The 139454-nt window shown below is 51.7% G+C and overlaps 3 protein-coding genes and 1 long non-coding RNA gene across 10 annotated transcripts; 3 read left to right on the top strand and 1 right to left on the bottom strand.

Moving 5' to 3' along the window:
- Window positions 1–34033: 34033 nt before the first annotated feature.
- RRBP1 (ribosome binding protein 1) lies at window positions 34034–59886 on the top strand. Of its 3 annotated transcripts, none has more exons than XM_055816357.1 (24): window positions 34034–34185; window positions 40218–40919; window positions 44635–44783; window positions 45008–45130; window positions 46145–46297; window positions 46622–46740; window positions 47529–47682; window positions 49293–49431; window positions 49775–49962; window positions 50138–50175; window positions 51359–51449; window positions 52135–52227; window positions 52592–52684; window positions 52789–52869; window positions 52971–53060; window positions 53492–53584; window positions 55054–55125; window positions 55313–55408; window positions 55855–55938; window positions 57227–57325; window positions 58165–58248; window positions 58727–58825; window positions 59337–59480; window positions 59766–59886. In XM_055816357.1, the coding sequence occupies exons 2-24, from the start codon at window positions 40238–40240 to the stop codon at window positions 59802–59804; spliced, it is 3003 nt and encodes a 1000-aa protein (XP_055672332.1). In that variant the 5' UTR covers window positions 34034–34185; window positions 40218–40237; the 3' UTR covers window positions 59805–59886. The 3 variants fall into 3 exon arrangements, with proteins under 3 accessions (XP_055672332.1, XP_055672330.1, XP_055672331.1); XM_055816356.1 differs by lacking the exon at window positions 57227–57325 and adding an exon at window positions 35351–36281 and having other exon boundaries at window positions 34091–34185; XM_055816355.1 differs by lacking the exon at window positions 57227–57325.
- A 7811-nt stretch (window positions 59887–67697) lies between these two features.
- On the bottom strand, window positions 67698–78626 carry DSTN (destrin, actin depolymerizing factor). Its single transcript, XM_055815961.1, has 4 exons — window positions 78410–78626; window positions 69351–69658; window positions 69035–69111; window positions 67698–67988 (listed from the first exon to the last, which is right to left on the bottom strand). Exons 1-4 carry the CDS (start codon window positions 78410–78412, stop codon window positions 67879–67881), a joined length of 498 nt encoding a protein of 165 aa, XP_055671936.1. The 5' UTR covers window positions 78413–78626; the 3' UTR covers window positions 67698–67878.
- On the top strand, window positions 78561–112497 carry LOC114010784 (uncharacterized). Of its 5 annotated transcripts, XR_008749126.1 has the most exons (5): window positions 78561–78698; window positions 87233–87326; window positions 93445–93632; window positions 96619–96727; window positions 97765–106225. It is a non-coding gene; the product is annotated as an uncharacterized LOC114010784 (long non-coding RNA). The 5 variants fall into 5 exon arrangements; XR_008749127.1 differs by lacking the exons at window positions 96619–96727; window positions 97765–106225 and adding an exon at window positions 109039–112497; XR_008749124.1 differs by lacking the exons at window positions 96619–96727; window positions 97765–106225 and adding an exon at window positions 112067–112497.
- Window positions 112498–112904: 407 nt separating this feature from the next.
- Window positions 112905–115222, top strand: CST3 (cystatin C). The gene is made up of 3 exons (XM_055815962.1): window positions 112905–113192; window positions 113699–113812; window positions 114894–115222. Exons 1-3 carry the CDS (start codon window positions 112920–112922, stop codon window positions 114969–114971), a joined length of 465 nt encoding a protein of 154 aa, XP_055671937.1. The 5' UTR covers window positions 112905–112919; the 3' UTR covers window positions 114972–115222.
- Window positions 115223–139454: the final 24232 nt, after the last annotated feature.

The raw sequence follows: 139454 nt of genomic DNA on the forward strand, positions 1-139454 counted from the left end.
CGAGGGCCAAGCCTGGGCAGCTCATTTTCCCTTGCAGTGCCCGGACAGAAACGCTGGAGTTTCTCAGCATTGAACCCATGTCCACTGGTGGCTTTTACCCTGCAAAACCAGTCACTCGTGCAGGAATCCAAGCTCAGGGCTGCCGAGCCATGGGTCCTTCCCCACCTGCTGGCAACTTGCAGCTCCTCGGGGGGTGATGGAGCAGGCTCTCCTCACTGACGGTCCTGCTAGAGCATCTCACAGCGGTGGCAGTCCCTCGGTCGCTTTGTGTAGGGCTTGCAGACACCTTGAAGCAGACAGCATCTACCCAGCATGGGGAGTGCTCTCTGTCCTGGCTCCTGCTTGCTCACTAATTGGTCCTGATGTCTTGACGAGGACTTTGTATGAGCCTGTCAGGAGTGGTTACTGATGCTTGGCAGCTCCTCTGTGCCGGTGCTGCTTGAAGGCTGCAGGTCAGGTCCTGGCAGGGGGGCTCAGCCGGGTAAGGGCTTCCCAGGGCATCAGTGCCTGGCGGTTCGCTGAGCAGTTTCCCATCCGGCTTCTGTGTTTATTGTGCACCTGGAATTTAATATATGTGCAAGCCCATTTCTGAGGAGAGGTGTTAAAAGTTACTCCCATGAGCAAGCAGGGTTGGCTTGACTTTTTATTACTGGGGAAAGGAAAGAATTGCCACCAAAATCGAGTATTTTTTAATGTAAACTTGATTCCCAAGTGCTCACCTGGAGCAAGCTTAAAACAAGCGGGAAGCCACCCTCCCTCACTCCCCTGGCAAGTGCTTGGCTCTGAGGGGCACAGACCACCCTACAAAACCTCTGGGTCATTGCTGTGAGGTGCAGCACTGCCCGTGGGTGGGAATGCCCTCACGGCATTGCTGTGGAGCCCAGCCAGCCCCGACAGGGGTATGAGGTTAAACAGGAGTGCGTTTAAAGGGAGGGAAAGGATACAGTCGCCTGGGCTTTTCCTTGCAAGGAAATGCTGTTTGAGGAGCCTTGGGAGAGATGGATGCCAGGAGTTGGGGAGCAGTGATTTCTGGAAGCTGCAGAGGGGGAAGGATTGTGGTGAGGTTAAATTGGTCCTCGGGCAAATACCAGGCTGGGGGCTGATGGGAGGGCATCAAGGGGGATTCAGCTGGCTGGCCTGCTCTCAAATGCCTGCAACACGTTGCAGTGCTGTTGAGGGAGCTTATTCAATAGCAAACCCTGGTTTGGTCTGCCTGAAACTCTCCAGCTTGGATTTGCCAGCTGTTCCCAGCTGGCTGAGATGGAGGGGCTAAGGGATGCTGGCATGCCTGCAGCAGGAGATGCCCAGCCGGGGCCAGCGTCCCCAGGGCTCCGAGCAAACGGCGGAGCTGGGGCCTGGGGAGGGGTGGCTGAGCCAAGAGCCATGCCAGGAGTCCCGGCGGGCCGGTGGCTTCACAGTGCTTCCTCCCCATTGTGTCTCCGTGCTCAAGCGCATTGTGGTCTGCGTGGGCAGAGCATCCTACTGGGAGGAGGGAATTGCTGGCCCTTGAAAAGCAAAGGGAAGCCTAGTTTAAAATAGCTTTGTTGGTGAGACCCATTCCAGCCCACATCCCTGCAAAATCAACTAATTCAGTGAAGAAAAAAAAAAAAAAAAAAAGATGTGTGTGTTTGCGAAGGCTTGGTTCCCCAGACCAGGGGTGGGTCGGGGCACAGAGCTGCCCCGTGGTCGCTGGTCGGGCAGTGGAGAGGCAGTGCCTGGTGTGAGGCTGGCTGTGGGCTGAGCCTGAGCAGCGAGCATCTCTGCGATGTGGCCAAGGAATGCAGCACCTTTGCAGAAGGAACCAGCCAGACCAGGCAGGAGAGGGGACCCTCTTCGTTCTGGAGGGCTTTGCTTTTGTTTCTTTTCCCTTTAATTTTTTTTTTCTACCCACCCCCCCCCCCCCCCCCCCCTTTTTTTTTTTAAGGAATCTGACCCCTTCCCTTTACAGCTTTGGAGCTATTGGGTCAACATGGCTGAAATGTGCTGCGCTGGCCTGTGCTGGTACAAAAGTCCGAGCCATTTCCAGTGCTGATTAAGCCAGCTCATCCCTTCAGAGCCTTCTGCTTGCCGGTCAAGATCCTAGGCTTTCCTTGGAGAGCAAATACATGTTGTTCAGCTCAGTACACGTGTAAAAGCTGGAGCTGATCTGCCTGTTGTGACCAGGGAAGTCAATACTAAAATCTGTGATGCTTGTAAGAAGAACAGGACCCGTGAGCAAGTCCAGGAGGGATCATGGCATGATTAGCCAGTGTGTCAGATGAAAAACCATTTCTTTGTTGGAGAATGCCCACAATATCTATGGGGACAGAAACGGAGTGAATTTGGCTTCAGCACAGCGTGGAGGTGTGGGAAGCCTTTGCCAGCCTGCCCAGTGCTGATGCCAATTTGCAAATCTGTCCTTGGCACTTGCCTTGGTTTTAGACTTTCAGAAGGACATCGGGGTGACACTGGCTGCGGCTCTGCCTCAAATAACCTGGAGGAGAAAGGGAGAGGAAAGGCAGAGTCGGGAAGACTCAAAATAGACAGAGAGGATGAATCTTCTGCCTGCAGAGTCTTGTTTTCCTGTGTTGAAGTTATTTTTCTCTCAACTTGCAGACTTCTAAGCTGTTTGGCTTGTCTTCCTCTTCACCCCCCGTTTTTTCTGCTTCGCTCTAAAAAGGCAATTACTAAGCGAAACCAGCATGTTGGGATGTCTTTAGCAGCGTGACTCAGCCTTCGCAGCAGCGGGTGCCCAGGGCTCCCAGCTGTTGAACTCGCACAGCTGGGCACAGGTGAGGCGCTCAAGGGCTTTATTTTTTTGGCTCCAAGTCTCTTACTTCCCTCAATTTAAATTGGCTGCTGCTCTTTCCTGCTGGTGCTAACTGGCCTGTAAGGGGTTGTGTACCTGGATCACAGGCATGGGCAGGGTAAAGGAGTCGCGACTATGTTTCTCCAACCCACCTCATATGCCTGGCTCTGAGCGAGACCCCCCTCCCAGCTTTATCCTGCCTTTTATCCGATTTTTATATTGCTGTGCCTTCAGAGACAGTAGGCTGAAGTCCCAACGTGTACCTCTAGCTCTCCTCCCTGCCTGCTAATGATATGCATCAGGTCTCTGCGGGAGGCTTGCAGCTCCATTTGCCCGTAGGGGATTGGGCTGAACTTTCCAAGGGAGCTGAAGACAACCAACACCTTGATTCCTGGGGCACCAGTAAAGCCCCTGACCTGTGAGCGTGGCTTTGCTGCCAGCTCAGCGTCGAGGAAACCAGAGGGGCTCAGAATCATACAAGTGCTTTAAAAACCTGCAGAAGTGCCAAGACCCACTTCTTACAACTTTTTCTTCTCTGTGGGGAGAAGACTGTGTGTCTCTGGTATTTGTGCTGCTTTAGACAACAGTGGAGATTTCTTTGCAGTCCCGCCTCTGGAGAAGCCCCTGCCGCAGGAGTCGTGAGCGTCGCAAGCTGGAAAATATCTCCCATCCTTCCCCCTCCCTTGTCTCTTAGAAGGCAGCAGGTAGAAACCCTTCCTTCTTTGTGTCAAAAAGGGTTTTGAGAGGGGGTTGCGCTGGAAAATACAAACGCAAAGAAGATTTTGCATGACCCCTTCCGCACGGCTGCCCATTTCCGAGGCAGACCTGGGATATTTCCGATTTGGGCCTTTGGGAACAAGCGATACCTTGAGGCACGCGTCGGCTGCTGCGACAGCCGGGCAGGTCCCCCTCCGCCGGCCAGCCCTGGCCGCCTCGCCATCGCCGGGCGGGCAGCCCCGCGCACGCCGGGGGTGACTCAGTGCCTGGCAGAGGCAGGGAGGGCGGGCGGCAGCCCCCAACCTGCGGCCGAACAGGCTGGGCTTTGTGCTGGCCAGCTTGAAAGGAGCTTTATGACTCCTCTCGGCACGGCATGAGCCCCGGCTCCTGGACAGGCCCCTCTTTGTGGGGGGGTGACGTGGTGCGAGGTGCAGGCGAAGCCGGCGGGAGGTGGGCAGCAGCCCTGCTGGTGGGGTCCCTTGAAGGGGCTGAAACGGGGAGAGGGCGTGAGCCAGGGTGGGGAAGCAGGACCCCGGGATGCTTAATTCTCATCGCGTCCGACCGGGGTAGGTGCCCGAAGGGTGCACCGAGGGTCTGACTCAGCCCCAAGCTGACGGTGGTCGTAATGGCACTTCAGGGTCATCAGGCGCATCACTGGGTGCCAAGGCTGCAACCCTTGCAAGCTGGCATCAGGGGTCCCAGAAATGAGGGGGGAACACCTGGGAAAGCACACCTTGCCAAAAGTCTCCTAATTACGTGTAAATATGTGAAATCTTGGCTCTGCAAGGTTTTTGTTCACACTTCCACCGCTCAGTTTCACGTCAAAAAAAGCACCAAACCCTCTGCAGCTGCTTGCCCTCTTGGTTGCAGGGACAACTATGAACGATTGCTTTTACAGCTTGGCTCTCAAACCAAAATATCGATTTTTGGTTTGCCTGAACTAAACGGTTTCTGGATTACTGTTTGTGGAGGTGGTTTCTCACTCTTTTCTCATCCATTTACTTCTGTGGGTAACGAGAATGGGAGATGATCTCATGTCCCTCCTCCCGGTGCCTCTGCACAGGTGGCACGGCTCACGTGTTCGTGCAAGGCGCCTTGCTGGGGAACCTGGGGGCCAGAGTCCCCCCTCGCCACCCACCCTGTTGGCCATGAGCACATTAATTTCTCTCCCTCAGCCTCACCAGGCGAACACCTGCTGCTGTTTTTCCAGCCGATGTCATGCCAGGGTGATAAAGCACAGAGACTGCCTCTACAGCTCACTGCCTCTTAAGACCACCGAAGACCTAAGCCCACCACCCCAGCAGTGCTACAGGGGCAGCAAATGCTGGGACCCACCGTGCAAGCCAGAGGGTCTCCAGGAGGGGAGCTACTCCACATCGCTGCTGATCAACTCCTCTCCTGGGAGGAGATCCCAGAATTTGATCCCTCTTCCCTCAAGGGCTGGACTGCATCATGCTGGGGTGATACCCGCCTGTTGATGGGCCTTATTGCAACGTAGGTGCTGGAAATGTCCCGTTCCACAGCTTTTGCCCAATTCTGCTTGAATTCCGCTAAGCTCCACAACAACTCCCAGGCAAGGAGCTAAAAGACAAGAATTTTAAAACACTGTTTACAGCCAGCCTGCTCCCCTCGATGCATTAGTCCCGTTTTAGTGCTCCATCATTTCTGTGCTGTCACCTCAGTAACTGCATGGCAGGAAGCCTGGAGTGATGCAAGATGAACCCAGCCTTAAACATGTGTAGAAACAGGTGAGATTGGCTAATTTGTCTTCTAGGTACGCTTAGAAGCCCAAAGGCAGGGATGCCAGATGCTATGGCAATACTCGTGGGGTAATAGCAATGCTTACAGCAGTCATGCTGAGGTCTGCCGGTGCCGGGCTGGTGCCCAGGTGAGAGTGAGAGGTGTCGGTGATCGGCAGGTTGAAATACCCCTGCTGACAGATCCCAAGCTTGATCCAGGTTTCACGTCCTCCACAAGGCCTCCTTGTGCCCTGCAGCTGGGTGCAACGGTGATGGTCGCATGGACCCAGGGCTGGGTCTGCAGCACCGCTCGAAGCCAGGGGCTGCGCGGCATCCCGCACCCCCAGCTTCCAGTGTGAGCTGCTCTGCCAGCCTCGGCGGCACGCTTGGGTCGGAGCTCACAGCTGTGCACGTCGGCTGGTTTGGCTGTTCACCTACGCCTCCAGCTCCCAGCCACGCAGGTGGGGGTGTCCCAGCTGGTGAACTTCCCTAGAGCCAAGCATTTTGCTTAGAGGAAGTATGAATAATAGAGATAATCCTGATAGGACTTCAGAAAACTGTATGCAGGGCTCCTGGAGAAGGTGACGAACTGCTGTGTGGACAGTCGTGCGTCCCTGTCCTTCAGTTGCCACCGCATCCTGGCTCAGAGCAATGTGTGAGTGCATCAGGATGGTTGTGGGGGCATCAGGACAGGCAGGTGGTGCCGGCAGAGGTACCTGCTTCGGTCTCAGTGCAGCAGCTTTGTTACCCCGATGGTGGCTCTGTAGGTGTACCTGCAGCTTCAGGGACATTTCTAGGCCCCAGATCACAACATCAGACTTTGAGGGCCAGCTCTTGCACCAGAAGAAGTGGGCACAGACCTCATCGTGCTGCTGGACTGGCCGCAGCGTGGGAGCTGGTGCCCATCTAGGAGGAGATGGGCAATTGTGCTTGTGGTTGCATGGCTGGACATGGCACTCATGGGATTCCCAGGCTGCTATGTTTCCAAGTTTACACGTCCTCAGCCTTTTCAGGAGCAAGCCTGGCTGGGCAGAGTGCTGCTCAGGCGTGCAGGAACAAACCCATACATGGCTCTCCCCTTCTTTAAGGGTAACATCCCCTGGAGCTGCACCGAGAACATCAACCTTGTCAAGCTTTGGTTGAACCTCCCAGCATATACAAACCATCACTATATACAAGTATATAGGAAAGTATATACAAATACACATTATATACAAGTATATACAAGCTATAACGTACAGTAAAAATCCTGGGACTTCTTTCTGTCTCAGGTTAGTTAGTCCTGACGTTTCTGGACTGGACAAGGTCCATAACCAAAAGGTTTGTCCCAAGCCCAGGTGGGAGGCACCAGCCCTGAAGCAACCTGAGGCTGGTGGGATGGGACCACATCCACTCACAGGCCTGGAAATCCTGGTGCTGAACCACCCCTTGGCATTTTTGAGAGGCTTTTTAGAGAAATGGCCATTATATGTGGGCCTCTGCCCAGAAACTCACGCAGCTGTACGGCTGGGAGGAACTGGAGCACCTGAAACTGCTGCAGAAGAGCATGATGCTGTTTCTTAAATGGCCCCTTCACTGCAGATCGTAAGTTTAAGTCTGAAGTGAAAGAAGACACGAGATAACATGCCTCTTTAAAGTGGTAAATAGCTCACTAGCAGACATATGGGCATGCTAAAGCCTGGCCGACAAGTAAATTGATATGACTACTAGCCACTTTTTTAGTTCTTGAAAGTGGCAGGGTGTATTTTTAGCACCAGGATTTTAAGTGTTTTAGGTCCGAAACCACCTCGAAGGCTGAAAGTCAAGCCTGCTTCGCTGAGCCCTGTGGCTGTGCTTGGGCAGCCAGGCATTGAAAAAGGAAAAGCCACGTGGCTGGAGAATTCAAACAAAACCTGTTGCAAACCTGGTTTGCTGGAAAGATGAGGCAGCGCCAGCAAAAAAATCATTAATGGAGCATTTTGCTGCTCTTGCACATCCATGTTGAGGAGCGTTTGGGGGGATTTAGTGAGGATAAATGCCCAGCTCCTGCATCAAGGGGGGTTCACAGCTCACCGGGGCAAGTAGCAACTTGTGGCTCTCAATTTAGGTGGTACACGGAGCCTGAGTGAATGAAAGCTGGGCTCTTCAGAAAGGAGTGGAGTTTTAATCTGGCATTGTGAAATGGCTCGCCTTTGCCAAGCTATCTGGGGGAAATAACTAACTGACTTTTGTGGGAGAGATTTGTGAGCGGATCTGTCTTATAGGTTCCTCTTTCGGAGGAGTGGCGCCGGGGCTCGTGGCTGTTTGTGGCACAGCTCTCAGTTAAACTAATCCTGTAAAAATGCTGCAATATCCTCTTAATTCCTTTTAAACCAAACTTTCCTCGGGATAGCCACAGCAGAGCCCTGAGCCTGCATGGGGTGAATGAGCTGTGCTGAGATGCAGGGAGGAGCTGGAAGGGCTGGTGGGTCTCACAGTCTCCTACCAGGCTGTGACGGGGCAGTAAATTCGGCCAGAGGGCCTGTGGGATGGCCAAGCTTATTTTTCTACATGAAAACGTACAGTGCAGGGGGAAAAAAGCAACCCTAATGATTCTGTCCTCCCAGCTTTCCACAAAACTCCCAGCAGAGCAAGCAGTCGCTTGGGGCATATACAGGTGGTCCACCCAGGTTTGCTGAGACAAGGAGACTCTCTCCACAAAGAAGCCAAGACATAAACTCCATCCCACCAAGTCTCAGGTTTCAGTAAAACGCTTTCTTCTTCCTGTCATGGAAGACCTTTCCCTCCACTGTGCCATGCAGTTTGCAGGCCTTCTGCAACAAAATGTAGAGGGGAGGAAAATTCCCCCCATTTCACAGGTCCTAAAGGAGCAAAAGGTGTTGGCCCAAAGTGATGATCTTCCTGCATCAGGATCCAAGGCTGCTGGTTTTTCCTTGGGGCTGGGCTGGAAGAAATCCCACAGGACTTGGAAGGAGGCAGGGAAGGAGGATGCAAATAGGAGATGGAGAGAGACAGAGCTGGGTACCAGGAGAGGCTGTTTGAGACACTGAACAGCCTATTGAGCATGTCAAAATCAAGTTTCCTGGCATCGTGTACAAACCTCCCATGATTTTACGGGGACAATATCCACAGTTTATCAGCAACAGCGGTTTAAGCACAACGCTGAGACTGCCCTGGTCCCTCATCCTCCCGTGAGCACAGTCTCATGCATCCTGAGGGCAAAGCCACATGTGCATCAGCACAGCAGGTCCATCGACGTCGGGCTGTCGCCCTGTGGCACACCCATGTCCTGCTGCCATATGGACCAGGGCTTTCACCCAGAGGCTTGGTCCTGAGCCTCTCTCAGCTGGTGCCCCTAGTCAGACGATGTGTTTGCCCCTCAGCACCCTTCAGATGCTTCAAGGAGCTGGGCTGAGACCGGTCGGGCTTGGAAGGGTTGGAAGGAGCATGGGCAGGGGGTTCCTGGTGGCCATCCCCAGGGCAGGTGAGATGTCGGTCAGACAAGCCCGGGAGACAGTGGGCGGTGGAGGAACAGTCACCTAGGGAAGCTCAGGAGAAACACGGCTCCTCCACATGTAGAAAAAAGACATGACAGCAGCATTTGAGGTTAAAGACTTTGTCTCCAACTAATTTATGTCGCCGATTCCTGCTCACTGAGCCTAGACAGGCCTTTCAGGGAAAATCTAAACATTAACAAAGCAAGCGATGTGCACACGGCGGGGCAGCTCAAACACAGCGTGGGTGGCATGCTGGAGGGCATTCACACACAGGCGCGGCGGAGGGGGTCCTCCCTGGTGCTGGGGGTGCACTGGTCAAGGCTGCCTTGTATCGATTCATCAAATATTTGTTTGCATCTGTGACCTTCAGACTTTCCCATCACGGGGGTGATTTCAGCTGCAGGTCGCTGGCAGCCACTTGGAATTTCAGCACGAGCCGAGCGCAGGGTGGGATGGAAGAGCTCCTTACAGGCAACACGCCTCTTGCAAGGTTTAATTCCAGCTGTACCCAGCACCAGACCCTGGTAAAACCTACCCCTGCCCTGGGGGCAAGGCTGTCAGCAGCACTCTTTTTTTCAGAAAGCTTTTCCTGAGCAAAGGTGGTGCCGGGGGCATCTCTGTGCCTGTGCGATGCAGGCTTGGCCATCCCTCTGCAGCCATGTCAGCTGGAGCAATGGCTGTGGCTGCGCACACCGGTGGGGAGCAGTGATTTATCCCTGCTGGGGACCCTGTCCTTCCCCAAGCAGCCGGAGGGCAGGCTCTCCTTACTGATGCAACGTGGTGGCCCAAGCCCTCTTTGTCGGTTCAGTGCAACCAAAGCACAAACCCTCTTGTTTCGCTTTGTGGGCAGGTGAACACCCCCATTCCCTGCAGATATCTTGCTTGTGTCTGAGGGAGAACTCGAGGCGAGCGGGGTGGAGCTGTTACAGCACAGGTCCTCTCTTGGACACCCAGGAAAAAGGCATCCTTTCTCCTGAAAGGCGGCTTCCCCTCACACAGGCTTTTGTGCTTTTAGAAACTGAGCTTCAGCCTTTCACACCTTGGGGATACGGCCCCGCTCAGGCAGTGCTGAGGTGCAGGACACGCTGTTCTCGGCAGCAGCTCCTCTTAGGGACTGACATTCCCAGCGTGAGCCCGCCTGCCTCCTTTCGTGTTTACCGAGTGTAACCTGCAATTCTTATTAATTATGGCGATATCCCCTGCTGCTTATAGTTATCTGGGCAGAACCGTTTCTGTGCTTTTCACTAGCTAAACACTGCATTGCTAACTAGATTATTTCCTGTTCGTATTTTTTTCTGTGTTTCTGAGGAACCTTCCCCTTACCCTAGACCTCGGTTCTTCCTAGCCCAGGGCTCCCTTCCCCAGCCTGGCTTGCCCTCGCCCCGGGCAGGGTGCCCCAGTTCTCTTGCAGGATGGCCTTGCTGATTTGGTAACCTGCTTGCTTGCAGGCTTGTTTGAGCTCGGTCCCGTCTGTCTTGGCCACTCTGGCTTTGCCTGGCCCTTTGCAGCATAGAAAGCGGACGAGCTCAGCAGCCGGTGATGGCTGCGGCTGCCGGCAGCAATGAGCTTCTGGTTTCAGCTCCCATTTCCCCTTTCCAGAAGGGCAAATTGCTGTAACTGGGGTGTCAGTGACTGTGGGCAGAGGCCAGGATTTGGGCTGGCAGTGTGATTGTACGAAGGCTCTTGCACTATGTGCCAGTTCCTCCTGGGAATACCAGCAACAGTGCTGTGATTCTCTGGTAGCCAAGACTTTTGGCAGCATTGACCAGAGCTCAGTTGGCTTTGTGCTCTGCTGTTGAGGTGCTGCTTTCGTATAAATACCCTGCCCAGCCCTAGAGGGTGCATCTTTTCCCCAGGACTTATGTTTAATATAGGAACTGGTCAGAGAAATGGGCAGTGCTGCGCTGCAGTGTTTTCTGGTACACCCACATGAACCAGCATCTGTGCTGGGCACAGGCTGGGCGTGAATCTGGCCAACCTGCGACTGGACCTGTGGATGTGATTTGTTTTGGACAATGGCTTAAATGACGTCATTTGACACAGGAATGTACAGCCCACCGACGAGTATTGTTCTGTATTTGAAACTGCAGCTCTTCTCCCTCTCCTACTCCCCTTCTTAAGCCACGAACTGCAGCTGGTCAGTCGGTCCCTCCTGGGCAGGGAGGAGGAAAGCGGCTCTTGCCCTAAGGGAAGCTGCTGCCTGGCTAGTGCAAGCGTCTTATAAAAAAAAAAAAAACACTTTAAAAAAGTATTTTTGATTCAAACTTTTCTTGCCTTTCAAGAGTTGCATGGTAGGTGTTGCCTTCTCCCCATCTTTCCAGGGGGCTGAATTCCTCTGGACGACCGTATCTTCCATGAGGTGCTTTGCTTTTATCACTGAAGAAGGTGCAACACTACCATGAAGTTGCTTATACGGAGCAACTGGGAGAGGATATCTTCTCTGGAGGATAGGGATAAGTGAGCATCAGACTACATACCTGTACATCACTGTTGCAGTATGTTTTGAATCCACCTGCTTTGGAGCATTAGCCAAAATAAGTTTGGGGAATGTCCTTTTCCCATCAAAACACATTTGAAATTCTCTATGAAGTGAGAATGAAAACACATGCAAAAAGTGAGTTGGATATAATAATCACTTTTTCTAGTCCTGCTAGCAGAGTTGGATGGTTCCTGTGGGTTACAGGCTGCAACCTGTTAGAAGTCACTAATGACAATTTTAATCTGATAATGTGAACTTAACGCTTTCCAGACAGCATTGGGCTAAGCAGGATCAGCTGTCCTTTCTCTGTCCCCCTGCGCCCCTCCACGTTTTGCAGAGGAGTGCTTCTGAAAGGCAGGAGGGGGAAGGCAGCAGGGAAACAGCTGTCTCCAAAAGTGACTCCAGAAATCCTGGCTCTGCCAGTGACCACCGTGAAAGACCAGGCAGTTGGCAGACCCCTGGCATGGTCACCACGAGGAGGTCGAATGGCACCAGCCCCTGGACACACACCATCAGCTACTAAACTGACATCAATTCTGCATCTTCTTGCTTCTGGGTCATGGTGTGGTGGCATGAATCACGAAAGTCAAATAGAAATCTTCCCTAGTTCTCGGTCACTCACCCTTGGGAAGTCCAGGGCTGGTTCCAAGGCCAGGAGAAAGGAGCCCGAGGGTGACTTCACACTCAAAAGCCCACAGAGCCCTGAGCCCGAGCATGAGGTTGGAGTGAGGATGCCCATCAGGGCGGCTGCCTGGGTGGGGAAAGCTGAGTCCCATTACCCTGTGGGATGTGGAGCGTGGTGAAGCAACATAGTCTCCCTCTTCTGCTTCTCCTCCTTCAGCAGCCTGCTCGCCTGGAAACCTCTGCGCTCCCAAGGAGGCAGCCCTGGGGCCATGGTTCCCCAAAGCTGCTGGCGGGGCCATGGACCTGAGCCCACAGCCACCAAGCTTGTCTGAATTTCTTCCAGACATGGCTGTGCTGCCAAAGGAACATCATGTGTCCCACGGGGAGATTTTGCCCTGTCAGCATTTCACATCTCATTCTTTGGCAGTCCCCAGCGCGCTTTGGCGTGACCTGGCCGCAGCCTGACTCTGGTGAGCTCTGCCTTTGAGGGTGTGATGCACTGGGACGGCAGAAATGCCTGCTCCTGGGGTGCTCCACAGCCCGGCAGTGGGGTTAGCATCTTGGTTTTCATGCAGCTGGCACAGACAGCGGGTCTGTCCTTCTGCAGCCTCAGGTGGGCAGGATGTGCCCTCCCAGGAAACCTGGACGTGCAGGGCTGGGCTCAGGAAACCTCCCCGTGCTGCTGGGTTTGCTTAGAGGCACTTCACCTCCCTTTCCCTGCCTATGCTTTCATTCCCTGGGCCTGTTTCATGTTCAGCTTGCTCCCTGTCTCTGCTACGTGTGCTCATAGTGTCTGACAGGACAGGTTATTGGTGCTGATTCTGGTTGCAACACGATAGTTTAAGCACTAATATTCACACTCTTTTATTCAGACGGGTAAAAATCCCTACAAAGCTCTAGTGTCTTCTAACGTGTATGTGTATTGCATCCCTTCGGAGACAGAGCTGTGCAGAAACATCGCTGGTGGGGGCTGCACTCACTTTGGTACCCTTGTCATGTTTTAACCCCAGCTGGCAACTAAGCCCCACACAGCCGCTCACCCAGTCCCCCTGCCCGGGTGGGGTGGAGGGAGGGAGAATCAGAAAAAAGGTAAAGCTCTTGGGTTGAGGTAAGGACAATTTAATAACAGAAATAAAATTAAATATAATAATAATAATAACAACAACAATTGCATTAAAAAGGAGAGAGAGGGAGAGAGGAATAAAACCCAAAAGGAAAAAAAACCCCAAAGCCAAGTGATGCGCAGTGCAGTTGCTCACCCCCCGCTGACCAATGCCCAGCCAGTCCCCAGCAGCCATCAGCAGCCCCTGGCCAACCCCCGCCCCCCCCCCTTCATGTACTCAGCGTGACGTCCCGTAGGATGGAATATCCCTTCGGCTAGTCTGGGGGACCTGTCCTGGCTGTTTCCCCTCCCAATTTCTTGTGCCCCCACAGTGTCCTCATTGCTAGCACCTGAGAAACTGAAAAGTCCTTGGCTTAGTATAAATATTACTTAGCAGCAACCAAAACCATCAGCGTGTTATCGGCTTCATTCTCACACCAACCCCAAAACACAGCGCTGTACCAGCTATGGAACAGAAAACTAACTCTATCCCAGCTGAAACCAGGGCAACACTCTGTGTGGCCCTTGACCTTTTGTTGTTTTAAACTCTGGACAGTGTCTGCCTGATGGACGTTTAACCTGTGTTTTTAAAGACATCCGTGTTAACATGCCGGTCGCTCAGAGCTGCTAGAAGGTGGCATTTAGAATCGCAGAATCTTTTAGGTGGGAAAAGACCTTTAAGACCATTGAGTCCAACCGAATGGATGTGAGGAGCAGGGCCACTCACTATCTCAGTGATGCACCATCAGCTCTTGCTCCATCAGCCCATTCTGCAGCAGGTGGGGTGTTGCTTTCTGCCTCCTGCCCCCCAAACCGGCAGTGCTGTGGGTGTCATGCAGATCGGCCACAGAGGTAGCAGTGGGCTGGATTTGTCCCCTCACTATGACATCCTGAGGTCTTGCACCTTCATGGCCATGCCCAAAATAAGTTTTTACAAAAGCCATGTTGTTCTGTTTCAGATTTGTCTTCAGCTGCAATGCAGTTGCCCTCCTCAGCTGCAGATACAGAATAAAACACCAGCAGGGAAGAAAAAGACATGTCTCGTCACTTTTATAAATGTGCCATCCTCCTCAGGCCTCCGGCTGGATGTTTGTGGTAGGTGCTGAGCGACGTGGCCAAGCTGCAGCAGGAAGGTGGTGGAGCCCGCGCTGAGCCTGAGCCTTGCGCTGCTGTCTCGCTGCTGTCTCCCGCCACCGCTGTCCTCGCTCAGCTCTGCAGCCGTTTTCATTCAGGACGTACCACGTGGGGCTTCACTTGTGGGGCTAGTATCGCAGTTTCTGGTGTTGTGTCAGCTTGTGAGCTGAAGTCCAAGACAAAAATGAGCTTGGTGGAGTTTAGGGAGATGTTTGGGCAGGTGCTTCTAGCTGCGAAGAAGGGTGACAGGCAAGCCTGACCCCACACAGATCGGGGGGTCCCCGCTGGTGCCAGGGGTGGGTCGTGTGCTTCCCCTGCTGTGGAAAGCTAGGTAAGGCTGGAAGTTCAGCCTTTCAAAATGCTTCCATGCCAGCCAAAAGTCTCTTTCCATGTGTTGTAAAGACAAATAAAACCGAGCACCAAGCAGAACTGGCCTTTTATTGCCAGCTCTTCTTGGCCAGTTGGCAAGGAGGAAAGGATGTTTCCCTCAGACCTACTTTACTTCCCTCTCTCTTTATTTTTTTCCAATAGGAAATTGTGAGCACAGGAGTTAAGCACAGCCTTGGGGAACGGGAATCTTTGGAGCGGCAGCCGGCCTGGGACACGCACGTACTCACCAGGCGCTTGGCATCTCTCGTCTGCCTCACCAAACTCCTTCCCTCAGCCCAGACGGCCTCTCCCCAGCTCCCATCGCTGCAGGAGGCGTGGGGAGGTCCTGCCTCTGAAAGGAATCCCTGCTCCTTCTCTTTCCTTGGTATTTTTTGGGGAAAAGCTGGATTGGATCCATTCCCTGATCAGGCTGTCCCTCCAGCCAGGGACAGGGTGAGCCGGCGGGTGGTCCGGAGCGGGGCAGGGGGTGCTGCCCATGGCTATGGGGAGGCACAGGAGGTAGGCTGGCTACCAAAAGCACTGCCAGACCCAGACAGGGACAGGCAACAACTCTCCTCCACTTGGCCCCATGAGTCATTGCACTTTTTCCTGCATCCCGAGGCCATCGCGACTGCAGCTGCCCTGCTCTGTCCATCACAGCTACGGCAGCAGGAGCTGGTTCAAGTGGTCTGGGAGGGAGGTGGTGTCTTCCACTCCTTGCATCACCCCCTAAAATCTCTCAGGAAAATCGGCACCAAAAATACTGACTGGTGCTCCTCAAGCAGCAGAGGCTCCTGGAGCTGGCAGGGCTGCTGTCGTGTCCCCTGGATGCCCACGGGAGCCAGGAGAGCCTGCAGCATCAGAGGGACAGGCCCTTGCTAATACGCCCCAATGACACGCTGCCCTGTGCTGAACCCGAGAGCGTGTGCTGGCTAACGCATGTCAGCACAGAGACTTTCCAGGCTGGCTGGGAAAGCCCCAGGAGATGGAGAGATCGCGAGATCTGTGCTGGAAAAATACATGAGTGTACCTTCCTGTGACGATTCAGTCTCCAGCGCACTCCTACACAGCACTTCTCCCCTGCAGCTTCTGCCCAGGATGTTATTTATTGTGTTATTTACTCAGCGTTCTCCCGATGTCGCTGGAAGGAGCAGGGGTGCGAAGGAAGCCTGTGCTGTCTCTGCAAGATCGGCAGCATCAGCTGAGATAATTCAGCTGCTGGAAAAAACAAACATCCCTGGCTGGGGCTGGAGGGGGCACAGCCTCTGCTGCTGTGGGGGGGCATTAACAGCAGTTTCCAGCTGCTGCCGGCCAGGGCCTTGGTTCGGAACAGCTTCCCAAGGAGCGAAACGTGAAGGGTCCCGTGTCTGCCCACGCATCTGGACAGCAGCGGGTACGGGGGGACCTTGTCCTCATTACAGGACTGGCTGCAGAGCAGCTAATCCAATATTATTAATGACAATCAGAACAGACGTGACGTAATTCAAACCACTAGGCTTCTGTAAAAGGATTACTCTTAGGTGTTGAGCTGCCCGAGGATGGGAGGTAAGCATTGTTTTGTATAGAGAGGAAACCTCCTGACTCTTCAAAATGCTATGGGGAAGAGGAAATAACTATAGGAAAGTCGAGCAAAGCAGGTCTTCCCCGGGTGATCTGGCAGGCGAGCAGGAGCACATCAGCTTACAGAGGTGCAGAGATGCAGCTGCAGGCGGTCTGGCCCGGGGGCGTCCAACAGCTGCTGCTGTGGCTCCCTGAAATGCCGCAAGGAGCTGGAAACCTCTGTCTTCAAGCAGGAATGTGCTCAAAAAGCAAGCCTCGGGAAGTGTGCCGTGTTGTTCCCTCCCTTTCCCATTAGACCTGCCACCGCCACCGAGCCCTCGCTGGAAGGGGAGGTGCACCGAGGCTTCACGGGAGAACCTCAGGCTGTGTGTGGACGCTTCAGCTGGAGCCCAGCTTTTCCAGGGAATGCAGGGTCCAGTTTGATGAAGGGGGGGATGAGGATGGTGAGTGCATGCCCACTGCAGAGCTGAGAGCGTGGTGATTACAGCTCTTGCTTACAAGTGCAAGAGCTCCAAAGCCAGGCTGAAGACTTGAATCCTTGCCACCCACTTCCCAAGGTATGGGTCACTTTAACCCTCTGCTTTGGGGTAGGGGTGGTTTCTTTTCCTTTGAAACACTTTTGAGACAGTGGGTGACCACACTCCCCTCCTGTCTCTGCAGGACGTTTGCGCTCACAGGGATCATGTGCTGCAGAGCGCTGAAGCTTTCACTTGAAGTGCTCTGTCCAGTCCTCATCTCCATCCAGAGGGATCCCAGGACTCTTCTGTGCAGGCACAGGGAGACTCAAAGCTGAAAACCAGTAAATCCAAGCTGCACCTAGAGGCAGTTACAACAACAGATACTAGGAGCCTGGGAAACTGGAGGAGATGCCATGCCCAGAGTCTCCTTCAGGGGAAAAAGGACAGAGCCCTTTGGTCTTGGCCTCCAGAGGAGTTAAGTTCTGGCATGCACTTGATCTGACCTGCTGCTGAGATGGGAGACTATCCGCAGCCTTACTGACACCCGCCTGTGTCGATGGAGAGCTGTCTTGCCTAGGGAATACTGCACCAGGCCTGGGAACTAGCTGCTCTGACTAGGTGTTAATCTGTCCTCTAATGGAGAGATGGCTCTCTGTCTCCTCCAGGCCATCTTCTTTAGTTCTAGGTGGTCGTCTTGTATTTCTCTGCCTGGTTCTGCCTGCATCAGTGTAGTTGGGACTTAACTTGCGTCTGTCAAACATCAAAAGACGTTGCTTTGCTTTGGACAGAATATTAGGCTAGCTCTGTGCCTTGGCCAGCACATCTCTAGTCCTTGGACAAAACCCCCGAGGGGCAGCTTGGGAAATGGATCCTTCAAACCCTTCCTCTAGCAAAATTCGGGCATCTCCAGCCCTGGGAGTGGGCAGGATAGGAGACACCCCTGTAACGCTGATGGCCCTCAGGCGTGCATGTCCCAGCCCTTGCTGGCAGAATCAGAAACTCCACTTGTGAATGGAGAAGTCAATAGGAAGATCAGCTGTAACATTGATGAATGCCAGAAGATCCTACTGTGCCTCAGTAAAGGAAGCAGAAAGAAACCACCCCAGAGTCACTCGGCTTGGAGAAGAGTCCGAGCATTGTGCCCTTCAGCTGACCCTTGGAGGGTTTGGTGCTGGGGTGAAGATGGCACAAGGAAGAGGAGTGTCACTTTATGCACATCGCCACCACCTTCTGCAAAGCAGACCCAGCCAGACCAAGGAAGATCTGATGCCTCTGATTTGATAAGAAAATCAAATTTGGTGTAGTGGGGGAAAAAAACCTGTGGAAAGAGGCATGTGAGTTTGCAGCAGGGGATGTCCCCATAAAACAGCTGTAACCCACATCCTCCCTGCAGCAGCAGTTGGGAGTGGCTGTCCCCGGCTTTCCCCATTGCCAGACAAGCGGTAGTTTCCGTGGGGGGAAGTGCAGGCAGGTATGGGCTCTGCCGTGAGGTGGAAGCGTGTGCATCTGACCTGCCGCCTGGTTTTCCTGCGTGGCACCCAGTGAGGACCGTACGGAGGGATGCTGCTCTGGAGCACCATTAGCACAGCCCAGCCTAGACCTTCAACCGTCACACTAAGAGCTGGCCTAAGACTGAACCCTTCCAGGAGGGAGAGAACAGGGCATGGTCCATCCCTTGTCAGATGTCTGCAGAGGTCACGCCACAGCGGCGGGGTGCGTTACGCTCCCGGCAGTAATCCTGAACAGGGCTGGTTTTTGGTGTCAGCTCTGGACCATTGCTGTTGCCAGCATGACGGGTAGGCAGCACGGGGGTCGCACCCCACTCCCTGCTTCCTTCAGTGGGGACGTGACCTCTGGGGAGCTGACACTTGGCACGGAAACCATGAAACATCTCTACCTCGAAGCAGGCTGGATCATCCAGCCTTAACCTTTTTCCTTGCCCACATGCTGTCCATGGGTCTTGTGGGTGGTGAAGCTGTGCTGCCCTACAGCACTGGATGCCCTCGTAGCCGAGCTGCCACCCAGTTGCTTCCAAAGGATAAACCACCAACCCCTTCCAGGCCTCTTGCAACAGAGACCCATCCCAAATGGTTGTGCCAGTCCTATGTGGCAGGTCTCGATGGATCTGCACCTTGTGAGGGCTTCTCTGATGGCTAATCATGGTTCAGCTCACACTCCAGCCTCTCCAGTGGGGAGGGAAGGCTTTGTGGGAGCGCTCTTCCAGAGTGCTTTCCCCAGGAAACTCACTGGAACTTACTGTCTTTGGAAGCTCCTACCCCTATCAAATCCATTTGAAAGGGCTCAGAGGGCTAGAATGTTAGAGGAGGGGGAATGATGAGCAGATGCAGCTCTTGCTTAAGTTTTAATGGCCTTAAGAAACCATACTAAAACGGTGTTAAAAATAAAGGAGTTGTTTCCAGGAAAAGTTTTCCAGAGTCTCAGCTTGATTTCCTTTCCAGCGTCATGAAAGACGCTCTTTGATAAATACTGTAATTAAAAACCCCAACAGCCTTATTTTTTCTCCACTTCATTTTAATGTTATAAATTCAGTGGGGGAAGGGAGAGCTTAGAGATAAAATGTCTGTATTTTCTCATATAAACATTTCGTTCTTAGGAAGACACTTTCTCCTTTGACAAGGGACTTTCTGTTGGAAAACGGCTGCTCAGCTTTGCCCTGACGGCCCAGGGACAGTAAAACTTGTCAGCGCGGAGCAACTGAGTGGCCCAGCTGGAGTGGGATAACGTTGGTGTTAACAGGGCAATTGTCCCCCTCTCTCCGCGGCGGCAGTGCCACACGATCCCCTCCGCCAGCCCCCCTCAAGCTCTAACACAGCTGATGCCTTGCGGCACATTTCTTTTCCTAGATGTCACCTTGGGTTTTTCCTCCCCACCCCCTCTGGATTTCTAGGATGCTTGAACTCATTTCTGACTGTGGTCTTGCAGATGTGGATGGGCTGGGCTGCATTTTTAGGATCTGATTCAAAGCCCACTGAAGGCAGGAGCAATTTGCTGTTGATGTCAGTGGTCTCTGGAGCAGGGACTGTGTAACTGCTATTTTTTAACCCAGACAGTTGCAGTTGAAGGGAGTGAAGAAAACAAGCCCACATTTTATTTTAGAAGGAAAGTGCTCGGGCCAGGTCCACCGGCTGCTGAGCAGCTGAAACAAGGATCCTGCTTAAAGCAGGGTATTGCGCCAGACCCCCCAAAGCAGAGAGGTACCGCACTGCTCACCGCCTGGGAAAACTGTGCTGTCCTCTTTTAAAGAGAGATTTATAATTTCTCTCTTTGGATTTTGTGTTCTAAATGAATGAAGGGCTTTGTGAAAAGGAGGGAGGAAAAAGAAAAACCCGATGACCTTACGGTGAGCATGTCAGGAATCTGCAATACATGCAGCAAATCACAAATCTCTGTGAGGTCTGGTTATTCCTACTGTTTTGAGTAATTTCAGTATTCATAGAGGCAGCTGCTCCAGCGGAGGCTTTTCTGCACCATGCGCAGTGCGTGGAGGCTGGTGGATGCCACCAGAGACCAGGTTCAGCGAAGAAAATCGTGGGCAATGTAGGCTGGATCAGTGAAACTCTCCAAAAGGATCTTTCTATTGACAGACCCAAATTCCTGCTTTGCACCCCTAGACAGCACGGGTGTGTTAAAGGGGTGGCGACACCACCAGTGGAACCCTGCTTGCCAGGCGGCGGTGGGAAGTCTGATGGCGAGGTCTCCCCTGAAGATGCACGGCTGTTATTTGGAGGAGCAGGTGCCTGCCTGCCGGCAACAGGAGCCGAACGGCGAGGTTAGGTGAGAGATGCAGCATTTTGGGGTGGCTGAAGCTGGGGGAACTCCCCAGGCAGGCCCAGTGTGGGCAGATGTGGCTGGATGGGCACCGGGCTCCCGCCCCAGGTCAGGATCCAACTCACAGCCATGGGGTTATCTTGCAGGGTGTCTGACATGAAATGATTCACCGTCATCCACCACTAGCCTTCAACATGACTGAGTCAGGGTTGGTGGGCTTAAAAACTGATGGGATGGTTGAATGTTTCTGGGAGAGGGGAGATGTTGGGTCGTCTTTCCCTGCTGGATCGTGGACCTCTGGAGGGTGGCCAGCTTGCCTGCGATGCTTTTCCCAGCAAGCACAAGGCAAAGCCGCTCGGTGTTGGTAGAGCACGTAACCAGAGCTTGGTTGGGTCTACGAAGAGCTGACTTTTGCTGTCTCTCATGGATGCCTCTGGGCCCATCTTCCCTTGGGAAATGGGTGCCTGCAGGAGGCTGGGGGCTTCCACCCTCTGATGGACGCAGGGTGACGGGAGCAGGTCTTCTTCAGGCTGGCAAGTGTCAGGCTGGTCCTGTCATGTGCCCTCTCCATGGGGTGGGATGGCGGTCCCCACTGGGTGACCCTTGGATCCCACACCTGGGGTTTCCTGGGAATTCACCACTTTTGGGGCTGCTCAGTGTCTGCTTGCTGCCTTTTGAAATCTTCGACTGTCCTTGTAACTGCAGGAGGCTGAAGGGGAAACACAGAACGCTCAAGTCGTGTGATAAAGCCACAGGCACCAGGGGGCTGCCAGGAGAGCAGGACCCCGTAGCAGTCAGTGAGCAGAGAGGCGTACAGACGGGCAACACTCAGTGCAATCGCCCAGCGTGGGCACCGAGCTGTAAGCCGGGAGCTGCCAGAGAAGGTGTGTGAGATCTGTGTGGCTGTTTAATTGGGAAGAATTAGTCATTGGGACTGGATCGCTTATTTGACTTTCCTTGGGCTTCATGCCTGCTAAAAGCTAACACGATTTTCTTTTCCACTGACTTCCGTGGGCTTTGGATCAGGATCTTTGTGCCTACAGGGTTATCTCAGTTTCCTGGAACTTGTTCACTGTTTGAATTTGCTAAGTATATTTACTGCCGGGCTGCTTTTCTCTTTAACTCCTGCGTTTGATTACAAAAAGTTCCCGGCAGCTGCTGATCACAGAAGCGGAGCTGCTCCCACAAAATCTGCTGTGCACGTCCCCAGGCACCCCCTTTGCCAGCTGGCCCCGTGTAACTTCAAACAGCACCAGACCCACCACCAGCGTGCCTCTTGCAAACCATTTGGTGTGGCTGGAGAAGGTTCAGGAGTGGCAGGCAGCACTGTTAATGTTTTTCTTTTCTTTTTGAGCCTCAGACTCTCTGTCACAAAGGCATGAGCTGCCCAGAAGATGCATTTGCTCTGTGTTTATTATTGGCTCGGTGGCAGGCGGCTCACAGCAGGCAGAGCCCCCCCCCCCAGCTGCCTGTGCCCATCCCTGCCCACCCTGGTGATTACCCCTGGGTCTCCATGTGAGCCTTGCCTCTCCCCACAAAACAGGAACATGTCAGCACACAGCTCCTTGCTCCTGAGCAGTGGCATGGATAGGGCAGAATATTTAATTAGCTGGATTAATGAATGTGGCTTCATCAATCCACTTAATAAACGAGCATGGATAAATCAAACATTCTATTGGCTTGGCTGGGATTTATTTGAATTGCTGCAGGGTGATGCAGATAAATTTGGGGGGGATGGTGTATTTTTTGGAGGTGACTGGGGAGGAAGCATAGCCTTGTGGTCCCAAACCTGCCCTTTGGGCTGGGAGATGGGGGGATTCGTGCTGGGCCCTCCCGTGACCTTGAGAACAGCTTGGTGCTGTGGTCTTCAGCAGCAGTGCAGGCACAGAGACCTGGCTGCTAGGAGTGATATCTTTTGGATCAGGTAAGGGTGAAAACCCGTTTTATGAGCAAAAAGGGTCTGAGTTTGCACAGTCCATACTCCAGGCTCTTCCCCCTACTTTTCTAGTACTAACGTATTACTAGTAAATGAGGAAAATTTTTGGGTAAAAGCCCTGGCTGTAAGTGTTTAGCACCTTCTGAAGGGTAACGTGGCCTGACACTTAAAAATAGAGGAACCCAAAGTGAGGGTGTGTTTTGGAGAGCAGAGGCTGGGGAGGAGCAGGGCTGAGCCATGGTGATGCTCATGGGTCCTCCTCCCTGGAGCCCCAGCAGATGGTGGAGAGCAGCCCACTGCACTGCATCTCCTAGATGGGTGGTGGTGTCACCTCCAGCCTCTCACTCAGGAGCTCAGGTGCTGATGGTTGAGCAAGGCTTTGATGATCCTGCCTGAATTGCTACCAAAGTGCATTTAGTCCCAAAGTGCTGGCTGGGGCACAGCGCATGTGGCAGGATCTACAGACTTGCAAACAAGCGTGTAACTTGCTTTATCCATTGAACTAGGGCAGGTTGACAAGGACCTATTCTCTCTTCTTTAGGTACTAATGGAAATTTGACTCTTTTAGGAATATCCATGGCATCCAGGAGTCAAGATAATCCTTTAATTTTGGGAACCAGCTGGAAAAATAACCCAGCTTTTAAACCAGGTCCCTCTCTCTCCAGCATTTCTGAGCTACACACACACACACACACACACACAGAGGTAGACCTGCACTCCCACGTGAAGGATAGCCTTTTTGCATACAACATTTATTCCCTGGAGGTGTTTTTTGTGTGTGAGTGGGGTGATTCAAAGGTTCAAAGGCATTTCAAAGGTTCATGAGATAGTATGCAATTAGGAGCAGGAGTAGGTATGCAAAGCTTTACATTGCTGCTCTCAAGGTATTTATTTCCCTTGGGTATATAGGGTCAAAATACAGCTTGGAAAAAACCCCTGTATGTATATGTGTATATGCACACAAAGCCTGGACAAACTGCAGCTTTCCAGCAGCAAGTATGGCAGCTTTATTCTGGGTCAGTGCTTGCCCTGTCCTCTTCTGCCGTGCTGCAGGGACCTCTCGCAGTTCTAGCACGGGCGGCTGCTGCTGGGAAGCTCCGCTGGAAGCCTGCTCCTCCAACAGCACACGGACACGTGGCATGACAGCGTGTATGATCATTTCTAAACAGGACAGCTGGGAAAAAGTCCGGAGAGCCTGACCCCCTGCCCTCTGTTAAGTTTTAAGCACGTACTGCTGAGTCAGAAAGACCCCAAAATGTATTATTTGAAGGGATTCAGCATGGCATTTTAAAGATAATATATAATATATATTTTTAAGATAATCTTGGCATTTATGTCACATCTTAACACTTGGCTTTTATGACATTTTCTTTATAAGCAATTCCCGCAGGTTAATTATGCTGTATGAAGAGATTAATTACCTTTCTGAGAGTCACGGCTCTCGGCAGTGGAAAAAGGAACCGCTTCTGCTGGCTGGGACGGATCCGCTCGGCATCTGCGGGCGCTCGGCCCCCCGGAGCTATGGGCATGGCAGAGACCATTGCCCACGGGACAACTCGGCTGTGTCAGAGCGCTCACACTGACCCGTGTCGGCATGACCTTATTCCCCAGCTTTCTCCTGTTCAATAGCCTTTCGCTCTGGTTTTATTTTTAAGGCCCTTGTCAAACACCAACTAATGCTGCCCCTTGCCAAGGTGATGCTGGCTAGAAGTCCTCTTCCAGTACAGCCGCAGGCAATGGTTTTCGAGCGCTCGTGGCTGTGCTGGGAGAGCAAACCCGAAGCGCGGGTGGTGGGGGACATGCCTCCCCCATCCAGAGCGGCTTTTGTTTCAGCACACCTGGAGGACCAGGTAATAGCACCGAGGTTTTGGGCCAGGCTGAAGGTGCTGGTCTCTTAGGTGGTACGTGAGTATCTGGGGAACTTCTTAAAATGCTCCCGGGTGAGCCAGGCAAACGGCAGGGGCTGAGCGATGGAGTGTCCAAGGGAAGAGGTGTTTTGCAAGCATCCCTTAGAGCTCCCCTTGGAGACACAGGGCAGGGAATTCTTGGATTTTAGGGTGCCTTTCCCCTGCCAGAGTTCAGCGCTGCTACCACAGGGCTGGCACAACCAGCCACCCCTATGTGTTAATTCAATACCAGTCTGTTGCCTTGGGGAGGGGGGGACGGGGGACAGGGGATGAGACATGACAAATGAGGTACCTCTGGCAAGCCCGAAACTGGACTTTGAATTTCTCCCACAATGCCCAGATCCCCCCTGTACACCCAAAAACTTCCCCCCAAACCCTGGCATTTTGACACCCCAACATCAAGCACCGCACTGTGCTGCTGCAGCGAGCTCTGGGGCTCACGTGGTCCGATGCTGCTGAGCCATGCGCTGCGTCAAACCCCTCACCTGGCTGAAATGTCAACCTGGCACCTTGGTGTAATTATGGATGTACTTGGAGCAGCCTTCTTCTTTTTATTTGCTATAAAATCCCTGCTCTTTTAGGAGTCAGGATCCTGAGCATGAAGTGTTGTGTGCAGGCAGCGAGCACAGCATGTTCCTGGGCAGCGGTGTGCAGGTACAGGGCTCTGCCCTCAGAAGAGTAATTCAGAGTTAGGATTTACCTTGGCATTATTCAGTGCCACCTCACACACAGATTTAACCTCTCCTCAAGCCTGAGGTTGCCTGCTATATTTTTTGCAAGGAAAGCAGCTTAAAAAAATATTTCTTTTCATTTATTTGTTTATTTTTCTCTTTTTTTTTCTTTTTTCTTTTTTTTTCCCCCTCCTTCTTCTTCTGCTCAGAATTGCGGTTCACTGGTCCTGTTACAGAGTCGGCACATTCAGAGTGCTCTGGTTTGGCTTGTCTGGGTAAATAACCATCCCTGGGTGACTCTGGTCGAGAGACCTGGTACATTTCAGTGCTGATGTGGCAGAACCCAGGGCATCTAAATCAAAGTTTTTCCAGCAGAGACGGAGAGGGGCTGCTGGCCCTTTGCAAAGCCCCCTTTGGAACAGCAGGTACATGTTGGGTGCCAGTGCCTGGCAAGAGAAATTCATCCTGAGGTGTGTGTGGAGGGGAGGAGGCTTGAAGTGACATGGAAATAAAGAGATTTAACAAAATGCAGGTGGAGGAATTGTATGCTTTTTGCTAGTGCTTGGGCGCAGAGGAATAAGCAGCGGTGTGGATGCTGTGTAAGCTCAGGTGGTGCTGAGCTCCAGGGCTGAAGGTTTCTGCCCCCCCGAGCAGACCAGAGGGATGGCAGGGCCCCCGCTCCCTCCTGCACTGTGGGAGCCGGGGGAGCACTCCTGTCCTGCGCTGGAGGAGAGGGTCCCAGGACATCTGCCTGCCCTGGTCCTTCCCCCAGCCAAGGAATCCACTGACATCCCACCTGCCGACTCACAGACCTGTCCCTTTAGTGTCTGTGGGCTGGAGAAACGTTCAAATGGGAGAAAATCAAAGGCGGGAAAAAAAATTGCAGTATTTTTTTTCCCCATAGAAAGACCCTTAAGAATTTGGGGTAGTGGAATGAGAAGGGAATTTCATATTCAAACATTTTGAATAGTCCATATTCAAAACAGTAAAATATTCTCCTCCAGAAAAATATGCCACTTAGAGGGCGTATTTTTTTTTATATGTGTGGAACGTGATTTTTGGGAAAAGCTACTGTGCATGGAAAGACATGAATGGTGGGACGATGCCGACCAGGGGGTCAGCACACTTAGCTGGGGCCTGGGAGGTGCCTCCACGCAGGAGAGAGCTATGAGGAGCTGCACCCTCCCGCTACCAGCATCTCTCACGTAAAGTGTGTTGCAGGGGCTTGGACTGACATACTGGAAACTGCCATTAGCAGTGTGTCCATAAAGACGTGACACAAAGCCACAGAGAGACTTTTTCCCTTGGAAGTCCCACTGAGCAGCCCGGGAGGACGGCTTTAGAAAGGTGCTCTTTGTTTTTCCTGCTTCTCATTGCCAGGCAGAACCCGAGGTGAGAGAGGCTCATGCTGTGTGCCAGAGTGATGTGGCTGTTATAAATAAATGCATAAAAACAAATTACCTGCCTGGCGGTGAGGGTCTGGGCAGAAGGCATTATCTCTGTCTGCAGCAGTGGAACAGAAGAAACCCCTTCAGGTCTTTCCTTTCCTTTCCTGGATCTTGGGTGAAGATTCTGCCGTCCCTCCGGGTGCTTCCAAACTTCTTGACACGGTTCACACTTTTCCCGACAAACCAGCCCAAAGAGCAGAGGAGCCGGTGTGGCAGGGGGATGGCTGCCACACTTCGAGCTCCCTCTTCCCTTTGCCCTGCAGGGGTACGCGTGTCCACCCCTACAGAGCAACCATGCCTGCAATTTCTTGGTGTCACCAGCCACTCAGTCACCCTTCTGACTGTCCCCCACCGATGCTGCCATCTGCACGCGGTATCAGCACGGAGGGGTTCGTGCTGACGCACAGCTGAAGGGATGCACCCTCTCTCCCTGCCCCGGTGCTTTATGAAGGTTGCACCAGGCAAAATGTACACGCAGAAGCAAACGCCTCTGCTCTCCCCAAGGGGTCCTTCAGCCAGGGAAGGAGCGGTGTCAAATGAGTTTCATGTTTGAGGTGTGGTGGCAATAGGCAGAGGAGGCTTGTGAACATGGGAGAGCTTCGGCCAGGGAAACCTGCTCCCAGAAGCAGTGTTTCTCTTAAGCTAGAGGTACTTTGTGGCTTTTTATTTAATCCTGCAAGTGCATTCGTGTCCTCTTGTGCTCTGTGGTGCTAGCATCCCCAAAATACCTTAAATTCTCCATCTCGGACCATGCCCTGAGATTTGTCAATGCTGGGAGCTGTGTTTGTTCCTGGCATGCAAGGAGGTCCTTCCTAGGCTGTTTTCAGTTGGCTTAGAATTTCCAGATGCTGAGTCAGGCAACGAGCATGAACCGAGTTAAGATTATACTTGGGAAGTGAGAAGAGTTCCCTTGATATAACCAGCGATTGCCCCATCGCTATCTGTTGACGGTGGAGCAAGACAAGTTGCAGGTCCCTGAGTCACTGCAACCCTTCTCGCCAGGTTCTCCAACTCCTGAAGAAGTTTCTTGTTAAGCCCCAGCTCCTGCAGCCACCTGAGTTTGCGTCCAGCCAAACTTTCGAGAGAGGTGTGAAGTCACCTGGACCTTAAAGCCAGTTTGGGGATGGGAAGAGCGGGGCTCTCCTGCATCCAGCGTGGATGAAGAGGGTCTGGAGGAAAGAGGTCCCTATGCTTTTCCCCTTGCTGAGATGGGAATGCCCTTTCTTCCAAGCTGTATATAGCCCTGGTCCTGCAGAGTGGGCACCGGGACACCACCTTGCATGGTGAAGGATTAGGTAATTTCCTTCCTGTCTCCTCTGGAAGGTGTTCTGATTAGCATAGCCATTGTGTTCCCAAATTAGCCCGTGCTCCTGGCTTTGCCCTTAGGCTGGCTTTTCCTGTTACAAGCCTGCTCTGGCAGGGTGATGCAGCTTTCTGCAGGCAGTGCCGCAGCATCGCAGTGCGCAGCCTGTGTCAGGATGGATCCAGCTAACGCTCAGTGCACCAGCTGCCCTTCTGAGTGAGCTCGGGCTGATGCTGAGGCTACAGAGAGCTGGTCCCACTGCGCTGCAGCTCGCCCGTGCCTGGCGTAGCTGGGCGGAAACTTTCAAACAGCCCAAGCTTTGATGCGAGGCTTGGGGGACCACGGCATGTGCTGGATTGAGACTAGGAGCAGCTGGGACAAGGATGCACCTCCTTTGCTGCCATGGTGGCAGAGGGAGCATTAATTTCTGGCAGTGGTTAAGATGCACAGCTCTGGTATGTTAAGCCATCCTGGCTAGGTAGGTCCAAGCCTACCTGGCACATCCCTCTGCCAGTGGCTCACCCGTTTCTACTTTCCTCCTGCCAAGAATCGTTCTGAACTGAAACAATGCGAAGTTCTGGGAAAAAATTAAGAGTAGAATGTGAAATAAGTTCCAACAAGATAGACAGACAGACAGACAGACACACACACACACAGAGTGATTAATCAGGGGCTCCTGAGTGCCCTGGAGCTGCCTGCAGAGCTGGGCTGGTCGGGCGTGCAACTGAGAAGCTGAAGTTAGTGGTTGGCACGTCTCTTTGGTGTCAAGCCTTATCCCCAGAAGATGTGTCTGGGGGTCCGAAACCAGCTGGTTAACACTGCCAGCTGAGCCATGGAATGTGGTGTAGCTTCACAACCCTCCCTCAGAGGAGATAAGCCTTTTTAAGTAAACTCTCTGATGGAACACATTTAAGTTCTGCCTAAAACATCTCCAAAGGCGGATGGAGGAATTGATGAACCACAAGGGTATTTGACCTTGCCCCATTGCAAAGCACATGTCATTATGCCTTGAAACAGCCTGGAGCAATCTCCCACCAGCTTTCAGATGGACTTACGCAGTGGGAGCCTTGTTATGGCTGGGAGGGGAGAGGAAAGGATGCCACAAAACCATAAAGTTCTTGAGGAGGCCAGTGGACAAGGCGGGAAGTTGCTGGGGAGAAAAGAAAGAAGTTACCTTCTCAAAGCCTTCATCAGCTAATCTAACTCCAAGCTCCTCATTAACACCAACTGCTTCTGTAATAGTTTGATCGTCAGTGGGCCCAAAGACAAAGCCGCTGAACTTTTGGCTTCTGGTTGCCATTTCTGCAGGCTTGGAGTGGCTGGAAAGGGGAGGAATAAGCTCCTCATGGCAAAGTGGGGGTGTTAGTGTGAGAGCAGGGGCTGGCCAGCAGCCTCTGGCTCGCGCGGCAGAGGAAGGGTGGCATTCTGGCATCCTTTTCCTAAAGATGCTTGCTCCGTCATGTCACGGCTGGGTTTAGGGGCTTTGTGCCCACCCCGCCATGTGCACCACCAGGTGCCTTGCTTTGCAGGTTTGGTACCCACTTGCTTCTGTGCCAGCACAGACTCAGCCCTTCGCTCCTCCCTAGCATGCTTCCCACCCCGCTCCCTGCGTGGGCTGACTAGCTGAACTCTTGGTTTTCTTCGTAATTCCGTGTCTCCATTCCCCGATGGCCCCCGGGCCTCACCCAGCAGCTGCTCCTGGAGGGATTTGCTTCCTCCTTTGAACAGGAGCAGCTGGAGCTGCAGCCGCCATCCTGGAGGGCTCCAAGGGCAATGCCACCGGTGTCCAGAGGGGTTTCTGTGTTTGCAGGTTTTGCCCCTGTGCCTTGAACACCCCCACCCGAGCACACTCAGGTCCTTCTCTCCCCCATCCCCTTCCACTGCAGGGGTTCCCCTGGGCTTTGCTGTGTCTCCAGGTGCACAATCTCACCCTCGGGACTACTCAATTTCATCTTGTCCCCAGGGTCTGCCTGCTGCGCTCACAAGGTGTCCCCCCTTCTCCAGCTGAGGAGAAAGGCAGCCATCCCCAGGTTCCACATGGCACCCCAGGAGACCAAGGGCAATTCTCTTTCTATACAGCTGTCACTCCTGTCTCGGAGGGAAAGGGCTTGGGATTATACATGTCTAGTTGCAAAGCTGATTTGCAGGTTGCAGGATGTTACTGCCCGCTACCCTGGCCTCACCTCCCAAGTTCACCTGTGCTGTATCAGAGCTTTCCTCTGGCTCATAAGAGATCCCCAAAGCGGGAGCCACCTGAGGAACGTGGCTTCCACCAAACCCCTTCCTTGACCCTGGGGTAGCTCTGTCCTGCAGGAACATGATGCCCATCTGCAGCAGCAGTGCAACTGCATTTTTTTCACCGAAAAGGCAAGTTGGGTGGGTGCACCTCCTTGGCTAAGTGGCTACCAGCTGCTTGGAGGCTGGTAGCCCACTGGGGAATGCCTCGCTAGGGAATGGCAGAGGCTGTGCGGACCTCCCAAGGGATGTTCCCATCTCCCACCCCATGACTCCCCGGCTAGCGCTCCTCCTGCCAGCATGTGGGGCATCTCACAGAGCAGGGCTGTGGGGATGGGGGAACAGTGCAATAGGGATCTAAGGGGTGAACACCGTGAGTGCTCCTGGAAAAGTGTTGTTTTACAAACAGCCAGGGCAAAGCCCAGCTGCTGAGACACAGGGTGTTAGTGCCCTCTGGGACCTGGGCAGCTCTCTGCCTGCCAGCCCACCAAAGTGGGGGTATCTGGGAGGTCCTGGTTCTATTTCATTTTCAGGCGGTATTTTCCAATCCCACAGGAGCATACCCTGCTCCAGAATGAGGTACAGATGTGGCATGGAGCAGTTTCTAACCCAAACCTCAGCCATGCCACCGCAGAAACATGGGCAAGGAGGGACAATCCCACAGCTCTTGCCACCACCTCCCTGCGGCCGCACCACTGCCCCACGCCGTGCTGTGAGGCAGCAGCCACCTCCAGTTTCCATCGCTGGAGCAGAGCCACCGCTTATTAAACCCAGACTGGCGAGCGCTTGGCAAGGCGTGCAGGCAGGGAGGGACCTCCAGGGAGCCGAGGGGAGGCCAGGCGTACCAATTCCTGCTTTATAAAGAACGGGGAGCTGCTTCCAGAGCCTCTGAAGGGATCGAGTGTGGATGTGGGGCTGCCTGGAGGATCAGCCCAGCTGGTAGGCAACACAGCATTGGGCCCGTAGCACAGGCAGCAGCCAAACCTGGAGCAAAGGACTCCTCTGCTCTTATTCCTACTATTTTTGGGGCATATTTTTGTAGCAGTAAGTATTCCGTGGTGGGAGTGAGGGTGGCAGGCACCTCCCCAAAGGCTCAGGCGCAAAACGCACCACTGAGCCCAGGCAGAGCTGACCGCTTTCCTGTAAAACACAAGCTGAGCCTGTCTGCGTGCTCAGCCGCAGCCTGGATGTGGATCGCATGGGGATGGGACGAGGCACACGGGATGGTCACTGTCCCAGCTGGCCCCCCAGGTAGGATTTCATGGTCATCTCTGCATGACTGAGCCTGGAACTTCAGAAGGAGCAGGGCTGCGAGGGACCCCGGGAAGTCCTGCAGACCTTGCGGCAGGGTTTGTTTGACGACTGCTGCGCAGAGCTAAAAATACCCCAGCGAGGGTTGTGAATTTAGGATAACTAATACATCCAGTGGAAAGATCTGGAGTTGTTCCAGGGCTAAACAACAGTTTCTTCACCAACAGCCAAAGATTTGTGGATGCAAAAATAACTAGGAACCAAAAAACTTGAGCTGAAGCAAGGGATTTTCAAATTGAACCCAAGAAAAACTTTCTAGCGGTGAGGACAACTGTGGATGATCGCCAGCACTTTGGTTGTTTTAACAACAGGATACACAGACCTCTGGATTCGGGCTGGATGCTGCCTCTGGGCAGGAGTTTGGAGAACTAGTAGTTAGAGAGAACTCCTGCAATACAGGGTGAAAGCAAATTATACTGAAAATATAGGACCCAGTGGCCTGGATCAGCAGCTCAGTCCAAGAATCAGAGGGAAACACCACGGTGGGAGGTAGACGCCTGATGTCTTAAAAACTGGGGAGAAAGACCCAAGAATAGACCAACTGGTGATTGTGGATGCCAGGGGGAGTGGTGTGGGGTAAACCAGTTTGAGCCACGTAGGTATCGGAGAGCAGAGGGCAAGCAAAGGTTTCAGACATCTGTCTACAGCCCTGCAACACAGCTGGAGGTGGAGCAGAGGGAGCCATCCTCTGAGCACACCTGCACCAGGGTAGCAGAGGATGCCCAGGCTCACATCTCAGCTCCGCCTGCCTGGGGTTTCACCCCACGCCGTGCATTCCCCCACATGTGTGCCTTACTCTGCCCTCGTTGTTCCACACTGCAGCAGACACTCAATTATTTATTTGGCTGGAGATGGCAAGAGTGAGCCCATTTCTCCATGCCCCGGGTGCTCAGCTTGGGCAGTGCATACCAGTCCCTGCCCTAGTGAGTAATGAAGTACTCAGAGCTTTGCTAAGAGAGCTCTAGAGAGCCTGGCGCTGTGTCTCCCATGTGCAGCAGGCATGAGATACCCTGTGATGCTCAGGCAAGGTGGCTGGGCAGGTGCCGGCTCACCGTGGCTGCAGCTGGGGAAACGAGGACCCACAGAGGGGGGGGAGCTTGGGACGTCGTTGCTGTTCAGACCTTGCTTTGGAGCGTTTTGGTTTGGAGAAGTTCCTTGGTGGGTTTAACGAGCTGGTGATGCCGGGGGGACAGGGGCAGGGCTGGATCCTGCACCTTTGCGCCTTTGCCTGGAGGGCTGAATCTTGGACCACTCTCTGCCTATGGGCCATCCTTTGTGTTCATGGGCCTTCCCAGCACAGGTCCTGCCCAAGGTGGGGAGCCCTGCCCTGCCCAGCTTGCCTGCAGCCTGTAGAAAACTCAAAAAAGTCTCTGAGCTCTCCTGAATGCTGAGAAGCGTTAGTGCCTATTTCAGCTCCCTGTGCAGAAGCTGTATTATCATAATTAGCCAAAATGTTTATCCATTAGCATACTTTTTTTCTCTTCTTCCGTCACATCAGCCTGCATGAAACAGTCATTTATTCTTCTTGGCCATTGTGTCGAGATGTACCAGGCTGCAGGCAGGCCCTGCTGCCCGTCTCCAGCCCAGCCTCAATAGCACAGCTTGTTCTCCGCGCAAGGGGCGACGATGGGGCGGCAGCTGGTGCAAACCCCAGGGACGCCACTGAGAGCAGCCCCCACTGCCACCGCCCCAGGAGGTCTGGCCACTGAGATACGGTAACGTTGGTGCCCCAGGCAGCTACACCAGGCTGCAAGGAGAGAGAGGGCAGGAGGCTGGAAGGTCCCAACAGCCTGCATTATGACGTTGGATTATCGCTCCCTCCCGGCTACTTTTATAATAAATTAATTTCTTACCCCACAGTCGGTGCCTAGCGACTGCAGAAGCTAGGGTGTGCGGCACAACGTGGGGACGGGGAGAGATGGCTTTGAGCTTGGCTGAAGGTGCGGAGGCAGGGGAGACGTGCTCCCAGGCCAGACCTGTGCGATTTTGGGTGAGAACTGTGGCCAGCACCATGTGTGTGTTACAGGGGATGCGGGAAACCTCTGAGCTGCCAGCCCGTGGCTCCCACCGGGCTGGGTGCCTGGGTGGCTGCCTGGGTTTGGAGGCACATTCCTGCAGAGACAGGCCTTTGGTCCCACACGGTTCTCGTGTTCCCAGGGCACAGAGCAGCAGGTACAGCATCTCCTGAAGGGTGCCCTGGCTCTTCTCCAGCACCTCAGCCTAATAGCTGGTGCCTTCCAACCCTTTTTCATTTCCAGGGTACTGGGGCATCCAGATCGCTTCCAGAGCACCGGTTCCCTCCAGTGCAAACAGGCACCTGAGTGCTACCCCTCCAATTTCTTCTGTCCCACCACAGAAGGTCGGGGCCAGGCCAGGAGGCAGACGGAGGGTGCATGCCCAGAGGACAGCTGTCACGCTGGTGGCACTGGCCACCGTTTGCAGCTCTGGGCATGGTTTTGTCCCTGTCCTGGGACCCGCAAGCTGGTGGGTGGTAGAGCAGCCCCAGTGCTGTCGAACCGCACAGCATCTGTGAACCCTGAGAAAAGGCTCCCGCTGGGGTCGGGCATCCGTGAGGTTCTGCTCCATAGTGCCCGTTGTGAGAGGGTCCAGAGCCCGAGCCAGCACCCCCACCCCCTGCAGGGAGCTCCCCAGCTTTCCCACCCATCCTCTCTCAGCTGTGTGTCCGGGCTCTGCACTCCCATATCCCTGGCAATCCCGTCCTGGGGGTCCCTATCCCCGGTAATCCCCCTCTGGGGCTCCCTACCCCCAGCAATCCCACCCTGGGGTCCGCACCCCCATACCCCCGCCCCGGCCCCCGCGGGGGCAGAGCCCTGTGATGTCCCATCCGTCCCCCGGCCCGCGCACTGGGGACGCACAGCGGGACCCCCCAGCCCGCCCGGGGTGCACCAGCCCCCCGGCCTCGCAGCGGCCCCGCCCCGTGCCCGCCCCCCGCCCCGCAGAGGCCCCGCCCCCCGCCCCGGCCCGCCCCGGCGCGCTGAGTGGGCCCCGCGGCGCGGCGCGAGGGGGGGGGCGGGGCGGGGCGGGCCGGGCCGGGCCGGCCGAGCCCGGCGAGACCGCGGCGGAAAGTGCCACGACTCCACACGGCCGCGGCGCTGAGGAGGGACCGCGACCCGCACGGGTGGGTAGGCGCCGGTGCCGACCCCTCCCTATCCCCATCCCCTTCTGCGCGGGTCTTGAGTGGGGAGGGGGGCGACACCCCCGTCCGCGACTGTCAGCAGCCGCGGAGCGGAGACCCCCTCCGCGGCCCCGCCGCTCCCACGCGTGGGACGCTGTCCCGCCTGGCGGGGCGGGGGGGCGCGTGCCTGCGACCCCGGGTTTGGGGTCTGGCCACGTTTGCGGGGGGGGCGAGAGGGTCGACTGGATGAATGGCCCCGCGGTGAGGGCGGTGCGGAATGGCGGCGTGCGCGGCCGCCGCCGAGGGCCCCCCGCGCCCCCCCGGCCGCCCCGCCGCCCCGCAGCGCTCAGACTGTTCCCCAGCCCGGCCTGATGAAATTCATTAATCTGATTAAGCGCGGTTACAGAAGGTCACAGCTCTCCGGCGTTGTTCCCCATTTATTTATTTATATTTACTCCTTAATAATTCCCCCCCCCCCCGCCTTAAAAATCCCCCCCAGCGCTGGGAGACCCCCAGCAGCACAGTGTGGCGATGCCTGAAGCTTTTGGAGAGAGGCGGGGACCCCATAAGCGAAGCCCCCCCCCCCCCCCCCCCAAGGTCCCTGCCGTGGGGATGCCACCAGCTTCCCGGTGGGTTTCCCGGCGGCCCCCCCAGCTCCTCCCGCCGCGGGCCGGCGGGGCCGGCGTGCACACGTGGCCGGCGGCACGGCGGGGCCCCCCGGCAGTGTCAGTGTCACAGCGGCGCTGCCAGGAGCCGCGTGGCCGGGTGCCGCTGGGGGTGCGCACCCCGAACCGGCGGGGGGACACGCCGCTCCTGGGGAGGGAAACTCCTGCTCGCCGCCGCAGGGTTACCCCAGCTGCAGCTGCCTTACGGCGCGGCTGCGCTCTCCCGTGCACGGACGGGGGGGTTCTCGGGGTTTCCTCCCTTTTTCCTGTTTTGCCCCCCGCTCTCCGGCGGGGCACGGAGCCGGCAGCGCCGCCGGGGGACCCCCGCCCGCCGGGGCACGGGGCGCCCGCGGGGCCGCGGCTGTTGCTCGGCGCGGGGTGACGGGCCGCGCACCCGGACACCCTACCGTGGGGCCGGCTGCTGGGGGCCGGGCGGGGTCCCCTCGCCGCCCCTCGGCTCTGCGCCTCGGATTGTAATTCTTGTCTCTTCTCTGTCGCGACAGGGCGGAGAGCGGAGCTCCGGGAGCGGGAGTGTCGGGGGTTGTCCCTGCCGGCAGCGCTCCTGGGGCCGGGCTGCCCGGCTGCCGGCAGGATCAGGCCTCCCGGTTCCCTGGCCCCGTCCTGCTGGAAGAACGCTGCCCCGGCCGTGCCTCTGCCCGCTGGGGAGGAAAGCTCGCACCGGGGGGCAGGGAAGGAGACAAGACCTTATTGCTTTGAGGGGGGGCCGGGCAGTGTCTCCCCCACACAGCGGCCGGTCCCTTAGGCGCTGCCTGCTGCTTGCCCTGATGGCCCGGGAGATAATGGTGCCTTTTGGAAAAAGCCAAAATCTCAGCCGTGAAACTTGTGTGTTGGGTCAGCCAGCTTTGCCTGACCTGTCTCTGTGCGTTTAGGAAGGGAAGAGCTTTTTATTTGTGTGTTTTCTTCCCCTGCTGCGAGGGGCTGTGGAGGGAACCGTGGGCGCCTCGCAGGCAGGTGTTGCTGTGGGCTGTGCAGCGCCCAGCTGTGCGACCCCAGTTCTCACTTTCTCTGCCCTCTGACCACCCCATCACCTCCTCCTCTGCGTGGCTCTAACCTGAGATGCCACTTCAACAGCAAAGTGCAAGCCTTGGATTGCAGGAGGAGTGGTGTCCTGCTTCCAAAGAGCATCTTTTCCCATCTGCAGCACCTATCCAGACCAGGAGAAGATAACAAATATTTTCCTTTTGGCTGCCTAAAGAAGGAAGTTTTCTGTAGTTACTGCACAACCTTGTCTCCTCCTTTGCCTCTGCCCACCTGGCGCTTGACCCAGCCGATTTAAACCAGGGTTGGTGGAGGGCTGAGTCTCAACGATACTGAATTCCCGTGGATTTCATGGAAGTGGTCGCAGAAGGGAGGAAAGGCTGAAGAGGTGGGAAAGCTGTAGCCTGGTTTCGGACACTTAGCTGTCTCTGGCAAGTAAGTCGCTGAGCGTGGCACTGGTGCCATTGCACTGCGTGTCTGGGGGTTGGTTCAGCTTGGAAATTGGTGCTGAAAAAACAGCAAGGCTGAGTGCTTTACTGGTTTTGCTTCCTTAGAGCAAGTTGGACTTTTGCTCAGGGCAAGCAGAGGTGACTGCAGGGTGGCAAGGGAGGCCTGGACACCTGGGCTGTTATCTGGGATGTTGGAAAATTTGATGGATAATGAAGAAAAGCCATAGGAATGGGAGAGTCGGAGCACAGCATTTCAGGCCAAGTGCAATACCAGTTGTCCGTCTTATTCCTGTTCTGGTGGTGGTGAAAAGCTTTAATGGAACAAGCTATTTTGGGGAAGGAGTTTGCATGTGGAGATATTTGATGATTTCCACTGTTTTGGCTGGGTGAGGATTAGGGGATGATCCCGCTCAAGAAACTTCATGCAGGTAAACGTGTTCAGTGTTGGACGTGAACATGAGTTTTTGAATGTGGACTCTGATACCTGGTGGTGGCCCTGCTGCCCTTGGGCACCCAGCCCTCGCCCAAAACAGCCTGGGCATCAGATTGAAAAATGCCGTGGGACAAAGTCCCATGGACAACCAGAAGATACAGAGAAGAGGATGCTGAAGTCTTCAAGCCTCCTCAAAGCCTGGCTGTCTAGCCAAACCTGTACCTGCAAAACTACCCTTTAGGCATCCGTGAACAGACAAGGAACAGTGCCTTCAGTGCTCTGCTTTTCCATGTCCTGGCTGAGACTGTGTGCAGGTAGGAAGTGCAGAGGGCTTTTCTGCTGAAGGGCAAGGCAAGTGCGCTCCTGCCACCGTGCTCGCAAGGGGTGCCGTGCCGTGCCTTGCTGGGCAAATCTGGGAGCAAAACTTTCAGCCCTTGGAAGGGCAAAGGCAGCGAGGCCAGGAAATGCCAGTGCAGGGCTGCGCTTCTGATGCTAACACTGCGGCACTTTGCTTCTTGCATTTATGCATCAGGAAGCTCCCAGAGGAAGATTTTTCCTTATCCCCCGAATGCCAAAGCCAGCCTGGTTTGATTGAAGCGCGTGTGGCAGTACACAGCCTGCTGCCAGCTCTGCGCCGCTCCAGTGATAGGCTCTTCCCTGGACGAGTTGTTGGGCTGGTCCGTGCCAAGTCTCGGCCACAGGAGGAACTCTACTGGTAGAACTTGCTCCTCGGAGTCAGCACCGGGGCTGCGGGGCACGTGTGTTGAGACAGGACCAAAGTTTCTCTTTGCCGTGATAGCACTGCTGGGAGTAATTGCTGCCCCGTCAGTATCTTTCACTCTGTTTTGCATTTTCTCTCGGAACGTTTGTCCTTGGGAGCAGCGCAGGGTTTCTCTGGTCCAGCAGTGGGACATTGCAAATGGCCCATGCAAGCATCTCCACTGCTTTCACAAGCTCCAGCTGCTGCGGCAGCTTGTCTTGCAGCTCCTCTAGGTTAGTGCTCTGGGCTGCTTGCTTCTTCTGTGGGCTTTGTTTTGGAGGGGGTTGTTTTGCTTTTTAAATTTTCGGTGGGTTTTTTTTGTTTAGCTAGGGAGGACTTTAAGGCTAATCTGCGTTGTTATCTCACCCTGGCTGTAAAGCCTGAGAGGAGGCAAAGGTACAGGCAGCTTTTACTGCAGTGGTGCTGGGTGAGGCTGCCTGCAGGGGAGGGGGAGCATGGGGCTCAATCACCCTGCCTGTAAGGGCTTGGCGGGGGGGGGGGGGGGGGGGGGGATGACAGCAGCGAGGCCAGCACTGCCATCTCACCTAGTTCACTGCCTCAGCCTCTGCCTAATAATGCTGTCCTCTTTCATCTGTCCTCTGCATGGTAGATGCCTCTGTAGCAGTAGTTTTGGGCTTTTTCCTCTGTTCCCATCCTCCGTGGGCTCCATCCAGCTGCTTTGGGAGGCGGCGGGAGCAGCTGACGGGGCTGGAGGGCGTTTGCCAGCAGTCAGTGATGCCCTTGCCCTAAGCTGGAGTGGTGAATTTTGACCTAAGTCTGACGTGGTGGCAGCGCGAGGTCAGCAGCTCTGTTGGTACCAGCACATTGTTGGGGTTGCCAGGTGAGGAATGCAGGGCGCTCAGTTCTGCCCTGGTCAGCTCCAGGGCGCACTGGTCTGGCCCTAAAGCCAGCAGAAGGACGTGGGTACATGTTCTCTGGACCCTCGTTTCTATTTCCTGCCAGGAAGAGGAAATCCAGCCCTTTTCACCCTGCAGGTTAGGAATAATCCCTCTGTCCCGATGGGGACCATCCCAAAGTGATGCTCCGTTGTCAGGAGGGAGGGGGCTGGCACCAGCTGTGCTGGGATGGAGCCGGCTGAGGCCGCTGAAATCCCAGACGGCCAGGACGGGCCGGGATAGCGATGCCGGTAGTATCAGCTGGGATCTCGCGCGGTGCCCTGGGGTAGGACCGTGGCCCTGCCGGGGGAGGCTGGTTCCAGCTGGCGTTGGCAGCCTGCCCGCCTGCCGGCTCTGCTGCTTCTGCTTGGCGAGACGGGCAGGGAGAGCTGGGCTGCTGGTTGAAACAGCTCTCAACAACCCCCCTGGGGTTGGAGGTGACATTTTCATTGCACTGTCACCTCCTGGCTGCACCGGTGCGGATTCGGCAGCTGTCAGCTGTGAGAAAGGGAGAAGCTCCGAGGTCTCTCCCTGCGAGCACTGAGGTTTTGAAAAGATGCTGATCTCCTTAGTTTTATTCTTATTTTTGCCTCCTCCCTTTCCAGCCGCTCCCTCCGTCCCCAACCCGCAACCTCTTAAAGAGGAAATTCAATAATGTTTACAGTTAAGCGCGGGGATGGGAACTTCTGATAGCCAAGGGCTTGATGCGTTGATCACGAGAAAGCGCAGCCTGGCACCTCCTGGGGAGTGCCCCTGCGCAGATGAACTGCCTGACTGCAGCATCGGGGGGGTTGTGAGCCACGTGGAGGTGATGCCCCCACGGGGGAAACGCGCGAGTGGGACAGCGGGGAAGAGCCTGGCTTCCAGACTTGGGACGGGGTTTGGTTAGCGGTTAAGAAGAGTGGAGGCAGCAGCATCTTCCTCCACGTGGGGCTGCACCCTGCCTGCCAGGTCTCAGACCAGGCAGTACAGTCTCCGTTGCTGCTCCATGTGTTATGGATGGAGAACCTGAGCTTGGAGAGGAGGGTGGGAAAGGACCATGTGCCCAGTTTGCCCGCCAGTTAATAGCAGAGTTGGAAAGAGAAGCGCCATATCCAGTGCTCCCTTTGCAAGTCTCGTTTCTTCCTGCGGGCATCTACTGGGGAGATGAGATGGTTAATGACCGTGCTTTGCATTTTTTTGGCTTGAACTGAGGCCTTTTCCTGGTGTTTGCATCTCAAGGAGATGGTAGCGTCTTGGTTCTCTGTGTGACATGACATCTGTAGCATCATTGCTGGGGTGGTTCTTGTCACTGGAGGCTGGGAGCAGCGACCCAGTGGGATGCGGTCACCGCGCGTCCTCCCTGCCAGGCTGGGCAGAGGCCAGCAGTGCCGCAGGGTGCGGGTGGCAAAGGGAGGCGGCCAGGGCTGTTGCAAAGCTGGGGAAAGCTCTCCTGTGTATGCTTTCCCCTTCCAGGGGGATGTTTTATTCCAAAGCTGAGACCCTGGATGCACTTCCACCTGCGCCTGGGTGCAGTGATAAGGCCAGGTGGCCCAGGGAGACCCCAGGTCTTGGCCAGACTGCACCAGGCCATCTGGAAACGGGCTCTCTTACTGCCGCAGGGCTGCAGGGATTGCCCAGGGTCGTGCACAGGCAGCGCAGCGGGGGATTGCAAACCTGGGAGGTGGGGGGCGTGTCGGCAGGTTGCCCTCACCAGAGGTGTGTGAATCCTGAGCACTTTGTGGAGCGTGGTGCCGTTTGGAAACACAGATGGACATAGGAAACTTGCTGCTCACAGAAAGGCCATTGTACCTCTTTGTTTTCCCCACTAACTGTTGTTCTGGTGTCTTGCAGGCACAGAAGAATAAGGCAGGATGGATGTCTACGACCCTCAGACGCTGGGTGTTATGGTCTTTGGAGGTTTTATGGTGGTATCAGCCATCGGGATCTTCCTGGTGTCCACCTTCTCCATGAAGGAGACTTCTTATGAGGAAGCCTTGGCCAAGCAACGCAAAGAGCTTAAGACGACCCAGCAGCAGAAAAAAGAGACAAAGAAGAAAGAGAAACCTGTTGAGAAAAAAGGAAAAGGAAAGAAAAAGGAAGAGAAGCCTAATGGAAAGATCCCAGAGCAGCCCCTGACTCGGGAAGCAAGGGACTCTCCCAAGCAGGTGGTTGTTAAGCCTGCTGTGGTGCCTGAGCCTGTAACCGTTGCATCTCCGGTTGCAACGGTGTCCGTAGCCCCCCAGGAAAAGGAGAAACCTGCTCCGTCACCTAAGGAGAAGAGGAAGAAGGAGAAGAAGGTGGCAAAGGTAGAGCCTGCTCCCAGCCCGGTGTTGGCTTCGCCTCCTGTCAGCGTCTCCAAAAGTTCTCCTGTCCTGGAGGTGACCCCTAAGGAGGTGCCTGTTGTGGCCGTGCCACCGGTTGGCACACAGCAAAGTGCTCCGGTGGTCAGCTCCGTAACCATCAAGAAAAGCAATGCTCTTCCAACCCATGAGGAGCAGAAGCATAATGGACCTGTCAAGAAGAAAGCTGCATCCAAGAAGAAGAGCGAGCCAGGTAAGGCCAAGTTCCTCTGCATATATCCCTGTTGGGTAAGCTGGCAGGGCATCTCGGTGCTGTCAAAGCAGAGCTCTCCCAGTCCGAGATCTCTTTGTTTTTCTTCAGTGTTGGAAACAGGGCAGCTGCAGAAAGGCTGTCTCTGGTGGGATGGACCATGTGCACCAAGGGGAAGGTGGGCTCAAAAAGGCTCGTACTGGACTGTAGTTCTCTTGGGGCGGGGGGAGTAGAGTTAAGGTCAAGAGTTTATTGACTCGTTTGCTCTCTGTAATGTGTTGCCTCCTGCGTCGGGTACCCCTGGTTGGTGCTTAGCTCCTCAGTCCAGCGCACAGATGTTGGGGAGTTGCCGGTTCCTCTCAGATGTGCTGTTGGCGGGTCTCTGAGCAGGTCTGTGCATCGAGAGTGAGAAGGAGGGGCACGGACCTGTCCTGGAGGAGGGGGAAGCAGCTGCCAGGGTGCTGGACATCTGGACAGGAAGCCAAGGCATGGTGTTTTCTCCTTCCACCCCTGATTATTAGGAGTACACAGGAGCTCTACTACTCTTCTTCTACGGGGAGATGGGTCACTGCTAGTTTCCTCCTTCTTCAATGCTGGTGAAAACCAGCCTGTTGGAAGAGAGAGGACCGAAGGGATTTTGTACTGCGGGAGGCTGATGATAGGATAGTTAGGGGGAAGTAACTTTGGATACATCACAGGGAAGGGAAAACTTGCCTGTTGCCTTTCATGCCTCACTTGGTTGACTCGGAGGTGGGAGAGATTAAAGAAGGTGGTCCTGCACTCTGCAGGGTGTAAATGCGCGTAGGGAGGGGAGAAGCGGCTCTGTAGCTGGATTCTTGCTTCTCATTGCACCAGCATGAACAGTTTGGGTTTTATTTTTGGTTAAGTGATAATTACAGGCAGTAAAACATGAGAGCTTTCAGACCTGTAGAAGTGTTCCCATAGGGACATGCGGGAGAATATCTGTCAGGTGTTCTCAAAGCTGTGATGCGTAGGTTTCATTTCTTTCTTTCTTTACAAGAAAACCAAACAAAAAGACACCCCTACTTGCCAGCCTTCTCCAGATGTTCAAACCTAGGCTGCCATGGAACCTGGCAGTTCCCGCACCCGTGTTCTGGGAGAGGGCCCTGCTACTCAGCAGGACATTTTGTGGCTGCTGGTCTCTGAGGTCAGGTTAAAACCCTCGTATCTGCTCCTCTGAGGAAAGGATTTCCCTAAAGGCCATCTCCACATAGTGACCAGGTTTGAAACAGTGTGAGCGGCCGCTGCTGGAGGGTATCACAGAGATAGTGTTGGGGAGACTGTAGGTGGCTGGTTTTGGCACATGCACGCAGGGATGCACTTCTCTTAATGCTGAAAAACACTGAATCCAAGCTGTAACAGCCAAGGGAGTCTGGATGGGAGATGGGCTTTTAGCACGTGTTAAGTTGGGAGTGGTTTTGCCTGCTCTGAGCATCTACTGCTTTGGGTATGAAGTCCCGATCCTGCATGTTTTAAAAGCCAAGAGTGATGTCTTAGCTGCTCCTGTGGGATTTTTCAGAGGAAAGCTCTTTTGCACCACAAAGCTGGCTGCAGTTTGCCCAAGGTATAGCGGGCAGCCTTTTGACGGCTGTGGTCGGTCTCTCCTCAAAGGCAGAAGCAACAAATTATCCCGTGGCAGATAAAAGTGGGTGTTCAGAGTGTTCAAAGACACGTGCTCGGCACTGAAACAGATGGCAAACCTGACAAGAGCGGCTTGGGGTATTTTCCTCTTGTGTGGTTTGTTTTTAGCCTCCTGCATCACACAAAAAACTTGCTCGCAAATGGTTCATGTGTACTCGCACCCCATTATCTGTGGTAGCAGGAGCCATGCTCTGCGATGAAACACGCGTGGGTACCCAATCCGGGCTGCAGCCCCCAGGTGGGGGGCTCCATGCAAGGATTGTCTGTGTCTCCCTGGGTTTGGGAAGCAACTTTTCAGACCCCTCATCCCATGCAGCTTTGCCTGCATGGCTGCTGCTTGTTTCGCCGCTTCCTTCGGTGAGGCGGGAGGGTTCTGACTCTGCGAGCAGGCTCGGCAGCAGCACTGGCTGCCTTTCACCGCGGGCTGGCACGCTTCCCCAGCTCCCCTTGCCAGCTGCAAGGTGGGGTTTGTGTCGTGTCTGCCTTGTGCAAGGCTTGCTCGCGTGGCGCTGGCAGGAGGTGGGCAAAATTTTATTTGGTGGGGCCCTCCACCTGGTGGGACTGGGCCAGGGGATGTGACGTGCTGTCCTGCGCCTGTGCCATGGCCAGAAGGAGTAAACTCTGAGCCAAGCTCTTGGGCCCCGGTTGCACAAGTCGGTGGAGCTGCCCTGACTCTGTTGCTGGGAAGTGGCTGCTGCTGGGGACGCAGACTCTGCTGCTGCCAGGGCTTAGCGCAGCCATCCCAAATGGATCTAGCAGAAGCCAGGAGCAAAGAGTGTGTGCTGGAGCTGCTAGGCATTCCCAGACTTTGCTACTCTGTTGCTGTGGTGGGTTGTCTGTGGCTGGCTGCCAGCCACCCACCCAGCCACTCTCTTACTCCCCCTCCCTCAACAACATGGAGGAGAAAATATGATGGTGAAGCTTGTGGGTCAGGAGAGAGACAGGGTGATTACTTAGCAACTACTATCACAGGCAACCCAGGCGTGACTTGGGGAGAGCTAGTTTAAATTTTTCCCCATTAAAGTAGATGAGAAACAGAGACAAAAGGAGGATGAGACCTTCCTCTCCTACCCCTCTTCCCAGGCTCAACTTCACCCCTTCCCGCTTGACTTCTCTACCTCCCCTCCCTGAGTGGTGCAGGGAGCTGGGGGCTGCAGTCAGTCCATAACAGCTCCTCTCTGCCACTCCTTCCTCCTCACACCTTTCCCCTGCTCCAGCCTGGGGACTTCCATGGGCTGCAGTCCATCAGGGTGAACCTGCTCCAGCGTGGGCTCCTCCCCAGGCGCTGCAGGGGAAGCTCTGCTTCGATGCCTGCAGCACCTCCTCCTCCTTTTTGTCCTTGCTGCTTGTGGCGTCTGAGCTCTGCATTCAAGAGACTGGAATCCAAACTGCTCTTTCTTATGGGATTTTTAAGGAAAATAAGCTACTAGGCCATACCTACTGTGCAGGAACTCCCGGACCACTGCCTGCCACCCTCTTAACTGTCATGACCACTTGCACTGTAGTTCTACGACAGCATCACGGCCCCTGATGCTCCTTGGCTTTCCCGGATTAGCAGAGGGATAGGAGAAGGGCTGGAGTCATCTCGTTCCCTTAGCGAAGGGCTGGAACGAACCAGCCTGGTGAAAGGCAGGAGATGACCTTGCTGCTCTGCCATCACCAGCACCACTGCGCGGAGCAAAATCCCCCAGCGAGGCTGTGTCATGATGGAGTCCAGCTTCTGATGCCCACCATGTCTCTGCTCCCTGGCATGAGCAAAGCGTGCCCAGCTCCGGCTGCAATCGCTCAGTGTGATGGAGGGCGGTGGCAGGGAGGCGGGAGCAGTAGCAGAGCCAGGCAGAGGTGGCAGCTGGCTCAGGGAACACTTGTCTGTGGTGGGCGCCGTCCCCAGCGCTCGTCACGTTGCTTTCAATTAGAGAGGTATTAAACTTGGCTGTGGAAATCTGGGAGGTTGCTGGTGTGAAATGGCAGTTATGGGGTTGAAGTCAACTGAGGTGATGCTACTCAGCCCTGCCGTTGGCTCGAGCGCTCCCAACCCCTCCTCTCTCCTCCCCAGCACCTGCGGACTCGGATGGGCCCCTCCACCTGCCCTACAAGACGCTTGTGTCCACGGTCAGCAGCACGGTGTTCAGCGAGGGGGAGGCCCAGCGGCTCATCGAGATCCTGACGGAGAAAGCGGGCATCGTCCAGGACACCTGGCACATGGTAGGGCTGCCAGCACCGCCGTGGCCACCAGGGCTGGGCCGAGCCTCCGGGGGTGCGGAGGGGTGAAGGCAGCCCGTTTTCGGGCAGGCTGTCCCCCGAGGGGCAGCCTTAGAGGCAGGAGCTGAATTTTCCCTGGAGCAGAGGGCAGGACCCTGTGCGTGTGGGGTGGAGGGGTTGGATCCCGGAGTGGTGGTCCCCGCTGATGTGCCACCCTGCGCCGGCAGGCCACGCAGAAGGGTGACCCTGTCACTGTCCTGAAACGCCAGCTGGAGGAGAAGGAGAAGCAGCTCGCCACAGAGCAGGAGGCTGCAGCCGCTGCCAGAAACAAGATGCGGGAGCTGAGCAAGGTAAGTGCCGCGCAGCCCTCCCGGCACCCCTGGCACGGGCTCTGCGCCTCACGGCTCGCCGTGTGCCTCCCTCTCCCCGCATCTCACCCGCCCTTGGAGGTGAAGCCCAGGGGTTCTCTGGGCCCTTCATCCATTTGCTGTTTTCTCCCCCAAAAGGGGAGGAGATGCCCACCTGAGCTCCTCTCCTGGGCCTGATCCAGCCCGGGGAGGCACGTGTCCTGTTGGCAGCCTCAGCAGGAGCGGGCTGAAGCCGTGCCCGCAAGAGACTGCAGCTTTCTGCTGCTTTACGGAGGACAATAAAGCCCTTCTCATCTCTTGGCAGAGCCCCTGAGCTGAGAAGGTGTTGATCAGTCCCTTTTTAAGGAGCCTGGTGCTATTTACAGCCCCCTTGCCTGACTCAGCCCCTTGCCTCCACCTCTTGTTGGGTGTTGAAGTCAGAAGGGACCCCCGGCGCGTCGTGCTCAGCACCTCCTGCCCCGCAGCCGCCAGGACGCTGCTGCAGCAGGTCCATCTGCCGGCAGGCAGGAGAGGAGAGGGCGAAGCCACCCTGTGCACTGAGTGCTGTGCTAAGCCCCGGCCTGTGCAGGCAGCCCCGGGCAGCGGCACGGCATCACCCAGCCGGCCAAGAGAGCACCCCTGCCTTGGCAGGGGGCGGAGGGGGGGTGTGTTTGGTTTGTGGGGGTGTTTTCTTTTTTTAGTTTTCCTGCTTTGCCCCAGACTTGATGTGATGATATTGATCCTGGGGCCGGGGAGGGGAATAAAATTCCAGGCTGTCACTCCTGTCTCTTAGCTGGCCCAGTGTGGAACAACAGTGGCATCCAGTGGCCACTGAGCCCAAAGCTTAATGCAGGAGAAAATGTAAGTGCGGAACGGTGTAGCTGGGCCTGGGGGCAGCGCCGAAAGGGTTACACTTCTTAAAGTCTTCTGAGCTCGGAGGCCACTTGTTTCGAGAGTCCCCTTAAAGCAGGGAAGTTCCTACGCTGAGGACTGACCGGGTGGCTTCTCTCCTCGAAGGAGCTGGCGGCCGAGCGGGCCAAGGCGACGGCCGTGGAGGGCAAGCTGAGGGAGCAGCTGCTGGCCCGCGAGCAGGAGATGGCAGCGGTGCAGGCACGCATGCAGGCCAGCTACCAGGACCATGTCAGCGAAACGCAGCAGCTGCAGGGCAAGGTGAGCCCCACGTGGTGCTCTGCAGCTTCCTCCGCTGGCTGCCGGCTGGCCCTCGGTGGCAGCTGCCTGGTCTTTTGGAGAAGACCGAGGTGGGCGAGGGGGCCAGAGCCTCGGGGAGGGGCGAGAGCCCCGCAGTGCTCCTGAGCTGTAGAAGAGGGATGTGGGAGCATCCTCATGGGATGCGGCAGCCCCGGGGACTGTCAGCATCAGCAGACAGCTCGCTGTGGCTTCCTTGCCAGTCCCTCTTGCCCATGGAGTGGGCTCCTCAGGGGAGAGCTGAGGGGCTGGCGGCGGCGGCATTAACCGCTGTTGGTCTCTCCCTAGATCCGCACCCTGCAGGAGCAGCTGGAGAACGGCCCCAACACGCAGCTGGCTCGCCTGCAGCAGGAGAACTCCATCCTGAGGGATGCCCTCAACCAGACCAGCAGCCAGATGGAGAGCAAGTAAGACTGGGGCGGGGGGCAGAGCCTGGGGCCACCCTCTAGCAAGCCCTGGGGGTGACTGCCCATCAGGCTTGGCCACCCCCTTTCTGGAGGGTGCTTCTACAGACGCCCCAGCTAGCTGGAGGTAGAGGAGGGAGTGAGGAAGAGATTGCCAAATGGCTTTTGGCGGCCTGGCAGGGGAAACAAGGATGTTTTTCCCAAGTGGAAGGGCAGGGGAAACCCTCTCTGCTTTGGGGTCACCTGTGCTGATGCTAGCGGAGGGGGCAGAGGGGACCAGAAGGCGCTGCAGCATTTCTCCACACTTTGGGGAGCTTGTGCTCACCAACTTCAGAAGAAATGTCGCTGGCTGTTTGATGGGAGTGATGCTGCAGAGAACCGAGACCTGCCTGGTGCATACAGAACAACCAGGAGCTAGGGGGAAGAATTTGGTGCTCCTTTTTGTAGAAAGTCTGAAATGGCTGGTGATTAACAGTGGTCAACTAATTTCAGAGCAGACTCCAGCTGCTTAGAGTGCTTTCTCCTGTGTCTGGGAACACAGATCCTTGCATCTTCTATTTCATGAGAAAGGAATGTCTCCTGTGATTGAAACGGAGCTTTTGGAACTGATGTGTCAGCTCCTTCCACCCCATCCCTGAAGGACCAGGCGTGTCCCAGAAACAGGCCAATGCAACTGTTGAGATGTCTCAAGCCCTGTTATCAGACCCACAGGAGGATGTGTTCCCCCTGGGTAACACCAGGGATGCTTGACTGGCCTGCGGGCTGGAATAACGCTGCTTCTCTTGGTGCAGGCAAAACGCTGAGGTGGCCAAGCTACGGCAGGAGTGCAGCAAGCTGATGAAAGAGCTGTCTGAGAAGTCGGAGGTGCTGCAGCAGGAGGAGCAGCAGAGGAAGAGCTGGGAGATCAAAGCATTGGCCTTGGAGAAGCAGATGGAGCAGCTGCAGGTCAGGCAAGCGCCTGCAAACCTGCTCCCCCCGGGTGTGAGGGTGGGGGGGAAGCCTAGATGGTGCACCGTGCTGGGTGGTAGCCTCAGGTGAGAGAGGAACCCAGTGGCCCCTGCCAGTGGGTGCTCACGAGGACGTGGGTGCTCCCTCTTGAGTCTTAAGCCCTTGGTGCAGGAGGTAGAGCTCGTGGCTTTGTTGTTGTCTCCGGGGTGTGGCTGGATTTGGGGTTTTTAGGGGTGTTTAAAGGACACCTCCCAGGTAGAGCCTCTGAGCACGCTGCTGGAGCAGTGGCGCATCGCTGGCAGGTGGGCTGAAGCCAAGCAGGGAGGAGCATCTTCTGGGGGGTAGCAGCACTCCTGCTGGGATTCAGCTCTGCCAGGGGCTGGGAGCATTGATCCCAAGTACCCCTGACCCGGGAACTTTCACTTCTTTCCCCCAAGGATGGCAGACATGGTAAGGGATGCAATGTGTCCCTCCTGCACTGTGGTCTCCGAATTGCTCTGGCCTCTCAGTGAAGGGTATGTTGTGGTGGAGGCCTTTATCTGTGCATGCCAAAGTGGTTTTGCAGAGGCGGTCCTAAAGGAAGGGGCCTTCAATATCCTTATAATTTTTTGGGTGCCTGAGGATGCAGATCTCCTTTTGCTGGGCTGGTTTTGGCCCCTGCTGCTTTTGCAGGTGAGGAGTGAGGGGGGTGATGTAGGCATGCAGCCGGTGTGAAGGCAGAAGCCGCCTTCCTGACCCAAAACACCAGCTTCTTGGCATGCTTTTTGGAGAACTTCTCCAGGGCTTCCAGCTTGCTGTACACCTTAATACTAATTAAACAAATCATAATACCTGGAAGACTTTAAAGCTAGCGATGTGTTGAAGGCACTTAGGGAGAATGTGCTCCACAGTAACACCTGGAGCTCTGAGCTGAGGATACAGGGTCAAATCCTCAAAAAGCAGAAAAGTCCTGCTTGCTTGGTGGTTCTGGAAGCATTAGTCAGAGATGGGGCTGCTGGTTTACCACCTTATGTCCCCTCCATGCAAAGCAATTTCCCTCCATCTGCAAGGGTGCTACTCGTAGAGCTGCTGGTTTGCAGCATGCTCCTCGTCCCCCTCCTCTGCCTTCCCCTTCGAAGGGCCTGCCTTGGCCAGGCCTCTTCTTCACTGCTTTCTAAGATGGAAAAAAAAAGTATACCCTGGCCCAAACCGCACAGAAAATTTCTCCGTGTGTGGAAACACGTGGCTGGATGTCTCTGTCCTGCTAAGCACCGTGGCAGTACCTCTCCCTCCTGGCCTGGGGCTGCGCTAGGAGCAGGGCTTTAAGAGGTTTTTCAGAGCTTGGCTTTCCGGAGGGGAGGATGGCCGGGGAAGATGGCCGTGGTCTTGGCCCGGAACGGAGATGCTGGGGTGTTGTCTGCTTCCCACTTGAGGGCTGGCAAATGATAAAACATGAGCATGAGGCAAGATGCTTCATGCATAGGGGGAGCATGGGGGGAAGGATGACTTCCACCACCACCACCCCTCAAAGCACAGCTTAAAAATAACATTGTGACACATGGAGCTTTGCTTCAAATTGGCTGGGGTGCCTGGCACGCTATGGAAAGCCTTCTCTTCCTGCTGTGCAGGCTTCCCAAAGGGAAGTGGAGGCGACGCTGCAGAAGAGGCTGGACGAAGTCAGTGACGAGCTCTGCAGAACCCAAACCAGCTACAAAAGCTTGTTAGCGGAGGCAGAAAAGGCCAAAGGACAGCAGCAGAGCATTGCTGGTGAGGGCCTTGGATCAGCATGGGGGGGCTGTGGGGCAGGCATGGAGCTTTCGGGGACGGGTGCTTACTGGTGGGGCTGGTTGGGGCAAGCAGTAGACCCAGGGACTTGTTAGGTTGGCGTTGGTGCGAGCAAGATGTGGGACTGCTCTGTGGTCCTGTCCTAGGATGCCACTCCAGTCCCTCTCTCCTGGGCTGTCCTGCATCCCTGCCTGCCCCATCTGTGCCTCCTGGAAGCACCCACAGCCAAGGCTTCCTTGGCCAGGAGTCCTGCTTAGGCAGGGCAGGGAGTCTCCCGGTTTGTTTGCACCTACCTTACCGTGTTTCTCTGCCCTTCCTCCAACAGAACTGCAGGCCAAGCTGCTGAGCTCCGAAACAGAGGTCAAAAGCAAGTTGCTGGAGCTGGACAACATGAAGGGGAAACTGCAGGATGCCAGCTTGGAGAATATGAGACTCCTGGAGAGGATCAAATCCATCGAAGCTCTGCTGGAGGCAGGCCAGATGAGGGAGGCAGAAAAAGACAGAGACTTGCAGGTCACATGCTCGTTTAATTGGGGTGGGGGGAGGAGAGGGGGTTACACCGCTCGAGCAGGGGTTTTTACGCGGGGTTAACGCGGTACCTGTGTTCTCTTTGCTCTGGGATGCTGCAGAGAAGGCTGACCTGCATCACTGCCTAGGACAGGTAATGAGAGTGCTTTCTGTCTTCCAGGCAGCCAACGAAGCAGAAATGAAGCAGCTGCGGTCAAGGTGGGTCTGGCTACACATGGGAACTGCCGCAGCACCTCCAGCTTGCTGTCCCTGTGTCCCAGGCTTCCCCAGGAGCTGAGCCCTATGGGTGAGGGCTTCCCGCCCTCTCTGTTAGGCAGGCTCGGGGACTGTGGAGCTGGGAAGGCAAGGTCAATCCTGGCCAGCACAGCTGTGTAAAACAAAACTTGGCTCCAGTGCTGGCCCCAAATAACAGCCAGTCCGTTCTGAAGTAAGGCTGTAGTTGCTGGCAGACACATGGAAGCTGGCTGGTCCTGCAGAATAAGGGGGTTCTGGTGGTGGCGGGATGGGGTGTTGGGTGGGATGTCTCTGATCCAGGCCCCTGCTCAAAGCTGGGCCAGCCAGAGGAGGCTCTCGGGGGATGTTTCCAGGTGTCTCCAAGGGTGGAAATTCACCTCCTCTCTGGGTCCTAGTGTTCAACAACCTCTGCCCTCCCCTCCAGTGCAGAAAGGTTTCCTGGCATTTCACTGGAGTTTCCCATGTCACGACCTGTGCTTGCTGCCCTTTGTCTGTGTGTTGGGCACCTCCACCGGCTCAGGGTCTGCACAGGAGGAGGATTTCTCAGGTGCCCTCACTGCCAGCGAGCATGCAGCATTCCTTTAAAGGAGGGCAGCTGTTCAGTTGTCCTGGGACCCTCAAGAGACTTGAGTGGTTCTTGTCAAGGACCTGAAACTTCCTTGGTCTGCTCAAGCTGAGGCTCCCTTCAGGGCAGATGGTGGATCTGGGGCTGTGGGGGGAAGCTGCAGGCTCTCAGGTGGCTGGTCGACAGCCCTGATTTATGGTCGCTCAAGGTAGTAGGGTGATGCTTTCAAAAGCAGCACTGTGGGCTCTCTTAGCCTAGTGAGCCGTGGATGGGAGTGTGTTGGGAGCAGTCCCAGTTGTGTAAGTTGGAATTTCTAGCCGTTGGATCAGGTTACTTCTTCCTCTTGTCCTGGGTGTACAGCCAGCTACTCACTGGCTGGTTATTGCTGATAAGCAGGTAGAAAACTAGATCTCCCTCCGGTATTGCCATGGCTGTGGTTTTTTGTCCTGCTCCCTCTTCCTCCTGCTGTGGATAGATCCTGGAGCAGACCGGGATAGGAAGGGCTGTGGTCCCCATCTCAGGAGCTTGCTACCTGGGAGAAACGCAGATGCTGAGACTCACTCCTGCATCCTGCCCTTCCAGGCTCCAGGAGAAGATGGACCAACTGTCATCCTTGGAAAGGGAGGCCACAGAGCTGCGAGAGGCGATGGAGCAACAGAAGATTAAAAACAATGTGAGTGAACTAACTGGGCTCAGCTTTTGCTGCTCACGGTTTTCTCCTCCAAAACCCAGATCTCTGGAGATTGAATGACCACCCATTGTAGTCAGCTACCGATGGCTCCATGGTGCGGCCAGAGGCTCTTCCAGCCCCGTGGAGCACTGGTGGCTTGCCTCGTCTGCCAGAGCAGGAATCTCCCCGGCAGGCTGCGCAGCTTGAGCTGGTGGGCTGCCTGGGTGGAGATGTCCGCCCCCAGCTCTCTTGGGAGGTTTAAGACGTGGTACATCAGGGAGATCCTACCCCAGCAGGGTCAAGGCAGCCCCTGAGCAGGGGTCCCTCTGCTCCTTATCCCTCTACTACAAGGTGGTATCGGTTGTGTGGAGGCAGCCTTGCAGCCTTCCACTTAGCCTGTGTCCTCTGCAGGCGCCCTGAGAGCTGCTCCTGGGGCTCCTGCCTGTACCCAGCTTTGCTCTGCTCCCTTGAGTCCCCCCCTGAACAGTGCGGTGCATTGGGCGGCTGCAGGGATGGAGGGGGAGGGGGCTCACGTGGGCGGTGGGATGGAAGAGCCTTGGCCAAAGCAACTGGCTGCTGCTTCTCTTCCTGAGCGGAGGCTTTGAATCCTCCACAGTGCCAACAAGCAGCTTGGTGGCCTTTGGCGTGATGTGTGGCTTATTGGCCTCTGTGTGTGTGGTCTCGGCAGGACCTGCGTGAGAAGAACTGGAAAGCAATGGAAGCGTTGGCCACGGTGGAGAAGGTGTGCGAGGAAAAACTACTTGCTGCTACAAAAGCAAAGGTGAGCCTGGGATTTCTCTGTAGTGGTGGTGCTGGTGGTTTAAGGGAACATTCAGCCTCCCTGAGCCACCAGAAATGCTTGCCCTGGGTTGCCTGCCTCCTCTTGGGCACAGCGCTGGCCCAACCCTCCTGCGAGCGTCTCCAGAGTTTGTCTTGAGGGCCCTGTGTCCTGGTACTGATCATGGGGGAACCAGGGGATGGCTGAACTGGAAAGAATGTTTTCATGGTTCTCAGCGGCAGCAGTTTTCTCTGTTGGCTGGTGTCCCGGTGCTGGCTCACCCCAGTAAAAAAGCAGGACTGGCACTGGCAGCCTGGACAGCAGGCGCCCAAGATCTCCATCCCATGCCACTTTCTCCCTGTTACAGGAGGAGCTGGCCCAACAGCTGGATGTGCTCCAGACGCAAACCAAGGAGACGCTGCTCTCTGTCCTCCCTGGGGTCGATGTGTCCTCGCAGCAGGTGGGCATAGGCTTTCCCAGCCCCCCGCAGAGCCTCCACCGCATGGGAAGGACAAGTGTCTAAGCATCCTTTTTCTTCCTTGTCTTCTTTTTTTTCAAACTCAGGATTATGACATGTGGCTACAAGAGCTGAAGGAAAAGACCATGGATGCGTTAAAGCAGCAGAGAATTGCAACAGAGCCACTGGTAAGTGAAGGGGGTGGAAAATGGAAGGGCGAGGGAATGCCTGAGGGTCACTCGTTCCTTTTCCTCACCTCTCTCTCTCCATCCCTTCCCTCTGTTTTCAGGATTCAGCACTTAAATTAAAAGAGGCAGAGGAAGCGCAAAGCACTTTACAAGCAGAATGCGAGCAGTACAGAGCTATCCTTGCAGAGACAGTAAGTTGCAGCCCTTTGTGCTGGGGTGTCCTTCCACTAGAAATACCTCTTGAGAGGTCTCTGGCAGCCCAGGCTGTCCGTGAGCTCATGGTGGGCATTTCTTGGTGTATTGGTGGGTGCTGTGTGGAAAGCTGTTTGTCAGTGAGTGAGACAGGGGAATAGGAGAAGTCTGGATTTTTAAAGCTTTTCTTCAGCCTAATTGTGTTGGAAACCTTCCTGGTGGTGGTGGGGTATGGCACGGCAAGAGGCTCTGGTGATCAGGGTGGTTGAGCCAGCCTGGCAGCTGGGAGCCCCTAGCCCCACCTGAGGCACCTAGTTCTGTCACCCAGATCCTTGGAGAGGTGTTGGGTATGCCAGGGCTTCCAGCCCTGACACTGCTCAGCCTGGGGGGGGCCGGGGGAGGTTTGGGCTCATTGAGGCTTTGCCAACAGGAAGGGATGCTGCGAGACCTGCAGAAGAGTGTGGAGGAGGAGGAGCAGGTGTGGAAGGCAAAGCTCACAGCATCTGAAGAGGAACTCCAGAAGGTGCGTGTTCAGGGCACACCATTCGGGTTTGTTGTGCGTGGGGCCAGACTCGGGGGGGGGGGGAGCAGAGGGGCTGTGAGCTATAGATCAGCTGATGGCCCTAACTGTTCCTGCCAGCCTCGAACTCTTGAGACACGGGGACTTTCTCTTCACCCCAAACCCACCCCTCCTGTCACCAAACCAGCCGCCAAGAAGCCCACCTCACGTAGGAGCTAAGCTTTTCTTCCTCCTGGATGCCACCTCCCTGCCTGGTGGGTGCCGAGAGCCTGCCAGCGGAGCGGGAGGAATGGCGCAGCTCCTGGGTTTGGGCACGGTGGTTGTCACCGCTGCAGTGACCCAGTGCTGGGAAGCTGGGCTGAGCCCTGCTGGCGGGGGTGGCCTGGCGGGAGGAGAGCACGTGCGGGGCTCAGGGGCTCCCGCTGTCAGAGGAACTTGGCTTGTTCTCAAAACCCAGGCTGACCTTGGCGTTTGTTCAGCCTTTGGAAAGGAGAGGTCCAAGCCACGCACTGCACATAGCTCTGGGTCCAGCTGTCTGTCCAGCTCTCGGTACCGCTCTCCCTAGTCAGCCAGCCAGCCAGCAGCTGCCAGAGAGCCCTTGCTGCCCAGGGGTTGAGTGAGGAGCGTGTTTCACGAGCTCTCGTGACTTAGCTGGAGCCTGGGAGAACTTGGCCAGCTGTGCCTTTTCTGCAGAGCAGACTTATCTCCTCCCTCTTGAACGCAGAACGGAGATGGAGCTGCTTTCCCCAGCCTGGCTCCCCACCGCTCACACGGGATTCTGGAGTCAAGTGGGGCTGCAGGGAGGTGGGGGAGCTCTGGTACGAGAGATCTGTGGTGTCTGCCGGCAGGTGGCTGCTCCTGGAGCAGCACTGTTCATTGCACAGGGTGACGTGGCTGCTGGTGGCTGCTGGCAGCAGGGTGTTCGTGGTAGGATGGATGGCTGCTGGCTTCGGCAGGTCCCAGAGCAGTCCTGCCTCTCTGTGGAGAAGAGGTGAATTCCTCCCTTCCAAAAAATTCAGCAACTGTGGAGTTCTCTTCAAGAATCAGGCCAGGTTTAAATGCAAACTCTGTGCTTTTTGGGACACCTCATTGGAATGTCTGCCTTGCCGCTTCCAAACCAAAGGTGCTTTCGGTAGGGAACTTGCACCGAGCCTGGTGCCGGTTTCTCAGGTGTTGAAAGCTGACCACAGCCAGCTGGTCCTGTGGGCAAAAGCTGTTACCTTGCTCCATGATTTACAGCCCAAGCTGTAATTGCATTGGATGTAATGTTGGATTCGTCTTTCCCTGGAGGAGGAGCTCCTGCCCTGCAGGCTGTGGAGCTCCACTTTGGTGTCAGGTCCTTCTGCACTGGGGTACAGGATGAAGTGGGGGAGGTGGGAGTGCAACGCTGGACCATTTTTGGTTGAATGAAAGATGCTCAGTGTCCATGTGAGGTGCCATTCACTGACCTTCTCTGATCCTTTCTGGCTTAGTCACAACTCCAGCTGAAACCTCTTGAAGACATGGTGGAGAAGTTGAAAGCAGATCTGCAGAGCACAGATCAGGTAATGCTTTTTGGGTGTGGGAGAAGGTCACCGCGCAGGTGCCAGATGGATGCGTACTGTGCTTGGGCTGAGTCGGAACCCACCTCCTGACTTGCCCTGGGAAAGGCAGGCTTGGACCACGGGATGTTTGGGATGTGTTGGACCACAGACAATCAGCCCCCTCATGCTTTCCTCCCTTTTAATCCAGCTAAAGGAATACACGTCTCTTCTGGAAAGGCAACTGGAAAATCACTTGGAGACAGCCAGCTCCGAACGCCAGAACTACACAAAAGAAGTTGAAGTTGTAAGTGTGGCGGCCATTTACCTTCTTAAACGCTTCTTTCTTCTAAGCCTGACTCGCCACCCATCCACATTTCAGGGATTTGGGGGGTGCATCGGGGACCTGCAGCTTTGCAAAGCAGGAGAAAACAGATGGAGGTGTTCACTCCAGTCTGGGCTGTAGACACCTGAATTCAGGAGATCCATTGGCAAGGTGATGGGACAGATCTGTGAGGAGATGCTGTCTGCTGCTCCACGGTGGCCTGTGGGATTTCTGTGGCTTGGGTGAGGCGGAGCTGTGTCACAGCTGTCTCTCTCTGAGCAGGCATCAGCAGGCAGGTTACGTTAGCAAGTAACGCCATCACGGCCTCTTTGAGAAGACGTTGCATCGTAAAAATGTTTCCTTGAGCCAAACGGCTCCAAAACCAAGTGCATAAATGGACTTTTGTTGTTATTGTCGTTCCTCAACAGCTGAGGCAGCTCTTGTCAGAGTCCCAGGAGCAGCTGGAGGCAGCAAAGACAGAAACACAGAAGCAGAGCAAGGAGCTGACCCTGGTAAGGGGGATCCTGCAGCTGCCCAGCTGGGACCTGGCTGCTCTGCGTGCGGCTGGTTCACGAGCCCTGTGGTGGGGCCAGCATCCTCCCTGCAGGTTCAGGGAGAGGGGGAAGGCACGGCCAGGGCACGGTGGAACCTGGTGCTGCCAGGCACCAGGCTGATCCAGCTTTCAGAGGGGATGTTGAAGACCCAGGAGAAAATTTTTTTTACCCGCCTTTCCTTCCGTGATGGGCGTGGGAAGGGAGAGCAGCAAGGCTTGTGTGAGCTGGCATGTAGCAGAAGAAACCAGCCACCCCACCACTGAACACTGGTTGCCCCACCGCCACCCTGGGGTAGGGGTTTGGGTGCCTTAAGCATCCATCCATCCATCCATCCATCCCCCTCTGGCTGGGAGGGCTGAGGCTGTGCAGCCCGTGTGTAGGGGTCACTCAGGGAGCCGAAGGATGGGGCTAGGTTTCTGCAGGTAAGTGGGGGAGAGGACTGGGATATAGGGCCAGATCTGCCAAAACCACAAGAGCTATTGGGTTTAAATCCGTAATTTCACTGTGAGAGGCTCAGGAGGTTGTTTTTAAAGTCCTTGGGGGTACCGCTGGCTGGTGGAGCCACTTGGAGTAGAACAAGCTGGGAGTGCAGTGTCCCTTGGGTGCCGTGACTCTTCCCAGCCTTGCTGCTATTGCTCAGCCTCTTGCTCCTGAGGGAATGTGGCGCAGGGTTGTCATTAGCCTTAATCTCATTAGATGGGCAGGTGCCTTTGAGTGTGGAACACATTTGGGCTTATCCAGAAACCTGCCCTTTCTTCTGGCCGAGGCATGCTGCTAGCTTACAGTGTGACTGCCGGTGCTGCTGCAATGCAGGATGGAGCTCTGGTGGATGGAGTTGGGGGGGTTTATTTGAGGTGGTGGTGGTCAAGTAACTGCCTCCCCAGCCACCCCAGCTGTGATCTATGGCAAAACGGGACCTGTTACCCTGCCTTGATTGCTTTTTTTAACACAACTATGTTAGTACAAAGCCTCAGCAGTGGCTTTAAACCAAGATGCTGAGTGATCAAAGGAGAGCGGATGAGGCGCAAGCATGTGCTCTGCACCCCTGGGAACTGTTGTGCCTCAGGCTGCCTGTGTTAGGTACCACTGTCCTGCGTCCAGCAGAAACTGAGATGGTTTTCCAAACGTTTTAGCTCGTGTGCAAGCAAAAAAGCTAGCGAACTTTACCTGTAGGTCCTTGTGGGTCTTGTAACGGCTACAGTGTTGAGATGCGTAACTGAGCCAGGCTTGCTGATCCTCCTTCCAGGTCAGGCAGCAGTTAAGTGAGATGAAGAGTCATGTACAGGATGGAGAAGTAGGGTCACAAGCTTACCCAAGTGAGCCTGCACCCCTCGAGGTTAGGGTGGTGAGAGTGCTGCCCATGGGGCACTGACCTGACCCTTAACTGTGTCCCTTGTCCTGTCTGACAGCCTCTAACCGCATGGAGAACCGCACATGGCTTTGCTCAGGGCTGTCACGGTTGTCATCTCCTGTCCTGGGGGGGGGGGGGGAAGCCAGCCCCTTGTCCTATTCCTGCTGGGAACATGTCGCCAGCTGGCTTTTGCCAGGCTGTTCCGCTTGGGAGCCCTCTGCCACTGGCAGTAGGCTGGCAGGATTTTGGGGGAGGCAGGCAAGGGATGCTGCAAGCCCTTGGGCCAACATGGTCACACGATGGTGGCCCATTGGGTTCAGGCTTGGGTTTTCTTGGAGGAAGGGGACAGCCTGACAGCTGCGCCAGGATCCCTTTCCAGCTGGCAGGGATTAGGATTACAGAGGCTCCGTAAGTCTTGCTGGAGCTGGGCTGAGGGCATTAGCTGTGGCCCTTCCCTTTCACCAGTGGTGCTGCTGCCGCGAGCCGGGCTCCATCTCCTTTAATCCAGTTAAGTGTGGAGCCTTCTGCCTGGCATGGGCATCTGCCGGGCAAGTCCTCTGCTATGGGGTACCTCTCGTCCCAGGTCCCAGCTGGCGCTGCCCAAGGGGCAGGCAAAATTTGGCAATGCAAAGCCAAGCCTTGGGCTTGCCATCAGCATTATCCCAGCTTTTCTGTGGGGCGGGGATGCTGGTACCTATTGCCATTTGATGCCCTGGGGAAAGCTTCAATTTTCATTTCTTCTGTATAGCCTTCTTGGCGATGTACCCACCAGCTCACTCTTGGGTCTTTTTTTTAATTTTATTTCTGGGTGTTTTCTCCTTTTCTCAACACAGTTGAAAACCCAGCTGGAGCAAAACGAAACACTAGTGGAGAAGGAGCAAGTGCTGCGGCAAAAGCTGGCGCTGGAGCTGGAGGAGGTGGGTGTGGTGAGGAGGATACAAGGGTTTACAAAGCCATTATGGTTTCTTAGCTGCTAATGAAGCTCAAGAATTAATTTGAAGAATTGCTTTGAAGGTTTTTTCCCCATCCCTGTCTGCATCTCAGACATGGCTGCACTCCCTCACGCATCTGAAGAGCTTCTGGCAGCAGCTGTACTGAAGCCACGTGGCATTGCTGGTCCCTGGAACTGCCCCTCTCCTGGCCCACCCGTGGGGTTTGCCAGCTCTTTCCCTTGAAGGTTCAGGGCTTTAGCCAGGCTTCACGCTGCTGCTGGTGACAAGTGCCATCTTCCCCATGGATCAGCAACCACAGGCGCATCACATGTAGCATCCAGCCATCTGACAGCGGCTGCGTGACCCACCTGGTCCCTCGAGGCAGGGCCAGTGGGACCAGGGGTGGTGAGGGGCAGGGTGTGGGAGGCACCTGCCGCTTACCGGGTCTGTGTCCCCCTTCCAGGCCCAGAGCTTGGCGTGCAGTCTGCAGGCAGAGCTGGAAAAGCTGAGACTAGCTGAAAATGCAGCAGCTCCAGGCACGGAGGAGGCCCAGCATCTCCAGGTGATTTGGCTGCCCTGCTCTCTTGTGCTTGGGGTTTGACCAAGACAGCAAAAGCTGTCTCCAGGCAGGGCTAGGGGCATAGCTTATCCTTCCTGGGGTTGGTGGGGCAAGGTGGATGGTTCCCCTGCAGGTTGCTCCCTGCCCAGGGCTGGCTGTGAGCTCCAGCATGGCTTATGGACAGCAGGGGGCAAGTCACAGCCACTTTGTCCATGTTGACCAAGAGAAGGCGGATGATCCGAGCCTATACTTTCACCAGGCTGGGCTTTTCACATCTCGGGAAACCATTCTCCTGCCACGAGGCTGTCTCGGCCCATGGCATCTCCAAGGGAGCCGGTGTGGTGGGGTGATACCTAGCTCCTTCAGCAGGGAGGGAGCTGGGTGCTCCTCTGGCTTGTGGCTGCCGAGGTGGCTCAGTGCAGATCTGAGGTGACCTGAGATGTTTTGGAGGGGGGAATGTCACCAGACGGCCAAGGGAGGCTCAGGCAGATGCCTTCTTTTGACTCCCGTGTAGGAAAAACTTGAAAAAGAAAAAAAATTAACAAAGGACCTGGGCCAGGCAGCAACCAAGCTACAGGAGCTACTGAAGGTTACCCAGGACCAACTGGCCAAAGAGAGAGAAACAGTGAAGAAGTTGAAAGAACAACTTCAGGAAACGGTACTTGTGGTGGCCACAGTCATCCCTCCCCTTGGTGCTGGGGTGGAGGGCAGGGGGGAGCGCGTGTCAGGCAGTGGTTGAAAACCAGAGACAAGGTGGCACTTGCTGCCAGAAACCATCTGGGTGGCTTTTGGGAAGGTCTGGGAGCACAGGAGATGATGGTCATGGTTCTCCCTGCTCAAAAGGCAGGACCTGGCCCATCTGTGAAACGCTTTGATGCTTGAGCTGCCACGAGGATAAGGTTGAGACCCAGCTGAGTAACACACCTCTCTTTTCCTTCTCCAGGGGGAAGAGGACAGTTTGAAGGAAGGGACTTCAGTCTGACGAGTCTGTGACCTAGACCTTACCGTCACCTTACCAAAATGCCTTACACATTCCTAAAACTAAAATAAAAATATATGCTGAATTTACTGTAGATAAAAGTTACAAGCCATTAGTGACTTAAAACCTAGTTTTGAAACTTAAAAAAAAACCAAACAAAAAAACCCCAGCCAGTAAACAGTGCAGGCATATGTTTATAAGAAAATCTTCATACTGTTTTGTACAACTACCGTTTGTTCCCCAGGGCGCCGTACTGACCACGTTGGGGCAGGCAGAACCCACGAATGTGTGAAAAGGGAAGACTCTGTTTGTACATCAACTGGTGCAATTATTTTTTTCTTTTATTTTCCTTTTTTTCTCTCTTTTTTTTTTTTTTTGTTTTGTTTTGTTTGTTTGTTGGAGTGAAAGAAGTGTGAAAGTGAGACCCACCATGGAAGGAAGCCTCTCTTTGATGGGTGGCTCTTGGCACGTATCCTTTTGTGTATTTCTGGGTGTCAATGCAATTAAAATGATGTAGTTAAAAGAGCTTATCCTTGCTTCATTTTCCCGGTTATTATTTATTAATTTTTTATGAAGTTTGCAAGCCAGCCAGGTGCTTGGGGTCAGTGAAGAAGGACCCTGCTGTGGCCAGGAGCAGATCCTCTATTCCCCACCTTGCTTGCTGTGCTGCAAAAAGCCATCCCCTCTGTTTTTTCTCCAAGATACACAAAGGAGAGAAGCCTTCCCTTCCAGCCACGTGAGTTTTCACGCTGACGGTGCACCCGAGGTCCCCTGCCATGGGGACAGGGCACAGCAGCACAGCCATGCCAGCCCAGCACAGGCTGCTCCTGCTCGCTTAAACCTCAGTGCACCCCTGAAATTCTGTCCCTGTGGGTCCTGTGTGGTGGTGGTCCTTGGGTACTGCCCAAGGGTATGCTCTCCAGCCTTCTGCTCGCCCCTTGTTGTGGCTTTCCTTTTGAAAATCCACACATACCCACCCTTTTACCCTTTTTTCCCCTATTTTTCCCTTTTTTTTTTTTTTTTTTTATTTTCTCTCTCTTTTTTTTTTTTTTTTTTTCTTTCAAGTTGGTTTCTTAGGGAATGGCAGAGACCACGTCACAGCTTGGTGCCTGCCTCCTCCCAATAAAGCTGCTGAGCCCGGCACTGACATCAGCGGGATTTGAGGAGCTGGTGGGGGGAAAAGGCCCCCAAAGTACTTGATGCCTCTGGGGTGTGTGAAGAACCAAGGCCAGGAAGGGGGATGAAGGCCAGACCCGTCTCCGTTTTGTTCCTAGAGATGTCAGTGTGTGCTCAACCTCTATGTTAGACACACCAGACTCCACGCAGGCAGGACTGGGTAGACACGTGTCCTGTCCCCCCAGCGCTGCAGCTTTTGGGGTCATGATGGAGAAGGGATGTGCAAATCACACTTGGGCTGTGGGGTATGTGCGTGACCTGTCTCTGATCAGGCAAGAAAAAGGGGTCCTGCTGAATTCTGGCTGAGGGAACGGCAAGCTGAGAGCCCCCCACCCCCCACCCCCCTCCAGACCTGCCTCCCACCCTTGTCCAGAGGCACCGAGCTCTCTGGGGCTCTGCTGAGCAAGCAAGGGCTGCCGCTCCCAGAACGTGGGGCACCCATCAGTGCTGAGCTCGTCAGTGCTCATTGCAGAAATGGGCTGAGCACCTTCGGGGGGTCACGGTGAGCCATGAGAAGGACCACCCCCGCCTCCCCAGATTCGGTGGGTGGCTCGGTGACACCCCTCCATCACTGCCTGCAGTCCCTTGCGGGACAGGAGCTGGTGGAGTGTCGCACGTGGCCAGAGGGCTGTGTGTCCCCGGCAGGTGGTGGCCCCAGCCCCTTGCGCGGCAGCTGAGACCCCACACACTCATTTACAAGCCCTGCTGCTGCTGCATCCCCCAGCCCTGTTGTACGTGCATAGGCTGCATATCCGGCAAGTACCCCGGGCTCTGGCAGGTCCATCTCCCCGCAGTGGAGGGACAAACCCCGTGAGCAGAGCTTTTCCCCGCAGCCACCATTAGCCTTCAGTTTCTCTTCCTGAACTTTGTGGAGCATGGGGAGAGCCTCATGAAGCAAGGACGGCCAGTGACAGCACTGTCATGTCAGCAGCATGCCTGGCCCGACACCTTTTGCCTTTGGAGAGCCTCAAAAAGTGAGGGAACGCCTGGATTTTACCAAGATTGCAAAAAACCCCACCCCAACCTATAGGCTGAAGCAAGCTGTTGAGCGTATTGGGGTGGCCATCGCCCTCGGAGAGCCCCCGGTAGGAAGTGCCCCCCAGTGCACCCCCATGTGCAGCAAAGTGATGCAATCTTTCCGTTTTTCAGCTGTTTCTTTTTTGCTTTTGTAACAATTTCCTTTATTGTGAGCTCTTGTGCAAAACAGGGCAGATGATACCCAGGCGTTAACACACAAGCAGTTACAAAGCCTCCAAACTGGCCCATGCAAGGAGGGCAGCCGGTGTCCCAAGCACATGAAGGGCTCTGATGATGATGCTCCAGAAACTGCATGAGAGCAGATTTGGTGTCCCCAGCGTGGGGGACATGATGCCCTTGCAGAACACATCGCCCAGCTGACTGGTTTAGGAAGAAAGATGGGCAGATTCTTGCTAAGCAAAGCTGAAAAACCTCACTTCTCTTTGGGGAAAGAGGCTTAACTTTATTTTCCACACCTGAAGTGGTACTGCTGGGATTTTTTTCTTCCCCCGGCACCTTGGTGGAAGGGGAAGTCCACCCTGAGGGGGTAGGGAAAGCCAAGCCTTGCCCACCAGCACAGGGCTGAGCACTGGCCAGCCCCTGCTCTCCCGGGAGCCGGTGGCATTTTGCAACATGCCTGCTTTGCTGGGGGCACTCGTGCTGTCGGCTGGGCGCCTGTCAGCCTGTGACGCGGGGCAGGCAGATCGGCTGCTGGGATCCGCAGGCAGGCACTTAATTGGTAAAGATGAAGCAATTGCCCAGCTGGGGTGATTTTGGATGGGAATGCTGGATCCTTCTGCCCGATTTCAGCCATGGCTGGAGTTACCTTTGTCGTGCTGAATTAAACTCTGTAACTCGGGTAAGTCACAAAGCAGGTATGTTTATTGCGGCGCCAGGTGCAAGGGGGATCGCTCCGCCTAACTTGCACACCTAGTTGTGCTCACAGTGCATATTTATGCAGTGAAGTTGGCTAGTTCTGCCCAGAGTCTACACCTACTACCTATTTATTGCTTAGTTGCTTCCTCGCTTCAATGTAAAGGTAAAGTTCATTTTAAATTTTCCGGGCATGCTCCCCGAGCAGGGGATTCACTCTCTTCGGGGGGCCATTTGAGAAGGAGGTCCCACTACCACCATTCTTTTGTCCTTACTCTTATCAAGTGAGCAGTTTTTCTTTCAGCAATTAGCTGACTGACATTCCTGTGGAGCTCCTCTGCACCAGTACTGACTGTCCCTTCTGAAGAGCTGAGCGGGCCGAGCCCCAGGCCTTCTCTCGCAGCCACCGAGGCTCCTGCCTGCCTCTCGGTGGTTCCTGTCGGCTGTGCAACTGCTGCCTGTCGGCTTTTAGGTGCTTCACTGCGTTTCTCGCATCACCCGCCTCCTCTGCCCCCTCCGAGTGGCGCCGGGGCCGGGGGCTCAGCTCAGCTCACGGCGGCTCCTCGCTGCCGCTCCTTCCCGCCCGCGCTTCTCCCCGGCCCCGGCGCCAGCGCCCGCCGCGGGCTGCGGCCCCACAGGGGGAACAGGCCTCGTCTCCGGGGGCTGCAGGGCAATCCCCCGCCTGCAGCTCCCTCCTTCCCTGCCCTCCGTGCTCGCAGGGCCCTTCCTCGCATTTCTTTCCCTCACAGCTCCTTGTCTCCGCGCTGTTTCACCCGTCCTGAAGCAGGTTTTCCTCAGGCAGCCGCGGCCGAGGGGCTGGGCCGGGCCCCGTGGAGGCCGGCTGCTGGGCGGCTGCTGGGCGGGACTCGCCTCACAGGATCCCCTCGCAGGATCCCCCCGCAGGTACACCTCACAGGATCCCCTCGCAGGTACACCTCACAGGATCCCCTCGCAGGATGTCCTCACAATGGCACCTCGCAGGATCTCCTCACAGGACCCCCTCACGATGGCACCTCGCACGGACCCCTCGCAGGTATGTTGCAAATTACTTGCAGATCTTATTGAATCTTTCTGTAGTCTGTGTTAATGTAACAGTTACATAGAAGAACATTTTGATTCTAAAGAGTTAACCTCCATGGTGGAATCGTGTTAGCACCTTATTAACCAATGATGTATGAATCGCTGTACTGCCGATTATCCGAGACTGTTCCTTGAAGTCCCCATGCTATAGACCATCACAGCCTCAGTCCTTACTCTCCAGACCATAACCAGAGCGCCCAGGTTCTGTTGTGTATAGGATGAGTTCTTGGACAGCTTGGCAAGGCCGATACCCAGCCTTCCAACCCGGCAACAAAACTTACTTGTAAGGTGTCCAGAAGTGAACTGCCTTCATTATAATACTAAAAATCACGCCCACAGGTCAAAAAGACCCTTGCCCAGGTGAAGGCCCTTCCCCCGCACAAGTGTAGTAACAGAGAAGGGTGACACAGCAAATATTACAATTATTTGTAAATGTCTAACCAATTGTTGTATTTGGGAGTGTACGACCCTGTAATTTTGTGTATAAATAACGGTAAAAACCTACACAGGTGTGCTTGGTCTGTGGAGATGCCACCGAGCACCCAGCGCTGCAATAAAGGAGTGCCTGCTTCTTAATGCTGCATTGGTGTTGAGGGGTTTGATTCCCAATTTTGGTGACAGGTACACCTCGCAGGATCCCCCCGCAGGGACCCCTTACATCACCTTTCAACCTGGCTACTTGGGCTTATCAAGCCACAGCTTAGACACCCAAGGTCACCTTTGCTGGAGCCACTAAATTATTTTTGCAGCACCTGCTGCTCACGCTCAGGCCTCAATTACCAGTCTCCATCTCCCATCCCAATCCTCTCCCCAGGGTCACGGACAAAAATGGCTATTGGGGAAACCCTTGCCCGCACGTGGACTTGAAAGGGTTTCTACCCGCTGTGCTCTTGCTTCAGCCAAGCTGCCCTACCTGGGCTGCAGTCCTGCTGAGCTGGCGTGGCTCTGAGCTGGGTCCATCACCTGAACCCCTTCGCCTTTTTCTTCTTCATGTAGTCCTGCCAGGAAGCCATTTCCTCCCCAGCAAGTGGCCAGGCTACAGGAAACGTTCCTCATGTTCTCTCCCTGCTCACCTTGCCTTTTCAAAAGGTCTGGGTGATGTGGGAGAAACCTTAACGGAAAGGATTTGAACAGCCACAGGAAGAAACATCTTTGCTTTTCACAGAGTTCCAACAGCAGCAGGATAAACAGCCTTGGGAGATAATAAAATTGGGCCCAATAACTCCATGGCGGGGACAAGCCTGAAGCATTATAGCTCTGAAAGTTGAGTTACTGCCAGCCCTGGCATGCAGGAGTATTCCAGAGGCCAGTACAACACCTGGGGACTTCCTGCGAGGGTCCCAAACCCCCTTAGCTCAGCTTAAGCTGTGGGAGCGCATGTAGCCAAGGCCTGAAGTGCCACCTCAGGCTTCTCATCCCTCAAAAGATCCCTGGGACTAAGGCACTTTGGAGGCAAGTCCCTGATGCGAGCAAGGGCTTTCCTGTTGTGCAAACTGCACTCCTACTTTCCAGGTCTGACATCCTTCCCCCTTTGCAGGGTTTCTCCTGGTGCGTTTCCTAACCGAGGGAGGAAATCCCAGGCAGAAGTCCCCCACGGCGTCACCTGGGCTGGCTGTCTCTTGGAAGATGCCTGCAGTCTGGAGGCGCGTCATCAGGTGGATCTGGGGCTGGGAGTTCCCGTGGTTTGTCAGGCAGCACCAGTCCCGCTGTGTCACATTTCCTTCTCAACCTGGACTTTGGACAGAGACCAGTCCTGCAGACACCTCGGCAAGGACGAGCCCTTGATGAGGACGATGACGAGCCGCTTTTGGGTGAGCTCAGAGCTGACTGAAACACAGGCAAAAAGCCCCAGCACAAACCAGGCCGCTTTGCTTTTCTCAAAAGTCACAAAGCTTCGCTCCGGTGGATCTCTTTGCATCGGAAACCCTTGTGCTCCCAATGCGGTGACCCGTGTGGGTGCCAAGTCAGAGCAGTCCGTCACCGCCTGCCTTTGAATTCAAGGTTTGAACCGCGCAGTGTGGCCAGAGAGGGCACATGCTGCGTGAGGTCATGGACCACCATTTCCCTGGCCCTGCGGCTAAGCCAGGGCAGCCTGCTGCTGTGCCGGGAGCGGCGGGGACAGTGCCGCTCTGTCCCCACACAGCTGCCCAGAGCTCAGGGGAGGGGGCAGCCTGGAAGCGCCTGGGCTCCAGTGGCTGGCCAGAGAAAGCCCCCTCAGTTCTTACAAGGGAAGCAACATCAAGTGACTGACATGTGCAGGGTCTCTCCTGCTCAGACTGCAACAAGTTTCCCAGGAAGCTCCCCAAGGCATGGACATTTGGGTCTGAAGCCCCCCAGGGCCAAAAGCAGGTGCTGCCAGGGAGCAAGAGCCCATGGCAGGCTGGCCATCACTCAGCAGGCAGGTGAATCTGCTTCCCCACGCCCCACTCCATCCAGCCTGCTCCCCCCGCCCCACACCCCCATGCTTTCTCCCCGTGCGACAGCTGCAGCAGGCGCACACCAGCCTCCCGAACCCCCGGCTGACGCAGGGCACTGGCACGCTCAGCCGGCAGCGCTGGCCCCGCTGCAGGAGGGCTAATCCACAGGCTGCAGAGGAATCACTCATTGACCCAGGGGAGGGAAAGCCCATTTATTTAGGCTACTTGAATTTGGCACGCACAGAACATATCACAGTAATGCACGGGAGGCTAAGGGGTTTGGTTTGTTTTTTTCTTTTTTCTTCTTCTCTACAGACATACAGGAAAACTCTATGCAACTCCCATGTACACATTACACAAAGGAAACAGCTTTAATCAACCACCGGTGAAACGTGGAAGCCTTTTAAGATCTCTGGAGCTGGCACAGGAATGTTCTCTACCCCCCATACAAAAGGCATTTCAATTTCAGGTCAGACTTTCTAGGTGATATTTCCATGCATTTCTACAGAATTAAAGAAGCTAACAGACAAAAAGCCCAGATCAAGACATATTAGTCAGGCTGATTGGTTCTACCAAGTTAGATCAATAGTAATTACAGACCAAGTGACCAAAGACTGGGGCTGAGAATACCACTTTTTGAGATGTGGTTTCTTCTCATTGTACTACCCATAGAACTGGAGCGCTCTGATAGAAGTATCTGCATTTGTAGAAGCCTCAGAAGCATCTGACCCACTAGTGTGTATTAGAGAAACAAAGGTAGTTCTAAATTAAACTGTATCAACAAAAAAAGCAGTTTTTATAGAATCCCTCAGGCTGAAAGAGAACTCAAGGCATTTCATAACAAGAACATTGAACCTCTAGAACAAGTGAACCTTTAAATATTATTACTGCACTGTGAGTTTACAAGAGTGGATTAGGACTAGTTCTCCAGAAAAGTGTGTCTACTTTATCTCTATTTCACTTCAGGATTAGCCTTTATTAGTACTGCTCTGCAACTGCTAGCACTAAGAATTTAACCCAGTTTTTGTGCCAACAGGTTGTTTTAGCCTAACTTTCACTACAGGTTTAGTTTTGTATTAAATGCTTATAGGGGAAACTGTTTCTGAGTTTGGCAATTTGACCAGTAGCCTCAAAAAGACTGACTGAATTTTGCTTTTTGCAATTTAGAAAATTAAGAATAGGAACCAGATTGTTCTCACCCCCACCCCCCTTTTCATCCCATGATACATTGACACATTGCAGCATTGGACCAACATTTTGGGAGACCTTTAGTGTTAATCCATCAGGGAAAGTACTGGGCTGGACAACCAATGCAAATATTAATACACCAAGATAAATCCTTAGATTCGATTTATTTAGGGTCATTTGTACATACGAGCTACATCTCCAAAATCTACTTTATTCTACAAGACAGCTTCCCTACAGTTAGTGAAACCCTTGCCTAGAATGGTTGCTTTACATAACTGATATATTAAAACATGGAATGCTTGTAGAGTTGTGGCACTGTATGACATCTACACGGGACTTCCTTCAAAAGCTACGACTAGGGAGCCTCCTAGCTTCTCAGCAATGCAAGCTCGGTTGAGGTCCTCTGGCCCATTTGCTTGGCATTCGTGCTTTATGCCTAAAAAAAGAGGTAAAACACTTAATGTGGCACTCCAACATGCTAGTAATCAATCAAATGTACTTGGTAGTAACATTAGAAGAGGCAATCGGGTCACTCAAGCAGGTAAGCCCTGCCTTAGCTTAGGCATTTGGATGGTTTTCTCTGCTGTGTGTCAGAGGAGACATCTGGCTACACGCCAAATAGCAATGCAGAAATACCAGGGAGAACATTTTCACTACATCCGTGCTCAGACTGTTCCCCTTTTTGCTGCAGGCTCTCTCAGGAGCGGATCTCTCCTTTCTAGGGCTACCCTGGGTATGGCAGGTGAGGAAGCTACATGCAAGCAGGCTCAAATGGCTGACTCAGCTCCCGCTGGCTCTGGAGAGGTGGGTGAAAGAATCAGAGTGAGCATCTGGGCTGTAGAGACCAGAAAGGCTTTGCTGCTCCAAGGAATCAACAATGGATTCTTTTTTTGGAGGGCAGGGAGCTCAACCCAAGCCTGTCTGATGTGGAGAAAAGCTGAATTTCTTCAGGATTTTTTTTTTTTTTTTTTTTAACTAACTTCCACATATGCAGCACAGCCTCCCTGGGTAGTTCCAGTCCACTGGCCAGCTGTCCTGTGAAGGCTGGCACTGCTGCACAACGATCCTGTCTGTCTTGCAGGCTGCAAGATTTTGGCCCAGTGCAGCAGGAGGAACTGAAGGGGGTCAGCGCTCTCTGGCTACAAGCCAGGCCGACTGAGCATGAAATCTCTGAATGCTGCAGCAAGATGTTTACTCCTTGGTTAACCGTGTCTGACAGGCTGAATGGAACTCTGCTTCTCCACGTGGAGATGCAATGCCTTTTGAAATGAGTAATCACAACCACATCTCTAAATCAAGCGCATTGTTAATTACTACCATTGCACAAGGTGTTTGAGTTCTCATCTCTCACTAGTATCTCAAAAAAACCCAGCCATCTACAACCAAAAACTAAATCCCAAACCAATTAGCCAATGGTTAAGCCTTGCTGTGAAAGCATTCTAGATGCCAGGGACAGCTAGCAGCATTAGCTGTGTTACATACCTTGAAACTTCTTTTTGATTGCATCCTTGGAGCTTGCGTAGATCATCTTACTTTTGAGAGGTGCTTGTTCTGGTGCCCTGGTGGGATACACCAAGAAGTGTGATTAGTGACATTTACTACCCAGCACAGACAGAAGCAACATCCTACCAGTTATGAACAAGGTGAAACGTGTCAGGGCTCAGAATATAGGCATCACGCTGCCTGGCTCATTTTAAGCCTGCCATCTTGCCAGTCTGGGCCACACAAATACTCAGAGACCTCACCCACAGTGCTTGGACTGCATGTTAGGAATGAGCAAGTTGGGAAGACTGCTTACCACAAGAAAAACATCAGCTCTTCTTTTTTGGATTCCTTGGTCTCAAAGCTTGCATCATACAAAGCATAACGGCAATCCTTCTCAGGAAGCATCTGCACAAAATGCTTGAAAGGGTCGGTAACTGTCACACCGACATCTCCCACCAGAATCTCTTTGCCTTCTTCCACAATAATGCACTTTTTGTCTGGACTGAGGCAGAAGATGACAGCCTTCTTCCTTTTCTTAATTTCCTCAGGTGTAGAGCACTTCCGCACTTTCATATCATAGAAGATACGGCATACCTCATCGGCAACTTGTACTCCAGATGCCTGCAACGACAAGAGCAAAGATCTTTAGGGCTACCACCACAAGTTTTCACAACTACATTACTGCATTGCCTTAAATCTGAGGCTGGAAGACAACCAATACTGGCAATAGCCACCAGTGGCCTGAGAGTCTCGTCAGAAATGGCTGCAGGCCCCCCTTTTCCAGGCCAAGTAAAGAATCTGGAGTCTCGATGCTGCCCACAGCCAGCTGCCAAACCAAAACTATTCTGAAGAAGGCACAATCCTACTTATACTAAAACATTGTTTTGGGGTAGTTTTACATGCATGTCCACTCCTTGTCCCCTGAGATTCAGTTGTGGTAGATCCTTTGGCATTACAGCAGCTTAATTTTGTTACTCATTTCAGGCTGGCTAGACAATCAAGTCCACAAAGATCTTCTGCTCAGTTTCCTAGCACGCTTGCTAGCAGCCTTAGGAACATAGGTAAAACATGACCAGATTCCATGTTTGTCACATGGATCTGGTTTAGAGATCAAGACATGTGGGGTGTACTGGGAGTATAGTGGTACAATTTTTAGCTGAGCAAGCCAACTTTCAGAATTCACTCTGAATTCAGTTTTAAAGGGAGAACCTGCAAGTCTAACAGTTGAAGTGTCTTCTTCCCAGCAGTTCCTCCACCAGTCTTTAAAGCAAGCTGCTTGCCTTGCCAGCCTCCCCCACCTCCAAAGACTAACAGGAAATTATAGTTACTTAGTGGTATCCCCCTGTGCTAGCTGTAATAGGTGCAGATGCAGCATTACCAATCTAATGTTACAGGCAGTTGCACAGAATAAAGAGGACAAGACCTAGCAACAATGATGAGATGCTGAACTGCATTTTCAGTCTGCTGCTTTTTTTTTTGGGGGGGGGAAGGGGAAAAAAAAAAAAAAAGTAGGGTAGAAGCATTTGTAGCCAGGTTCTGTTTTCAGAGTGCAGTTAACTTGGGAGAGCTTAAAAACAGCTGTGCAACAGTGAATACTGCAAGTATGGGAAGCCATACTGGCCAGCAGAGACTGCTGGAAGTACATCATGGCCAGAGCAGTAAAGACCAAACTGAAGCCTGTCCAACACACATTTATCTGCTCAAAATGCTGCATGCCGTGTAAACAGAGAGATTTCTTTCTAATACTGCTTCTTCCTCTGTTGGTTTTTGGTCTTCTAAATTCATATAGCATTATCCTCAGATATGGCAATCATATCTCGGAAGGAAAATCACCCTCCTCCCTCTGTGTAAACTACTACACGTCACTGTTACGAGCACAGTCAGCAGTACTAAACAGTCAAGTAAAGCATCATACAAGGTATACTAACTGAAAAAGCCTAAAGGTTGTTCTACATTGTATTTTTCCTTAAGCTCAGCCCCAAAACGATGCATTTTGTGGGAGGCGATGTACCTTGTCAGAGTGGGAGTGTTCTGAAGAAACAGCATTGTTCAGCTGCAAAACCAAGGAGATCAGTGGTGAAGGTGAACTGCTTAGTGCTAGCTTTCAAACAGGCAGCCCTTGCGATGTGGTTACTGATTGGACAACTACTTAAGATGGTTTTGTTTTTTAGGTTTTTTTAAGCCTTCATCAACACCTACCTACCATGCAGGACCTCATATAAGCCCAGATTCTCCTTTGTACCATCACCTCTCCTCTAACTTCTAGTGACTGGCAAAGCTTTGCTAACCCAGTGAAGAGAGGTAGCACAGCTGGCAGAATCTATTATCATGGAGTTCAGCATCTAGATCTCCCAAGTGCCAGTCATGCAAAACCAGGGCAATCTAATACAGCAGTGAACCTGAGACAGAAACTTTACTTTAGCGTGGAGAATAGTGATCTTTAGGGGTTTACTCAAATACAAGGGACTTCCCTCAAGTTTTACAATGAATTGCTTGTCTATGAGGGGTAATCTATCCAGAATCCCTTACATTTACTTTGGGATAGGAGAAGAGGGAGCAAAGTGACTGTGCCTCAACTCCCTGGCAGGCAGCCACCCTTCTGCATATTGCCAATAAGTCAAGGAAAATAAGTGGAGAAAGCCTATTCCAGGATAAATTCAAGCAAAAGTGCAAACATCAACTCAAAGTGACTCATGTTCCTATGTTACCTCCTCCATATGGAGGACTAATGAGAAATAAAGGTCTTTTTCCTCCCATCCCTGTGTTTGGTGTAGGCAAGAGTTCTCTGGGAAGACTGGAAGCAATACAAGGTTGCCCTAATAAACCAAACAGTGCAGCAACTAGAACTATTGCATCATTCACTAAGGAGAAATCCACAATGAACTCAAGACAATCTCCCTCCCCCAGCTCCACCTCAGTAGCTGACAACAGGCGTTAATACTCAGTTTACAGCCACTAAACCCTCAGGATCCCAAGTAGAAAATGCTTAGGAACCCTGAACTGTCATGGGAACGAGTCTAGTAAATCGCACAGAAGTGGTTCATGTCACCTAGCTCTACCTTTGTCAACTCTTAATCTTTGCTCCAAGACCACAACAACTAATTCCCCTGCACCAATTCTTGTTGCCAAAAAGTTAACTTTGAAAGCTCAGCAGCGTGTCAGAACCAAGCAGCAGCAACCAAACTGCAGGCTGATGCAAACTCTTGTGCAGTCAAGAGCATATGCTTGTGCTACTGCACAGCCAGAAACGTATCTCCCAAGTCGGGAGACAAGTTGTTTCCTTATAAAGAAACTGAGCGCTGCTGGCAAGTCATTTCAGATTCCAAAAATGTTGAGAGTACTTAGTTTGGAAACTCAAAATTCACTGTTAAACTGCAGCTGATAACTGGGACAGACCAGAAGCTGAAGGGACAATAGTAAGAACTGGGTTTTTCAGCTTTCCAAAGCAAAAGGCTGTTAGTAGCTGGTGCTATTTCTTTTTACAGCTGCTATACAACCCCCGGATTCATCACACAGGCTGACATTAGCAGCCATTATATTCCTAGAGACAATGCAGATTTGTTCCATCTGAGAAAACCCTATAGCTGTGTCACAGTATGGGTTGAAATGAACCCATAAACTCCCAGTGCAGCTAACTGCTTCCAAAAAGAGGATCTACTTCTGTTAACTGTAGGACGCTTCAACCCTGGGCTTGTACCAGCCACAAATGGCTTCATAAACGTACTTAAAAAGGAAATAATCCAAACCCTAGGCAGTTTTTGTTGTAAGGTGCTTGCAACCATTCTGTGTAGGGCAGCAACAGGATGACTGTTAAAAGCACTGGAACAAGGAAAAATGCCACACTTGTATATACATGTCCCCACTCGACATTTTAACTGTCTCTCTGCTGATCTCTCCAGAAGAATAGCTGACAAGAAGTTGCCACCCTGCCAGCAGTGACAAAATAAACGTTTGTTAGTCTGGTTTCTCTCTTTGGCCCACTATCGCTCTGCTCAGAGGATTCAATACAGCACATGATTTTGTGCATTCTGGCTTGAACACTGCAGGGCTACAACTGCTAGCATGGTTCTGTTCCTTTTTCAGTATGAAAGCAGTTAGCAAACTCTGGACTGGTGCATGGGTGGCTGTCCATTACGCAGCACATTGCAGATACTTGTGGCATACACAACCATAAGCTGATGATGTTTTGCTGTAGGGGACAGATCAACCCTGTAACAGAGGCAACACCAACTTAAAACCATCCTCAGAATACAACTGCAGAGGAAAGGCTACATTCAAGCGGCCAGCCTGTTCCTGTAAGTGTCAAGCACCTTAGCTGCAGGGCCTGTTAATCTCACCGAAACAAGGCAGCTGCAAGGAGGCAAGCCACCTAATTATCAGATGGGAAAATGATGCTAGTGCAGCATTTTCAGGGAGACATTCAGACAAAAAGGGACAGAGCAAGTTTCTCTGAAGGAAATCAGCAAAAATGAGCTCTCCCCCAGTACCTCCACACAACTATTGCAAAGGCAGCATGTCTTACAGGCAGCGTTGCCTCGTACATTATTCTGGAACGCTTATACCAGTCTCTCCATTGTATTTTCATATAGACTGCTGTAGGCACATGAGGTAATGGTTGCATTAAATGCCTTGTCAGCATGCGCTGCAGTAACACAACAGCTCTTATTCCCTAAACAAAGCCATCGTTCCTGCCTTAAGTGCAAAGCACTGCAGAAGTCTTGTGAGAGCAGAATGCCATCCCTACACAGGGCAGCCTGAAGAGAGAGCCTTCTGTCTAGCAGGCTTCCAACTGCAAGAGCTGTCCCCAGCTGCCTCCACTAATAGCTTCCAACATTTTGCCTCCATCACCAAGTACCCTACAACCGAAATTTAATCTAAACTGTGAATGACTGAAGAATAATCCAAAGCTTTCTCAAGAAAATCCCCATATACAGAAAGCCATTTCAGGGGTGAGACACATGCCAGATGCCTGAAACTGGATTTGTAGGAAGCCTGCACTGAAATGCAACCGTAACACAATGAAATCTGCCTTCTCTTCTGTTTGGAAGCACCATGAACTCCAGCATTTTCCTTCAATGTTTAAAATATTTTACCTAGGAAAAGCCTTTGTTCCCTCCTCAACTACAAGAAAGCCAAGACGACTTTAAACTAATGACTTCGTTTGCCTCAAGGCAAGTTTGAAGGACTAAATTTGTCTTGTTAGTATTGACAATTTTACAGTGTGGGTTTTCTTTCCTGTGACCAGAACCTAATAGCCCTCCATAGCGGTGCCTGTGCATGCGTTACCTACAGAGACATGTCAAGATGTAGTTCTTGACTTGTTTTGTTTGGGAACAACGCACACACATTGTGCACCCGCGTGGACTATCCACAGCTGTTCAAGTGGAAACTTTTGCTTCTTGGAAAAACATCATCAATTTTTTCCAGAATTTGACACCAAAAACTTCTTAAAGTATGCCTTGTTTAATTGCAAAGGCAGATTTGAGAACACAGTGCTCCCATGTTTGCTAGGCACACTACTGCCATGCATTTGGTTCTCAGTTTCTTCAGCAAGTGCCCCGTTTTCCCCTTTGCTTGGCATACCATCCCTCCTATCTGCCTTCAAAATACCCTGCCACTGCTAAACTGTCCATGGAACCATGCAGCATTTCCATCTGACTCAGTAATGTGTCATAGTACATCCCTGGCACAAGTATTTTTTTCAATTAACTATTAAATATTTTCTATTAACCAACCAACTGTTCTGGGACAGCAGCATTCACAAAGCTGTCCCTTGCTTACATTGCCATGCAATACCCTGGGACATCATCAGAACAGAGACCTTGAAGGGAAAACTGAGCCAAGCTGGTTGCGAGCACCTAGACAGAAAGGGAGGGTCACATAGCCTGGCTGCAGCTAACAGACTGGGAGATTTTGCCAAATCAGGCCTCTGAAAAAGTGTCAGCTACAGCCACCAAGCCAACTGAAAATGTGGGTGGTTAAAAATATAAGGATCTTAAATACTGCTTTGCTTTTAATCTGTTATTTGAGCACTGAAGCAAACCCATCTGATATTACCACCCCCACTGTGCTGAGCAGGAAAGGAGGCAATGCATGGAGAGACAAGTTTAACTTCACCCCAAAGACCAGCACCAGTGTTGGAACACCAGTGACTTACGAAGTCCCAACAGGCTCATGTCTTCTGCTACCTATAGCCGGATATATACCTATACCTACAGACTGCCCTGTTTACTCCAGGCAGCCTAAGCATCTGAAAGTCCAAGGCTTACATTCAGATCTGAAGCATGATAGGAAGCACAACTAACTGCCTTTTTACCACTGTTGTGTAAGAAGCCATTATTTGCATACCATAAACCAGCAAGCAGTAGTTATTTGCATATCACTTGTAGGCCAATCTTGCTAGCTAGACTCGAGTTTTTTATTTTGCAGTATTTGCTTTTTTTTTGGGGGGGGGGGGGGGGGGGGCGGCGCAGGGGGAGCAGAGGCAGAGGGGAAGGAATCTGAGTTCTGTTCAGCTTTTTTTTTTTTCTACTGCCAATACGAAAGGTTATTGACTAGACGAGGGGAGATAAGAAAGCAATTGTGAAAAAAACCAGCAGAAAAAAATTCCCCTGAATTCCTGGAGGTCACTTCCTCAGCTTTCAGCCAAAGAGGAAGTTGTCACCTTCTCCGAGCTACCACAAACTTCATTCCTGATATAATTATCCAGGTAGGTAGAACAAGCAATAACCACAAAAGGCAATCCCAGCAATGCTGCTGAAAAAGAGGAACTGTGGTAGCCAGTAGCAGGGCTTAAGTTTTGAGTAGTACCTATTCCTGTGTTGAAACATTTTTGAGGTAATGTGGGTGATAAGCTGGTATACAACAGTACTCTTGCAGGAAAGCAAAGCTCCTCTAGAAACACATTCAGCACAGAGATCAGCTAGTACAAGCCCAAGTTGACTGTATGGATTTTCTTGTGGCCCTCCAGGCACCTATGGCAACCTAAAGCTTAAATCTAACCCATAAAAAGAGGCTTTAAAGACCTGCTCTGGGCACCCAGATACTCGTTACCAAGATACCCTTCCTAGAGGTTGCTGTGAATACTGAACAGTCGGGCAAGTGAAAGGCTCCGAACAGCTTTACATACAAGTTCTGGCTGTCTGCAAGCTCTACCACATGAGATCGCTTAGGTCAGCCCTTGCTCCCAGCAGGAGCCTCTTGATAGCAATATTCTGACAAGGCAAGTAGAAACATGCCAGACACCCACACTACCAATTGTCATGAGGCTGTCATCTTGTATATGAGGCATATGTACCTTGTAATTACACAGATTTGGGAACAGTACTGACTAACAACCAAGAAAAATAATTTGCACGGTCCTCCAAAGACCATGGAGTCATTTAATCCAGCAGCAAAGAAACTCAACCTTGTGGCAAGACACAAAAGCAGAAAATCCAATGCTCTTTTGATACCAAATGATGCCCTCCTGCTGGCATTGCTGTACTTTGCCAGAAGGCCTACACTCTTTGCCCAAAATAAGTTCATTTGCAGCAACTGGAAAGCATCTTAAAAAAGCCAACCCAGACTGTTCCAAAAAGGAGATCACTATGAGAAATACTAGTTTTGACTGACTGGGGAATTCTCTGGTTCTGAAGCAAGATGAAGCCTGACACACTGAGTAGTCATTCTAAACTAGGTTTGCGTACTGCAGAGGTGGTAGCTAGCCTGTTCAGACAAGCCTACTTTAAACAAGAGCTGCAAGTCTCGTCAGACTTTTAGCAGCTTCATCTGTGACTCCCATTAGCTCTGCTCCACACTGCTGACCAGCTCTAGATGCTTCAACTCAAGTGTGATAGGAAGCAGGGAGATTAGTAACATATCCTGGCTGCCGGGTCTATGCAGACTAAAAGTTTATTTACTGGATATACCACATGTTCAAGAAACTAATGGTAAATACCAGGGTAAGGACTCGGTAAGTAACCGCTCTACTAAATGCAACTAGGCAAGTGCATGAAAACACACAGATGTCTGTTGCTGGACAAGTGCTTGTGCATAACTCAAGCAAAAACAGGACAGCAGCTGAAACTGTATCAGCTAGTAATTCAAGTGAATTTGTCAGTCGCAGTAGCCTGAGTTAAATCAGGATGCAAACTTTTAGCAACCAAACAGAAAATGAACCACCATGAAGCTTAATAGCTGTTTGGTCTATTCTGCCCCATTTATGAACGGAGTCCCCTGCTGCCTTCCTAAAAGCCAGAGAAAACAGGCAAGCCAGTGTGCACGTTTAATGCATTTCTATGCTCCCTGTTCCCAGCATTGTATTTTAGATTTAAATATTTCCAACATTGTTTCTTCTCTGTGCAAAAAAAACAAGACAAAAAAAATAATCTCCCAAGCCCCTTCGGCAAGTACCTTCAAATTTAAGCTTCTTCAAGCGGCCGCTACAAAAACGTTTTGTTACAAGCAGCTTTTTCCTTCCGCGGGTTTTGCTTCCCCTCTTTTGTCTGCCGCCAGGACTGCTGACTCCAGCCGGGCCTGATTAAGGGCGGCCCGGCCCCGGGAGGCCGCAGAGCGGGGGCCCCGGCTGGCGGGAGAGCGGGTGGCTCGTCCCAGCCGCCGTTTTCTAGGCCAGGCCCGAATCCCCTCAGCTTTGGGGAAGATGGCTCCCGCCCGGGGCCGCCCGGCGGGGCGGATGCGGCCGAGGCCGCGTTTCCTCTGCGAGGGGGCAGCTCCCCCAGCCCCCCCGGGGAGGGGTGTCCTACTCACCCCCCCCGGGGCCTTTCGGCGACCCACTCCCCACGCAGCCCCCCGGGGTGTCTGTGTGGGGGGTGGGGGCACCGCCCCTCCCCCCCCCGGCCTCGCCCTGCGGCACGGGGAAGGGCCGCACATCGCGCCGCCGTCCCATCCTCACCCCCACCCCCCCTTCCCGCCTCGCTCGGCCGCCTCACCGCAACACCCCCCCACCCCACCCCCCCGGTGAAATGGACGCGCCTGCCCCTAGTGCCTGTGTGCGGCGCGGAACGTACCATCGCCTCACGGGGGGTGGGTGGGGGTGGGTGGGAGGACCAAGGGAAGAGGACAGTTCCATCACCTCAAAGGGGGGGAGTAACCTCCCGCCGCCTCATGGCGGGATGGGGGAGGGGAAAGGGAAAAGAACGGATCCACCGCCTCAAGTTCAAAGGCGAACGGGAAGAACCGGGCGGAGGGAAGGAGAAGGAAAGGGGAGCGCGATATCATCGCCCCGCCAAGGCACGGCAGCCGGCGCGGAGGCCGGGATGCGGCAGGCGGGCGGTACCAAGCGCCCCCCTCCCCCCTTTCCCCAGAGATGAAGGCGAAGGGGGGGAAGAAGCCCAAACGCCCCACTCCCCCTGCTGTGCCCGGGCTCCCTACCATGGTGTCGGCAGAGCGCGGTGCGGCAGCAGCTGCTCCCCTCGGATGCTGGGCGCGGCGCGGGCTCCGGCAGCAGGAAGGGAAGCGGCGAGGGCGCGAGCCGGGCGGAAACGCTGCCGACGTCACGGCCGCCGTGCCCGGAGGAGGAAGCGGTTGCTATGGTGGGAGCCCCGCGTGGCAACGCCCCACACCCGTCCACCCCACCCGGCTCCGTGCGCATGCGCCTTTTTGCCTGCACAGGGGTGGGGGGGAGCCCCCCCCACACCCCTTCCCCACCTGGCTGATGGGGGTAGGTTGCCCAGTCACAGGGGGGGCTGCCGGCTGATTGACGGGCAGTCACCTGCCGGCCGGCCAATGGCGACGTGTTTTCCGCGCGGTGGGGCGGGATTACCTGCCCCAAGGTGTGCAGCGGAGGCGCTGAGGGGGAGAGCCGTGGGGCCGTGAGGGAAAGGCGCTGGGCGTGGGGGAGCAAAACGCGGACTTGGAGTGCTGGGAGGGAGGCGAACGGGGCCGAGCAGTCCTCGGGGAGCCGGGGGGCAGCTAAGGGGACAGCTGCAGGGCGGCTATGGCGCTGGGCCGAGCAGGAAGGGAAGCCTGGGGAGGAGGCGGCCTGAGGAGATGGCGAGGAGGAAGTGCGGGGCTTTGCTTTCGGTTTTTTTTTTTTCTTACTTTTTTTTTCATACCTAGTTTGGTGCGATCTCAGCCAGGCACTCCTGATTGGCCCGGGCCGGCCGCGCTCGCTGCCTGCTGCAGGAAACCCTGCGCCTCGCTGCACGGCCCCGGCCCCGGCCCCGGCCCCGCGTGGGGCGCGGCCGCCGGTCTCTCAGGTGGCTCAAACAATGAGCGGTTTGTCCCCCGGCACAAAGCTGAGCGCTGAGAAAACGCTGTTGCTGTTAAGAGCGGCGGGTTGGAGAAGCCGCTGTTCCGTGTTCATGGCAGCGCTGCTCACTCGAAACGCTACGAAAATATTACTTCCTTAACGTTTCTGGGCAGTAAAGCTCGGGCTTTCTGTAATCAGATTACAGAGGCACCTGCTAGTGTTAAAAGATGTATAGACAGTTAGGTTTCATTATTGGACTGCAGTGATGTTCCTGGCGTGAACTGATGAGCAAAAAGCCCCCAGTATCGAGCTTATTTAATGACTGCCTGCTTGTAAGCAGAAAACAAAAAGACTCGGTTGCATGTTTTCAGGGCTGTGGTCTAAGGCAGCAATACTTCGTACCAGGTTACAGCTACCATGAAGCTTCAACATAAAAGGTGTGAGCTGTATATCACTTTTCACCCATATTGCTGTTCTAATTGAGAGTGTTACTTCCCCCCTTCATCCCCTGCCCCTGCAGCATACCCCAGTAGATGCCCTCTCTAAATGCTGTCACAACTGTTCACGTTAGATAGAAGTTGCTGAAATTCATATTGAAGATGCATGTATTGGAAAAGCATTCCTGTTGCATTAGGCTCTTGTGTTGGGTGGCTTACCCTGGCCAGGGGTCCCTTTTGCGAGAGCATTTGTACCAGTTTTCACCAAATCGTGAAACTAGCAAGAGACCTAGCAGTACAACTTAAACTTAACTTGGGGTGGGTACGTTGTTCTTTCCTAGGCTCTTTTTTGATTTATTTAATCAAGGAATGCTTAAATTTGGACCAGGGTCTTAACTTACTTTGGAAGTAGTAACAAGAATTGAGTAGGGACACGTTTAGTGTTTGTTTTTTGTTTTTTAAACATACAGTTCTAAATCAAGTCAGATAAAATGCGTGTGTAATAGTGGAACTTCAGTCCTACAAATACATTTCTCTGGACAACTTGTTCTGGTCCTGTCTTTCTGCTGTGACTGTTAGCCTGCTGGCAGCGCGTGCTGCATGGCTGGGAGAGAAAATCAAGGCGGGCACTGTTTGGTTACAGGGACCTCCCTGCTCAGTGCTGTAGCAGAGCTGCATCTCTGGTGGCACATAACAGAGAGCTTGGGCAGCCGTGCCTTTTAGTCTTAATTGATGTGGGTAATTTGTCTATTATTGTTACAAGCTTGCTCTTCGTAGATCAGTTGCACTATGAAAGAGGGGTACAGAAGTGAGACATCCTGGGGAGGAGGGGAAGGGACGATGTAAGGCCATGAGAACAGGGCTGGGGCTGTTTCATGTTGTATACTTAGAAGGGAAAATTGGTTGGAACTGGCCTGTTGGATCAGTCTGTTTCAAGAGGTCTCATTGCATTTTTCGGAACACTGCAGTGGGTTGAGAAGGTATCTAGCTAGTTAAAGGAACCTCAGCAAGGACAGGGACTCCTTCACCAGCAGAGTAAGGGAGATCTCTCTCACTTGTTTCTGCCTCATAGGAAAGATGCGCTTGCTCTGGGAAGGGCATTTAGCAAGAACCATGACGGCTTTTTGAAAGGTTTAATTCCCCAAAAAACAAACCAGCATAGCCCGGTGAGGCATAAACACAGCGGCTGTGGTGCTTTGAGGAAGCTAGACACAGGAACTGTGCACCAAAATGCATTGACAAGTGCATGGCTCATGGTAGTACCAGTCTGCGTAGCATAGGGCTCCACAGACTCTGTGCTGTACCAGCACGGGCGCTGGGAGCTGCCTGCCAGTGATTAGCAGTATGTATGTCATGGTTTGTGGACCCCTACTGTATGTAAATCCTGTGCTGCTGCTTGCGTAGGGGAAAGTGAGTCTGTTTTTCCAGTCCTGTGCTGCTCTCTGGCTCGACAGCCCCACTCCTCATGTGCCTGTGACCTTAAGCATCACCCTAGCCATTTGCAGCGCTGTGTGTTCCCCTCTGCTTGAAGCAGGGTGCTCCTGTGGCAGCTCTGTAGCCTTGATGCCTGAACCAAGGGGAAGCTCCCTGTTTTGGGGAGGGTGGAAGGAAATTTTGTTGCTGCTTTTTATGAGCTCCCTTTGCCCAGTCCTGCCCTGTTGATGGGAGGGGGACCTGGGGCAGAGGTGAGGAAGTAGTGTGGTTTATTGCCATGCTGACGCTAGCTCTCTCATGGCTTACTGCTCTGCTCATGCACACCCTGTTACGGCCAGCTGCTGTGGTGGTGTATGAGTGAGCAAGTTAAAGGCTTATCAGAGTGAGACTTACCCCTTTGCCCCAGGGTTTCAGTGCAATACGAGGCTGTTAACAAAGAAAGAAATCAACGCTGTGGATTGATACAGCATTGTGGAGATGGAGGGTTTTTTACTAGCTTTGCTGCTTTTCAGCACTGAGTAAGCTTTGTCCTTTTTCCTAGCATTAGTGCTATAAATGAGGCTGAAAGCTCAAGCTGGATGTTTGGATGAACCACCTCGAAAGGTGAATTCCCCTCCCTCTCTTAAGGCAAATGGCATCTGCAGTTAAGCTGACACCCCACCCCACCCCAATCCCCACCCCAATCCATTCCGCAGCCACGGGGAAGCCCAAGAAATTTCAGCAATCCTGTAGCTGGTGGTGACCTGCTTTGGCTTCAGTCTGAAGCACCAGTGTGAACTGCAGCTGAGCAGCTTCCATCCAGTGACAGACCACTTCAGAACCCAGCATGGTCAATATAAAAAGTCATCCATGAGCTCCCACCCGGTAACAAGACCCTGCATCAACAGAAACCAAAGATCAATACATCCATCACACCGACTCTCTAGCATTTGAGATGGTGACTACTTGCTTACTTTATATGCCTCAGCTATTTGAACTCCCCCTCCCGTCCTGCAAGTTACTGACTCATTTCCTCCTCTAAAACTTTCCTTTTTTAGCCTTTCGCTCTGAAGTATTTGGTAGCTGTTTTGAGCTGCCTGCTCCATGCCTTACTTAGGCAAACTCCTACATGGCAGCCCTGCAAGCCTTGCTTTTGTATCATGGAAATCATTTTTTTTTCCCTGATGTTTTCAGTTCTGAGGGGCAGTTTTAGCTACTGACTATGCTCCTCGTAGGCAAATGGCTTTTTTTGCTGTTTGAAATCAGGGAGGCAGACAATCAGCAAAGCAGCTGGTGAGCTGAGACTGCTGCTGGTTATGCTAATTGCTGTTGTCTCCCTGTTAGCCTCGGCATTCCCCATCTGTCTGCATCCACCTGCTGTCTTTTCATATCCTTTCGCCCTAATCTCACAGTTTGAGCAGGGATCACAGAGACTTCTCTTTGGCTGGACAACCACCCCACAACCACAGAGTACCCAGATGGCAGGATCAGGCCCTGACGTTATGTGCTGTCTCACGCAGCAAAGAAATGGGTGGGTGTCCCCTTGTGCAAGGCCTGACATGGTGGTGGCCCTGAGCTTTGGTGTGGCTGATGGATGCTACTGTAACCGCAGTAGCTGAGTGTGCCTGAAATGTAGTCCGTTTTTCCCAGGGCTTCTGGAATATTGGCTCTGTGCTCTTGGCATCACAAGGCTCAGCAAAGATAATTTTAGACAGGAACAGAAAGTCTCTGTAAACCTTACAGTCATAGCTGTTTCACCGGCAGAAACAAAAGCCATGAGAAGCCCATTGCTGTGCATTGCTGAAACTTTCTGCCTTGTAGATGCACTGGAGCAAAAATTTAAAAGGAAATTTTGGGGGAGGAGGAGAACCTAAAAGCAATTTCCAGAAACTGCTGTGATGCTCCATTCCTTTTCCGAGGAGATGGTGTGGCACAGCAGGCAGCATGCAGGAACCGAGAGCCCCAGTCTGGTCCAAACGCCTGCCCCAGCCAGTTGGGGTGAGGCTGGGCAAGATGGTTTCCCCCCTTACCTTTGTTTCCCATTTATGGAGTGTTAATGTTGGCACTGCCTTTTCTATAATACAATTTGAGTTTTAGTGGACATTGGAGCTGGATGTTACTTATAAACATGTGCTGTTTTTACAGTAATGAAAATGCTGTTCTGAATTACTAAGGATGAATGCCAGAACTCATATTCTTTTTAATTTGCTGTCAACTTCCACCATTGCTGCAGGTTGCAGTCCTTTTAATTTCTGTACAGTAAAAATTCAGCAGGCTCTGAACAACTGGACCAAAATCTGACCCTGCTTGCTGCTGTAAAACCGGACTGATTTTATCAGCTTCATCAGAACCATTCTGGATTTAGTGTGATGGGGCAGGTAGCCCAATGCTTCGTTACCCCTGGGGCATTTTCACCACTAGGATGGAAGGAGGAAGTAACACAAGGTGGCAGCTCAGGAATTGAACAGCCCTACGTTAATGTAAATATGCAAGAATGACATTAAGCTGCTCTCCTCCCTGGCTTGGGTTTTGTTTGAGGTTTTTTTTTTTTCTTCCCCTTTTTTCTTCTCCCCTTCGCTTTTGTTGATGTTAAAGCACCTTTGAAGTACTTTGTATGATGAAAATGAAACACATCCTGCCCTAGAATCAGCTTTAGGACTAAGCACTGCTCAACTTTTGCTTAAATCCTCAAAATAAGCAATGAACAAAACTTGGAGTAATGTGTTGATTTCTCTGCTTACATACGAATTGGACCTTCAATCCCTGTCAGTCTGAGAAGGGAGGCTCATGTTGAGAACACTGAGGCCTTGAACTCCTCTTAACCAGTGCGTAAAGCTTTAAGCAGTATCTCTGGCGGTATTACCCAAATGCTTTGCAGCGTTTAGTGTGGGGAGGCTCCTGAGCTTCTGCTGTGAGGCCGGGCTGTGTGTGCAACCCCTTTTATAGAGGGGGAGGGCTGAGCCGAGAGAGGCTGCCTGCCTCTCCCAGCCTCAGGCAGGAAATCTGTGGTAAGTCTGATGAAGTCTTTGCTGTCTTTACAGGGCAACACCCTAACCTTTAGGCCATCTCTGCGCATGCAAGATGATAATGCTGCTGTATGAAATGAGGCATGGCTGCATGGATTTCTTGGAGAATAAGCACTTGTGGCTTATGTGGGCTTTATTCCAGGGGTGGAGGTGGTTGCTGCTGAGATATATCTGCAGTGCCATTAATAAGGTTTTATTTCCTGACTAAACTAACCCCCACGGCTCTCACACGGTGACCCAGACAGAAGGTTGTTGTTGCAGGTTGTTTTTTTATGATAGGGTTTGCACTTAGCTGCATCAGAATAATGAAGAAACCTTTTGGGGGTGCGTTGCTTCTGCAAGATGGCTCTTTCTTCTGGCTGCGGAACTGCAGGCGTGTTTGTGTTTGGGGCTGTGACCACCTGTTGAACCTGTCTAAGTTTAGCTCTCAGGAGTGGGGGGGGGAGCTTGGCTTTTGTTACTGGGGTGGTTGAAATTGGGAGTTCATTATAAGGAGGGCTTCTGAGGGTGAGATTAGACAGCATGTGAATTAGCCCTACCACATTGTATTACTGACTGTGCAAGGTGCTGTACCGGCATAGACTGGAAAATCCCCACCCTAATCTGCTTATTGTCTAGCCATAAGATAAAGAAACACACAGGGTAATGAAAAGGGAAGCAACAAGGCCGTATTAGTCAGCATGATGGATGCTCATTAACAGCAGCCTTATAGCTGGGAAGTTTTGTTAAAGAGTAGTGAAAGACCCTTCAAAACTTTCCAAAGATAATGAAGTAGCCATGCATGTGAATTCTGGGAATGTGGTGGTGTAGGAAGGTGGGTGCTCCAAGAGTTTCGGGTGGTTACTGGAGTCCTGAGTTGCAGAGGCAGGTATGGAGAGGTGGGCGCTCCTTTCCAAAGGACAGCCCTGGCTGCTGTAACAGTGGTGAGAAGCCTGTGGAGTATAACTGGGGTGGGCAGCAGGACAGATCTGCCCGCAGCCCGGGACTGGATGGGTCTAAGAGCTATGAGAACTGGCTGCGCCAGTGGTGTTATGGGCGGGTGCTAGGGAGAGCAAGGGCACCAGGTTGCGCTTGCTTACTTTTTTGCCTTCCAATATATCAGGTAGTCTAAAAAGGGTGTTGCTTTCCTGATGAACCTGCCTCACACATAGGTAGAAAACAGTCCTACCGCTTCTGCCACTTGGACTGTGTGAGGTGAGGTGGAGGAGTAGGAGGATGCTGCAGAGAGACAAACTGGGGAAGAGGAGGGTCTGTGTTTCTTGGAAGTGTGCAGGCAGAGAGCACACAGCCATGGGTGGGAACCTCTGACGGTATCCCTGACCTCTCTCCTATCTGTCTTGTGGGTGCCATCAGCCTGTAGGATGTGGTCTTTATGCGTAGATCAAGAATGGAGTCAAAAGTGGCTTGGTAGCTATAGGTCTGCTAGCCACCTGGGCTCATAGCTGGGCCAAGGTGAGCTATATGTTCCTGTTGTGGCCAGCCTTGTCCAGTGAGGTGGCTGTGGGGAAGTCTTCGCTGACAAACAGGGCAGTGTGAGAGGAGCAGACCCTTCCCACCCTTTAGATCTGTTCTGCACCTGGATCTGTGATGGTGGCTCACATTTGGTGTGCTGGCTCTCCTCTGGCACACTGGGAGGAGAAAGGCTAGCTGGTCTGGTGGGGTGAACCAGCTTGGTGAGCCCGTGCGCTTCCTGTCTTCAGCAACCGATGGCATCTTTCTGAGCCATTGCATTGCCTGAGTAGCGCAGCTGAGGTCTCTTGATGGGTTGTCACCCAACAAGCCGTACATGGGTTCTGGCAAGGACTGTGACTGCACCTGCATTTCTGAAGGAGGCCAGGAAATGTGGGTTGCCTGTTGATGGTGTATGGGTTGAATCTGGGCTGCCAGAGCAACTTCTTCCTTGTACAGGCTACCCTACAATCCTTCCCTAGGGCTCTGACACTTCTGCTGGTTCAAAAAGACTTGAATGTAACGCAAACACAACTCCTGGACAGTGCTTCCCCTGTCAGATCCCCTGTCACAGAAGTCTTTTTCCCAACGTAGAAATGCTTTGCTCATGCAGTGCTCCAAAAGGTACTTCTGACCTTCATTTCCTCTCCAGGGGCCTTGCCTCCGGGCAGGCAGTCGATTTACCTTCTCTCCTGGTTCCTGGGTCTCTCGATCTCAGATTCAAAGTCAGCCTCACCTCGTTTCAGGGAGGAGGTGAGCTTGCAGCTGTGAGAAGCCCCACTGGGGAGGCCAGGCCCTGGAGCAAAGCAAGGCTGGTGCTTCCCTCTTTCTGCAGTTCTGAGGACAGTGCCCATCAAATGCAGGTGGAGCAGAGAGCCGTTGTCCCCTGCCGGGCCAGCTGCCTGCCGGTGACTGAAGGCAGGGCACCATCTGGTGGCATGAAAGGAATTTGTCCGCACGTCTGTCAGAGAGCCGTCCCTTTCTCAGCCAAACACAAACTAGTCATTTCCAACTCTTTTTTTTTAATGTTCTGTGGCTTTAAGCCCCTCTGCGGCTTTCCTTACCTGCCTGATGTTCTTGTTTCTCCCCAGATGCTGCAATGACCTCTTGCAGAGCGGCTTAAGCTGACAGACTTGGCCAGCTCTAGGTTGTTCCTGGAGCATGGTGAGATCTCTTAGTCCAGGAAGGAGCATTACAGAGGTGCAGAGGGAGCTGCCCAAGGACAGGCTGTGCTAGGGCCTGAGATGTGACAGCGCCACTCCCATCACAGTTGTCCTAGGTCAGATCAGAGGTCTGTCTAGCCTAGAAACCTCTTTCTGCCAGCAGATGCCTGGGGAAGGACAAAGGCTGTGACTGGCAGCAGGAGATCAGCTAGATGGTCTGCCAGCCTCCAGCATGCAGGCAGGAACGTCTTGAATTTGACGTTGTGCCTCTGTTTTGAATAACCTTCTGTGGATTTCATCCTTTCTGATTTTGACTCGTCGCCACTTGAACCCATGAAGACTCCTAGTGTTCACTACACCTTGTGGAGGGGCAGCTGGGCTTTTGCCCCTGGGCTGGGAGGTGGGAACATGTGTCTGAGGTTGCGTGGGCATCTTCGTCTTCGTGCTGGGGCTTGTGGCTCAGAGCACATGCCAGAAAGGATTGGTGGTATGTCACTGCTGTTTCTCTTTTCCAGGTCTGTTGGAGGGACCAGATGTGCCCAGATTGTGGGTCTGCTGATCTTTGAGCACTGAGAAGCAGTGGCACACAGCTGAGAACCAGGTGTCAAGGTGGGCCTTAAGGAGCAAGCCTCGTGAGCTGTCTGTATGAGATGGGGCAGTTTGGCTCTCCCAGATCCCCTGAGACCCCAACTGTCTGAGGGCTATTGGACACTTGTGCTTGACTTCCCTAAGAAGGCAGTGCCAAAAATCAGGTAGAGGAAAGTGGGGGCCTACTGTGTTGTGAAAATCACGGCAGTCCCAGCTCCTTCTCACCCAAATTCTCTTGGTTTTTAGCTGGGTCTTGCTTCTGTTTTGCGGGTCTTGTGTAACCTAGGTGGTGAGGATTGAGGTGTTTCTTCCTTCAGCTGGCAGGTTACACAGCTGCTGGTTTCTCCAAGCAGACCAGTTTCACGCACTTCCCTTTCATTTTGCTGTTGGCTTCCCGTGAGACAGCCCATCATCTTTCCTCTTCTCTTACTGGCATCTTGGATTCCTGGAGCAGTGCCGTCCCCTGTTTTCTTCGGACTGGAGCCACAGCAGTGCCTAGAAAACTCATCTGACTGGTTTCTGTTGCTGTTGTCATGAAACCAAACACAGGTACCTCCTGGCCTGTGAATGTGTGTCCCAGCACAGCTTATGTGCCTGGACTGGAGAAGGGGCTGCAGGGTTGTGAGAGGCAGGCTGTGAGCTAGGGGTTGGGGCAGGCTTTGAAACAGGCACCCCCTGGACTAAAATTCATCTTGTCCAGTGTTTAGGTCTGACTGCTCTCAGCGCTCTAGGAGAGGCCAGCACAGGACTCATTTTCTGTTTTGCTCCTGTGCCTTCCATGTGAGCAGGGAAAAGCAGTGGGGCCACTGAAAGTGCATTTTTGCAAATGTGTGTTTTGCCACCAGGGAACTCCCATCCTTCACACCAGTCCAAGGGTGAGGAAATAGTGGCCAACATGGCAAAAAAGTCCCTCAGTCTCCACCACATCCCAGCTCTTGTAGTAAGGGCTGGACTCTGGTGCTTGCTGTGCCTTTTAAAAAAAGTATTAGCCTTTTAGTGCTTGGATGAGTTTTGCCCCTTCATTGCAGACTTATTAGGAAAGGGGGAATAATTGAGGCTGGGAATGTTGAGGCTGGCTAATGAGAGAAAACATAGTGTGTGGGTGGGAATCTGGTGGCAGCAACGCAGTTTTCCTCTTGGGCAGCCTTGCTGATAGAATAGCAGGGCTTGAGAGGGTCTGCCTGGTCACTGCTAGTAGTCCTACAGAAGAAAGTGGCACTTCTGCTTGCATCTGTTACTTTACTTCTAGAAAGAGTGTTGGCACATGCGTTAGGTTTAGTTTTGTCCTAATTTGAGTTTGTAATCACCAATGATATCACTCTTGCTGTTTAATTACAAGGTTGAAGTGTTAACGCCCTCAGACAGGGTAATTCTGGCCTTTGCCATCCACCCTCCTCCCTTCCTGGCTCCCTTCACTGCTCATACCTGGCACTTTCACAAACACATACTCCATCCTCCCACATTTCTGCTTTGCTGAGGAGACAAGTCTTCCACACTTGGAGGAAAAGATGAATAATTGGTTTAGTTCATTGAATATGTGAAACTGATAATTGAAAAATTAGTCCTGGATGAGCAACCTGAATGTTAGTGAGTTTGGAAAAATGACTGCACTCCCTTTTTTTCAGGGCAGATGTATCTTGCCTGCCTTCTGCGCCTATTCTCCCTGCCCCTTACCACTGCTGAGAGACTGAGGACGCCCTGGCTCACCTGGAGCCTGTGAGATGTCAGCCAAGGAGCAGTTCTTCCCTTTGTGGCCACCTCCATGGCATCTTGGCAGAGATGAATTTGCAGACTAATAGTCTCGGCTCTGGGCTCCAGCAGAGACTGAAGGGCTCATCCTTGCAACTTCTCTCAGTTTGCTCAATCCTCTCCATTTTTGTTTAGACGCCCCTTTTTTGTGGTACCCTGCACCTGACACAAATCCCAAAGGAACTGAGGGTTGGGGAGCGTAAGGCACTAGAGTTCAGACCAGTCACTTCTCATCAGATCTACTCTCTCTTGTCCTGCTTTAGAGCCATTTCATCCAAGGACCTATCTGCCAGCAGTACCTAAAGTCTGTACCTCAAAAAAGCAGCAGTAGCCCGATATTTAAAACAGCTCTTACCTCTAGAGCCTCAGACCAGTGGGTATTAACTGTGCGACTGTGACCAGAGTGGCTCCTTCCCCTCCTTGGAGGTCTGGAGATGATGAGTGAGGGCCACGCTTGGCTGTAGCTATGGCCAAGAGGCAATCCTGTTCAAAGCCAGGGTGCTCTCCTGGGGAAGACAATGCAGAACTGTAAGGCCCTCTGCTTCCTGCTGTGGCACATTGTGCCACAGCTCAGTCTTGTGGGAGTTTTTATTGCAATTTATTGTGCTCTGAAAAGGGTCTAGTGGAGACCTAGGCTTGTTTTTGACTGCCCGTCTTGCTTCTTGCTTGGAGTCCTTGCAGGTTGTCTTGGGAGGTAGGTTCCCTGCAGGTTTCATTATGCTGAGCGCTGACATGCAGTCACAGGATAGGGGAAATGGGGCCATAGGTAAAGGTCAAAGCTTGTGTTAGTATAGAAAGCATGATCTTCAGGGGAAGGTGGAGGGAACTCAAAGGTTGCTTAATTTAAGGAAGAGAGTGGTTTAGAGGTTATAGCAATCTCAAAACATATGTGAGGTCAGCTGTGGAAAAGTAATGTGTTGTCCTGCTCACTGAAGACAAGCTGTATTCATCATAGATCATAGCAAGGAACATCAGCATTTGGGATCAGAAAAATGTTTACAAGGGTGAGGACAGCAAACCAGTGGACTAGGTTACTTGGGAAAGAAATTAATGGCCTTTCCTGGAGGTTCTTCAAAAGCAGCGTTAAAAAGGTGTAACTTCCATCCATGCCCTCAGCTGATCTGCCAGAGGAAAGGATGTCCTCAGCAAAAGGTTCTGTGCTATACAGAGAGGAGAGTGGAAGCACACCTCCAGAGACCTGCCTGGCAAGTCACCTCATCTTAGGCCTAGAATCTTTCCCGTGACAGATCCACAAAGATTGTGTGCAGTGTCCGTTGGAAACTGAGTCACACAGTGCCAGGGAAGAGAAAGAAGTTCCTCAAAATCCAGACAGTTACCAGGAGAATAATTTTACACCAGGAAAACAAGGACACAGCTCTAGCACTTCTCAGTCCAACGTGGCTTCCTTCTGACCCTGGCTGGAGTTAGCAGTCCAGAACCATTATTCTAGCCTGGGGAGACAAGCCAGTTCTGCAAAGTTATCCTTTCTCTGGTCACAACCAACTCTGGCTGCACTGGGCAGTAGCATTACATCAAATAAGATTGCCCCAAGCTAGAAACAGAAGCTTGTAGCAGTCCTAAATACAGACCTGTCATGTATGTCCCTGTTTGCAACTAGAAACTGCAGCCACTCCAGGTAGATGGCAAGAGGTCCCTGGGACGTTGGTTTTGTCCTTAGGAGTGCTGGGTTAGGCAGAATTGCTAAGGGGAGCCAGAAGCTCTGCTTGTGCTCTGTGACATACGCAGTGAGCTCCATCTTGCTGAGAAGAAACCAGCAGAACCAAACAGCCGCCTCAGAGACAGAGATCTCATCCACAGAACACTCCCTCCCGGTGAGCTCCCTGCTCTGGCTGCAGAGCCTGATTCTCACTCCAGCATGCAGGGGTCTTAAAAGCTGTGAATTAATGCTGGTGCCATGCAAAGTGTCTGGTCTTTCTCCTGAGCAGCATAAAGGATCTTTAGCATGAATGAGAATTGGCTCCAATGCCTCAGCTGTGAAATGAGTTCCACTTTTAGCTGAAATAGGTTGCGTTTTGACTGAAGCATTTTTGCTGTCCAGATTCTCACTAGAAACTTGTATCGAGGGAATGTATGTTTTCAGTGATCATCAGAATAGCTTCTTAGCCTGGAGGAATCCTGCTTTTGCAACAGAGCTGCAACACAACTGCATCACAGCACTAAAACCCTGGATGAGGATGAGCGTACTGGAAAGGTGTCTGACCTGTGAGGGTGCTTCAAAGCAGCAAGGCTCCTGCAACTGTAAGCCTGGTGCAGGTCAGGGGAAATGTTTCCAAAGTTAGGATGAGTTTGGGGGCATGCATACTGGAAGATCTCCATATGCTAGTGTGCATCTGCGGGCAAATATCCACAGGCAAAAAAGAGCCAGGGCTCTTCTAGAGTGGGAGAACTTGCTTCATCATTTATTTACATGCTCCAACACTTTCACAAGGCTTACATAGTTCATATAATTGCCAGAACAAGCATAGCATAGGACTCTTCAGAAATCTTCAAGGGGCTCGGTGTCTACTTGTGGTTTTCCACTTCTTTGAGTTTACTTTGAGATGTGAACATAAAATCTGGCACTCCAGGCACCATGTGGATTTGTGATCATCTTGGGAGCGCTGCTTCTCCATAAAACAATGTCTTGATCACATACAAGCACAGATGTTGTTTGTTTGTCTGTGACAGGTGTAGTATCAATTTGCTTGTTGAGCCATCCAAGTTATGCTTTAATGGAAATTCTTTAAAGTTACAAATAGTTCATCTGGTTCAGCAAACACTGCAGTAAATTCTTTGGAAGAGAGACTGAATTATACAAATAAGAGACTTATGTGTGGAGGGGAAATGGGCAGCATTCTTTTTATGGCATATTGCAGTGGTTACCAAGCCTTACGGTTTTGTCAGCAGTCTCGGGAAGTTGTATATATTTTTTTTTTCTTAAAATTGCAACTGCTGGAAGGAAAGTACTGCATAAGAATCTCCATTCTCTCATTTTAAAAAAGTAAGTTTCTAACCCTCGTGTTTGCTTAGGAAAACCTGAAAACATGAACTGAATGTTCCAGATAGAATGTTGAAATCAAACCCAAACGCAATGGTTTATAGCTTTAAAACCCAGACAGCAAAAAAACCCAGCCTTAGATTGGTTTAGAGATTATGCCGTTTGGAAACATATCAATACGTGACTTTTGGGACCTGACCACTGGCATGAGGGGACATGTGATTTCAGAATCAGAGTTTAGTGTCTTTTTGGTTAGGCAATACTGATTTTTATAGAAGTAAGTGTTTCTGTAAAAATAAATATTTTTTAATATTTCTTTTGTGAGAACCCTTCTTTTTTGAAACTTCCTGTAGCATTGCTTGAGTCTCATTTTGTCTCTTGTTTTGTTTCTCAACTAATTTTGTTTTGTTCTGAGTTGAGAATTTAATCCTGAATCTCTTTTGGTTCATGCTTCTTCCCCTCTTGACTTCAATATTTCTGTCTGGAGATTTCCATTTGGCTAGGTTTTGATGTTGACATTGGATTCGGTGTTTTCTTCCTTTGTTCATTTTGGCTTCTCCATCCTGTTGTTTGCTTTCAAGCTTTGTTTTGAGCTGGTGCTGGAAAATTCCACCTTGCTGGTGGGTGATGTTCCCCCTGGGTATTGCCTTTTATCGTCTGGGGGTGTGATGTTTCCAAGTGGCTCAGGGCAGCCACTCAAAGTCACATTTGAGCTCATCTTCTCGTGACTGGGGAAGTTGTTGGCTTGTTTTGTTTTTCCAGGGGAGATGACTGAATTTTTGGTGAAAGACATGCACAATGCAGGAATTAATGGAGAGGGAATTTCAGTTCTCTAAGCAGAACTGGCCCTGAGGGTCTACAGTAGCAAACTTTGTGTCTATATTGCTGGTGAAACCGTTGGGTGGTGTGAGAGAAGCTGGAGAATGAAAAACAGAGATCCTTCTCTCTCCTATCCACCACTTGTGTGACATGGGGATGATGATTGTGTATCTTCATCCATGCTGCAGCCTTCAGACCAGGTTGTTCTTGCACTCCACTTCTGCAGCTAACAGGCAAATTCAAGCTCAGATGCTGCCTTGGCCCAAACCGTGGTGCTTTCTGAAAGTAGGAATATGGAGGTCTAAACACACTGGCTGTGGGCCCAAGATCTTGTTCTTAGGAGTTGGCTGGGTTGGGCACAGCCCCATCCACAGCAGTTAGCCTGAGCTTAGTCCTTCCAGCATGAATATTTAGAGCTCAAGCTAGCAATCAGCAATGAGAACAGAAAGCCTGTTGTATCCCAGGCCTTAATCCTGCCCTTTGTCTTGCAGAGCAGAAAGCAGTTCCCCTTTCTGACCTGACTGACGGACTGACTGCAGGCTTTATGTCGTGAACTGTATTCCCTATTTTCAGAATGAAAAGAAAGGTTCTGGAAAGCCTTGGTTATTGGAGTCCCAGGGAAGAGCAGTGGGATGAGTATGACCTGCACGGGAAGCTCACGGCAGGAGTACGTGTTGGAGAAGTCCTGGTCCAGGGAAGGTGAGGAGCCAGCGTGTAGCACTGTCCAAGGCAGACAGCCCACCTGAAGAGGATATGAAGAGGTACGTGTGACAGCTGTGGGTGCATGAATGAAAGAAAGGCACGATGGTGGGAAGTTAGTATACGTCTGCATGGTCCAGCTGCAGGATGAAATAGTTTCTTTGGAGCCAGTATAGCAAGCAGCTCTTTTCCAGAGACCCTCATCCTGCTTTATACCTGTCCTGGACTGTTTTGGAAAGGATATGGTTTCTCTCCTAGACTGTGGGAGGCAGTTTGCTTCCCATGTGTCTGCATTTAGGGGAGAAACCACGGCTGGGCGTTCGTGCTTCCACACAGTCCTGAGCTCTGCAACCACCCTTGCAGGCTGCCATCTCCCAGCTTCTCCTGCAGTCAGGCTCCCAGCACGTAGGACCATTTCTCCCCTGGGGAAGTTTCACCTATGTGAAATGATGTTTTTAGACCTAGACCATCCAGTGTTTAGGATGAGACAAAGTAGTATCCCTGGTGTGATTTTTCTTTTCCAGGTGTCTTTAGTTACTTTTCTAAGGTTAGAAATCCACAGAATGAGTTCTGAAGCTTTGAGCATCATATATATGAGACGGAAATGCCTTGACCATAGCCAGGTTTGCTATTTGTCAGAGTCCTTGTCTTCAGAGCTTAAGTGTTTGTATCTGTCGTCCTGTAGTTTATGCTTTAGTAGACCCATGGCTGTCCAGGCCTTCGAAGCCAAATGGATAATTAGCAGTCAAGCTCTTACATTCCATCCAATTCAGGCCTTTCCCAATGTTGTTAACCTCAGATGACCCTGTATATGCTGGGTGCAAGGCAAGGGCTGATCCATGCATTAAGCAATGTATACGACAGGCTGCCAGAAGGTAGGGGCACGGGCAGCTTTACTCCCATTTTAAACCCACAAAGAGAGGTGCCTCCAAGGTTTAGCTGCCGCAGACTGGACAAGACCCTGAGTAACCTGATCAGGCTGGATCTGCCTTGAGCAGGGAGCTGGACTTGATGACCTTCAGAAATCTCTTCCAGCCAATATTGCTCTATGATAAAGTCAGCAGTGTTATGTTGCAGGGACTTGCTTGAGACCACATAGGAAATCTGTAACAGACCCAGTCCATCTGGTAACAGACCCTGCATCCTGCCACCACGTAAGGCTGTGGCACATGCTAAGAGAGGCTGAGCTATTCCAGCTGAAATAAATGCAAGAGTGGCATAGCTGGGAAGAGAGGGAAGTGGGGAGAGGCATTCCTTTGAGCCACCCATCATAGCACAGACTGACTTATCTGTGTTTGGTAGCCTTTGGTAAGTGGTGTGTACACATATTTCAGAGGAAGCTACTGAATGCCATATAGTGATTAGAAGCACTCACAGAAGTGGAGGGAGATTTAGAAAGTTAGAGATAGCATGGCCAAGTCTATGAAGATACTGTGGCACTGCTTGTCTCCAGAGCAACTCTTTACCTGCTTCTCAAAACACTAATTTCTGAATGGCTACTTAAAATTCCGAAGTGAGGACTTTGCAGAAAGCATGACCTTAGAATAAGGCTGGTGGGACTCAGCATGCTTGCTGGAGCAAGATGCAGTAGCAGAATGAGGGAAAAATCCTAATTTTTATTTTTCTTTAGAGGCTTTCTCAGCCTTTTCTCAGACTCCAAAGTGTGCTGGAGTTTGACCATCAGAGCCCAAATCTGTGAACTGTGGTAGATCTGAGAGAAGTGGTTTCTGACAGATCTGATGACTTCAGTGCTTATTTCTCCTTCCTTCTCCTTGCCCAGCTGGGGCGTTGTTGCAAGGTGCCTGTGCTGTTTCTTGGCAGTTCTTGGTATTTGTCAGTAACACCTTTGCCCGGTTTGCTGGAGTTTGTTTGGGAGCAGCCTGCTGGAATACTCTTATCTGAGAAATGTTTCCTGTGGGATATTTGTTCTCTGCGAGGAGTTTAATTTTTCCTTTTCTTTTAAAACAGGGTTTGCTGTGTAAGAGCTTGCAGAGAACCTGCATTTCGGCCATATTCTGTAATACTTGCTTGAAATTGGCTGGTCCTGTAAATATTCTTGCCAATAAACTTAAGAGTATCAACAGAGTGAGCAAAGCTCAGTTGTGTGGCAAAGAAAGAAACTTGTTTCAGCATTGGGATATAAGTGATCTACTAAAATGTTTAGTTTCTTGTTAGAATATGGCTAGGACAGAACAGATAAAATCCAACTCCTAGATATTAGAGGTGGAAGAGACCCTGAGTGTCCATTTTGTCCATTTCTCTGTCTACATTCAGGGTTAACCTAAGTAAAACTTCATCATAGTTCTTTGTCTGTCCAGTGGCATGGAGTCTGTCCCCTCTCCTGGCAAACTGCTCCACATCTGAACAGGATAAGCTAGATGTGCCTCTTCCTGCAATGCTTGTAGGGAATCTGGATCTGTTGTTTTATTGAATTCATGTCTTTGAGCATGCATTCCAGAACAAACCGAGCATGCATCTGGTTTATATATGTGCATGTTTGTGCTTTGAACCCTTGCTTGAGCGACTGCCTCATGTGCTGCCCTCCTCTCTCTGTGTTCCCAGAATTTTTGGGTTTGTGAGCAGTTGTTCTTTGGGGCACTACATCTTTGTCCTAATTAGCTGGGGAAAAGTTTGTCTGACCTGGGAATGCCATAAGAGCTGCAGAATGTTTTTGGACAGTTAGTGAATGGTTTGGCAGGGTGTTTTTACTGCAAAGATGCTCAGCTGAAAAGCCATGATGTATTTTCCCAGTGCAATACTGGGAAGATTTGCATTTACGTCCCCATTCCTTGTTTGGCTTCTTTTTGTAAGCCCTAGTTTTTGCAAGTTTTGTGCTGTGCAAAAGGAGGGGAAAGTTAGCCCTCTCCTTGAGGCTAGCAGATGCCTTCCTGTCCTACAAAGTACATGCATGGCTAAGGCATTGCCATGCTCTCCACGACATCCCCACCACCCTTCCTCCTACCTCTGCCCTGCACACGCCTCTGCTATCTATACAAGACCTTCTGCAGTTCATTAAGCTTAGAGGTGGCCTGTGTACTTTGTTTGCAGTGTGCCCTGGGCCTAAGAAATGACTCCTAACCGGCAGGCTTACTTAGTGAAGCGCATTGGAAGTTCATGGCTTTTGGAGCTGGGTGCTGACCTTGTCATGGGGCAGCAGGTGAGGAGTAACTTTGACACTGCGACATCAGGGGGCTGATGATCTGGAAGGCTGCAGTTTTGGGTTGCTATAGACCTGGAGACTGCATCACCTGGTGCAAAGAGTTGGTGCGCAGGCCCCGTCACCGTGGCCAGAGGCAGGCAGTAGTAGAGGGAGGTGAAGCCAGGGCTTTCTGCCCTGTGATAAATGAGTTGTAATGCAATGATTTTTGCATTCCAGGGTGTTTCTGTTGTGTTTCTGTATGCATCAGTGGATATGAAGATTGTTCTAAATCTTCCAAAGTCTGAGGAGCCTGAGAAAAACAGGCAGATGGTTTGATTTGTAGCAGGAAAGAAAAAAAGTGGAGAAAATGTTAACTGTTAGAAATTTAATTCCGTCCCTCAACTCCAATAAAACTCTTTGGGGTAATATGCAGAAGGTGTAGGTTTGGAAGGAAAGGAATCTACCTTTGTGGGTATCCTGGGACATCTGTGAACTTGACAGCTGAAATGGATGGAGCCAAGCAGGAACAGTGCTGAACTTTGGGTCAGGAGATGTGCCAGGCCAGATGGGAAGGAAGCTTGGAAAGAGCAGATGGCTCCCTAGCTTTTATATCTGCTGGTAGCCCCCAGTGCACATGTATTTCTGGAGGTATATCCCTGAGGCATCCAGAACAGTCAAGGAGATACTCCCCAGATGAAGCAGAACTGGCTTTGCTTCCTTCCTCAGCTCTGTCTCAGACACTGGCTGGATGTGACCTGTCATCATCTGGGGAACTTCCAGGCTAGGCCTCTGCCTTTGGCAAAGTGTATATGGCAAATGGATGATAAAAACCTACTATTTAAGGATGTGGGGGTGGTGGGGGTGGTGAAGGCCACCCTTCTATAAGTCAGGGCCTTTGACTAAACATTCAGTGGGTTCTTGCAGTGGTGATTAGTAGAGTAGTGCTTTGTCATCCTCACTGGCTTGCCGTGGGACATGCTATTGAAGCATCCTCATGCCTGGAATTCTGCTGTAGGATAATTGTGTGGGTCTTATGTTCCCTTGTTTTCCCACAGGTGTCAAGGAGAGACTTGGAAAATGTTGCCCTTGGCACAGCTGCAGACAGGACTGTGGTGGTGGGGGTTTGTGAGCAATGTGGTCTCGCCCATGACCCCAGATGGCTTTACAGAATCTGGCATCTCCTTGCACTACCTCCCCTCCTGTGCCCGGTTCATCTTCACTCCTCCGTACTTGGCATTGGGGATGTTGTGTTGCAAAGATACCTCGCTGGAGAACATTTCTGCATTTCCTCACAGTTATGCCCCAAGTCAAGGTGTGCCTGGCTACCAGACCAGCTCCATGTTTCCTGGGTTGTGTTTACTGCTGCAGACCCATTGCTGCCTTCTAGCCTTGCTTCATGTCACATGCTTTGCCGTGGGCTTGCAGCTCCATATAAATAACAAGCCTCCCTGCTGTCCGTCAGGTGGGCTTGCTCAGCCTGATCCCAGCTGAGGAGATGCCCTGAGCTTGGCTGAGCCACAGGGCTTACACATCATGGCGTGCCTGGCCGCTTGCAACATGGGGGAGGGTTGCCTGGTTGTTGGGGTGGGCAGGAAAGGAAAGAAAGCAATTTCCTGGCCAAGATGTGAACTTTTTAGAGAAAAGATACATATGTGGGTTTTTTGGAAGGGGGGATGACAAACTGGCATCAGTGAGATGCTTGGGCAGTAGAGTTCTAAGGAGCACTCCCTTGTCATGTCGCCAGAGGCAGGGTAGGATTGGTGCCTGAGCACCGAGGGGAACAGAGTTGAGGCAGGGACTGAACTGGGAGGGTGGCCAATGTGTTTTCATGGCTTGGGAAAGAGAGGAAAAGGAGGGACTTGCCAGCTTGTGTTGAACAGGTGTACCTGGAAGCAAATGTGAGGTGTCTGCGAAGTTTTATAGGACTGGCCTGGTCCTATAGGTCTCACAGAGAAGCCAAAGAGTAAAGGGGATGAAATACATGTGTGGTTCTGTACACACCCTCGCCCATTCTCTTTTTGTCTACTGGAAGTGGAGTACTCCTGCATACAAAGCACAGAGCTTGTGGTAGTCACTAACTTTGTTTCCAGGGGCTTGGCACATTTTGCTGACTGTCACAAGGACAGTGGTTAGATCTGGACAATGTTCATGAAGGGCTTTGTTGTCCTTTGCGGGGTAACTCTTCAGAATACTTTATCCCCCCTTGGAAGTTATCACTGTTGGTGCCTGTGCTTTTTTATGTTGTTTTGCTGCATAATCACTGGCATTGCCTGCCTCTGAGTGCTCAATATATTACACAGCCGCAATTTAATTTTTCCCTTTTAAAACTTCCACTGAGAGAATTGGTATGGTTGGTGACCCAGGCAGGTACCCGGCTGTGTCAATCTTCACAGGATGACTTCTCTACAAAATAGGCAAAATTGTAATTACAGCTAAAGTCTCGTATTTCTTCTGTTTAATTGTGTACGGCTGGCAGCAAGGATGTCAATGAAAAAGCAGTGTGATGTTCTTTTTAGATTTATATTGATGGGAATAGACACATGGGGAGAAATACATGAGAACTGCTTCCAGTCTAGAAGCAGCAGCTGCAGAAACAAGTGTTCCTTGTTTATCAAGACCATGGTATGCACAAGGCTGGGATTCAGCAGCTGGCTCCCAGGTCTCAGCCCCACTAATGTGTGCTTGAGAGCCCGAGGTAAATCATCTGTTTTCTTTCTCCCCTTTCTCTCCATTCGCTTGTACTGGGAGCTCCCTGAGCCAAGGATTGTCTCATGAAGTTGCAAGCTAGCCAGCTACCCTCATCCTATGGGCAATGTCCCCCAGTGCCCATGGGGCCTGGGACTCCTCTCTGATCCTGAGATGAACTGTTGGTTTACTTCTGCTTGGGTTTTTGGTTTTTGTTTTTTTTTCTTTCTTTCTTTCAGGAATCTCTAATCTCAGCTCTTTGATGACTCTTAGAGTAGCAGAACACTTTAACCACTTACACCATGACCTTCCCAACAGAGGATGGCTTCTTGTGGGGACTGGTTGGGCTGTTCTCTTGAGTGTGAGTGAGAGGGTTTTTGGAGAAAGCTGCTTTCATGTGAGGTCAGGGTCAGAGAGGATTGCAGAGGCAAGTACTCTGTCTTCAGTGGGATCACCCCTGCTTGCCACAGGCTTCCAGTCATCTCACCCCAGCACTGAGTCACATGAGACTGAGCTGGTTAGGCCCAGGCAGGGAAGGGAGAATCAGACCTGGAGGCATGTCCAGACCCTGGCTGATCCTTAGGCTGGAGTCAGGAGGGGAGCAGAACAGCGACATCCCAGAGGTCCCTCATATTTCCTTTTTCTTATTGCTGCTCTCTCAGCCTCCTTTGTTCAGTGGATTCCCTGCAAACCCCAGCTTCTGCCTTGTGCAAAGGGCTGGGCTTCCCCTGGTACTGTTCCTCTCATGGTGAGAACCTTCTGTGCTCTTTCTTTCCCGTACCCTCTGCTAGGAGATGTCCGGTTACACAGACACTGTGTCGTAAGGACAGCCTCTTGGTTTAATTCACTGATCATCCATGTTGTTCCATCTGCCCTTGACATGATGTTCCCTCCACATGTTGGCTGTGGAAACTCCCTTAGAAGGTCCCTGGTGTTGCTCATGATGAAGCAGATGAGGTTTCTAAGCAGCCTAACTTGTCTCTTAATGGACTTGTAGAAGCAGATGTTAGAACCCCTGGATTTCAGGCAGCTGAGGTACCATGTAGATGTTCTCTGCATCTTTTCTGCTGTAATCTGTATCATGGTAAGAGGTCTGCAGCCTTCCTTTTCTCTGCTAAGTCAGCCTGAAAACTGGCATTCACAGTACGAAAGGTGAGACACTTTTAGTCTTTCTTGTGGTGCTGGAAACTAGGGCGCTAGTAAGTGCCTTCATCTGGCAGTGGGGAGAGGATGTCCTGGTTCTGACCTAAGTTAGAATCACCCCTTTTCCTTGTGCAAGTCTGTATAAGCACAGGGGTGAAATATGCCCAAAACTGAGACTGCTGGGATGACCTTGACATTTTGGACTTTTACAGCCAAAATCCTTGGGTGGGTGGGTGGTGGGTGTGTGTGCGCAAAAGAGCCTGCATTCCTGACATTATTAAAGTTAACATTGTTAATTATGTGTGAGGGTAGATTACTGTGTGGCATGCAAGAAGTCATTAATGTTAATCAAACAGCAGTACAAGAAATATCCTTTTTCTTTATTAACAATGACCTCCTGGAGGGAATTTTCCCCTAGTGTTGAAAGGAAATATGCTGAGGGAAGAAATAAATAAATAACAAAGCAATTAAATGAGAGGTATTAAAGCATGTTTTCGATCTCCCTTTTCCGATTCTGGGCCTTGATTCAAATCTCATTCAACGTATTCAGCTATGTTGTGTATTCTCGAGGAAAAACCTTGCTTGTGCTGGTTTTGCAAGCCATCAGTTGTACTAGAAGGTCAATTAATAGCCATATTGACAGCTCCCCAAATTCACAGTTTACTTCTCCAGGAAAGATCTGATCTTCAAGAAAGATGCGGAAAGATCATACAGCACAGGTCTTCACCCAATGCAAGCTGACTTCAGTCCAGTGAACTCCAAGTGGTTGGTGGTGTTGTGGTGAACTGAACTCCTTGCTTGTGTCTGCAGATGCTGTACCAGCATTGGAGAAGGAAGCGGCTCTTGCCACTCAGAGCTTCAAATTACCATGTAACATAAGCAGTGATGCCTAGGCAGAGGGACACACTGGCAAGCAGCAGAAAGGCAGGGCTTTAATGCACTACCTTCCTGTCCAACTGCTTTATTTTTTTTCTCATTGAAGTAAAACTTTATCCTGGAATTTGAAGGAAAAAGAGAAGGTGGTTTTGGGAGTAGTTTAGATGAATACTTTTGGAGGAGAATTGAATTTTTCCTTGGGAAGCCAACAAATGGTTCAGGAGACATGTCCTCATCTTTGAAAGTGTGGGATAGCTGAAGTGTTAGTCCTGCTTCTGCTGTTTGCATGAAGAAAGCATCACCCCCCTGACAGAATGACATTGGTTGGTTGCCTGTATATTTTCAAGCCCAGAACTGGAGTGCTGGCCTGTAAACACTTCAGGCTTCTTGCTTTGTACAAACTCTGCATAGTGGGACTGTGCTTGCTTTGCTCAGCTCAGTGGTACTTCTAGGTGGATAAAGCTGCTTGATGCTGAAGTGGCCGTGGCATACTTGTAATGACTGCCTTAGGGCATGCTCAGTTGCTCTCTATTTTCCTAGGGAGGTACAGCCATGGTAAGTAAATAAGGCCTTTCTGTTGTTGAGTGATTTCCTACTAGGTAAAAAACTGTTCAGCTGGAGTCCTGAAGTTTAACGACCAGAATCTAAGTGCCCGGTGGAATTCTTTGACCTGATAGGAAATGATGGAGAATAACTGGAAGGAAAACATCAAGTGTCAGTGTGGTTGGTTAATTCCACATCCAGCTGCCTAACTTCTCTTTATTCTGTCCCTGCTGATTTTAGAGGTCCCCGGCATTTAAAAAGAGGAAGGGTTGAATGCATAATGTCAGTGCATTCTCCAAATGAATTTACTACTTGGTCAGGAAGTAACTGTTCAAACAATTTAGCTTTTAAAACCAGTGATCTCTCAAGAATATGGGTTCATGCGTCATTTTTATTCCCCTTGCTGCCCTCAGTGGTTGAGGTGGGTAATTGTTTGTTGGATGGGCGTCTCTGTGTGTGTTCGTATGTGTGTGGTTTTATTAGTTTACTCTTAGTCCAGTAGTCTTTAGTCTTAGTCCAGTAAGAAATTACTTTTGCCTAATAAATATCTTTGAGTACTACACGTTGCTGTTGGGCTGGTGCAGTGATGTGTCATCACAACCTTGCTAACCCTGATGGATTTGGTTTCCTCTCGGAGATCTCACAATAATTTGCCGATTTTTTTTTTCCAAGTTCCAGCCCCTGGACTCACATGAACATATGAGAGCCCTATTATTAGTTTTATTGCATTTGGTTATGGCTGCTGGTTTGGCAGAGGGAAAACTGGGAAATCTAACCCTGATTTATGATTAATGTATTTTAAAAAAGGAATAAAAAACAGATAAAGAAAAGCATTTAGAGTGTATTGGTTTTGAGATATTTCGGAGGTGATCTAGCTTTAAGGGAGCATGATAACTCAATTTTTCAACATCTGAGGTTTGCTGTCTTGTTGCTTAGTGACGGCAAAAACTGTTGTCCCTCTTGCAGGCTCTGGTTTCTGTCCTGAGTGCTGTGCAGCGATTAGAGCTGCGGGGCTGTGCTAACTATAATTATCTTTAAACAAATGCAGATAGCAGGCCTGGAGTGGGAGATACTTAGATAACATGCAAGTGACTGCAATAATGGCTATTCTTCTGGGAAATGCAGCCAAACTGCAACTCTGTGCCCAGAGAATAGCTCTGTGTACGTGTTAGGAATTGCCAAAGCTGAGAGCGGATGACAGAATCCTCCACACTTAAATATATTCTTTTCCAGAACATGTGCACCTGTGTTTATTTTCTTACCACGAAAGCAAACTTGGGAACATGGCCCATAGCAGCACTACCTATCAATGCGTGCCATCATACTTTCACCTGCCATTTCTTTATGAGCTTGATCCTATGAATCTTACCATTGAATTAAACTGGGAATTTCATCTTCCCATCCCACTAAGACAGAGTTGCCCATATAACTGTCTAACTGGAAAATGGCCTGGCTGACTGTATTTCACAGGATTCTCTGTGCCCATGCAGATGGCAAGAGGCTTTGGCTGGAAGCTAAAAGACATTTATTTGAAGGATTTTCTGAAAATATGAACATATTCTAATAGCTAGACTTGTAAAAGCAAAGCTTTCATGTTTGAGAAATACATTTTTGAGTGGTAGAGAATGATGAAAATATTATATTTATTACCAAATGCTTCTGAAAGACTTAATACTCATGAAACCAGCAGTGTGCCAGAGACAATGAAGGGGATCCTGTGGTGGGTCTCTGCACGTTTCCTTGCAAAGCAATGCCAAAGCTCCTTAATCCTGATCTTAATTATTTCAGTGGAAGGCATTTGCTGAACAAAGAACTGCGACTGTGTCAAATCCGTGCACTGAGGTTTGTGAGGAGGTCAAAATATCCAGCCAGGGTGGAACTGGGGTCCACCAACACCATAGCATTGTGGCTGGGCTTGTAAGATTTTAAGTGAAAGGCCTGACCCATGCAGCTCTTCCTGCGGGAGCCAGGCACTTGACCCCCCAGCAAACTGTAATGAAACTAAAGCTTCCTTGTCCCTGCCCTGCTTACGTGTTCTTAAAAGCTTATTACACAGCTGGCAGTCTGAGAAGGGATACGTACACACAATTTCATTCTGCCTCCTCATGTTCACACGATTTAATTTTTCCTAAGCTAGCCAGCCAGTGCGTTCACTCACTTTTTCTACAGAAGTATGTGCTATGCAGATGAAAAAAAAATTTTTTTGCAAGTTTTTGTGAACAGCTCCTCAGATAAGCGTTGGCCTCCTACATGCTGAGACCCATTCTTTGCTATTTCTTGCACCCTTCTAAGGTTCCTCTGTAAGGTTTGTGTTGGTGGCATTTTACAGCTCTGTGCCACCAGCTGCATTGCGTGCTGTGATCTGGCTTTTTGTCTCTTTGCTTCGATGACTTGAAACTTTTGAACTGGAGTGAACTGACTACCAGCCGCTGGATATGAAGCAGTCTTGCTCACTCACAAATAACTGTATTTTTGTTCAACTAAAAGTACTGCTCTGAAAGTGAGTCTTGTGCGCTTGAACTTACTGAAACCCGAAGGATGGGTAGCTACAAATGTGATATGCAGTATGGCCTAAGGATTAACTGTGGGGACTTTGATGTATTAGTCTAATTAAAGATAATAAATGCGGTACACTTATTTATGTATAACAATATGTACTCTTCTGAAAGGCCCTTTGATGTTTTGGAGTGGGCTGGTCTTTTTGCTGAATGTGTATGTGTAGAGCAGCATGTGAACGGCTGGCTGGGTGAATTTTGGGGTTATTCACTATTTCACTGCCTTCTTGAGGGAAAAATCTCAGTGGCCAAGTATCCCGGTTTGTCTGGCATGGGTGACTGCTTCTGTTTGCAAGCTACCTTGACTTCCTAAGGATTTCTCTCTTGCAATTGTTAAGCATAATAAACATTCCCGCCCCTTCCCAATGCCTCAAATCCAACAAACGCAATGCAGAAAAGAGCTTAAGTCCTTTCTAATGAGAAGCAGCCAGGAATCATGCTGGCAAGTCAGCCCCTTGAGAACAGGCTGTTCTCTGCACTCAGATGCTTCATAGATCAGAATTTTGCTTCTTCATCCTGAAAAAAAGTCTCAACCAAGCAGAATTTGCTGCTCTGAAATTCTGAGCAGACAGAAACCATAACCACTTCAAAATCTAGCAGAGTTTGTACATATATGGGGATTGTGAATATATCTAGGCTGTGCACCATTGGTTTGTCTTCCAACTAGAAATTAATGCAATTACCTGACAGCACAACAGTTGTTTCTTAAAAAAACCCCAACCAACCAAACCAAAACCATTTGTGACTGTTATGTCTGCCCATGCAGTGCCACGCAACCCAAAGCAGTCTGGCAGCTGGCTGGTGGCTGGCTTGGCTCTGCTGGGAATGTAGCAGAGGAGCTCACTTCAACCGACAAAAACTTGAGGTTCTAGGTGGCCCTTTAATTGTGGTTTCTTGAAAGCATTAGGGGTTTGGAGTCTTGCTTCTCACAAAGGGCCTTCATCATAAATGTGTATAACTGAGGGGTGATATCATGCTTAGTGAACATTCGAATTTGTGTTATGTCCTAAAGCCCTTGGACTTAGCAGTAGTGAAGTTATGGCTGTGAGCTGTTGTCTGGGAAGGACAGTAGTGATTCGCTTTACAGAGAAGACACGTGGTGCGGTTAGCTAACCACCTTCTCCTGGGGAGCCTGGGGGAACTCGGCACGGACACCACGCTACTGTCCAGGAGACCCTGGGCTTCCTGGGACCAGTGAAGCGTGAATCTGAGTCTTTGCAGGCTTCTCTGCCATACTTTGTTTCTCTGCTGTGTGCAGACTGTGGCCCAAACTTGGGGAAATGCTCCTTCTTTATCGCCTGGCTTTTCTTCACTAAGTAAACTTGTGTTGAAACATCCGATCGTTTCATTCCAACTTTAGAGCTTGCTGCTGGGAGACGGGAATGGACAGTACCCCAGCAGGCTGCTGGAGGGCCTGCTTCACCACAGCATGAACACACACAAACATACATGTGGATAACTGGCTAGCTGAAAAGGGTCACATAGACATAGTCCAGCTGGCTGGACAAAAATGCACATCGCTCTCAGCTTATCTGAAGTAAAGCAAAAATACACTATCCTTGGCTGTTCTTGTTACACAATAACAGGAAGATTTTGGTGGGAAAAGAATGTTGCAGGTGGGAACAGAAAACTACAGAAGAGAAACTAGGGGCAGGCTTGATATTTAGGCAACTAACCAATAATGAGCTTAACTTTTGTAATACGTATGAGCTAATTATAAGAAGGCGTAAAAGGTGACTGTAAGAGTCTGCTGATCACTCATATTGAGTGACTGTGTCTTCCCTCTGTCGCAACACATACACTTAATTTTAGGCTTATTTTTAGCCGTGTGAAGTCACTGGTATTCTTCAGAAGCTAAGCTTAAACATGTGCTTTGTGCTTCTGATTGGATTGGAGACCAAGGATAGAACTCCTTTTCTTGTCAGCCCTGAATCAAACAATTCCTGGGGATGAAAAAAAAATCTAATAATAACTAATAAATACAAAACTTAAGCAGTAAAGCTATTTCTCCTGCAGAATGCAGAAGAAAAAGGAATGGTCAAATTATTCTTGGTAAATACAAACTAATGCAGCAAAGGCACCAGTCTGCATAAAATCTCTGGTGATAATTTTGAATATATGTTATTGCTGTGCCAGCATTTATATTTCTCTGAGTAAAAAAGGATGCTGGTGTAGGGTTTTTTTTGCTAACATCCCAAGTGCACCAGTACATCACTTAAATCAGCATTCATTGTCAATACTGTGGCTTCATTGCTTCGGTTGCACAATCTGACCATAACTGATTGCTTGCAGTTACTTGAAATGCAGCTTTTCTGCTGGCAATTACTTTATTTACTGCTTGCCTGTAAAACAGTAATGCCTTCCCTTGCTAGCAGAAAGGCAGTATAACATCAGTAATTACTAAAGCAGATGTTTGTATTCGAATACCCATTTCTTAGAGGCAGATTGTCTTCTGCATTGCATAAGAGAAAGGGATTCAAAGCCTGCAATGCTGTCATCCTACAAGTGATGTGAGCATCAGGCTTAGCAGAGGGAGCTGCTGCCCCACCTCACCTCCACCTCATACGAGTTGCTCTCTGCAGAGTGATAATCCTTGACTTTATTGAGATCAGTCCTGAGAGTTGTTTGACATTTAATTCCTAAAAGTGACTGCCAGTGACTGAACAGGACTCAGGGCTACTTGCACTTGCTTCCTGGGGTTTTTCTTTGGTTTTTTTTCCTTTTTTTTTCTTTTTTTTCTGTTCTTAGGAAATGTAGGGCTGTGCTTTGAAGAGAGCTCAAAACCTAGACTGCGGGCCTGTTTCCTAATAGCTCTGTTCCACTGAATTGCCTGAAAGGTGCACTCAGCACTAACAGCTAAGCTTACTTAAAGTAGATGGTCATTAGCTCCTTCCAGGCTACTGTGAAGAGCAAAGGAAGCATGGTTCTGTCTCGGGGGGGCTGCAGGGAGGGCATTTACTAATCCAGTGGTACTGCCAGGACTGGAATATGCTCAGAGCAGCCCTTTGGTGCTTTTGAAGCCTGTCCTGGCACATAGTGTTTTTTCAGCTGAGGAATTGCCTTGCCATCTATCCAGAAAAGCCAGTGCTGGCTGCTTGTGGTGAAAGTTTACCAGCATATGAAGGTGTGTGTATAAGCAGAAGAGATGTAGCTGTGGTCCTGGTTCCCTGCAGACTTTCAAATCTGCTGCCTAGATTTCAGAGACCCCCGGCGTTGAAGCTGAGAGCGAAGATAGAGCCCTGATTTTCCTTGTGTGGACAAGCCACAGCATTTCCTCCATTCCTCTCCTGAAAAATAATGCCTCTGCATGCCAGAGCAGGGAGTGGACAGAGGTGGCCCTGAGTCTCGAAGGAAGGCAGAGGCTCCCTACTTCTCCCACCATTACCAAATAGAAGCTGGTACGGGATGGGTTTGTTTCCATAAGCAGAGGGCACTCTTCAACAGCAGTGAAACCGCTGTTTTTCAATTTGGTATTGAATCGCTCTCAGCCCCGTGTCATAAACTGCTGACTATCTTGCTCAAGAGGCTTTCAGCCTTCGAAAGCAATCCTTTTACAAAACACCTCCCTTCCATCATCACCTTGTGTTAGTGACACAGCGCGGTGGGAGGAGAACAGGCAACCATGTCAGCACCCCACCCCTCACTGCTCTAGATTCACTTAGCGGGATGCAGAGCACTGACCCCAGCATAGGTTTGGCCTGCTGTCCCTCGGTTAAGAGAAATTGAAACCAGATGTGTAGTGTTCGATCATGCTTTTCCCATTGTTCCTGCCTCCATCACAGTAATTACTCTCTCTGAGGGTCATTCAGAGTTCAGCTCTGTGGAAAAACTGTCGTTCTTGATTAAAAGACTAGTTGCTTTTTCAAACACCCTTGTCTGATTGTACTTTGAAAGACATGTCACAGTATTCCTGAGCTTTTCAGTTAGCTACAGAGACACCTATAATTGTTCCTTTGGATGTTAAAAGAGAGATGAGGGATGTCAACAGCAAGGGCAACGAATGTAGCAGTTATCCGGAGCAATGAGCGTGCCTGGTAACATAAAAAGCTCACCAGTCTTGAGTGCAATTGAAACATAGACAAAAAGGTAGATGAAAATATAGTGGATATGGCACAAATGTTGTTGAACCAACCCTGTAAGAAGACACAAAAACTATTTTTCTGGTTATACGGATAGTGCACAGTATTACAAACTTTTGCAATGTTATCCTGAGTCTCCTCCTGCTTGGTATATCCCTTAAAGTACCAGCTCCTTTGGTCATCTGTTTATTTGAGAATTTCTGTTTTATTTGTATTTAAAAAACCCCACTATGGTAGAGAAAAATAGTTGTGTCCTCCAGAAACAAAGGGACAAAATGCAGTTTTATTTCATGAACCAGGTCTCCTTTATTTATCAATTGTAGAGCATCCTTTTTTTGTCAAGCCTTTTTTCTCAGAATTTTTTTGGTTCAAGTCTTGATTTTGTGTGGTTTGGACTGGCAATAGTCAATAAATGCACCTTGCTTCTGTTTTCATTGTGGGTCTGCAGGGGCCATCTGGCACTGCCCAAGCTGGGGAACCAGGAGCTCCGAAGGGCAAGTTTATCTTTTCAGCCATTCTGCACAAGCAGAGCAAGATGTGAACTGTGTCAAAGAGGGACTCTGTCAGCCACGCTTTTGCAGAATAAATGTTGGTGTATCTGTTAGGAAAGACAAAGAAAAATCCGGACACCCAAGAAACTCCAGGGTCTGACACTGGGTAAGCATAGGCCAGCTCTGCTTTCTGCTGTTGTATGTGTTCAGCTGAGTGAAGTGTTTCTGGCCAAGGAGGAGGACAACGTGACATTGACCAATGTGCAACTCTTTTCAGACATTTAAAAAAGCTGTCATGCATCTACTGGGTCTCCAGGTATGTCTCTGTTTTCTCTGGGAGGCAGCAGGAATGCAGAAGCACCAGAGGAGAGAACAGGGAATGTTGATACTGATGCTGGAGGACCTCAGTGCTCAGGACCTCAAGCATCTGGCTAAATCCCTTGGCAGACAGGGGCTAAAAATACAGCTGACTCCTTTACTTGGGTTGACTTATACCTAGGGAGGAAACCCGAAGTGGGCATCGTCAGTGACCTTAAGTATCACAGTGATCGAATGCCAAAGTGCCAAGTGCACTGCTTTTTGGGGGAAAAAGCAAGGTGTGGCAGACTGGGCACTGCTGCTGCTACTGGCAATGGGATTGCTCTCCCCTGCCGTGTGGTGCTTGTGGCCAGCGGGCTGCAGTCTTTGCGACCTCTCCCTCTCTGAAATTGAGCGTAAACTTTGCCTCTAGTTTCAAAAATTGGGCAGAGAGCGTTTCTGGAAGCCTGCCTGCAGTGTGCGGGAAGAAGTTGGGAATTACTCCTTGCAAAACGTTCCTTTGCCTCAGAAGCAGCTTGGGAAAGCTGTAGGCAGTGGTTTGAAGAGGAAGAAACTTTGGGTTGAAACTGCATAGAAACACTTCCCCACCAGCCAGAAACACTGGCCCCACCAGGAGCCAGTGTGCCGGGCACTTCCCAGGGAGAGGAGGAACCCAGGCTGAAGGCTCTGCTTCATAAAACTCAAGACAGAAACTTTTCCACATCTGCGCCCAGGCTGTCCTCTCCCTGGGGGCAAGATGGTCCCTGTCTTGGAGAGGATGGTCCCTTTCTGTGTTGGGCCTCTTCCATACCGTGTGAATGATTATCTGCCTAAGACCAGGGATGAACCTTTTCCTCCCAAAAGGTGTCACCACCCCCCACATTACTGAAGCAAGTCCCCTCTGCTTCCTCAGTCTTCTGCTGGAGTAGCTTTGTGGCATCAATTATTGACTGGGCCAGTGACAGACTAACACACGAGAAGAAACTGAAACCCTGGGTTTCTGAGGCAGAGCTGGCAGAATGGGTGTGTTGTGGCATTGAAGCAGAGACATGAGAGACATGAGGGAACACAAGTGTGTTGTCCTGTACCTCACATGATGTCCATTTACAGAAATAACCATGAGATCACCAGGACTGTACCGAGAGCTGACTTACTGCCTGCCAGTGTGAGCTGAAGCCACGCTGGATACCTTAACTCCAATGAGGTGGCCCAAGCAGAGCAAAGACTTTGCTTGTTTGCCTGCAAGGTCAAAGCTCCCTGAATCCCAAAGGCACTGGTTTTCCCTCTTGTGGTGCTTCCCTTGTGTGGCAGTGTGAGGCATAGAACCCTGCATGTGCTGCATGGGGCTGGTGAGCGTCTCCAGCAGCTGGGAGCTGGGGCAATGCTCGATGGACTGGGCTGGCAGGGCCAGTACTGGGCGGGGGGCACGCTGGAGGTGCAGATGCTGGCTGTTCCCGCTGGCAGCAGTCACTGACAGTGCAAAAGAGAGCCTTCACCTCTAAAGACACAAGGCGAGCTCTTTCTAACGCTGAGCTTGAAACTGATCCAGTCTGGTTCTGAGGCCAGTTAGGGAAAAGGAAAATGGAGACAGACAAGACTCCTGCAGCTGCTAGCAGCTCTGGCTCACATCCCAATACCCACACCCCATCCCCTCTCTGGTGCTTTTGGTGGTGCTCCTGAATGACCCCAGTGCCCTGCTGCTGAATTAGTCACACAGCTTGTTGCCAGCTGTGGGGATTTTTCCAGTGATAACTCGTGCTGGATGTGGCTAGTGTGCAGGCAGCCTTTTCGCTCAGGGCACAGGCCCTTTCCTTTTCATTAGAAGGGATGCTGCAGATATTTGGGTGCAAAACGTTGCCCATGAAGCCTTAAAACTCACTGGAGCTCGCTCCCTCGTGCTATATTCGGTCCCGTCTTTCCAAATTTAGGATTCCTGACAGGATGGGGTGGATAGGCCTGTGGTTGAGAAGAGACTGGAAGTTAAGAGATGGCCTTTGGCACGGCAGTTACTGTAGGTGAGGTAACACCAATGCTGTGGAGGCAGATACGGGAAATTACACATGGTGTTTTGGCCTAAAATGCCCTGTGGTTTTTGATTTCCTTCAGCAGTAGAGGGAAGTAAGGGCTAGAATAACCCATAAGGAGGCAGGACCTGAAAAAAGTCTCCAACTTCCCGGATTCATGTGGGAAAACATCCTCCTCCAGCTGTGTGCCTCCAGGAAGTGTAATGGCGGTGCCATGTCCTCCCCTCCCCAGGGGACACGGGTGCCCTTCTGTTACAGATTTGCTAATGGTTAGAATTAAATAACTTTATTTGGTTTTATAAAATCATTTTAATAGAAATATAGAGGAATAAGAAATATGTTTTAATGAAACTAGTAGTTGCACAACAAAAACTGCTATGAAATCCTCTGTACAGCCCTGTACCAAGGCCAAGAACTGAGAGCAACCGAATGAAACAACTCGTAGTTACCTGCCAATAAATCGTGAACTTTAATAATTGATATAAAGAAATTGTATGGAAGAGGGACAATAAGTGAAGTGTAAATATATTTACTCAAAGAATGTAGGTATAGTAATAAGGTCATGTAACCATAGTTTGAAAGAAATAATTAATGAGATACCTGATGAAAGAAGGAGTCTGTTTCTCTTTCTCTAACCTTCTCTAACGAGGGGCCTGTTTATAAGTTATCTAGAGGGAGCGACTAAAAGAAACAAGCAGAAGAAACAGATGGTTGACAAGGACATAAATTAGCTCAGACCGGTAAGAAGACTGCGAACTTGCAAGACCATCACATACCAGGCAAAGGGTGAGAAGTACACCATGAGGAAGACCTACGGCTTTCCCCCCAGAGACCCCTACCCACGTTCCAGAGACCCCTGCCCACAATTCTTGGAAGAATTTGTGCAGGCACAAAGGACTGAGAAGCTAATTAACATACAAGGCAAGAGTATGTTAATGATTTTCGGGAAATACTATGTTTATGCATGCATACTTAATGAATACGCATGAATAAGTTCTATATGAGCTGTATGATTTTGAAGCTTGGTGTGCGTCGATCGTGAGAGGACTCACTCACGCACCCGGCCGTCAATAAAGAAGTGTCTGCTTATCTCCATCACATTGGTGTTGGTAAGTTCTTCATTCCGAGATTTCGGTAACACTTCCACCAGCGAGATGGCTTTAGTTCAGGCCTCTGAGATTTCAGGGGCTACCGAACCCCGCCCCCCGTCACGGCCCGGGCCTTTCTGAGGGGAAACGGGAGCCGCACCGGGCACTGCGGCGGGGACCTGGCGGCCTGACGGCCACGGCCGTCCCGGGGCACGCCGAGCCCCCTCACCGGGAAGCGCGGCTCAGCCCGGCGCCTGACGGGGCGAGGCGAGCCCGGTGGCGGCACCCCCGGCCCAGCGGGGAGCGCGGCGGCCGCGGGGGGCCGGGCCGGGCCGGGCGGGGGGCCGGGCCGGGGGCCGGGCGGGGGGCCGGGCCGGGCCGGTGTGTTTCGGGCCGAGGCCGCGGCCCGCCCCGCCCCGCGGCCTTAAAATGGCGGCGGCTGGTGGGGCCGCGGCAGAGCGCGCAGCCATGGCGGGAGGGCGGGGGACGCCGCTGCTGCTGGCCGCGGCGCTGCTGTTCGCCGGCGCCGTGCTGGCCGCTCGCGATCGCCCGCGGCTTTTAGGGGCCCCGGTGGACATCGCCAACACCGGCAATGACGAGGGCCTGCAGCGGGCTCTGCAGTTCGCCATGGCGGAGTACAACAAGGCCAGCAACGACATGTACTCCAGCCGGGTGGTGCGGGTCCTGAGCGCCCAGAGGCAGGTGGGTGCCGGGGTGGGCACCGGGCGGGGGGCTGGGGGCGGCCCTGGCGCCCTCCGGGGCGGGGGGGCTCCCCTCGGAGGTTCCTTTGGAGAAGGAGCAGGCCTCAAGCCTGAGGGGTTGTTCAGGCTGGTGGTTTTTTTTACGGAAGGGGAATAAAAGCCTTTTTTTTTTAATAGTGTGGGTCATACCAGTCTGAATACCCTGGAGTCTGTGTGTTACTGAAGCAGCTAGTAAATGCCTTATGCTGTTGCTGAGCTAACGCACATCTCTGTTTACTAAGGAGACTGCGCTGTGTGCCTTGTTTACTTGGATTTTGTTTGCCCTTTTTGAAAGGGTGCCAAGTGCTTCTGCCGTGGAGGCTGCCACAGGTGGTCCCCTCTGTACTTTTGGAGTTTGGTTTCCACAGTGTCATCGGAAAACTGCCGTTCCACTAGGCTTGTCTTGTCAGAGAACCTTTCAGTATGTGCTGCAAATAAAACTGCTTCTACCCGCTTGTCTTGCTGCAGATTGTGTCTGGAATCAAGTACTTAATGGAAGTTGAGATTGGCCGGACAACTTGCCCAAAGCCAGCAGCTGATCTCCAGAGCTGCGCTTTCCATGGTGCGCCGGAGATGGCTAAGGTAGGCTCCAGAGCACAGTGTGCTGGCCTCTGATTTCCCAGCCCCTTCCCTCTGGCTGATGTAGCACAGAGAGGTAATGGACAGTGTCTCCTGTCTGCCCCAGCTACGATCAGAGACCTCGTGCCTTTACCCTTAACTAAATACAGCTCTTGTGGAACTTGTCTTGCCAGACGATGGTGGCGGAGAAGGCAGGGCCTTTTTAACCTGTTCTGTAAGTGGGCATCTGAGGCTGTAGCATGTGGAAGACTGTGTGCCTCAGTCCTCTTAAAAAGTGCTTGTGGTCTGGATCACAAGGATATGTGGAGGAAACTGCCAAGCCTACAGGTGTCCTGGCTCTCAGTCCTGAGTCCCCGTACCATTCACTGCTCCTCTTGTCCCACGGTGATGTAAACATGCTTGACTTGACTAAGCACTGATCGCAAGAGGCAGATTACCCCTGTTATCTGTGTCCACCAAGCTGTTATATGGGAGTTTTGCCTAACAGCAATGCTCTTTAAAAAGAGTACTTCAGACTTTCAGGTGAGAGCACCAGATGTATCTGCCTGCATCTGGCTTGCGTCTAGTTCTTTCATAGTACTTCATTACTTCTGCTAATCAGTGATAGATTTAGCTTCTCTGTGTACCTGCCTCTTCTGCCTGTGTGTATGAGAAGTGTAACTGCACACAAGTGTTGTCAAACACATAACTAGAAGCTTGGGTGTACCATCATGACTGTTGCAACAGCTTGGCATGTGCATATACAGATAGCTGTGCAGGTGTGCTTACCTGCCCCAGAGACTTTATGTTGGCTGTTACCCATGCTGAAAGCTTTCCTGTGTGTGAATGGACAAAGGAGATGGTCATTCTGAAGAAAGGTTGACTGCAGCTGCTGTGTTAGTGTTTGGGAGAAATGATTCATACTGAGCAGGTACTAACAAGGGTGGTGTTCCCAAATACTTGTCAGGAGGGTGCAAGTCTAGAGAGCCACAGAAGCTGCTTACATTCTGGATCACATGGGGTAGTAAATTGGTGTAGAACAGTGGTCAGTGACACTGCTTTTTTGCTCTTAATCTGACAACTGCCTTTTTCTTTCTCTCCTTAGCACACCGTTTGCAACTTCACAGTGTATATTGTTCCTTGGCTGAACGAAATTAAGCTATTGAGCACTAGCTGCCAATAAGCCTATCTTTGTTCCAGCAGAGACCAGCAACCAGTCATTCGGATTTAAAAGAAAAAAAATAAAGCAGTAACAAATTGAGATGGGTTTTATCAATGCCTGTTATCTACTTATGTATGCTTGTGCTATGCAAGTTAAACTATGTTAAACAACTTTTTCTTCTTGGTAACTTCATTTTAGGGCATTCTTCCTGCAGCTTTCCTGATTCTAATTTAAAAAAGTGACTACTGTAAACATAAAAACTTAATAATTGCTGTGGTGTGTGGTTTTTCTTTGAGCTCCTGCTGTCTTGGAGGGAGGATTTGCTTTTATTTTTGACCTGGTCTGTCATGACCAAAGAATGGGGTGAGAAGGAATGTGGGGGAGGTAATCCATGCCTCCTTCACCTGACCTCTGGTTTTGAGTAAGAGGTGGAAGTCCTTAGCTGTTTCCACTGAAGGAACACTCTGCTTTTGAAAACACTGCAGTATGCCAGCACTTGATCTTGGGAAGATTAGCCAGAGCTTGTACTAAGGCTGTGATTATTTCAGATCCTGGCTGCTAACTGTGACGTGGCAAGGCTGCCCCCATGGTAATGCAGCTGTGCTGTGTTAAGAATTAACTGCTCTGGTATCTTCCTGTGCTGCCTTTGTGTTTTAGGAACCCTTTCTTCCAGTGGCACCTGGTCTGCACAGGTTCTGTCCCTAGCTTTTTCTGTGCAGAAAGCCCCAGAGCTTTCTAGTTCAAGTAGCAGCATTAGTTCACTTTATTTCTAACCTAAACTGTGATCTGTGGAGCTGGAGGAACAGCTTCTTGTGTGTGTGCCTGACCTGTGACGGCCTACGCTTACAAGCAGAGACACCTACACTGGAGCAGGTCGGTGACAAACCTGTCTCGGGGTGGGGGGGGGGACTGAGCTCTGGCTGTGTGTTAACTGAGGGCAATTTGAATGGTGTCTCATCTGGGCAAATCCCTTTAAATCGGCAGGCAGAAAGAATCAGCACCCATGAACTCTTACGAGAGCTGGATGAGGTGTTTCCTATTGTGCTGTAATGGATTTGTATTGCAGGGAAATTGGGGATACTGTACCTGCATGGTAAAGGACAGGTGACCCCAGTACCCATAACCTACTTAGCCTCTGGGCAGCCTAGTGCAAAAAAACCCTCTGAAAGTTAGTGAAGTTGGTGTTAAGTGGATAATTATTAAGAAAGTAAGTTACCAGCCAGTGTAGTTTTATAGCAGATGGGTATTATCTGGACAACCTGGTTTTGTTCTGTAAGTGTGAATGTTCCCCAGAAGCAGCCCTTTAAATCCAAGTGGCTGGACAAGCCTGGTGGGGTTTTTCTCTCAGCCAAGTGCGTTGCTGCTAGTTTCAGTAAGTAGGGCACCATGTTTGGTGGTGGTATGAGCGTTGCAGGGAAAGAGCTCCAGGTCTAGGGAAAAAAATGTAGCTTTTCAATGTCTTGTGATGTCCCAGAACCCAAGGAAAGAGACAAGGAAGCTTCCCTGAGCAGAAGGCAAGTCAGAAGGGAGCTTAGGATTGTGCACAGGAGGGGTCTCTTCATTTTTACTTCTGGGGGAGGACTGGAAGGAAAGGAGCAGGATTCCTCTGAAAGAAATTTGATTTTCAGGTAATAGGGGAAGGTACAAGGTCAAGAGAAGGAGTCTTGGGAGTGGGTGAAGGTGCTGAGGTGAATGATGGGCGTGCTTCTTGTTTTTCATAGTCCTAATAGTGCATTTCCCACTTGCGTCTGCTTTTCCATGTTTTGAAGTAAACATAGTCCTTTCAGTGTAAATCTTACCCAGGGATAAAATCAGTCTTGTGTTCTGTTGTGCCCTATGTTAATCCTCAAGCCCGGGAGTCCCGTGCCCTGTGCTGGTCCTGTTTTGAAAGGAAGATTGGAGAGGTGCAGAGAAGAACTACAGAAGTGATCTGATGGCTGGAGGAAGCAGCTGGAGGTGGTAGGTGTAAGGATGCTGTTATTTGCCTGAAAAATGAGAGCTAATGCAAGCACATCTTTGGGCATGGGGGAGCTTGGATCTAAGGAAGGAGAGAAAAACAAGAGAGTAACCAGAAAACAAGCTTCTAGTGGGAAATAGAGCTCCCTAGGAGTGCATCTTCTGTGGGTTGCTCTTTCTCCCAAGGGAAATGCCACTTCCCATCGCTGCCGGGGTCTGATGAGCTTGTGGTGAGCACAATGCCAGATCTTGATTCATATTGCCAGGGGGATGAGCTGGTTGCCCAACACTAAGGATCTCCATCCAGGATATGCCCAGATCCAACAGGAATTATTCACTCTGCCTCCCCACCATCGTTGTCCCATTCCTTCTGAGTGTTGTGCATGAAGATGGCCCATTTCTCTTGCCTACCAGGTCAGTGACTGTGCAGGTGTCCATCTGCTGCGCCGTTGGGTCAGTTAACCCTGCTGACCAAGGAAATCCTGCTGCCAAGCTGTGCAGCTGCCCTCACTTGCCATTTTTCTAACTGCTCCCTTCATTCATACATGCTGATTCCCCATTTTCCAGTCTGTCTGTACAAGTGCTCAGCAGCAGTGAAGGGGCTTTATCATGCATTTGGTGGGTTTGCCTGTGTTTCCCTTTTGTTGTCTTGGCTTGATGCCTGGGTGGGTAATTGCACCGGTCTCCTTAGTAAGGAGGCTAGGCAAGAGCGGAGGATGCAGGTGGGTGTGAGCAGGCGTTTCCTCCACTGTAGCTGTATTTATTAGCCAGCAGCTCTGAACAGCATGCAGGAAAAAGGGTGGCTGTGACAGAGAAAATGAGACTCGAGTGTTTTGAGTTCCTGAATCCAAAGGTCTTGCATTTTCATGTTGAAATGCCAATGACTAAAGGCACGAATGAAGGGTACACATTACCCCATCCTCACAAGCTGCTGAGTGTCAGCCTTGGTGGCTGTCCCTATGTGCTCTCCACTCACAAGCTGCTGAGTGTCAGCCTTGGTGACTGTCCCTATGTGCTCTCCACTCAGAGCAAATGCCAAAAAAGCTTGACCTAGTTTAATAAAGCACCTTCCACTGTGGGCTGTGTTACTTTGCAGCAGGCTAAGAGCATTAGTGGAAGTTCCCCTGCCAGGAGCATTTTGCTTGGCAGGCCCTTCTGTTTGGCTGGCTGGCAGTAGCTGGGTCAGCTGAACGCGCTGCCCTCGTTTCTGGCTGCATTCGCTGCCTGACTTTTTCAAATGTCGGTGGCAGATGTGAATGAGTGACTGGAGAAGCATTTATTTCGTGTTGTCTCTTATGCTCTGCTTGTGTCTGACAGATCAATTCTGGGGTCATGCTTCCTTAAACTTCGGGGGGTCAGAGCTTTGCTGCTGCCACAGCTCGTGAACCCAAAGCTTCTCCCTGGCTCCGGGACTCAGGGAGAGATTTGGGGCCAACTGGCTGAGAAGTGTAGCTCTCCTTAGCAGTGCCTGCACCTGCAGGCCCATAAGCACATGGACTTGTAGCTCCCAGCTCTGCAAAGGACAGCTGAGGCACAGAGCTGTGAAAGTCATGATGGTTTTGGAGCCCGAGTATTACTGGTGTGCCACAGCTATGGCATGTTCAACTGAAGGCAATGGGGCAATATCCCGATCAGCGTGAACAAGCAGAAGTATTGATCCCACCTGATGAAGCTGGCAGGATTGAGCCCATCTGGCTTTTTTGGAGGACATCTGTGGGATTCTGTGATAAAAAGCAGTTTTACCACAAGAACTGAAGAGCCCAGAGTGTTGAGAAGTGTGGTACAGGTTATCTTTGGGTTTTTTACCTTGTCTGAGACCCTTGCCCACCCCTTCCTCTGCCCATGGCCCAAGACCTCATTTAAGCTTAAGCCTCGGTCCCCTGTCCCTGCATTAGATATGTCCTTATCTCCAGCCCTGGCTGCTGCACGGACCTTGGACCTTGTAGCTTTGCCTCCAGCCCCTTCTTCTGCTCCAGCCCGGGCTCCCTGGAGGGCCCCTGGTCCCAGTTCATCCCCTCGCTGTGTCTGGGGCTGTTGATGAGCCCTGTCCCACCCTCAGCTCTACTGGCTGTGCTGAGACCCCGTGGGACTGTGCCCTGTCGGGGGGACATGGCCAGTGCTGGGGCCCCCTCAGCTCCTGGCTCATCCCCTCCTCGCGCCGCTCCCTGGAACCTGGTCCTGCAGGGTCTTTCTGAGATCCTTGGAAGCCATCTCAGCACTCCTGCCAGGTACCGTCACCTCCCTCTGCACACAGGCTAAATCGCAATTTCCTGCAGTTATGAAGGGAAATGACCATGAGAGGATCCAGCTCACCACGCAGCCCTGCAGCCCTACGGCCGGGCTGCCTGCTGCTGTGGCCAACGCCCGTGTGCTCAGGATGTGCAATATTGCTTACCCGAAGGTGTGGGGACCTCTTGGTGAGTGTCTGAAGGTGCTAGGTTGGTTGTATTCATCCTTAACATGCAATGCCTTAGTATCACTGTAGTGTGGATCCTTCATTTACCGATCAAACCCGCACCCCAGTTTGAATCTTGGTGCTTTACCTCTTGATGACGACACCGGAGAGGTAAGACTTCAGATCCCTTTCCTTGCGGGATGCAGTGGTGATCTAGAGACCATTTCTGCAGGGTTCAGCAGGAAAGTGTCCTAAGTTAGGTCACTGCTGATGATGCTGGGCTCCTCCTGTCACCCAGCTTTGGTGGTGGCCCGCTGGTGAGAGGGTGCGAGGCCAGGTGCCTGGTTCTCCTCTCCAGGCGGCATGGCCCCAGGCTTGGCAAGGAGGGGTGAGGAGGACTCTTGGTGCCCACCTGGCTTGAGTGAGAAGAGCAGCCAACCTGCAGGCTCCACAGTGCAAATCCCTCATGAGCATCTCCCTGCTGTCCCCCTCTAACGTGGGGCATGGCTCACTGTGACAGTGGACCCTGGGGCAGGACCCAGGGCTCAAGGTGACACTTGCTGAAGCTTCTTTTCTGTGTCACTCACATGGCGTTGCTCAGCCTCTGTGAGCGAGTGGGCTCCCACTGTAGGATTTTGCAGTGGGGAAGCAGAAGCTCCTCTCCATGATAAGCTGGTGCGTGAGTGTTGGGGTGTGCGCTGGGTGTTCCTTCTGACCTTGCCAGAGGTGGGTGTGGGGATGTGTGTGCATAGGACTGATGATGGGGAAACCTGTCTCTGCTTCCAGCCGGAGGAAAAGCACCGGTGACTCATGTTGCCCTCGTTGTACCGTGCCTTGCTGGGAGGCACCGTCCCCTCTTCCCCACCAGCTGAGAAACATCATACCTTGTGCCATGCCACCTCCACCCCTTCTCATTTAAGCACCCCAGGGTGATGGGGCTGGGGCGAGGCCACCACCAGCAAGCGAAGGCATGTCCCCCCGGTCCTTACCTCCTGGCCTGCATCTGCAGGTGGCTGGTGCTGGAGGTGGCTCTTGCTGCTCACCCGGCAAACGGGCGTCTTGGCTCCTCACAGCAACAGTCTGTAGGGCGTGCTGTGAGGCAACACCACTTCATCCTCTCACCTTAACGTGGAGAATGATGGGAAGAAAACATAAGCTTAAAACAAAACCTGGGTGTGTAAATGTTCTATCAATTAAAAAAAATAAATAATGTGAGCAAGTAGGAACCAGTGTGAGTGCTACAAAGTGAAACTTTCTCCCTAAGGGACTCTTCTGAAGAGAGATCTTCTGCAAGATGTTCTCATAGACAAGCCAGACCCAGCAGCCTCCTCTCTGTCCTCCCGTGGAGTGCAGGTACCACAAAGGGCACAACCCCCAGCTGCAGAAGGAACTGGGAATCTGGCCTGGCCAGGGAATTCGTTTTAGATCTTGAATAAAAAAGTTAGCAAGAAAAGAATGGTTTCAGGTGAAGTGGCGACATTTACACTGAGCACACCCCTCTCCCTTGCCATAGGTTAAGTCCCCCCATCTGTACGGGTGAGCCGCAGCTTTCTTCCCTCCTTATGGGTCCAAGGAGGGAAGCCCTGACATCCCTGCAGAAAAGTTATTATCTCCAAGTGCCAGAAGTGGCTAAGGAGCTTAAAACCAGTGGCTTTAACATCAGTGAAGCCTGAATCCTCCTCGTTCCCAGTGATGTTGCCCACTCTTGGCTGTGGAGTGGTTGGTGAGGCTACTGCTGTCACCCTCAGAGGCCTCCGGTGCAGAGACATCCTGCCTTCCCTAGGGATGAGGGGACCATGGACCACTTCTCTCCGAACATCTTCAGCCCTCTGTCATCTCCCGATTGAATTGCTGCACTGACGAGTTCTGCCAGGCTGCAGATTGCTACATGACAGAGAGGACGATGAAACACCACCCTCCGTCACACGGCAGCAGTGACAGCTGCAGGGCTGGTGACCGGCTCTCTTCTCCCCTGCTTGCTCCATCACTGTTGTAGTCCTGGGTTGACAAAGGTGCCAGACAAACTGTGCTAGGATCCACCCTAAGCAGCTGCCAAGGGAAGTTTTTACCTCTGGGAACCAAAGGCCAAAAGCACAGTGATTTCCCCCCCGCACTGGAGCATCAGGAGACTTCTGTGGTTAGTGAGCCTGTTGTTGCTAGTCAACAGAGCTGGATGAAGCCAACCGTGCTGATGAGGAAGAGGCTGGAGAAAAGTTTGGCTCACTTTTTTTTTTTTGGGTGACTTCGGTTTGCAAATGCAGCCATGCTAGTTCTGAGCATGTCTTCTCTGGAGGAGAGGGCACCAGAGCTATTTACAAAGATGCTCTTCACATACCGTGTTGCAGCTTGTCCGGGTGAAGCTGGATGTGCCAAGCTCTGGTTGTGCAAAGGTGTGACGCGGTGAACTTGGGGGTCACAGGGCTGGTCCCCAAAGGGGTGTCTGGGAACCCTCCAGGAGCTGGCTCCCCTCAAGAAAAGCAGTAGCCTCTAAAATTAAATTAGCTTTGGACCTCAGCATGGCTTGGCTGGGCACGTTGGCTAATTACACTGACCTTCCCTTGTTAAAACTCATGGGGCTTGTTAAAGTGGCTACAGATTTTTTAATTATCTATTTTTCCTCCCCAAATAGTAGGCCTTTTCACTGCTTTCCAGATTACATAGCTGGGACTGTTTTTCATATTCAATCTGACACTTTGTCTCCTGCACAGCCTGGGTAGCTCAGTAAAAATTATTTTTCCTGTAAAATGTTGAGAGAATAATGAAATATAGTGTTTCCACATGTCTGATGTGCTTTTTGCCCAGCTGGTGTGCTCAGAGGCTTTCCAACAAAACTGGCTCTGGGATCTCAGTGTGATAAGAAGCTGGAGAACTGGGAAGAGACTTTTTTGCTCTGTGCTGTTTTAAACTACCCTCTCCCAACTATAGCCAGTGTTTCTTGCGGAGGCTTGTGATGGGAAAGCAAGAAGCAGCAGTGTTCAGGTATTAGTGGAAAAGGAGCACGGACATGCTTTCAGCAATACAGCACAAATCAAGAGCTCTCAGAAAAATCTCATTTTGATCCCTTGATTGCCACCTCTAATGGGAATAAAGCAAGCCCCACGCCTGCACTCGCCGAGGGAAGCAGCTGCTGTAGAGGAGCCCACTCTGCAGCACAGGAGGGTACAGCTAGGTGTTTCATCCCCTGAGCAGGCGTCGTGGGGGTCCACTGTGCCTGGAGCTGCCCGGGGAGGGGGGGGGCAAGTGTCTTTTGTGCAGAGGGGGGACAGGCTGATGTGTGGGCAGGACTCACGGGGAAAAAGGCTGGTCTGTGCCGGGGTCTGGTGGGGTAGGATTCACCAGGGAACAGCTGTGGCTGCTGTGAACCTATTTTTCCACCTCATCACAAAGATTGTCAGCTAAGTGCTAACCACAAAGCTTCTCAGCTGATGGCTGGGGGAGGGGGGGGGTAGGGGGTAGGCAGGGAGGACAGTGCCTGACAGATTTTCAGACCCTCTGCTGAGTTTGCAGTGCTGACACTTTGGAAGACCCCAGCATCCTCTGGCTGTCAACAGGAGCAATTCGACCGGGAGGTAGCAAGGATGAGTAGTGAGCAGTGAGTGGGAAGTTAAACACTGGCCGCAGGCTGGCATGTTTTGGTCACGTTTCAGATACCTACCACATTTTATACTGAGTACGCTGAAATTGGCCTCTTTGTCCTCAGAAGGGGAAAAGCGCTCAGTGCTTCACCATCTCTGGGGCTAGGAGGGGAGAGAGGAAGGTGACGGCTTTGCCTCCTCATATGTTGCCTATCTGGAGAGCTTCCAGTGGGGACCGATGCTCACTGTGCTGCGCAGGGACAGGACGGGAAGCACCGGGTTGGTGCAAAGCCATGGCCCAGGGATGCTGTCCACAGCATCCTTGCCCATCCTGCTGGTGATACTCACGGCAGAACCTGGCGTGGGAGACAATTTTTGATCTAAAGAAAAAACACCGTGTGCTGAAGTGACTTGCTTGGAAATGAGCCTGCCTCTGGGCCTGCACTATAAGCTGCATGCCAGCCCTAACATTTTTTTTGCTTATGATTTTTTAAAGAGGATTGGAGAAGTCTTTAGCATTTCAATTGTTCTTCGAGCTCTTTAAAGGAGAAGTGCTGCCAAGGTGCATCCCACAGGGGGTGGAGGGAGCGAGCCCCTCTGTGGGGCTGAGTTGCCAACTGGGGTTAAAGCACATCAGCCATTTCTGGCACCCAACGTGGGGCTCAAAGGGTTCGAGATAGTTACAGGTTTGACTGGAATGTGCTAGATTGGATTTACAGCTGTTATTGCTGTTTAGTGCTTAATTGGCAGGCTCCTGTGCTGTCAGGAGGCTTGCTTGTCTTACTGTATATTAGATTCTAGTGGTTGTTGGTGGCTGCTTTTTGCTTTCACTGCTTGCTGTGCTGCAGTACGGCTGATCACCGAACCGTGCTGTGCCCGGGAACATTTTGGTGACAGCAATGGGGATGTGCCTGGGCTGGCGGCCGGCCAGGGCATGGCTGCTGTGTCTGTGCTGCCCTACGGGACAGGCTTGACTCCAGTGTGCACTCAAGTGGAAGGAACTGTGACCTGTGGATGAATCCATGTGGGAGAGGGACACTCTGAAGCATCTGTGGCCATGAATAAGTCCACGCTAGAACAGGTACATCTCAAAGTGTCTGTGGCTGTGGTTGTTGCTGTGCTGCAGCCGGTATGCCTTTGAAGGGATTCTGGCCCAAGGATAAGGCCAGGCTGCTGCAGGCGCACCTTGAGGCATCAGTGGCTGTGCATGAGGTCATGCTGGAGCAGCTCACCACCATGGAGAAGCCCATGACAGAGCAGGTACACCCCTGGAGGGACTGCAGCCAGCGCTAAGGCCATGTTGGTGCAAGTTTTGTTCGGAAGGCGTTGTGGCCCGTGGAGAAGGCCACTCTGGAACAGGTGCATCATGAAGTGACTGTGGCTGTGCATGCATCTATGCCGCAGCAGGTGTCCTCCTGGAGAGACTGTGGCTCATACATAAGGCTCCACTTGGAGCAGGTGCAGCCTTAAGGGACTGCAGTGGGTGGGTAAGGCCAAGCTGGGGACCAAGGGCAGGAGTTCATTGAAATGTTAAACCTGCCGGTCTGGTCCAAAGGAACCGGGGGTGGAAATGGTAATGGAAATACCTTTAAATTATTGTCACCAGAGATCTGAGTTGCATGTTATGGGAATTACTATAGCAGGAACCCCTTGTTGGCAGCCAGGCTAGGAGCAAGGGGAGGAGTTTTGCAGTGTTAAACCCTATAACCTGGCCCAAAGGGACCAGGGGTGGAGACTGTAACGGAAATACCTTTAAACTGTCGTAACCCATGATTTGAGTTGCGTATTATGGGAATTACTATAGCAGGAACCACCTGAACCAGCGGAGGACAAGTCTTACAAGAAGCAGCGCGAGTGCAGCAGGGACCTGACCTGAGCTGGCTTTGGAGCACAGTAACTCCCCCCAGCACACCACCTCTCCTCTCCGGAGTGACCACCACAACAGACGGAGCCCAAAGCCATGGACTCAATGAACATTTTGTGGACGTTGGTGTCCACCATTTCACAAGGGTGGTCTCCATAGACTAAAGGAATGATACCTGTGTATTATATCAAACGAAGGGAAGGTGGGTGGTGGTTAATGAGGATGTATTGGGTATGTGGGACCTGGGCATGACAGAAATGGTATGGAGTAAGGGGTGGAGAATGTGCTGGTTTTGTCTGGGGGAGTTAATTTTCCTCATAGCAGCCGGCGTGGGGCTGCGTTTGGGTGTGTGCTGGGAACAGTGCTGGTAATTCAGGGATATTTTCGTCGTTGCTGAGCAGCGCTTGCACAGCGCCAGGGGCTTTTCTGCCCCTCCCCCAGCCCACCAGCGAGCAGGCTGGGGGGCACCGGGAGCTGGGGGGGCACCCAGCCGGGACAGCTGACCCCACTGAGCCAGGGGTATCCCGTACCACAGGGCATCACGCTCAGCACGTCCAGCTGGGGAAGCAGGAGGAGGGAGGGATGCTCAGAGCGATGGCGTTTGCCTTCCCCAGCCCCGTTGGGCTGCTGGAGCCCGGCTGCTGGGATGGCTGAGCACCTGCCACGGGGCCTGGGGGGGGAGTCCCCTGGTTCGCTTCGCTTGTGTGCGCGGCTTTGGCTTTACTTACAAAATTGTCTTTATCCCAGCCCATGAGTTTTCTTGCCTTTACTGTTCGGCTCTTTCCCCCCGTGCCGGGGCAGGGGCGCTGGGCTCCCGGCTGGGGTTTGGCACCACCAGCTGCCTCTCCCGGCGCTCAGCTGATGCTCCCACCTCCTCCAGCCTCGTACCTGTAACCCGAAAGCTTTCCACAGGGGGTCAGCATCTCACAGGGGATGCAGGATGCCAGCCAGGCTGGGTTCTTGTCCTTGGCAGGAAAGCAAGGCAGAGCCAGGCATCTGCCACAACCCTGTCCCCATCCCAGCAGGTAGGTGGCCACCTCCTTCCAGGTGCCTCCTGAAGCAAGGTTTGATACAGCCTGCCTGGAGCTGCGTTTGAATCATGGAATCACAGAATCGTTTAGGTTGGAAAAGACCTTTAAGATCATCAAGCCCAACCGTTAACACAGCACCGCCGTGTCCACCGCTAACCCATGCCCAGCCCCCCCTGCAGAGCCCCCTGCCCCCCGGCAGGGCAGCACTGTCCCCAGCCTGGTGCCACCTGCCACTGACTGAGGGAGCGCTCCATCCCCTCGCCCCGAGCATCGACACCGACATTAACCAGGGCTGGCCCCAGCACGGAGCCCGGGGGACACCCCGTGTGCCCGGTGCCAGCGGGATGGGACTCCATTCCCCACACCCCTTGGGCCCGGCCGCCAAACAGCTTCTAACCCAGCACAGAGTCCCCCCAGCCCAGCCATGAGCCGCTGGTTCCTCCAGGAGATGCCGTGGGAAACGGTGTCCAAGGCTTTACCGAGGTCCAGGCAGACACCATCCACAGCCTTTCCCTCATCCGCCGGGCAGGTCACCTTGTCACAGAAGGAGATCAGGTTCATCAAGCAGGACCTGTGTTTCACGAACCCATGCTGGCTGGGGCTGATCACCTCATTGTCCTCTACGTGCCAGGTGATGGCACTCAGGATGATCCACTCCATAAATTTCTCTGACACCAAGGTCAGGCTGACAGGGCTGTAGTTCCTGGATCCTCCTTCTGGCCCTTCTTGTAGATGGGCGTCACGCTGGCTAACCCTCAGTCTTCCAGGACCTCCCCAGTCAGCCAGGGCTGCTGATAAATGATGGAGAGTGGCTTGGCGAGCTCCTCCGCCAGCTCCCTCAGCACCCTCGGGTGGATCCCACCCAGCCCCCCAGACCTGTGTGTGTCTCAGTGGAGCAGCAGGTCACTGACCGTTTCCTCCTGGACGGTGGGGGCTTCATTCTGCTCCTGGTCCCTGTCTCCCAGCTCAGGGGCTGAGTGCCCAGAGGGAAGCTGGTCTTGCTATTAAGGACTGAGGCACAGAAAGCGGGAAGTGCCTCAGCCTTTCCCTCATCCTTTGTGGCAACGTCCTCCTTCTGTTCCTAACGTATTTGTGAAAACATTTTTTGTTACCTTCTACGGCAGTGCCCAGCCTGAGTTCCAGCTGGGCTTTCGCCTCTCTGATCTTCACCCGGCACAACCTCGCGACATCTCATAGTCCTCCAGCGCTGCCTGCCCCTTCTTCCAAAGGGGGTGAACTCGCCTTTTCCCCTGAGCTCCACCCAGAGCTCTGTTCAGCCAGGACAGTCTCCTTCCCTGCTGGCTCATCTTTCAGCAATTTTTTTGGAAAATTTTCAGCACATTTTGCTTTGATCACCCAGGCAGAAGGGTACTAGAGGGGATGACACTGCCCCAGTCAGGCCCTCAAAATCCTGGATGTCCCAAACAGATGCTCTCCTGCAGGTTCAGCACCCATTTTTGCAGCTCTTTGCCTGGATATCCCCATCGCCAACAGATACCTCTCAGCATCTTGTGTCCAGGTGGTCTGTGAACTGAAGAAAATTATTCTAATTCCACCCCATCTTCTTTGACTTCTGATGATAATTAAGCTGTTTGTGTAAGTGCAAAGAGCAAAATCAAATGTATCTGCCCCTAGGTGCAGAAGAGCATTCATCATGTTCCTTGGGATCAAGATAAGATACTCCTTGAGCCTTCAGTGCTTCTGAGTTTTCTCCCTGTTTTTCTAGGATTGCTCATATGAACATGCCTGTCCTCCACCGATGATGCCATGTATGCCCCGAAACATGTTCTGCACTTGTGATATGGGGCTTAGCGTGCAGCGGGTCTCAAAAAAGCAGGTTGTGCTGTGAGCACGATCTCAGGATCTTGTTTGTCCACTCGATCGGCAGCAAGGAGGAAACATCTCCCCACCTACATTCTGGGTAGGCGCCATCAGCCGCGCTCGCTGGTTCAGAGGCACGGTTTGTGTGCGGGACATCAAATGCCAGCGCAGCCAGCAAACTCTCCCCCTGGCATGCGGTAAGACTGCAGGAGCAGCCCAGGAGCAAACACAGGGCTTCCCCGTTCCGCTAAAAATCCACCAGCTGCTCCAGTGGCACCTAGAGGTGTGACAGTGGCCGGAGCCCGTGCTGGGCAAAGGGCTTTGTGCCATGAACTGCCAGTGTGACGCTTCTGGATCAGAGGTGGGAAACGGAGCAGAGAAATGCCTTGTCCTGCACTATCCTGCACTACTCTGCTGCTCCGTGGCAGTGGGGCTTGTGCACGCATTTTTTGGTGCTGTGTTCTTGAGTGACTGTACAATGATTTGTTTATTTTTTCTTTTGCTTTGTGATTTCCCTTCATTTTGCAAGAGAAAATGCATTTTGCTAGATAGCCTGGGTGTGACAAAAATAGTTGCAGAGCTTCAGTTGTGCCTCTGCAAGCACAGGTCCTGGGGCTGTGTAAGCAAGCGTGAGAACCAGGATACCGAAATCTGTGCTTCCTCCACCAGAGACCCTCTGCTGCCCTCCTGCCTGGCAGGTGCTTGGAGAAGCAATCGAACACAAAGGTTGACAAATTGCACTTGTAGCTGTCACGAATTTTATACAGCTGCTGACATAAAAGGTTTGTGGGGAAGGGCTCTGAACTTCCCTGAGTCCTGCTAAAAATGTTACACTGGAGATACCTCATTGCGTGTAGCAACTCAGGAAGGCCAGGTGCTGTGTAAGAAAATACTCCCTTCTGTTGGTGAAAGAATTGGCTGTTTTTCAATATGTTGCTGGAAGAAAAGAAGCAGAAACTGGGTGTTTCTCCAGCACGATCAATAAACTGCAGGAGTTATATTAAGGACAGATTAAATGAATTTAGTGATTCCTCAGATCTCTGGTCTAATGGAAAGGCAGTCTCGTAGGCGGTTGTAGACTTTGTGTCGCTTTCCCAAGAACAGCTGCTGACACATGCCACTGCACTGCTGGTAAATACTGGAGCTGCTCACCACCACCTTCTTGTACCAGCAGATCCTACGATGGGGATGGGAGTAAACCATTGACTGCAGACACTGAAACCACCATTTTTTTGAGACCGGTGGCATTTAATCCTGGAAAATCAGTGCCAAGTAGGAAATTGCCTTTATGCTGCCCCAAATGTTTCAGGGCCACATGCAAAGCCAACAAAAGTCGTATGCACACTTGTGAAATTAGCGGTAGATGTCCCTCCCTGCCAGGAATTTATCGCCTGGAAATTAGATGAGATCTGGAGGATTCATTTTATGTAAATACCTGGAAATTCCCATGGATTATTAAAACAGAACAACAAGAGCCTTACTTTAGTTGGCTCCTGGATCCCTCAGGCTATTAACTTGCATTAATCTTGTTTGCTTCAGAATTGAAATTAGCTCCCTTAACTGCATCAGCATAAAGCAAGTGCCTCATTTTCTACAAACCTTTTTTTATTAAAGGTAGGCTGAGATTAAAAGGCTTGCAACTCAAGCAGATATGAAGGGCTGTGTTGTGGCAATGCAAGTGATGTGATATATGGTATAATTGGGATCATTTTACAGAAGAAATGAAAATCATGATAATTTTTTGTTTGCTTGCCGCTTGCTTTCTTGCTCCTGGGACATTGCACCATCAGTTAAGAGCTTATTTCTTGCCTGTGAGCGTGACAGACCCCGCTTTGAGGCAAGACTGGGAAAACTGCAAATTGTCTTGTATCAGATGGAAAAGGTTGCGAAGATACGAGTATTAATTGGGAGTGCTTGGCTTGGGGTCCTGGGGATGGTGCTGGCTGTGCCCAGGTCAGGCACGGCTAAATTCCTCATTTTCTGCTAACAGCCAGGTGAGTTTAATGAGGCGGCACATGAGTGAACACAAGATGTTGAGTAAGGGACATGGAGGAGCCAGGATGTCCCCTCCAAGCCCTCCTCTGGTCACTTGGGAAAAGGATTTGATTTTTGGAGTCCCCAGAGAGCTCCGCCGCAAGGTCCTGCTCTCTGTGACACCTGCTTGGGGAGGTGGAAGGTAAATCGCTTACTTCCCTGGAAGCAAAACAGCTACTAAGCAGCTACTCAGAGCTGGTGCTGGGAGTTGTCTTGTCATCAGCTGCATCTCAACCCTAAGTTACCGGAGTTGGAAAGAAAGCTTCAATAAGAGCAGACAGGCTGATGGTTAGTTCAGATGTTCTTTGATTTAAGGAGAAAACAATGCAGTGAGGTGGAGGGAAACTCTTCGGCTTCTGTGCTTAGTCACTGAGTTTTGTTTGTTTGAGTAACTGAGTGCTTGATGCTGGCGACAACTTCTGTTTAAGACCAGGATGGCTCGGCACCGGGTCAAAGCCAACGCCGTCTGCTGAGGCCATGCCAGAGCAGAGGGAGAACGCCTTTTCACACCCATGTGCAGACTGGGATCGGAGCAGCAACTGGAGGGTTTTGCCCCATTTTGGATTTGATCACCATCTGCCATTTCTGGAGGATCTGGAGATCCGAGACAACACTTAATTCACAAATATGAGTTCATCTCAGAAGTAAGTTGGCTTTAATCATCTGTTTTGCTCTTAGTGAGCCGAATGTTATCACAGGTCAGTTTTGCTGGTATGTTCTATTTTTATCATTATAAAGTACCATAAAAAGACCATCAGACTGCACCAAAGCCCAGTAGTTTGGAGAATGAAGAGTGTCTAACGATGGTTTCTGGTTACTTGGTTCTCCTAAACTCTTGGATTTCCATTGCAAGGCAGAGCCCAGCGTAGGTACTGGTGGTGTCCAAGGCAGAAGCCCTCTGTGTAGTGTTCAAATAACACCTTTCCTGGAGGGACATTCCAGGAGGTACTTTACATGAGGATTTGTTCTTGCAGACAGGGGTGCTCCCAGCCACCATGGCTGACTAAAGCTCAGACCTTGCCATTGTGCTGTGAGGGATGGAAAAGGAGGCAGTGGGGTTCCGGGGATGCTTCCACAAATTTGGCAAGAGGTTAGAGCGGGGGTGGCGGGGCCGCTTTTTCTCCCAGTCTGACTGCTACTGCTCCCGCAAGGATGCTCAAACTGTGTTTATTTGTAGTGCTTCATAAAACCCTCATAACCTAAATATCACAAAATGGTATTTATTGGTTTTAGCGCACTTCCACTTGGATTTGTGGACTCTGCCCTAGTTCAATCAGAAAAGCCTCATCAATTAAATGGTTCGCATTGATCTGGCTGCTGCAGGGTAACTGGGGTGGGATGGTGGGGTGGTGGAGTGGTGGGTGAGTCGCGAGTACAGGGGTTGCATGCACAGGGGCGTTGGTGGAGCAGGGCATCCCTGCTCACCTCTTTTGTACAGGGGAAGAATTTTGTCTTCTGCACATTCCAGTGGGTCTCCGATATGGCCCCAGGCCACCATACCAGAGAGGGGGTTGGGCTGGAGCACTTTTCCTGTGAGGTTCAGCCAGGAGAAGGGGTGGTACAAGAGGACCTAAGTGCAGATACCTAGTACTACAAAGAGGTCACTTAGAAGATGGGTCTGGGCTCTTCACAGCAGTGCATGGTGAGAAGATGAGAGAGACCAGGCACAGATTGAAATGAGATGATGCGACTGGGTTTCTCCATGAGGTTGGACGAGTGTGGGGAAGCCTCAGCTTGCCCAGAGAGGCTGTGGGGTCCCCATCCTTGGAGATATTCAGAACCCTACCAGGAAGGTCCATGAGCAACCTACTGGAGCTGGCCGTGCTTTGAGCATGGCATGGGACAAGAGATCTGCAGACATCCCTGGCAGCCTGCATTAATCCATGACTCTTCCTGTGAATGCCATGTTTCCAAGGATGTGGTCTTTGGTGTCGTGGGGTCTGTTTGTTGCACGGCTTCAGGCTGTTCTGTGACTGCCATGTTCTTCTGCTCACCCGCAGTCTTAGTGGGTGGAGGAAGCCCCGCTCAGGGTTTGTGACCTTCAGGATGATATTCTGATCACTGATATCACATTCACCCAAAAGGCAAGCATGCAGGTCTGTGTATCTCCATCCGCTGGAGGGAATGCACAGCTCCACCACGGGTTTTACAAGGTCATCTGTTGGTGCTGAGATCTGCACATTTGGCCCGCGGGTGTTCTCAACTTGGCAGAGAGCCTTGGTGGAGGCAACAGGGGGCCAAACTGCTTCGCAGGGGACAACGTGGCCCAGAAACCATGACTGGATCCTAAGAGACTCATTTTCTGGCTCTGCTGCTGACCTTTTGGGTGATCTTGGGCAAGTTGCTTCATCCTTCTGTGCCTCAGTTTCCCAATTCTGTAAAATTTTGATAATAATGAGGTAGTCCCCTCCCTCTGCAAAACCCAACCAAATTCCAAACCCATTTGAGACCTACTGGTAGATATAAATGTTTGCTGCTGTGGTTACACAGGCACTGAGCTCCTATCTGTTAAAGCAATTTTCTCCATATGTAATTTTTAATTTGTTCTGGCACCCACAGAATAACAAGCAATTTTCAATTTTTGCAAGGGAACATTTTCTAACTCTCTCATTCTGACCCTCATGACACGTGGGTCAGTTTAGGACTTGGACAAATTAATTGTGCTATACAGCATCAGCCTCTTTCTGCTACATACTTTCATGCTAGTGTACAAGATGCTATGATTATGTATGAAGTCTTGGAAAGAAACATTGAAATATTACGATATGAGGTTTCCCTGAAGCAAACCCACCTTTAGAGTCAAAATTTTAGGATCGATTTTGTTAGGTAGTACTGCTGATGCCTGGACAATTTTCAATGAATTTGACTATAAATTGCTGAGGTGCTTGCCTTATTTTCCTGTTCAAGCTTTCCCAGTTCTCCGTGAATTAAAAAAAATAATGATTAGAAGATAGGCTTTATTCCTTCCCCTTGAAGGAAAATAATAATTTCAGGCAGGGCAGGATCTTCAATTTGCATAAACTGATGCAAGAATGTAAAATTGTTTTTTCATGTTATAGTTTTTTTGTTTCAAAGTTTTGCCTTGAACAAATTACCAGCATCTGCTGGGCACTTGAGACTGTGATTCGTTACCCACAGTAGGTCTGTGCTTCTGAAAACCTGCTCTAAAGGGCTCTGAATAGTGAGGAAGCAATAAAAGCTAGTGGGGCTTCACGTTCCTCCTGGTCTGGTTGGGATGCTAGTACAATTCTGGGGAGGTGCCTCCAGCCAGGAGATGCTGTTGGAGGGGCTGCAAGGGCAGCAAAGCAAGGCTTGGCTGCACTGGCTTTGCTGGGCGTGCAGATATGTTGGATCCCGTATGCCTGACAGCACCTTCAAGGGGTGCTGGGTGCACCCCCATCTCTGACAGACTGGCCGGAGCTGCCAGGGCTCACACGTGTCTGAGAAGGGCAGACATATAGAAGACGTATGCAAGATGCACACGTGCAAGTGCTTCGAGGCAGAGCAACGTGTGAGCGTGTGGGGTGGGTGGCGCTCAGGCCTTGGCTTGGGGTGCGGGGCTGCTCCCTGCTGCTCAGCCGAGGCTCAGCCAGGGGCTGGGGGCTGGGCATTCGGGACTGAAGGCTGCAGCCCAGCAAAGGGACCAGGGACAGTGGCAGCAAAGGCCACGAGCCTGGCAGCGTCGGGGATGAAAGCACAGGAGTGAAAACTGGGGACAGCCAAGTGCTGTGATCTCCAGCTATGCCGCCCGCTGCTTGGTGGCAATGGCTACCCCCCGGCAGCAAGGTGAGCATCGCTCTACCCCCACTTATTCGCAGCCCCAAGCAGAGAGGGAGAGAGGGCAGGCTGCTGCCAGTGTGACATTTCTTCCCCAGCTGACGGTGGTTTTCTGACTTGCTTTTCAAAGAGCACATTATTCATTCCTTTTGTTGCCACCAAATGTTGGCAGCCGAGGCAGGCTGGGAGTGACACCTCCCCGGCAGCCTGCAGAAGCAGCGGGTGTTTAATTGGCTGCTTCACCCCAGGATAAATAAACCTTCAGAGCCTCAGCCTCGAGTGTTTAATCAGAGAAGTTAAATGTTTAGGGGATTGGATTGCTTGATCTCTTTGCTTAGAAGTTTTCCTGCTTCTCCTTGATGAGCCAGACGTGCTGACAGTTGGTAGAAAGCTTAAAGATGCTTATGCAGAGGAGAACTGTAGCTGAAATGTTTTTTTCTGATTGATACCAGAGACTTTTGAATGGAGAAGTTGTTGAAAAATGGCAATTCATTGTGCTATGACATTGGCTTTCCCCCCTGAACACGTCCTCCTCAGCACACCGGCTGTACTTCTGTGCTCATGGGGAGAAATGACCTTTCTTTCCGTCAGGACTTCTGGAAAACACAGCCTGGCCGTTCTCCTGCATCCCTGCAGGGTGGGGGACGGGAGCAGGGATTCGTGACCTGCCCAGCTCTTGCTTTTCCTTCTGGCTCTGTATCACGCTCATGCAACAGAGCAGCTCCAGCAGGAGAGACGTGATGATGGGTCACTGCCTTGGGGAACCCTAGATGTTTCTCTCATGTTGCTCAGGAGGGAAGTTTGGTAAGGCCACAGCCAGGTGTGAACTGGCCCCGAGCCGCCCGCATCCCTGAGGATGCCCAGAGCCACCCGCATCCCTGAGGATGCCCGGAGCCGCCCGCATCCCTGAGGATGCCCAGAGCCACCCGCATCCCTGAGGATGCCCGGAGCTGCCCGCATCCCTGAGGATGCTGTGGCTGAGGGCAGGCTGGGACAAGCCCGCGAGCACTGGCAGTGCGGCGAAGGGAAAGTCCACTGCTTGTGTGGATTTCCTGGTACCCCTTGGTGGAAGGTTTTCGCCACAGCTGATGTCAGAAGTGCCCCAGCACGGGGGAGTGCAGGTGCGTTCGGGGGGTGACCCCCCAGCCAGCTGTCGGTTGGATCTGGCAGAAGCCTTCTTGGTGGCAGAAGTTTGACGGTACAATATCAATTTCACATTATTTAATTTTCATCTTAATCAAAGCAATAGGCCTTTAGATTATGGTGTTCTTAACTCTCTCTGGTGCAGAGGGTAGTCAGGTTGTCAGCTGAGATGTTTGAACGCCTTGTTCCTTCCAGGCCTCGGGGGGTTATTTCCAAGAGTTGCGAGGGGAAGACAGATGGTTTGCAATTGCTTTTTTTTTCTGAAGACGGACAGCAAAATGAAAAATAACTTCAATGTTTTAACTGCAAATAAATTATTTGCAATGCTAAATGTCTCCTGTTTAATTAGATTTTAAAATTAAAATTGTGTTGTCCTTCAAAATACTGATTTCAGATATCACAAACCTAAGGTGCCACTTTTGCTACAAACTGACATCCCATATTTCATAATCTTTTTTTTACTTTGGGAAAGGAAGGAAGAGTCAGGAAGGAGTAAAACCACTTTTGGCCAGTTCTGGTTAATTAAGACGGAGAAAGCAATAACCTCTGCTACTCACATTTGCAGAGGACAGTTGCTGTAATTGGCCACTTCTTTTATTATCCTGGGTTGCAACTTTTCAGCATTTATATGTGCTGAGTACTGCAGAGGGGAAAAACTCTTTTAAAAACAATTCTAAGGAAGAAAGTAGAGGGAGAAGTGTCTCTATTAAAAAGCTAATTTATTCCATTAAAAAAAAAAGAAAAGCCTAATCCAGAAGGCCGGGATTGCTCTCACTAGGCGGTACTCCCAGGAGCTGGGATATGAGGTGCAATAGGTGCTCAGTGTAATGCCCTGCACTGATTCAGGGAGGGGGGGGTGTGTGTCTATGTGTGAGAACCTGCAATCCACATCCAGAGGATGTGCAAGTAAAATATGGCTAATACACTCCTGGACAAATAACTGGCTTCAGTAAGGATATTTGGGAGCAAACTCAAAGGCACCTCAGTTTCAGCCCTCTCTGACTAAATTACATGCACAAAATAGGAGAACGTTTTGCCAAAGCCAGTCTTGGGCTTTCCTGCTTGAGTGCTGTGCTGCAGGAAGGGTATGAGGCTGAACACAACGCAGCTCTCCTCTCCCTGCGATGCCTTGGCTTCGTGTCCTTCCCACTTTTAATTATTACGTGAATCAGCATTAGCTCATGGAAAATAGCCCCATACCGACGGACAGGGAATGAGATTTTGCTCTGCCTCTGGCAGCCGCGCAACATTTATCCTTCTGAGGGTTTTTTGCTCTGTCTCTGAAAGCTTCATACATCAATGCTTACGTTTTAGCAGCAAAAAGCGGGATTTTTTTTTGCAGCACAGAGCCCTTCAGGGCTATGTTCCATGCTGCTGTGGGGGTCCTGGGGTGCTGGCGTTAAGTGCTTTATGTTTTGAGCAATGATTTTGGCTTCTTGGGTGCCCCTGTGAAAGATCTGTCATTGACCTGAAGGATGGTTTTCTGTTCCTACTGTGGTGTTTCAAGAGGGTTTAACTGCTTGAGGTCCTTCCTTTCTGGTGGAAAACACAATTTGCATCAACTTTGCAGCTGTGGTAGCTATTCCATGAGGGCACACAGTGTGGAGAAGACCACAGACACATTTCCTTCAGCAGTGCTCTTATTCAGGTGCTCATTATACTTCGGACCCCTTGGTTTTCTTTTGCTAATAAGAAGCTTTTGTCATTTGTAGGTGTGCTGCTGACTTGACTCAGTTTGGCCCTGCAGAAGTCAGCTAAGGTATCCTCGGCCAAACAATACCTGGGTTTGAGAAAGTGCCCATGTTCACAGATGAAGTTAACAGCCACGAGGAAAGAAAATCCTGCTTCTTTCTTTTTGCAACATCTGACTTGTGATAAAATAGCTCACATAAATTTCAGGCTATTTAACTCCTTCTATTATTCCTTTAAAATATGAAAATGAAATAAAAGTCTCCTTTCAAAAAGAAGAATGGACGCATATGCATTAAGAAAAGGTGAAATGGAACATCTCAACGACCCATTTCTATTGAACAAATTTCATGGAATTTGTGACTCATGTCAGCACCTTTGAAAAATACGTTGTTTCCAGCAAATTTATTATGCAACCTTTTTTCTTCCTAAATCTAATTGCATTCTCACTGCAAATTGTATCATCCCGCCTGCCACCACGGACGTGCCTGCGCACAGGGACCTGCCACAGCTCAGCGAAGGCACGAGCACAGCTTTCCTCCCACAGCCAAGTGGCCGCACCGTGCCTTTGTGTGTTCCCTCACCCTTCTCCCACTGCTTGCTAATGTCTCCCCCATCGTGTTCCCCCCTGCGGTTTCTGTCCCTGTGCAATGTTTGCAGCCAGGCGCTGCTTCAGTGGTACCTCCGTGGTGCGTCCCTCCTGCAGCGCTGGCAAACAGAGTACAGCGTGGCCTCTGTTGAGCTTGTCATAAGGAAAAATCAAAAAACCAAGGCAGAGATGTCCATTTCCATCTCCTCCCCAGGGGAAAATAGGGCAGCAACAACACCGCTCAAAACTGTGCCTTTCCTCCTGGAGGGCTCATCAGGAAAGCCCCAGGGCTGAACGAGGGGAAGGATGCATGCAGATAAAAAAGCTGTGAATAATTCAGGTTTTCTCCTGTGGGGATACTGCTTATCCCTGTCTTCCAGCCCCAAACTCAGTCTTGCAGCAGTCCCTTTGCTGTGCAGCCATCCTCTGTGGAGATAAAAAAGGCTTTTTCCCTTATTTTGTAAAGGACCCACACAACATGTCTAAACAGGCGTTTAAGGTTAGATAGGGCTCTTCAGATTAAAAGAAATAATGAACCCGGGTATTTTATAGCCTCAGCTATCCAGTGTCTTTGAATCATAAACCCACCTCCCCCAGCTGACTGCAACGTGCTCCTGACATTCCTGTTTTCATACATACGGCCCTACCCACCTTCACACTGCCTAACGTGTTCATACCACCGAAACTAGGAGCTGTGGCTGTAAACAACATGCTCCTTCCCATCTGTGAAGGTTAAAAAACTACAGGAGCCACCAGCTTCACGTGGCTGAGGGCTGGGGTTTGGCTGATTTTCCCTACCAGCAGGTGATGGGAAAAATCTTGCTCCCCGTGGATGGGTGACCATTGCTGATTTGTGCCCTTATGGTTCTCCCCATAGCTGCTGTTACGCAGATCTACTGAGTCCTACCCCCGATGCCCTTCAGGGACCTCCAGGTCCCTTTGACACTAGCCCACAGGGGCTGGATTCCAGTGTGCTAGTGTGCTCCTGGGTGGCTCAGCCCCCTCTGCTCCCTTCCTGAAAATGTTCAAAGTGCAAAAGCTGAATTTCATTTAAACATACCGGCAATTGTTGTTCACTCACTTCCTCCAAAAGCCACCTGCGCACTGGGCTGAGTACTCGCGAAGAGCCAGTTTGAGTGTGCCTCTTGCACAGCAAGCCCGCTGCGGGTGGTCCGTGCCGGGGGACGGTGCATGGTGCACGGTGCACGCTGCGCTGGGACGGTGCACGCTGCTGCTCGGCGAGCAGGCATGGTGCTCAGGAGGGTGTTTACAGCAGACTGTGCTGAAGCAGCCAGCTGCTGGAGGATTTGTCGCTAAAGGTGCTTCCAGATAATTCAGGCTGGAGACACTTTTCCAGAGCCGTTTCACTCCTGCTGCAGAGAGGTGGTGTCTGTCAAGGGAAGTGTCCCCAGCAAGTGACTTTCTTATGTGCCTTGTGACACTGCCAGCCCTGGGAGGCTTCTCCTGTGCCCTCCCTGCCTGTGAGGGGTGATGAGCTCTGGGAAGCACAGCTCTGGGGCCGTGTCTCACTGTGGTCAATGGTGGCAGGACCTCCATGCTCCAGTGGGGAGGTGCTCGGTCTGCTGTGGGGTAACTTCTCCACCTCCTAGACATGTCCTGGCCTCTGCAGAGCTTGACGGAGCAACCCCCCTGGGCGCACTGCCTGGGATGAACAGTGGCAAAGCCCCTCAACTCAAAATACATGGACATGTCATTAATGTGGCACCTTCAACCAAACCCACCCTGAACTTCTCTGGGACCATCCCCACCTGGCAGACCCATCATTAAGGGACCCCTTTTCCTACCTCTCCTTTTTTGGTTTTGTCCCAGTAGAATAAGCATTATTTTCCCTCTTTTCAGTTTCCTGGCTTCACACAAGCTAAGCACTTTGGCCGAGCAGTGGTGTACAGCTTGCCTTTGCTGCAGGTCATAACACTCTGGACGAGGTATAGGATGATGAGATGCCTGTGATGCCTATACTTGGTAAAAGCTGTCTCAATTTTATGAGCAGAATTCATCAGCTCATCAATCAGAGCCATAATTGCTTTATTAGGGAGAAATAAGCAGTTACTGCTATGACTTTCAGGAGTGTTCCTATCTAGATTTTCACCATAGTCCAATACCAAGTCCCCCAACACTTTACAATCGGTATTTTCTCTGCTTGGCTTTGGAGTGATGTCTTTTAAAGTGATGTAACTTTTAAACAGCACCGTGCCTCCCTGCAGCACAGGATTTGAGTTCTGACGGTGCGAACCCACTTGACAGCAACTTGCACACCAGTTCACAAGGTTGTAATTACCTGGTGCAGACTCCTCACCTCTTAAATTAGCGATGAGAGATGAAGCATTTGCCAATGTGGTTTCAGCTACAGCAACAAAAAGCAAACATTTCTTCTTCCTGCACAGAGCAGTCAGCCCAGCTCTTGGCCTGTAATATCACCCTCCAGGAACCTAACCATGGGCAGAGGGAAGAGCACAGACACTAACAAAACCGGGAAAAAACCTTTCTAGCCAGGAGAGAAGTGAGGTTAGTGTATCACACAAGATCAGAGGTTCATTCAGATCTGGAGGTCTGTAGTCCAGAATGGGTTAACAGTGAATTCAGACGGGGGGTGCTTTGGGCATTGCCCT

The sequence above is a fragment of the Falco peregrinus genome, chromosome 11 (assembly GCF_023634155.1).
Source record: "Falco peregrinus isolate bFalPer1 chromosome 11, bFalPer1.pri, whole genome shotgun sequence".
In the NCBI taxonomy this organism is placed as follows: domain Eukaryota; kingdom Metazoa; phylum Chordata; class Aves; order Falconiformes; family Falconidae; genus Falco; species Falco peregrinus.

Excerpts from the sequence above, each read along its gene's own strand:
- DSTN (XM_055815961.1), bottom strand. Across the intron at positions 69,112-69,350 it reads GAGCTGATGTTTTTCTTGTG|GGCACCAGAACAAGCACCTC; the intron begins GTAAGCAGTCTT and ends GTATCCCACCAG. Across the intron at positions 67,989-69,034 it reads AATCAAAAAGAAGTTTCAAG|GCATAAAGCACGAATGCCAA; the intron begins GTATGTAACACA and ends CTCTTTTTTTAG.
- RRBP1 (XM_055816357.1), top strand. The coding sequence starts at position 40,238 with ATGGATGTCTACGACCCTCAGACGCTGGGTGTTATGGTCTTTGGAGGT. Across the intron at positions 53,585-55,053 it reads CTGAAGAGGAACTCCAGAAG|TCACAACTCCAGCTGAAACC; the intron begins GTGCGTGTTCAG and ends TTTCTGGCTTAG. Across the intron at positions 55,126-55,312 it reads ATCTGCAGAGCACAGATCAG|CTAAAGGAATACACGTCTCT; the intron begins GTAATGCTTTTT and ends CTTTTAATCCAG.
- CST3 (XM_055815962.1), top strand. The coding sequence starts at position 112,920 with ATGGCGGCGGCTGGTGGGGCCGCGGCAGAGCGCGCAGCCATGGCGGGA. Across the intron at positions 113,193-113,698 it reads TCCTGAGCGCCCAGAGGCAG|ATTGTGTCTGGAATCAAGTA; the intron begins GTGGGTGCCGGG and ends GTCTTGCTGCAG. Across the intron at positions 113,813-114,893 it reads GTGCGCCGGAGATGGCTAAG|CACACCGTTTGCAACTTCAC; the intron begins GTAGGCTCCAGA and ends TTCTCTCCTTAG.